We start from the raw sequence: 144,179 nt of genomic DNA on the forward strand, positions 1-144,179 counted from the left end.
AAATTCCGTGAAAATTCCAGTCTTTCAATTTCGAACAATCTACAATCAAAACTGGCAACCCATTTCTACAATAAATCTTACAATTCACCCCTGCAAATGAACGAGTTGAAGACAGTCCTTAAAGGTAATAAAAACACTGCTGCAGGTGCGGACGGCATTTATTACCAAATGTTATGTCATCTACCCCCTTGCAGTTTGAATATCCTCCTCGACTTCTTTAACTACGTCTGGTCGACAGGTACACTGCCACTCAAATGGAAACATTCAATCATCATTCCAATTCATAAGCCAAACAAACCAACGGGTATACCCTCCTCCTACAGACCAATTTCTTTAACCAGCACCCTTTGCAAAACTATGGAGAAAATAGTAACTAATCGCCTCAGATGGTACCTAGAACAAAACAATTTACTTCATCTTCAACAGTCTGGATTCAGAAAAAGACGTCGAACGACAGATCATATTATCAGACTCCACGACACCATCCAAAAATCCTTATCTTGCGGTGAATCAGTACAAACTGTATTTCTTGACCTTGAGAAAGCTTATGATATGGTCTATCACGACGCAGTCCTCCTAAAACTATATGACCTAGGGATCAAAGGAGCCATGCTATCTTGGATCAAATCTTTCCTGTCAAATCGTACTTTTCAAGTCAAGGTTGTCAAAGCTTTATCTACCACAAGAAAACTAGAAAACGGAATTCCTCAAGGCAGCGTTATTAGTCCATTACTATTCAACGTAGCGATCAACGATTTACCAAACTTAATTACCTCTTCTACAGCACTTTTTGCAGATGACTTCTGTTTTTGGAAAACAGGAGAAGACATCTCAACTCTGTCTAATATAATCAAATCTGACTTTTCAAAAACCAAAGACTGGTGTGATAAATGGGGCTTCAAGATCTCCGCAAACAAATCAGCGGTTGTGCTGTTTACAAACAAACGTAAATATGATCCGTGTACACTCGAAATAAAAAATTCGTTAATCCCCATCAAAAAAGACTACAAATACCTTGGAATCACATTTCAGTCAAATGGAAAGTATAGCATCCATGCTAAACATGTTGCAGAAAAATCCAAATCAAGACTAAATGTCCTTCGTGTACTAAAGGGCACAAACTGGGGAGCAGGAAAATCAGCACTGCTTTGCATCTACAGAGCCATAATACGATCGGTTATTGAATATGGTATGGAAGCATATTTTGCCACAAACAAAACCACACTCCAACCAATTCTGACATTACAAAATGAAGCTCTAAGAATATGCTCCAGAGCAATGAAAAGTACCCCAATTTCAAACCTACAACACTACTGCAATGAATTACCCTTGTCACTTAGATACGAGCAACTTTGTCTAAACTACAAAGCCCACATTCTGACATTTTTACACCACCCAGCACATGACATCCTCGAGGAAAGTTTGCCAAGAAATTTGACCAACACAAGTAACTACCAACCATTCCATTCCCTCACCGAGACAATAGACACGAATATTACCGTAAACCTCATCCAAGAACCATCTATCCCACCCTGGGAAGTCTATATACCCATAACTGACTACACCCTTGTGACTGAAACCTCCCAGCTTGACCATCCAAATGCCATCTCTGGAATAGTCGCTGAGCACCTCACAAAAAATTACTCAGAATTTCTCAACATATATACAGACGGATCCAAGACCAACACGAAAACCGGATCTTCCTTTTTTGTAAACCGCTATGGAATAAAACGCTGCTTCACAATTAATAGATCCGCATCTGTATTCAGTGCCGAACTGTTTGCAATAAAGGCTGCACTTATATGGATAAAAGAGACCAAACAAAGTAAGTCGGTCATCATTAGCGACTGCTTAAGTGCACTACGGACGATTTCAAATCCAACCTGGACAAAACACAGCTTAATCAATGACATACTTCTGCTTCATTCCAGCATTATATCAAATACAACAAAAGTAAAGTTTTTATGGGTTCCTAGTCATGTAGGCATTCCTGGAAACGAAACTGCTGATTTCTTAGCAAAACTTGCTTCAGGAGCCATACCAGCAATACCAACATCAGCCATTACCCCCATCTCCGCAAACACAAAACTCAGCCTAAGTGAAGTCAAAAACCTCACCAAAGATCTAGCTCTGCAAAAATGGAATAATCACTATATAAACAGTACCACAGGCCAACTCTACAAATCTATATATCCTGACACCAAAAGTGCAGGAACAAACAAAGTACCTGACCATCCAACCGTCTTTAGACTCATCACCGGTCACTGCCGTTTAAACCAACACCTCTTCAAGATCGGATGCCACACTTCTGGACTATGCGACACATGTATGAGCCCTGAGACTGTGAATCATTTTCTATTTCATTGCAGTAAATATGCAACTCAAAGGAAGTGTCTTGAACAAAATCTGAGCAAGTATGGAATAAACATATCGGTGAAAAATTTTGCTGAAAATCGTCCAACTACTACACATCTGCTGGCTTTTATAAACTCCTGCAATAAGCTTATTTAAATTATTATTTTAATCACTGTAATCGTCCATGTTATACTGTAGTGCACCCGTGTCGTGTCTGCTCCCAGCCAGAGATCGATCGTCTCTTACATTGATTCAGCGTCTTTGGACACTGAATCGGTGTGGAAGGCGATTGATTTGCTGGCTGGGCTTTCCTTATTTTGTTTCAGTTTGTAACACCAAGCGTGCAATTCCAAAGAAGTACCTGACTTTCGTGGGCCTAACCTCCTACAAGAATTTCTTTTCCACTAATGATGTATTTAAACTACTGTATCGTATTATGTTGTGTTGTGTCGTATTGCACCCTTCACTATGCCCTGTTGTGCTCTAACTGTGCTAAATAGCTATTATAATAATGACTGTCGCTAAAAGACCTTAGATGTTGTAAAGCGACATAAAACAAACCATAACAATCAATCAATCAATCAATCATTTGTTCAGTTTGTGCTTTGAGTCCAGAGTGTCGTTACAGTTACAGTGCATAGTCAAATTTATCTTACGATTTTTCATTTTATGTATTGCAGATTTAATTCCTGATGAGGACACACATACGTGTCGAAAACGTTTGAGTTGATTTTACTTTAATTATGTTATATTTTGTGTGAAATAAAGTATGTTAAACCCGCTAAAGTTACTATGTTTTATTACTCTAATCTAAATATCCAGAATCGAATAACCTCATACTAATATTGCATGCAACTAACCAGAATCAATCAAACGCTCAATTCAAGTTAAACTTTTGACTATTTTAGCAAAAATAAACTCTGTTTTACAAACTACGCTGCCAATTTACTAGGAAGCGGATGTATATTTACAGAATTGCATTTATTTGACATCGCAGCAAGTTGTTCTTTATTGATCGTTTTGTATGAAGCAGCCAACAGACACAAAGTTCCATTTATGTTCCTGTCTTGTTGGTCACTACGAATAGATTAATGCAAATAATCTGTTTGGCTCCCGAGATTACGACTTAGAATAAAAATTAAACTAATACTGAAAATCTGTACATGAAAAGTCACGAATCACGAGTGTCATGAAGCAACGAACTTTTAGGCCTTCACAACAAGATTTAAGTTAAAAGTAACACAAGACTCACTTCCAGGATTAAGTGGAAACCAAGCATTCGATTTTATCTAAACCCACAGAGCACTTCCCGGATGCCCTGTAGTTTTAAAATGTCCTAATTAAGACCTTCATGGCATAGTGGCGAGCGTGAGAGCTGCCTAGCTGCATGCAAATAAGGCTCACTTGCACGCTTAATTATATGGACTTTGATTCTCTCCGACTGCTACTTTGTGACAAAATAAAACTCGCACACTGCATCACGTCGGTTGAGATATCATTGGAATACGGTTGTTCCTAAACAAGAGCGAACGATTCCATGCAGCAGGCCTGCACAAGAGCAGACAACCATAATTTGTGAAAAACTAATGTTAATGCTTCGAAAACAAAACACTCTAATACAGCGTTTCTTAACCTTTTCTGACTCTAGCACCCCCGTAAACAGGCCTGAACAGTCTAGCACCCCCTTAACTATCATTGACATACGACTACTACAGTGCCAACAAAAAATTTAGTAGAGGCCGAAATTTTGACATGCTTTCAGATCGTTGGCGATATATTTTGTCATGAAGTTAGTCTCTTGTTGTTTAACAAACTGTGCAGTTGTTTTAACAAACTTGATTCAAGATTTGGTATTTGACTTTCATTCACCAACAGAAATTCAATTATATCCATATGTAAGTGAATATGTAAACAACAGCACTGCACAGTTTGTTAGGCGACAAAAAAATACAAAATTTACCGTCAGCGATCAAAAAGCAAGTCAAAATTTCGGCGCCGCCATTAAACTTTGGCCTGCACTATTGAAAGGAAAGCGACGTACAAATTTATCATTTTGTTTATTCTTCAAAACTACTGTCGTCATTGGTGATAAAAGAAACACGAAAACCTGAGAATAGTAAAAGTACATGGACAAACTTAAGTTACGCGGGTGGGTAACTAGTTACACATGTATCAATGTGATTTCTGTTGTTGCTTATGTGTGACCAATTTGTCTATTCGAGGCTTCGTGTTGGTCAAAGCCACTCTCATATCGTGGAGCAACCCATGTTGAAGGCGGTTCCGGCCAATTGTCTTGATTTGGAGCATGGTGGAGAACGCCTTTTCAAACAGGTAGGTAGTCGGAAATGGAACGATCAATTCCAATGCTGCTCGTGCCAATGCAGGAAATGCTGTCAACTGATCACACCAGAAATCAGCAAGCGAAGGACGGAATTTTATCCGACAACTCTGATTCACCTGCATGTCAATCAGCTCCTCCTTTAGTCCATTATCATCACTCATGTCAGCTAAGAAGGGCTACTGTATCCACTCTGGATAATGTGGATATGAGTAATTTGTGGGAACGTATTTTGCCATGGTGGTTTCTAGAAGCGAGAGGTGAGCAACAGTATTACAACAAAGCACCCATCAGGTAAGTTCACACAATCTACTCAGGATCAATTTGCGTACTTGACTGGGAGATGACTACAATAACAGCAAATCATGTAGGCTACTTCGAAACAGCAATCATTGATATGACAACTGCTGATACTGGCAGAAAAAATGCAGAAAAGTAAAATGGCATTTTTTGATATTATACTGCATGCATTTAGCACCCCCTACAGTCTATTCCAGCACCCCCAAGGGGTGCTAGCACCCCCGGTTAAGAAACGCTGCTCTAATATGTGAGCAGGTACCTCTACTAACGGCAATATTGTTAGCAAATTTTGAAAATCCCTATAAAATACTTCATTAAAAAGATAAATACATAGACAGGAATTCCAGAAATGAAAAAGTAAAAGATTTTTATGGTAAAAGATCGTCCTTGTTACAAATTAAATCAAACTGCTGTAACACCAAAGCTTTTACTAACTTAAAATTTAAAATTGCAAACTGCACAGCAGTAGGCTACAGTTTAAAAATTAAGTTAGGAAAGGTCGATTACAAGCACAAAAAATAAAAAATATGCTTAAGTGTAAAGTACACTGATGAAAAACAATTAGCAAAGACAATGATTATATCGATTACATAATACATTGCAGTAATATAATTACCGTACATTAACATAATATTTATAACGACAAATAACGCAAATACACAAAAAAATGTTATTACAGTCCTCATGTACATAAGTGCTCGACAATGGATGGTAATCGTTCTTGCGTGAATGTAGTAGATGCTAGTTTTAAAACTTCTTATTGTAAAACTACCCCAACCAAAACCACAGATCCGCATGTTAAGAAATATACTGTATACAAAGAAGGCTACAAATATACCACAAAAGGATTGCAGTAGTTGCAAACAAAAGAGTGCTCGATGCATTACAGCAAAGCCAGCAAAATAGCTAGAATATGACAGCACAAAACAAAGCTGGAGCTGCATAAGATTCTTTGCAAAAGGAAAGAAAGGAATATCACAAAAGAACTATGACAATACAACAAATCGTGTTCTAAAACAAAATGCAAACATTAACAACAGAAAGTCAAAATATCACAGCTTTTTCGGTGAATATGTTCTGTTAGTGGTTAACGTCACGTTTATCTATTTCATCCTTTGAAGTAACTTTACATATTAGAAAAGGTTTCAAGCTCACTAATTTAATGCTTTTTCTTGAAGCTTACTTATATTTATAAATTCATGTCTTAAGATCTATAAAAACATTCATGTGCGTTGTACATATCCAAGTTTGTACAATACATGTTTATACAAATGGCCAAGTTAAAAATATAATGCAGACTAATTATTATTATCATTAAAACTTGCAAACGTAAGGCTACCCTCAATATAACCTACAAGAAGAAGCTGAATTGAAAATATTCCAAAACAACCTAATAAGTGAAGAGATGGTTCTGTTACAATTGTCTAAATTGATTAAACTGTTTATCAGTTTGTTTTTGCATCTAAAAATAATATAATTTTTGTGATCTTTTAACCTATTTGCTACTAGGAGTAAATATAATCAAAAACTTGATTTAGCCAATCATGCTGAGTTAAGTAAATCAAAAACTGGAAACCTGAAGGTCACATTTGAAGGTTTAACTTTAGGAACCACCGGTCAAAATACAGCTTTTGAAAAAAAGAAAGTTAAAATTTTGCAAAGTTGCAGAAAAATTACGTTTACAATTAAGTCTACTCTACTCCAAGCATCATTTGTATAACTGTTAATTAATACAAGATACAGTTAATTTTACAGACTTTAAACTAAAAACATTGATATTGAATAACAACAACACATGGAAAAAGAGCTGCTGCATGTTTTGTTCAAAATACTCGACTTAAAGCAGTTTTTTTTTTAATATCTGTTTTTGCAAAGTTTATTTTTTAAATGCTGTGTTGCCTTTTCACTTTTAACAGATGCTGGAGGAAAAATATGACAACCGCACCAAAATTGCATGTGCTACAAATCTCTCCAGAAATAAAAAGTAATTCTGTACTTAACTTAATCAAGACATCTTAATGGGCATTCTGCTAACACAATAAAGCAGTTTGGGTCTTGTGGCTATTCTATTTACAGACATATAACGCACTAATTTACATGAACAACTATACCGTCCCGTTTTTAATCCATTTCCAAGATCCAATTATTGGCGCTATTAGCTATCGAGGAAAACATCCCCGAATATTCATGGAGAATTTCAATTCTTTGGCCTATTCGAACACAATGATAAAACACCAAGAGAGTTAAAAGGAATAATTGGGGTCTTGGAAAAACTTTTGGTGTTTCAAAAACAACTCATATTTAAGATCTACCGACATAGATTAGTTTTTAAAGCAACAGAAAATACAAAGTAAATTGAAATAATCCTTTTGAAATGGCTGGCAGTTTCGCAGTGAGCAAAGCTGCTGTCACTTACTGAATTGTGTAACTTTGTGGTTTCGTTTTCATCATTCAGCCCAACTTGAAACAAAAGATTATGTTTAGCTCCTTCTGTTGTGACGCAACTACAAAACCTTCACAATTCTTTTTTTCCTCTTTTTAGTGCTCATATTAACATTAAAATGTTAAATTTGCATGGTTTTGTAATATATCGTGACTGGAGGCAATTCAGTCTTTCGGGCTTTGGCATAAGCTTTTGATTCTTGAAATGTTTTAATAAAACTTGTGATACTACACTGAAAATAGATTTTTGGCTGACAAAAACTAAAACAAAAACTTCAACTTTAAATATCTGGATAAAAAAAATAAATCCCAAAGTTCGAAACAAAGCTATAAACATCAGATACTTTTGTTCTATTTTAAAAACCTTGCTGTAGTTTATTTGTGGTATAGATTTTAATGCAAACGTTTAGGCCTACGATCAAACGTGTTTTTTACTGTAATGTCAACAAGATCTAAACGTAAAATTGACAAATATGGCAACAACAAAGCTGTGGTGACAATTACAAACATAATGTAAGGTTGTGCGTAAGCTTCTTTCACTGCACGATATGCAGTAGGCTTAATAAGCCTACTGCATATCGTGCAGTGAAAGAAGCTTACGCACAATGTACTTTGGTTCAAGTTTCTAATATTTTTGAGACGTGACCATTTTGTCAAAAACATAATGCTGTTTCATTCGTAATCTTCCCGCTCTTTTGAGCTGTGGCGGATCCAGGGGGGGGGGGGGGGGATTGGGGCGCTTGCCCCTGCTTGTGATATTTGTGGCAAATGGACTTCAGCAAGCCATGGGAAGATTTGATGAAGTGAAAGTGTAGCCTATTTTCACGTCTCCACTTGTACAGTGCAGCATTGTAGTTTGCAAGCAAACGATAATGTTTTTCCAACTTACAGCTTAACTTTTTGCATATAAAAAATAAACGTGACCCGGTCCATTTATGCGGTAGCGTTAACAGGAGGGCTCAGGGAGTACTTTTGGACACCGATCCGGGATGATTTCTTTAACTTTTTCAAGGGACCTGAAATCTTGAGAAAACCACCGCATATTCTTTGGATACAGCGCGTTTTTCTTACATGTATCTTAATTTGGGGCACGAAGATCTCATTGGTACCGGGCCCAAATTATCCTCTCGACGGTCCTGCATATATGATCCTGAAAGTTATTGGGTCATTACGTCACCATGTTACGAATTCACACAACGCATTGCGCAATCACGCTTTTGATGTTGGCAACAGTAGAAGCATTTTGCTTGTTTTTCTTTTGTGTTGGTCTGGTTTGTGTTATCCAAAACGGTGCCAATTAATATGCATGCCGATGATTGGAGAGAATGCATGGCTGTCTTGCACATATAAAGACAAATAGCAAAAGATGAATCAAAACATAACATAAGTAAGACGCGTGCATTAACGAAAGCAAACGACAATGCAATGATTTTGCTTGGGAGTCACGCGATTGGTTCTGGCAAACGTTCGCTTGCATCACGACATAATGCAGTGCTTGTTATTATCAGGCGGCTCTTGCTACCCGAATGGGACTTCCCGTCGAGTTCAATTAGTCGGGGAATCCCCTTGCAGTCAGTCAGTTCGCTCAGTATAAAATCAAATGTGAGTGAAGAGAGCGATCATTTTAATTTCGGCCACCATGCTGGTAAAAGAGACGAAGTTTGGAGTGGTTAGGACAAGGCAGTTGGTATTCGTAAAAAAGCAAAAAAATTAAAAAAAAAAAATTGTAAATAAGATTACAAATAAGTACTCAGTTGGACGAGGTAACAAAAATGTACATATTGTCAAAAGCCAAGATTCGTTAAAAATAATTTTTGTTGATTTTCTTGAAAGAAAGATTTTTGAAAATTTTGTTTGCATTTTATTGCAATCGGGTCACAAAGTAAAGTATATAGAGTTTTCATCAAAACTTGCATTGATGTTTGGTAATTTCAAAAACCTTAATTGCCTCTTTTTTTGTATCAGAGCAACCAACGCTTCTCTTCTATACCTCCCTTTCCGACCCTTTGTTCTTGATTTCTTTAAATAAGTCTTATTACATCAGAAATCTAATATGACTAAACAGAGACGGCGGATGTAAAATCTAAACTTTTTTGGAATATTTCAGTATTTTTTCTGGAATTTAAAGAACTCAGCGTTCCCCTTCGGGAAAGCAGTTTATATTTTCAGTTGGCTCTCCAATACGTGACGTAGAATATCCAGAAATTGCGCAACGATTGCAATTACAAGACGTGGCTTGTTGGGCTAAAAACGTCAACAATCTGCAGGATATAAGCAGCTCGAACTGCCGCTTACAACATCGCAACTTTTTTTGATCAAGCATTTGAAGCTTGACATTAATAGCACAGATCTTGCCAGCATTGTCGAAAAATCTCGAAAGACTCAAAATTGATAATGTGGTGTTTGGACTTTTTAGACAATTTGCTCAAAAGAAATTGTTCAAACTCTTCCTGTAAATGTTTCAAACGATTTCAAATTTCAGAACAAAATTAGAAAATTTTTAGGCGAAGTTGAGTTGCCCACCAACTAATAGATATAAATTTTGAAGATGATTTGGAACAGCTAAGCGGGTCAGATCTGTGCAGTAGTAGTTTAAATGAAGAAAGTTTTTTTGGATTCACTTTTCAAATATCATAACCAAAAAATAAGAAACTATTTATCCTAATATTTTTTTTCAATTTTACAAACTAATTTTTGCTATCTTATCGCAAATGCCTTTGGGCATTCTCGATTTTGCTATTGGTAGTAGCAGTATACAACACTCGCAAGTAAGCAATTCGTACGAAAACCACAAAATACCGACTACGTTACATGAAGAAAAGCTTTGAACTATAAAAGATTTACTAGTTAGTCTATGCAGCCATCCAAGAAAACGAAACTGTCAAGAATAAGCTTTTGTAAACGCATTTTCAAGAGTCTTGAGAAAGTGCTATTATCCTTACGATCTTAACCTTGTCCGAAAAGTTTTAATTTTCGTTATCTGTGCAAACAACCCGCAGTACATGTTTATGTCTTCCTTATCACACTTCCTCAAAAAAATATCTTCTTTGCGGTCTAAACTCTGGAATAATGGTGACAATATATTTTGACCACTGAAAAAATTACATAATGTTATGTATGACTCGCATTTTTAAAGCAAGATTGATTTCAAAAGTATTTTGCTTTTCATAAAGTTGCTCTACAAAACGAAATAAAAAATGACCTAATTAAAATAAAAAAAATATTTGTAAATCATAAATTTAATTAAACGTTTGGTTTAAGTGGCATATAAATTTATCCAAAGCAAACTGTCAAAATACCAAAAGAGCAGATTTGAAAAACGAACGCAATTCCATAAGAAACCTAGAGTTGTCGTTTAGTAAACTTATAACCTTAAAATCTTGGCACCGACTGTGTTTGTTGCCAGGATGCAAACCGACAAAACAACAACAACTTTAGGCTTCGGTTTGATTATCACCATATTCAGTGAACCAAGGGGGTAAAAAGTTGTATATGCGTGATCCAGACAACTTTGAAGGTCAACTTTGTTAACTGGAAATGAACTTAAACTAATGTCGTAGAAACTTGTGAGAGCCTTGTAAGTGGGAAAAACCTATCATCGCAAATCGGCACTACAGGGAATTAGAATGACGTCTGCTGTGAAACCGTAATTGAGTCGTTGCTCTGTCTTCAATTGCAAATGCGGAAATATGACATTGTGGCGATGGCGTTTGAAATCGTCATAGTCCGCCATTGGGAATTCAAAGCTCAGCCACGCGCAAAGTTGTCGGTTTTGGGTCTTTTCTACTTTATTAAAATTTATTGAATTGAATTAACTTTAACATGTGCAAAGTGAAGGGAATTCCACCCATAATGCAATTTTACTCTTTTCTTTATAGCCTACATAGTAAATATTATTAGGAGTTTGGGACCGGAAAATTATAATTCAAACATTAAAAGAATTTAGAAATCACATTAATTAATAAACAATTATTATTACTCAGTGATTCGTTTGGAAAAATATCGCAAAAATCATTTAATGTTAATAATTATTATCAATTCAGTTAATGATTGAAAACATAACTGTATTTGAAATCAGAAAAAGTCTTAACATATGTCTTCTATATTACTAAACTTTCAAATATTTCTTTAATTTATCTAAGCTTCGGTATATTTGTCTTTTTTTCAGGACTTCTAAATTATTTCTTCCTAAATTATACCGCTAGGTGACATCAAAGATGATATTATATGGGTTTGCTTTTATCCTGTTTGCGTCTGTCACCCAACTCATTCAAGCATCTCCGGTTTGGATGCCAACGACCAATCATATTAGGCTCTGTCGTTCGACCGCAGAATTATGGGTTCGTTCTGTGAAAAATCATAGGAAAGTTAAAGCGGAAACAGTCAACAACTTCAATGGGTGGGTGACTTTCGAAAACCCCTCAAAACCCAACATCAAGATGTTTGCTCTTGAGAAAGATGAAAAGTTTTACTTTCTGCAAAAATTCAAATTAAATATTGTTTTGAAAGAAAACACCATCCCAAGAGGAAGAGTGCACCACCGGGATGAGAGATTGTTTGAATACCTCCAGCTCCCTGCTAATCATCACAAGGTTTTAAGGCATCTTGCATCTGGAAGTTATGTGACAGATGTTGGTAAGAAAACTCGTTTGAGCCACCGTCCATCACATGCCACAGATTTGTGCTTCTTCGAAGTTCACTAAAAAAAGAAACAAAATCTTTGACTTTTTGTTGTTTGTTCCTGGTTACAAGGTGCCTCACAAAAAGACTTCAATGCATTGATAAAGGTTTCGCTGGTTTAAACTGAATGAAATTCAATTTTTCAAAATAAGTTGATTGACGTCGGGTTCGTTTCCAAGAAACTTTTATTTGCCTTATGAAAACTTCCATGACAATTGCTGAAAATTTGATTGAAGTTAGATACGGCCTACCACGTATTTGATGTTTTTCTTTTGCTGTTTGAAAATGATATATTTTTTATTGATTCAAAACTTTCTTGTTTTCTGCCTCATCATATTTATAGACATTTTATTTATACTTATTTAAAGCAAATGTCTTCCTTGCAATTTTTATAATTTATTTCATTGAAAGGTGTCGCTGCTTTATTGAAGCATCACTATCTACGATTGAAATTGAGCAGACAAGCAGATTATTGTCATTGAAACTTGTCAATTGATACGTCTAAATGTTTCTCGGAATTACGAAAATCTTGTTTTCGACACCATGTGTCATGGATTTGACCATGGAATTTCGATAGTCCCATTTTTTTTGAAACACTTGGTCCACTGTTCCATCCCAGACATCAAAATCTGCATTTTCACGCTGATTCAACGTCTGCAGATGCTTAAAGGTGCTACGATGACGTGAAGCAAGTTTGTGAAGAATTATTTAACTTTTGATTTTCCAGCTTTTTTGCCCATTTATTTACCAGTGATTGTTTGTTTTAGATTCTGCATAGCACACTGGTGCCTGTGTTTAAAATATGAATAAAATAAGATATTAAAGTATCCGCTCAGCCCCTTTGACGCTTAATTAATTTATTAGGTTGAAAAGGTTATTCAAGCATGACATATTTATTGACTTGATTTTATTGCAGTTGCTTTCAAAATTATTCGTTTTATATGACAGAAAATACGTCAGATTGATGTCAGAAAAGGGTGATCAAAGGACGTTGCGTTCAATTCTTTTGCAAAGTAATATTTTCTTGAAAAAGATCGTTTTTATTTTTACTTTTTTGTAGTTTTAATTTGCCTTGAATGCTTTGAAGCACTATATCAATATTTGCCTATTTTTCTATTTTATATACACAACACATATTTATACATTTTTATATTTGTTTTTTATTTATCAATATTGCTCTTTGAATCGCTATGAAGGGGTAATATTTTCTGTTGTGCAATATTAATTCCTACTAATGCTTTGTCATTGCCAAAACAATAAAATGGTGAAAACAGAGTTTATTCAAATGGTCATATCTAGACTTATGCCGGATAGTTGAAAATGTAGATTTAATAAGTGGACGGGAAAGCAAAGAAGCCAAAACTCATGTCCACCATCAGGCATGCTTTTGAATGTCTTGCCAAAGACACAGCAACATGCTCTTGAGGTGTCGAACTAGCGCTCTTTCGAACATGGAACCAGGGCTCACCCCTCGGCTATGCAGCCGACAATTGTCGGATAGTCACCATTCCATTCAAATGGGGACAGCATTCTTTAAAAGAAAAAATTAATCATTAAAAGTTAAAAAAAAAAAAAATTTAATCTTTTCATGACAGAATGTCATAATTGTCGTTCACAGTTATAAGAAGGAGTGATTTCAAATCATACAACGAAATTTGAATGCAAAAAAATCAAAGTTCGTTGTAAACCGTCTACAAAAGCCATAAGGACGTTGAGAAATTTGCAATGAATATTGAACCACAGAGACAGGTCCGGTCAAACAAGATTGACAGTGAGTTCTCTTTGCACCGAAAGTGTTATTTTGTATTAGCTACTCCTCTCGCTAGGTGCCGCTAAATTCACAGTTCTTCTTGAAATGTCCTGTGCAGCTTTATAATATCAAGCAAGCATGCTTGATCTTCACTCACAAAGCCACGTGTTTAACGACATTGGTATTGGTTGAATTATTCAAGGAAAATATTTTTGTGAGCTAGTTTTCATTTTCTCTCACAAATCAGATGTTTTTTTTCGGCTTTTTTATACTTGTTTAGAAACAGCGATCTTCCAGGCCTCAGAACAAGGCTGACTACTCACTATAGAAGAGCCAGCATTGCGTTGCGCTAGCCTCCATAGTTGTCAAAATATGAATACCCGATTAATGAATGCATATTTTATTGATGATCCAGAGCCCGATATCTAGCGATGGCACATAGCTGTATCTCAGCAAGATACCGACTGACATGTAATGTAGACGACAAATTGATTGGAATCCACAACTTTCTATTTATATAAAGTCTTCAACCACTTGCTAAAGAATGGTTTGGAGAATTGTGTCACGTCTTACTTCAGTGGTTCGACAATCAACTTCAAAATAGCAGAAAACAGCTGTAAAATTTAACTAGTGGTACAGTTCGTACTACGAGTAATCAAGTTTTTTAATGATATAGCTCGTAGTAGGAAAATCGTAGCAGACATGCACAATTAGAAACAAATTTCTTTGTTACATTTTGTAACTCAAACTTAAGTTACACAATTAGTAGAAACTGGACTTACATCATTTTGAAATCCTTTACAACACTATTTCATAAAAGCTAGCATTAGTGCATTAAGCCAATGCAGACATAGGCCTCCTCATAATGTAGTAGGTACGCTATAATGCGTTTTTCTAGTATAAATAAGCAAAAATTTCGATGATGTTTTAAGTTTTGATTTATTTTGCAACACTTTGTTCTTAACTGGCGTTCGTGAAAGTCTCCAATTTTACTTTTGTTAACTAAATCTCTCAATGTTTTCAGCATTATGTTCGGAAAGGCCTAAGGATTGATTTCTTTCTGTGGATGTTCGGGTATGCCCTCTTCGATAATCAGTCTGGCCAATAACCCGGTCGTAGAAATACGATGACTACCAAACGTTAAACAAAGTGAAAGCTATAATAATATTAATCTGTATGTGTTAGAACGCTTCATTTTCAAACATATTTGAAATTTTTCTTGAAGCTAAGTTAGTGATCAGGATTACAACCAACCAAGATTTATCCAAAAGCAGAACTGCAGAACGGTGCCCCTCGTCAAATTGTCAGGTACAATGACACTGCTTGAATGAATAACTCTGGTTTAGCAACTCTGCTTAGCTGTTTATTGCATGCACCATACGGAATATTTTATGTTAGCCAAAGAAAAAGCAAAGGGCAGAAAATAAACCAAAACACACGCTATTGATATCCCACGTTGAACCGTATTCTCTTCTGAGAGTAGTTGTCAATTCAGTTAACAACGAGTTTTGTATAAAGTAACCATGAAGGTAACGTCTTGTGGCAATGTTCTGCAGCTTGTAACTAGCTCCTCCAGCGTGCTTGTCAATTTTGTAAGAAAAAAGCCTCATATCTGTTGAATTGACTTCCGTAGGACGGGAGGTTGCACTGACCACGATGACTCTATTTGTGATTGGATTAATTTGCAGGAAACGCCATCGATTATCCCCATCATGGTGGCCGAACATTCGGACAGTGTTGTCGCTGGTTGTTACAAATTCCTGCCAAGGAGTGTTAAAAGTGTCGGTTTTCTTCAGCTTTGCCCGAAGTTTCATTCTCCTTTTTTCCATCGCCATGTTCATCACAGTACCGTTACCTAAGCAAATTGACTTTTTATTAAATACATTCAAGTGCAATTGTAAACACTTATGAACTAAACCAAATTTTCGTTGAAAGAGATGGAAGCAAACTCTACATAAAACATCACATTTTATCTGTAGTAGTCTACTGTATGTAACAGTGACCGCCCTGGTCTTTGCTGCAGCAGTATCATTTTTGCTTTATTGAAAACTAGTATAGGCCTACTGTACACTGTACAATGTACAGCACTGTACAGTATTTGTTTGTAGTTAAACTGATGCTGTAGCATTATGGAAGAATGAGATTGTGTTTATAGATGCATGTCATCAAGAAAAAATGATAGTGCAGCCCAGGGTAATAGCCACGGGCCCAAAATTACGTCATTAGGCCTATGCCATATACAGCGAATGTTGTAAGTTCAAATTAAAACTAGCTTTTTACCTAAGATGGAGTAAATGACTTTATGATTCGCAAGATCACGATGAAAGATTTGAACAAACTTTGGCTTCCTGAAATGATACATCTCACCGTCAGCGTGGGATAGCAAGAAACAGGAGCAAATGAAAACGAAAAGAATGAATCCATTATGATGAACAAGACTTTGCATAACCTCAGCTTGACCTCAGCTGACACAGTAACGTCAGTAGCAACAAGTAATAGCTACGTTATGTCTTACTATTTAAATATCAGTATCTATAAAAATGAGTATTGCAACTTAAAATTCAAAATACAGGTCCACCTGATTGGATGACTGTTAGCTTAACTTGCCGATTCTACAGCTTGCCGTTCCTGTTCCTCGCGAAATAAATCGGGATTACGGTTGTAGCGATTAGACCTCATGGTTGGTTTTTGAATCTTTATCCTCGGCCTGACAAAGCCTTGATAGGATATTCCTGGTAGTTTCGCATGCTTGTAGGGGCTCTTGACGCAGGGCAGGTTACCGAGATTGGCAGAATGAAGTTTCCGATTGTTGAAGTTTTGTTGCCGGAGAATTATTCCATTCACTAGGTACCGCTGAATAGAGAGCAGTCCTGAAAGTGCGTTGCTCAAGTGCACACCCCGGGAGTCGAACCAGCGCCGCGTGATCTTGAGCCGGGCGCGTAACCACTGAGCTAATGGGGCAGATTTATATTTTTTGTCGTTATATTTTTTATTATTTGTCATTTATATTTTCTGTTGCCATTCATGGCGTTAAGTTTTTATGGGGAAAAAAAGTCAATGAGATCACAAATCTAATCTTAGAGTCTCTTGTTCAGATGAGCCTCTATTCCATTTAGTTATGTTTTGCATCTCAGTTGTAGAAAAGTTAAAACCTTTCAATGTAATGTTATCTTAACGCCACTACGATTTTCATTTCTCCATGCAATCATAAAGTGCTGCAGTAATAGTAATCGTAAAGCCTTGCAGAAATAAAAAAAATTTTATCGTCGCCCACAGTTAAACCAGTGGAGACGCCAAGAATGCAGAGTAGAATATACCACAACGCTTATCAGAGGTGATATGTGGGCCACGTATGGCAAACCTAATAAAAACCCTATGTCAGCTATAACGTCTTTACCATGAAAGTCGTATTCATCTATAGCCTACTCTATAAGTCTATAAGATTATTACCAAAAATTTGTCTGTTTGGCCTCACATCAATAAGCTACAACCTGAATTGGAGCTAAGCATTGACGACTATCATTTCTGATGGGTAAGTCTCAGCAGACTATAGACAATTGATGCACCTACCGATGCTGTTTTCTTCCTCATTGCATTGAAAATAACTTCAATATTTACTTTGCAATTTTGAAAGAAGACAAAACCAGAAAGCATGGCTACCTAGAGATAGGCTAATACTTGCTTTGTCACAATCTGCAGACTTTTCCGGGTTTTGCCAACTTTTTGTAACTGTCAAAATGAAATTTTCTAAAAAAGTGATGTTTTAACGTAACGGTACTTTTTTCTGTCTTTTGTAGGTGACGCACTGGGTTTTTTCTTCACTAAACATTGAAAATCCCTATTTGATTTAATTAGCCATGGTACAAACAAAAGAAAAAAAACTTGGAAATGCCGATTTTCATACATGTTGCCTGTAAACTGTATCATCAACACTAAAAGTGTTCAACTAGCCAATTTTATATTAATTGTTCATTTATGATTTCAACTATATGCTGACCAGTGTCAATCCGTTTGTCTGTTTGCACAGTAAAATTGTTTGACTGTTCACCTAATAAATAGCCTGCAAACCTGCATGAAATATCACAGCAACCTGCTTTCATATACAGGAGATCGATTGCTTATTTGCACTATCGATAGGAAATAGTCGAAAGGAGTTTACGAAAGCATAAAAAATCGGGTTTTGACACGTAGTTCCGGTTACGAGAGCTGGCTTGTTTTCGCTTTTCAAACCATAACAAAATTATTCATTTTAGACTTTTAACCTACCTTATAAGAACATGCAACATTAAATTTCAAGTTTTTTAGTCTAAGACAGTGAATCCCGCTTTTCTTATCGGTAGGTTGCAAACGTTTGTACAGATCCCATCATGGAGGGGGTTGGTTTGAGTTTTCTACGACTTAAAAAGAGTAGGCTATGCAGAAAATCAATGCAAAAAAAGAAAATATGGTGGAAAATTCAGAATGTGCAGTGTTATGGCTGTGAGTGTGAACTTGTAAACGACCAACACATGGATACAAAGGATTATGTGAAAATTGATGTGTTCATTGTGATTAAAATGTAATTGTTTATTGACGGCGATCATCAGGCACTATACTAAGTGTTGTTACTAACAAAGTTATTTGTAAAGTAGCGGTTCGGTGAAGTTTCCCAAACCAGACAGCGAGCAATGACTTTGTGAATCTTTATAAACAACAGTTCTTAGAAAAGGTATTTTTTATGGCTAGATAGCCAACATGTCAAAAGCTATTTTGGGCTTTTTACTTGTTTTCATAATTCGAAACCCATATTTGAAGCCCGTGAGAAGGTGGGTGTTGTCCTAGTAGATCTTACAGCAGCCTATGACACTGTGTGGCACCGTGGTCTTACTATGAAACTATTACAACTCATTCCTGACCGACACATGGTTAAGTTTCTGATAGAGACCATCTCGAACCGTACCTTCATACTGCATACCAACGAGGGAACACCCAGCAGACCACGCCGCCTGAAAAATGGCGTCCCCCAAGGGTCAACACTATCGCCACTCCTATTTAATATCTATATAAGTGACCTCCCATGCACTACATCGCAACAGTATGGCTATGCAGATGATCTAGCTCTTCTATATGCTCACAGGAACTGGTATGAGGTGGAAAGAAAACTTGAAACTGACCTGAAACTGGTGGCTGACTATCTGGACAAGTGGAGGCTCAAACTGAATGCGTCGAAAACAACAATCTCTGCTTTCCATCTAAATAATCGGGAATCTCAGCGTCAACTGTCTGTCTCGCTAAAAGGAAATCCTTTACCATACACTGCAAACCCAACTTACCTTGGAGTAAAACTTGACCGGCAGTTGACCTACAGACCCCACATCGAGTCACTCCGTGCCAAGGTTACCTCGCAAAATAACCTCTTGAGAAGCCTAGCAGGAACAGGATGGGGAGCCCGAGCATCAACCTTGCGTACAAGTGCACTAGCCTTGGTCTACAGCTCAGCCGAATATGCCTCAGCTGTATGGAACCGCAGCAGACACACAAAAAAGATGGATGTGTGCATTAACGACACCTTGCGCATCATCACTGGCTGTCTCCGCCCCACACCTACTGCTTATCTGCCAACTTTGGCTGGCATTGCTCCTGCTCATGTCCGTAGGGAAGAAGCCTCTCACAAACTGGCTCTACATGCGAAACTCGATCCTCAACACCTTCTCTACAGTCACTCCCAAACAAATGGACCAGTCAGACCTCAACGCCTATCATCAAGGCGCCCATTCCATCGATATGCTACACAACTTGTGGATAAGAACTTCAGCTGCATGGAAACATGGACCCAAGAATGGAACGAGCTGCCACATATCCCTCCCCAGTTTTCAGTTATGCCAGCACTCTCCATCCCTCCTGGAGCAGACCTCTCAAGAAAGGCATGGGTCACATTGAACAGGATCAGATGTGACGTTGGCTGCACTGGAGCTAATCTATTTAGGTGGGGGTTGCATAATACGCCGATATGTGTCTGCGGAGCGGTAGAACAAACAATGCAACACATACTCCACGAATGTCCCATCTTACGACCCCCAAGTGGAATCACTGGTATTCGACAACTGGACCCAACTACCGTATCTTGGCTGCACGAGGAGGCATTGCCAATCTAAGCTACTACAAGTCAAACGAGAGAAGAAGAATATTCGAAACCTAGACCCGTTGAACTTTTCCAATACACTTGCAAGATTCTTTGTATAAAAAAATAAGTTCAAAGTAAGAAATAAAATTGTATCTCAATTCTCCGTAACCCCCTGCTTTTTTTGCTTTTTTTTTAATGTTTTTGTACGCGAAACTTTGTCCACAAAATGCATAACCGCTGTTGGAAACTACCTTCAATCGACCGTAGTGCAAATTTTATGTGAGCATCATTAAGTTCAGTCCAGTTTTACAATCGGCTATATGGTTGGATACTTTTATTAGTAGCAACCTAAATTTTAAACCTTTAAACGTCATAGTTAAATCAAACTCGGATCAAATATGTTGGGTCACTCTCTTGCGGCTGCTTTATAATCATTTCTCACAACACCAGATGGTACGATTGAAAACATTTGATTTCAACCATTTTTGCTTCATTAATTTTTTGGCTTGACGGAAGGTGATATAACACTGGGCTGGCGCTATATAACGCTAAACGTGAAATAAATCTTTATGTTTCACTGATTTAAATATCTTAGTTGTACCCAGCCGTTGGTGGGAACGCCTGCGTGACGACAAAGGTAACATTATGACACAGTGTAGTGGACGAACTTTTTAGCAACATCAATTTTCATTTTATTTTGGCACTACACTAATACCAGATTATTGGCTAACACACAAAGAGCATAATAAAAAAATAGAAGACGTCAACTTGAAAAACATTTTGCGAAAGATGATTTTCTCTTAGCGGTAAAGCAATACCAAAAGTGTTGCCAACCTGTTCTTTTTCCTTCTCTTGTTCGGCTGTAGAATGAATCTGCTTCGTGTGGAAACTTCAACTCATGACAAAATATTTGTAATTAACTCCAAACAGCAGTTACCGTGTGGTTGTACCTGCCAGTGCTCGGAAAAACTATGGAAAAGTTTTTTTGATATATCCAACCTCTTTGATCAATGAGACTTGATGCTTCAAGCTTGGCAGAAAAAACTTGAATGATATTCTCGCAAGCAGAAGATACTTATTACGCTCGAAAACTGCCTTCCAGCCGAAAGTAAATAAAGCATATTAGAAAATGTAAAGTAAACTGAGTGGTGATGATGAACTGATGATGAGAGAACTGACGATGCACTAAGATGAAAATGAAATGAAAATGATGATGATGATGAAAATGCTGATGAGAGAACTAATGATGCACTAGCAAGTGCGAAATGATTGATTGATTGAATCTTTATCCTCGGACTGGGAAAGCTTCTTGCAGAGCTTAATCCTGGCAGTTTCGCATACTTGTAGAGGCTTTGAATCACTGACGCAGGCCCGGTCACCGAGATTGACAGAGTGAAGTTTCCGATTGTTGAAGTCTTGTTGCCGGGGAATTATTCCATCCATTAGATGCCGCTGAATGGAGAGCAGTCCTTAACGTGCGTTGCTCAAGCGCACACCCCGAGAGTCGAACCAGCGCCGCTTGATCTTGAAGCTTCTTCTTTCCAGAAGTGACGCGCTAACCAATTGAGCTATATTTTCTGTTACATCTACTGACTACTGATCCCTGTTGCCTTAGCATTTGAGGTTTTAGCTTTCGAGATATGGAACAGGGATCGTTTCAGAACAAGACTAGGTCAGAAAGTGAGGCAGACTCCGACTCAGCTCAGCAGCAGCCTAGAGCAGTTAGCTAAACTGAGTGGTGCACGAAAAAATGGAATGTTTTCAATGCCTCTGAAAACGCGATGCTTGTGGTAACTTCTCATGTAATCCTCTTCCAGCACTAATAATAATGATCATGCTTTTATTGCGCCCATTGCGATAACATACAATACACTGCGATCACAGATGCGATACAACAGACGACAGGAAGCAGCGAAGTCACATAGTCTTCGAGTCAGCTGCTCCCCTTATTTTGGCTTGCCTGTGTCTTTCGCCGAGACACAGCCGCGTGTTCTGGAGCGGTGTCGAACCCACGTCCTTTCGAACGTCTCGCAGACGTTCTCACGCCAAGCACAACAAACGAATCCTACAGTGCGTCAACGCATAAAAAACTTCCATTTAGAAAACTTAACAGTATTAGATTTAAGTGAAAATTAAGTTTTGTCAGTTTGATTATTATGTCTACAAACGCAACACAACAAACTTTCCGTAATATTTTACCTCTAGTGACGATGTAAGACCTGGGGCCATGAGTCATTATGACGTAACAACATTTCAAATAGAGCCGATCTTTGCAATCGATATCAAAATTCTTTTAGGAGAAACTACCAATCAATCAATCAATGTTTTATTTGTCAGTAACTACATTAGATCTACTTCTTTAAAGCTGTTTGAGAAACAAGTTCCTTATCGATTTTTTTCATAGAACAGTAGTTTAACATTTTTTGAGTGAGTTTACATCAGTGAACAAACTCAAGCTGTAGCAAATGCATGTTACAAGACAATCAAAAAAGCAGGAATAACTCTTTCTTGTTTGGGAGTGCACAAACGTAATGGACGCAGTGCATCTAACTGGTATTGTGATTGAAATATGAATATTTAATGGCGGTTTTCTATTACATTCTACCCAATCCCTTAATGTATTTTCGACTGTGGTAGGTAGACTTTGTCGCAAAAGATAAAACAATCGTAACTTTTGGTTATAAAAATAAGATTGTCGTATCATCAAGGATTTTTCTGACAATGTTCAGAACTTTAGTATTAAAATCTGCATCTTGGAGAAGTGTGAGAAAGTTCTTAAGTATCTAGGTTGTTATAGCACAATGCAAACTTCTTTTTGAAGAATGTTTACTAAAGAATGTGTTCTGATCATAGTCGTACGAGACCAAACCATTTTGGTGGGGGGGGGGGGCAGAACGTAAATTTTCCCAAATCTGCACGCTTTTATAGAAAATGTCCAAATATAATGTATGCGGTGCATGATAACAGTGAAAAACTAACATAAAAAGATCACCAGCTAGCTAGAATTTCTTACCAAAGTAATCAAGATAGAACAACTGAATTCATCTTTGAAGATACGCATGCAGCTTGCCAATATTTTTTTGCAACCAGAAAAAGCAGGTCAAGTTAATGCAAACAACTGAATCTGTCTCCACAGAACAGAAGTCAAGATATTAATGAAAATAAGTGGAATTGCCATGTTTCACACAAGATCTTGCAAAGCAAATATTTTGCCAGCTTGCATGGCAGGTTTTAAGTTTGGAAAGCTTTGAAATAAATGAATATATTATGATTGGTTTGAGATTATATATTTCAGCAGTAGTATTTTAAATGTTGGTGAAATTAACATGACACAGTTGCATAAACAAACTAAATATATATTTTGTTATTTTGGAGCGCAACTGCATCATTTTAATTTGGGTAGTTTTATAAAAGTAACCAAACAAAGCTAAGCAACACCACAACATTAACATTACATTTAACAGGTATAACATTTTTTTGTTAAATGTTGTGGTGTTGCTTATAGCTACGTCCGTTTATGGTTGAAAAAGTACTGTAACCTCTCCACCTTTTTTGTTTTACAAAAGTATTCACCAGATTTATATAAATTTATATTTTTAGTTGCCCAAATCAAGATGACGAGTTTATGGATATTATGAAAAAAATTAAAGATTTTGTAAATTTTGATGCCGAGGCAACTGCATCATGCCAATTTGGGCAGTTTTATAAATAGACTATGATCAGATAATTTCATATTTTTTTGTTGCCCAAATCTAAACGATACAGTTATGTAAATGGGAAAAATTAATCAATTTGTTCATGGAAACTGCCTCACGCTAATTTGGGCAGGTTGCATAAACAGACTAATCAGTTTCATCAGATAATTTCATATTTTCAACTGCCCAAATCAACACGATGCATTTGTGAAAATTAATAAAATTAGCTATATAGCAAATTTTGTGTTTTGATTTGGGCAGTTTCACAAAAGTATTAGAGACATATTTTGGTGGCTGCCTAAATTGGCATGATGCAGTTGGTTAAATGCATTTCGTACTACAGTTTGATCACCATGCAATACAATACATCAATACGGGTGTGCCAAATGAAAATTTTGCGGCACATTTCTTGTGCAAATAAGAGGCTGTGCTTAGTTTGACAAGTAAAAGATATTAATTTATAGTTTTCTTAATTTATGCAATTTTGTAGCTTTTCATATAGCAATTTTTGCCCTAATAATTGCAAGATTTTGCCCGAATTCGCGATGTTTTGAAACAACAGGGGGGGCAGCTGCCCCGTGCCCCCCTGGCTCGTACGGCTATGGTTCTGATTGATACAAAATCACTTTCAAAGTTTTTAGAAGGAGCCTAATCGTGTGCTTGTTGAGTTTGGCAAACTTGAACAAGAATCAAATATTTTGACTAATAAAGTTGCATGACTTTTCGTAATTTGAGTGACGACATGAAAATAGACCACTATGATATTGTATAACAAAAACTTTCGTTTATAATTTAGCCTCATACTTGTCGTGGTATCACATTCATAATATCGCAGTTTCAAACGTAGAAAAGAATTGTATCTGCAAAATGTGCTAAAATATAGCCATGTACTTTTGGAAGTAAGTGGTTCACCGCTGTTCTGCGTATTTATTATTTGGCTTAAAACAAAATCTACTCTTTCCCTCCTGTGTTCTTATGACATGTATACTTGTATAGGGTGTAGCCTAAGTGAAGAGATAATATTTGGTATAATTTGTTACCATTTTCAGCTTGCACAAGAATAATCTCTCATTAAAAAGTTGTAACTTTATGTCAATTGCGAAGGAATGGTGTCGTGTGAAAAAGGCACTTTTTTCTTATTTGTGATGTCCTTTATAAGAAGACAGGCTTAACCAGGAGGATTGCCAAAGCACTTGTAAAGATTTAACGATAGTGAAATCGTTGTATTGTCATCTTGTCTTTTCAGTCAGAAATTATATTATGTTTGTTTTGTATTTAGGTAGATGTTAAGTGAGTTTCAAATCGAAGCACAGCAGGCCACGACTGTGGCAAGCGTTCAGAATTTTGGATATAAATCCGAATGAGCTTGTTTTATCGGTGCGTTATTACAGAAACTTGGTAAAAACTTTTACAACGAGCCTAAGATAATTTTCCATTTGGAATGATGCATGTTTTAATACATCAAATGCACTTGTTCTTTGCTGTTTTTTGATAAAAAGAAAAACATAAGGGGTTTAAGTGTCCAAAATTAGCGCACATGGCGACAGGCTGTTTAGGCTACACTATAAAAAATAGCTATAAACATAGCTATAAACTTTATAGCTAAGAACACTTCAGTTGAACTATAGACTACAACTTAAAACTGTTAACCTCAGTGACAAGTCCTGTGTCAGTGGTGTCAAGCCTCTTCGCACATAATTATAAAACTGCGAAGATCAATCTTTTAAAAATAGTTTTCACTAAGAAGAAAAGTGTTTTTTATCAATTAATTCACAATTCCATCTTCACAATTTATCACAAAGTGACACAGAAAAGACTGATTTTAAAACTACTAACTTACTCTTAAAAATGGCAATATCTGTAACTGGTAGCTGTAGGTATTATTTTTTCAGTTTTGAAAGCTCATATGCCAGTAATAAGCCCACTGTAAAGCTTTCAAACCGTACTGTACCATTGTCAAGATAGACAGAAAGTTGCGATAAAACTTCTGTTTAGTTTTGATCTGTTTCTCTTTTCTTGCTATTTTTTCACTTAGGAGAGGTGTGTTTTAAATCTGGCTTATTGTTATCGAAATATTGAAAAAAATACCTTTTATTGGTTCGGACTCATTAGCCCCATCTCTTGCTGTGGTTTGTTCACTGTTTTTGATCAGACGACGCTTTCAAACCATTGCTCAGGAATAATTAAATTTTATATATTTATTTCAGATGTTCTAGCTTTACTGTAACTCATTGAGGCTATTTTCTTAAAGTCATTGATATAATTTAATAAAATCAGATTTTCCTAAATGTTGAAGTTTGAAAACTTTTTCGTTGTTTTACTTTATTATTATTCATTCAGCACGTAACTATTTGCTGTAAGTTTTTGTGAGTCTACAAACTTAGGATAACCTTTTCAAAGTAACTGTGTTTAAACAAAATGTCTTTTGACGTAACAGCCATAGTGCTTGGGACTTCTTCTCCCACTGTAAACTCAACTTTCTGCAATCCACCGTTTCAACTCAACAATTCCGACTGTGTGATTCCTGGAGTTAGAGAAATCGTGGAAGTGGCATTCATCTTTGTTTTCATGATTATTGGAACCTTTGGAAACTTCCTGGTTATATTTTCCATCATCTTTGCCAAAACGGCTTTTACTAATGGGAACATTTTCATAATCAATCTAGCGGTTGCAGACCTAACAGTAAGTTATTAGGTTTAACATCGCCCCGTTTTATCATACGTTTTATCTGCTGACTAAAGCTTTAAAACAAGAATACAATTGAATCTTAGTTTTTTATCACTCAAGTTTTGGTGAATGATGTACTTTACTCCAACTTACTTTCCTATACTTTGTGCAAATAGCTTTGTGCATTCTACTTAGAGAGGGGCAACTGTCGGTTTAGTAGGCGGTATGGTAGTTTCTTTGACTCGTGGTTGGTTTGCCGTTATTTCATCGTGTGTTGTTTCTAGGTCAGCGGTTTTTTTCTTCCAACGGTTCTTCTGAACGTTCTGCATAAGGAGAATGCTCTTCCTGATACAATATGTCACTTTGCTGGCTACATGGTCACAGTGGCTTGTGCCTGTTCTGTTTGGAGCATGGCATTCATAGCATTAAACAGGTACAACTAGCATATTATGCTGGTAAGCTGTTTGCGGTTTTTATTTTCTTTTAAAGTTTGTCTGTTTCGAAAGTACTATTAACATTTTTTCAATACAGTTGTATAAAGGATTTCATAAAACAACAACTTTTCTTGATAAATCTCATCGAGTTCTTATCAATGATGCTCCTGCTGTACGATGTCACCATCAACCACAATTTTAGTTTCATCTTATCCAGAGAAAGCTTTGAAATGAGAAAGTTATTAATTTTCGTTTAGGTAGCACAATTTAAAAGAAATACTTCAACAAAAGCTATTGTGTGCGTTTTTGTTGAAACCGTCTGCTAAAGTATATTAAACCTCATACAAATATTTTTCAGATTCATTTATGTCGTTCACAACCAGTTGCACAGAAAGTTTTGTAGTAAGACAAAATCTATTCTGATGGTTGTGTTTGTTTGGTTCTGGTCCCACATCATAGTATCTCCTACTTTGCTTGGATGGAGCAGGCTAGTGTAAGTACGGATTGATAATCAGGAGAGATACCACAGAAAAGGGGGTCATCAGAAAAACCAAATATAGTTGGAAAGCTAAATAATGGTTTATATCTCCTTATGGTTTGTGTGGGGATTTTCAAACAAACAGATTTCAAATGCAACTTAAACTTTTAAAATAATTTGCTGCTTTGGTTGCGAAAGTTCACCTTGCTTTGTAGTGAAACGTTTTATTTAGTTTGTTTCAAAATTTAAGCAACTTTAAGTCGTCATGCATTCAAAACAAAACCAATCGAGTGAAAATCTCAAAGTACCAGTATAAATGTGTCAACTTGGGCCTCGGTCTTCGCAGTTTACCAAAAGCGTAGCTGTATTCTTCAACCACAAAAAAGAATTCAAAAACAATTTTCATTTTTTAATTTGGTTTTGTGTCGTTCAATTTAATTTTTCTAATAAAAAATTATTTAATTTTGAGCAAAACATAATTATTTCTTACATTCTTATTGACTAGGCGTTGTGCTTAGCCTATTATAGGCTATGTTGAGTTTGCAGCAATGACGTGGAAAGTCGGTTCATTTCAGTTCTGTTTGCCTCCTGGTACAAACTTATCATGACACCGTAGGCATTGTAGTGCTTTTGTTAGGACATCAAAGTGATTTTACTAAGTACACCTACTTAGGGGTTATATTACTGATACATTATTTAGTGGTTGACATGACATGAAGACCATAAAATTTTCAATCCAACTGTCTTCAACCTTCCCAGGCAGCAAATCAGTCGTTTTTTTACATTGATTTAACGCCTGCAGACCTTGAATCAATGCAAAAAGCGACTGACTTGCTGCCTAGGTTGTCATCATCGTAACAATTCTCAAACTTGCCAAGTACTATTGTCTGAATGCAACAAAATATTATGTGGTTCAACAACCTAATCAGTTGTCTTGTGTCTTTAGGTACGACGACAAAATGGCGCAATGCAGTTGGGACGATCAGGCGTCCATTGTTTACAATGTTCTTCTCATCGCTTGTGCCCTGCTGGTACCACTGGGAATAATCGTTTTTTGTTATTGGCGACTGTACAAGTAAGTGGAAATTTTGCTAAGATAAATTTACTAGTTTTATAAGATACTGAGGAGGCCGCTTTTATGGTGACAAAAGCTTTAATAATAAATTATACAAGTTAGTTTCTAAACCTGATGATTAATTTTAGTTGCTTGATATGTTGATGAGTATTGAAAATGTTGATTAAAAAAGCAAACTTTTGAAAAAGCAAGTCTTTTTTACAAATATTTTTTTCTTGCAAGAAGCATCTAGTAGGTTCATATTTAGTTGATGTGAAAGTCTCTGCAAGTAGAGACTTCTGAGTGTTGCAGTACAATCCATCTAACGTTGAACACTGGCCCAGTTCACTTTACGTAGTCACGTTATGATTTCGTTTCTGTCACTCTGCAACTCCCTTTGTTCACAACATCTCTATTATACAGTACTTTGACTTGCTTGCCAGATTTTAGCAACAACAGAAATTGAAATAATATATTGATTGAATACATTCCCATGAGAAACCATTGTTTAGATATGTGCAAAAGAAAGGTCGATGGAACATAAAGGAGAATGTCAAGGGACAGCACAAAATCCAAAACCGATCTCGGATGAGACGCGAAGTCGCTCTCTTAAAGACCTTGGCTGTCACTGTAGGTTTCTTCGTCTTCTGCTGGACCCCGTATGGCACAATCGTAATATTCTTTGCTCACAATGTTCCTCCTGGAGTAAAAAAGGTAAGAGCGGCGCAGGTTATCTGTCGCGTGTTCAAGTCATTATTTGTTGCGGAACTGATCAGCAATCGCGGTATTGCAAGGCCAAGTTTTCAATAAAAGCTCATTCTTGTTAATTAGATTGCTCGACGTAGCTTTTTGTGAAAGTTGAGTTTGGATATAAGAAGTAAACATCAAATTTTTATTAATAATAGAACAATAAAAAATCAATTTATTGTTATTGTTCAGTGAAGCGCTTTATTTTTCACTGATCGAAATATTTCTTTTTTTACTGGCAAGCCTGATTTCTACCTCAAAGTACAACAAAGTTCCATGTGATTTTGGTGCAATCAAAAGGTTGAGACTTAATCTGAAAAGATTCATTTTTTGATGAGAGAAATGAAATTATTCATAAAAAGTCATTTTAAAACAAAACAAAACCGAAACAACAAATTTATGTCTAAAAGAAAAAATGTTTCAATTTCAATCCGCCTGAATATTGGGCAAATTGTTTCTTTTTGTTTCGGAGACGGAAACGCTTTTCTTTCGATACGAAAACAAAATAACATATTTGCGACAAAACTATAAAAAAAACTTTTGAACTCTTTTTTTTTTCTTGGGCAACTCTAATAGATGTAAGAAGGAGACGTAAACATTTACCCGTGTTCAGTGAAAGAGTTTGCAGAACAGCGAAAAAGTATCGACAGTGCGTTAGTACAGAGCAGAACAGTCTCTGCTTTTTGTTCGATTCAGTGTTTATTTTAAAAGTTAACACCCCAAGAAATATCAAACTGTTTCTTTAAGTCAACGATGTCAAGTTTTTACTTTTTAAGCCAATTTTGAAATGTCGGAAAATATTAAGATTTTCTTTTTTTTCAATTAGTCATACTATTAGTGTTATTTACAGTTGCATGCTGTCAAAACAAACAGAATTAATCCAATTAGCTTTTAGGACTGTTTATAGTTCAACAATCATGCATATTTTAATTTTCTACTTCAGCACTTATACGGCGAAATGCATTTTCAATGATGTTGTTACAAGCTGACTTGCGAGCAAAACTTGTTCATTCTCGAAAGATTTTAACATAAATATTTGATATGTTTAGTAAAGTAACACCTGTTACTGCACCAGTTACGGTTCTTTGACCTGCACAAGACATTCTCAACAAGTCGATGCTGAGTCAAAATTTATAGAGGGGCAGACCATAGACCACATATTTTAAGTAAACTAATTATTAAGAAGACTGCTCTATATGCAGTACATAATATATGAATTATTTATTTCATAGATGGCTGCTCGACTAGGACTTTTCAACTCGTCAATAAACTTTATTATTTACGGGATTATGAATGAAACTTACCGACAGGGTTACATCAATTTCCTCATATATTTATCATGCTGTAAAAAGAGTTGTAGAAGGTAAGATATACTGAAATTGTTTAACTTATGATAGTTTGCTTGTGAAACCGATAGACGAGTGAATAGAATCCTTAATCTCAAGGCATGAAGTTCAATTTTATAAGTTTTCACAGCTTTTTACGACTGCAAATAGTTTGATTTTAAACAAAAAAATTGAAATTTTGTTTTACTTATTTCACATCCTCGATTTTCCTGTCACAGATGCTCCAGCATGTATCTCGCTGTACTTTTGATATTTCGTGTAGACTAAAGCTGTTTCACGTTGATGCAACGGTTTCATTAATCGAAACTACTGCGACAAATCACTTCCTGCAGAACTAAGTATTCAAGCAGGAATGCCACTGCTAACATTTTGTGTCAAAATTTCATATTTGCATCAAGATGTGGCCAAAGGCCCCATTTTAGCTGCACATGTTCTGTGGTACCGTACAAACTTTATTTACTCATCTGACTTAAGATAAACCTTTTCCACAACAATTTTTTGTATGTGGTAAAATTATGACAAAAGTGTAGGCTACTGGTATTTTGGTTTGATTGCCAGAAGGAATGGAGTTGTTAGTGTGAAACAAAAAAAGTTTTATCTAATCCATTGCCAGACGAAAAAGGTAGTTATGCATCTTCGCCATTTTTTCCTCATTTGAAATGTTATTTTTGAAGCATTTGGTTTGATTTGTCACTTTATTGCAGAATGGTGAATCGCGCCTTCCCAGATCGATCCATAAGTAATGTAGCAAGAATAAAGACAATATATCAAGTTGGAAGGGAGTCATCTCCATCTGGCAACACCAACTTTGTCACCGCATCACCTCAAGTATGCAAACCAACAATAACGCAATGGTGCAAGTTTTTTGCTTGCAACGTTTCGAAATTGAAACAGTTTTTTGAGTATGCTTGAAACTCGAGTTCGATTCCAGTGTTGCACATCTGACACTCTTTATACCTTGCTTTGGAATAGGTGGCTAATTTTCTAGTTTATACAAATATAATGATTTCGCTTTAATAAAATAATGCTTTGAATTTGTTCTGACATTCTTCACAACGTCATTTGTGACTATGTGGTAGAAAACAATTTGATGATTCGATGCAAAAGTTTTCTACCGGGATGAAATTTACCCTTATGGTTAAATGTCATCTATCAAAGGCTAAATTACTGAAATGTCTAAACTTCGATTCAAAAGTCGTTGCAAGGGTTAAGTTCATCTTACTCATAAAAAATTAATAAAAGGTGAACAAGAGTAAAACTTGTTGTAAACATCTAATTCAAGAAACCATTAAAGTACAGACTATTTTACCATTGATTGCTCACGTAGGCGACTTATTTAACATCACTAGCTGCAACTTTGAACACAGCATCAATGTGTGTGTGATTTGCACTGTACCCCAAAAGGCTTAAAATGAGGCCCATGGTATGCTACGAACTGTGCTATGTAAACGCCATGATCAAACAAAGCAGGCAACCGTAGCTTAACTCTTGGTGTATGCGCGAGAGCAATGCACTTCAAGGATAGCTCGCTATCAGCGATTCAACGGCACCTAGCAGACAGACTAGTAATCTGGTGATATTCTTCAACATAAAATGAAAACTTGCTCTGCCCATGAAAGCAACCGGCACTTAAAAGTAGTTTAAATCTTCCACAACTGAGCGAAACTGCGAAGAATAAGTTTGAAGCGTTTTGTTTTTTCAGTTTGAGGATAACAAATCAAATAATCAATCAAACAATTAATTTTGTGTTTTTTTATTTACTTTCATTACATAATTGCAGCTTTCTTCGGATAAATTTGCAAAAAGAATTGTACAGTGCAAAGGAACTGAAGCTGATCGAAGAGTCACGTAATTGAAGAAGACTTGAAAAGAACCAAAGAAAGAAGTGCATCTGTGCAAAGTGGGAAGAAGAGTTTATCATGCGAATGGGCAAGACACAAGTTGCTAAAGACAATTTTTTGCCTATGTACTTTTTATTATGAGACATACATGACCACGCATTGAAAAAACATACGCTTGCCAAGAGCATGTCCGATCTAAGGCGTGAACAGGTAGCAGTAAAGAGCAAAAAGAATCTTTTCAATTTTTTTTCCAGAAATGTTTAACAATAATGATAGTATCTGTATCATACCAACGTACCAAAGCTGCATCTACACCATGTATGCTAAGACAGGACTTTAAAACTTTTTAAAGCTTTACTATGTTTTGAGGTTGCAGTTAGTGCATGCAGCACAGAAGTAAAATCTGGCAATTGTATTACGGTGCATGTATTATACGACCTTTAACAAAAAGAAGTAGCAATATGAAAACAATGCCGGTTTAGTATGAACCATCGTCTCAATACGGAATAAACAAAACAATTTCTACAGTTTTGGGAAAACAATTTAATTTGCAACAGCAAGCAAAAAAAATGCCAAAGGGAACAAAGCAATTACTCAAAAAAAAAAAAAAAAACATTACCTCAGAAAATTAAGATATTTCGGTCATCGAAGCAACTCGTTGGAAAATTTGATGTTGACTGGGATGGTGCAAGGCAAACGAACAAAAGGACGACAAAAATGAAATATTTTGACAATATCAAGCAAATTACAGGAATAAAAAGTATGCTAAATTAAAGATATTACTAATCGTAAATCTTTTGTCTCTCAGTGTGAAATAGAATTTGCAAACTTCATGGCTGGCAAGCTCGGCGGTGGTAAATGTAGATAGAGTAAAATAGTAGCCTATATGTGTTTATTGCTGGTGTACCAGGTCTTCCTTGTGTCATACGATCCAATGGGTGCATTGATAAGACACAAGAAGATGATGTGGTCAGCAATTTGTTTTTCTACGCCGCACATGCACATCGCTGAGAATATCAGGCCCATTCGTGTACATTCGAGTTTGGCCAACATTCGTAGTGTACATGACATGCAATAAAATATAAATTGTTTGTACTGTTGTTTTCGCGTATTTAAACTAAGTAAACATACAAGCTATACGAACTAGAACAACCAATATGTTTTATGCAGTCTAAGTAAGAAACCTGATTGCTCGCTTTGTGTTTCTATTCAAAGGTTTCGTATTTTCTGATTCGACATGGCGCTGAATTTGTTCTCGGTCGAAAGTCAGCATTGAATAAAGATAAGCTATTGCTTTAGAAGCAGTGGCCAGCCAACTCTGCTTGACCTCTTCGTCCTGCTCACTGAGAATTATCTTTAGAAGCCGAATTTTTTTTATCTTTTTAACTTTCGAAAAGTGCAGTTTACACTACACCAGGTTAACATGCTTCTGATACGCTTCGATTACACGAGATTGCCGGTAATAACGACGGAATTCAACTTTTATAAGTAATAGAGTTAAAGCTACTTTGCACGCTCGAGTCTTATACTGTATCGTTCTTCCATGCTGAAGTATTTTTTTGATTGTTAAAGATTTAACTTAGCCAAAGTCTACGGGAAGGGAATCCAAAGTTGTACGAACTGAAATACAACCTAAAAACATCCATTAAACACGCATTGTGCTTCGACAAACTTGAACATTGCAGTCATGGTGAAACCTCTTGTTGGTTTGGCTTTAAAGACGCAGAGGTTTTAACGAGCTGAATGTACGATTTTCAAGATTGCCTTGAAGCTGAGTGATTATACAGTATTTGTACTACAGTGGCAACAGGGGAGTAGCTGATAGGTAGACAAGTGCAAAATCCGAAATGTTCCTGGCAGTTTGCGACTTGTACAAATTGGTTAGCTTTTGCACTCTGTCCTATTTTGCCACATCATTGTGACGTGTGGGTTTTTTTTACTGCTGTTGGCTCCTGACATACTTACGCCCGTAAGCAGTAGGCTATGCGTAAGTTTGCTTGTGTGAGAGTTTTTTGTCCAAGGCTATTTAGATAAAGTCTATAAAGAACTTTTATATCTTTACATCTTCAGCTTCCCCAAACGCTTAGCAATCACATCTTCGAATCTGCAAAGTGCACATTTTCTTTGCTCGTACAAAAAATAATTCTACCGCGAAATTTCGGGAGATGTTGATAAATCGTCTGTCGCACCCCCCACAACAAAACCTTCTATCGCTTCCTTCTGCCGAATGGAACGCCGGAGATGCTCAGATCGTGAAAAATTGTCCAGGTCTTGGGAGTTTCTGTTTTCTGGTTTTTCTTTGATAGAGCCAAGTCTTGCATCAGACAAACCTGGACATGAAGGATCAAAATTATTTTTGTCATCTTGATCCTCTGACTCGGACATTGAGTTTGAGGCTGAATCTTCCGATTCAGAACGGCCCTTTGTGACGGCAACAAGATGTGATGCTTTTCTATCCTTAAAGTTCCTTGCGTCTGCATTTCCGAGAGAGTGAGATCCAACAACTATGGAGGAAGTTCTTTTCTTAGCTGGCTTTTTTGCTCCATGAGGAATTTCCGAACGAGTTCTCAATCTGTTTTCTGCAGTTGAATCGTCATCTTCACTCATCTCAATCTGAAATGCAATATTTGTTAAAGCATGTGCAAGCACAAAAACATAACCTACGATATAGTGCAGTATACTACAAGATTTACCGCAATGCCACAACAATAACAGAATAGGCAACAGAAATAACACCAACAAGTTAAAGAATTTTTTTTTATTTTTTGCATTGAATAATTTTTTATGATAAAGTAAGTTATTTTATTTTGTGTTGAAACAACTCGAATCCACCGTACGATAAGTCATAGATTGCCAATCTATAGCATCGGTTATCAATAGAGATGGACTTCACCGCAGCTTAAAAATATTAAAAAAAACTTGTGTTTTTTAACCTTCAACTGGGGGCTTTCTACAAAGAATCTTGTAGTCTTGGTACAAATATTCCTTTTTCAGAAAAATGATATTTATATTTTTTTCTTGCTATTACTTCTTTCAAATCACTAAACAGTTGTTGACTGCATAGCAGAAAAGTGAGAAACTTATTATGATGCTTGAAAAGGCGCCGATTCGACACCGCTTAAGAGCGTGTGTTGGAGATTTTGGCAGGACATCACTTAATGGCATGCCTAAAGTGGCCACGAAGATGACCTCCTTTTTTTCGTTCCTTCAAATTAAATCTTCAACAAACGAGCGGGCGCCTTTATACGACAAACAAAGGCGGCACTGTACCTCTGCTTTTATGGTGTCCTTAAAGTTGAGGTATTCTTTTGTTATAAAATTTACTTATGTAGCTACTATATCTTCCAATTGTAGTACCCATTTGATCAGCTGACAAAGTGTGAGCTATTTTAATTTAATTACACAAACTAAACGCACACCAAGCGGTGAGATGGCGCAGCGGATAATGCGCTCGCTTTCCAATCATGCAATCCTGGTTCGACTCCCGGCTTCAGTTGGTTGTTGAAAAGAACAGCTCACCTCTGCCCAGGTTGTAATAAATGGGGTGGACATACTGTACTTGCTGAAGGAAAGGCGGTCGACCGAAAGGAACTGGCCACCTTACTTAATGAAAACCTTATCTTCTCATACCCCGATGCTTGGATCAAGTATGGGACTCACCTTTTCCTTTTTTACACAAATTGAAAACACCTTACAGTTCACTTATACCAAAAAAATATCTTTGTATTGCCAGATTTATAATCTCACCTGCAGCAGCATGAGACTGTTTCTCTTCAACCTCCCTTCTCTGTCATTCTTTTTCTTTTCTGAATTCGAAAGTTTATTTTTACGCAATAAGCTTGTAGGCTTTTTCAAAACGGAAAGTGTGTTCGCAGTTGGAGTCTAAATACAAAGCCAATAGAAAACTATCAAAACAATGGCCAAATATTAGAGTAGGCGTAAACTAATGTTCTAAACATACAGTGTAGGTCTTTTTTAAAACACACAAAATGAAAAAACATTCCACAATTATAGTAGCAATGCTTTTGTTTCTGAACTAGAAGTTTAGTCTATTCATCGGCTATGTTTGGTTACGTTTACATTTACGGTCGTGTTTTAAATCTATGCAGTCATGCTTTCTTCTGAAGATGATCTGAAGCTCATTTTTGGAGGACTTTCCTTTAAAAATTGAATGAGAGTGGCCGCCAGGCGTCTTACACTGTAATCTAAATGATCCATGCTTTCAGACGTGACGTGTTGCACAAATATACTATATTTGTGAAGATAGAATAAAGTCTATAAAGATAGAATAAAGTTTTGTAGCTTATAGTTTATGTTCAATTTTAATGGATTATGTTAAATGCCGTGTGGTTGCTTGGTTGTATACGTCTGTGGTTGAAGAAGTGACCTCTTTACCAAAATTGTTATAGAATAAAGAGGACACAAACTGTAGTCAGATTGCATTGAAACTTAAACTGTTTGTTGATCGAAACAAGAAAGGCTATTATCTTAGTGGCGGATTGTCTGGTATGTCTGGCTTTCCTTTGATATCAGGTGGGATCATATAGGATCATACTTCAGCAATGGTGATGCTGTTCGTACTTGTACAAGCGGTACCTGTACGTCGTGGTAATGATATTGTCATATTGTCAATAGAACATGGTGCAAAATTTAAAAAAGTTTGTCGCTAAAACACCAAGCAATTATAGAGTTGTCAATGAACTTGCGAGCAGTTTAGTGACAAATTTGTCGGTGTCTTTGTCATGCTTTCGCACAATTCACTTCAAATCAAAATCATTACCAAAACCTATCAAAGCGCTACCGATTGCATATTTTCTTGCACACGTAAAAACAGCGACAATAAGACGGAACGATAATAATGACTGAGCAACTTGAACGACTGAAATGACTTATTGACTGACCAATCAAGCCACAATAGGAGCAAAATATTAAAATAGGAAAACCTTGAACTTAATAGTTTTTTTCCACATGTGCTGTTGATGCAAATAAAAGAACTTCTCTCTCTCTCTCTAATAGTTTTTGCAGAGAAATTTCTTTTAATTCAATAAATAATAACATTATACTATACTTTAGGCATGCATGAAATTTTTAATGAAAATATAGCCTATATAAAAGTAGGCTATGCTATGAGCATTATTGAGCAATCTAAATCGCAAAATCGTAATGTGCGAACCTTGAGAGTAGATGCAACAATAGCAGACGCTGGGCGTTGTGGAGATTCCTTTTTGATTTCCAAACTCTTCACTTCCATTTGGGGAGTAGTGTGAGGTGTGTGTATTGTTTCTGAGTTGGCTTTGAACTATAAAACAACACAACATCTTTAATGTTATCACCATCGTCTTCACGATTGCTTTAGCTTTACAATCAATGTTGTTAAGAAAAGCAATCTTTTTTAATACTAACCATTTTTTGGACATTGCGTTTACTTTGTACTTTTATATTTTTTTAGCACGCATTGAAGAAAACGAGTTTTCGCTTTGATTACTTTTAGGCTACTTCTAGCAGGTCACATGAAACGTTCAAATATAAAATATAGTCACAATATTGAAATGAAAATAAATCCTTTGCACTTCATATCAACAGTTTTTTTTTTAAGGTAACTAGTTTTTAAAACTTAAAAATACCTTTTTTGAGACAGTTATGGTCATTCCTACCACTTTTAACAAATCTTTTTCAAAAATGAATTTGTCAGTACGGTATAATGTTTTCTTAGATCGTGATAACGCTTTAACAACGAAGCAACGAGATCTAGCTTATGCATGGTACTGGTACACAGTGATGACATTCATGAAAATGATTATGTCGTTTACAAAATGCAACTGCATGAATCTGCCAAAATGATTTGTTCAAATCCCAACTCTACACCAACGTGTGTCTGTTTTATTTGCTAAATAAATTTATTTATTAAAGAATTTTTTTGTTGGAAGTTTTTTTTTTCGTATGAAGCAAAAGTTTGCTATCACTTGAATGATAAAAAGTTTCGGGACTTTTTTTTATTCATCTACCAAGTAAGTGGACAAAGTTATTCCGTTGGAAGAGGAATTAATGGGATATCCAAAGATGCTATGATTGGATGTTTTCTCCATCGTGTCGGTGTCACACGAACACGTGCAGGTTGTTATTACTACTCATCATAGCCGCCTTTGTAGTCGGCCATGCTACCATTTGCATCAGACAAGGTTGTCGAACGAAAAAAAAAACAAATTTAAAAGGTATTTATTCCTTAATGCTTTTTAAAGTATCAAACTAGCGTTGAAACAAATGGTTTCAATTTCTTATGTGATGTAAAGTCACTCAATCCCGTCTCTAAGGTTTAGAACAAAGTTGGAGTTTGGTGTGGCATACAATTCCTCCAAACAAACATGCAATGATGTAAGATGTTAAATTTAGCGAACTAGAGTTTTGCAGCGTGTCTTATAAATAGGCCCCATGATGGTGATTTGTTGAAAGCCGAAGGGCTGAGATGCAAAGAGCAGACAGTGTAAATGCATCCAATGGTGATGATCTAATTACCGTGAAACGATATTGGATTGATTTTGTCCAAGCCATTAGCCCTTGATTGTGATACTGATAACGTATCTATGCAAAGACAATAAGACAGCAAGTGCATGCCATGTTACAGCAAAAAGTTGATCAAATAGTGCGTCTAGTTTGAATAGTACAATAGTAACTTATCATATTTGGGTAAATTGTTTTGAAATAAGTTCTACAAAATAGACATAGAAAAGTGTGGTAACTACAATTCGAGTAAGTTAAAGCCATGAAGGTACTGTAAATTTAAATAATCTCTTGTACAGTAATGTTAGGAATTTCACAAAACTTTCTTTAGGCTGTATCTTATAATGTCAAAAGTCTCTGTCCGCTGAAATTGCACACTATACAGCATTTAACTACACCGACCTGGTTTAAACTGGGAACAGAACTTTGCCTTATGATTATACTCGGGTGTTTTGTCTGATGATTGCATATCGGAGTGCTGGGGTTGGACCTTCTCTTTGTTGCTGACCTACAAAATTGAACTGACATTATTTAAACTGAAATAACACCTGACCTCTTATGGAAGTAGTTTTTGGGCTTTTAGAACAAGCCCACTAAACACACGTTGCAATGGATTTTTAACACAAGTAAGACTCTTACGCTCTTACGTCGTAAGAGCATATTTACATGAAATATAGTCATTACTTTCTAAAACTTCTACAGCCTGTTTCACCCTAAAAGGGGAATCATCAGAAGGTCTTGAAAAATATTCAAAAACAATAAACTGGTAATTTAACAAATTTAAACTCAAATACCAGTACTTTAAAATAAAATAATTTTAATTTGATTTCTACAGGTTACTACAGTTATCACGTTTAGCTTCTTAATGACGTCACAAATGTTGTTATTAAATCTGGTTGGTTTCCATTTGGACGTCTTAATTGAGACTTTTGTGGCATCCGATGGAGGTAGTCCTTCGAGATTCTGAGGTTTTGTTTTACAGATTAGATTAAAGTTGTAATGTTTAATAATCTTTTTAGGTATTATCGATTAATTGTTTTTGCATATTTTTCAGATCCTTCAGATGATCTTCCTTTTGGGTTAAACAGGCTGTAGAGGTTTTAAAAAGTAATAGCTATATTTGATGTAATTTGCTCTGCTTGGCTTTTTTGCTTGGCATTGAGCACTTTTTGTCGTATATTACTAGTATTTATTGTTTAAGAGCATATTTATACACAGTTTTATAAACAAGCGTAAAACATTTTTCAGCAATGTTTCAAGAATCGACAATTTTACTTATCTTTAATAAAAAAAAAGTTTTTCAGGGAGAGTGAAAACAAATAAAATCTGTAGCTCATCCCATTCCCTCACAACTTATAAGGTTGTCTCGTAATCCAGGCTGCTTCACTTTTGACAGACGTAGGTCTTCACACATAGTCTTCTCAAATTGGCAAAGAACATACAAAGAGCAGCTTTTTCCGTTCGCGCTGAATAGCAGATGTATAGACAGTTCTTAGTACAAGCCTACAACTAAGCGACAAACTCACTTGTAGAGGGAATCAGAATGAGATCCGTGTCCATGTGTGGATCCCAACCTTCGGACTCTTTTACATTTCAAAAGAAGGAAGAATAAATTGCGATATCCTCTTCTAAAGACTGGATTCATTACTCCGTAAATGATGAAGTTCACCATTGAGTTACTGAGACCAAGCCACCCGACAATCTACAAAATGTTTCCAGTTTAGCAAAAACTTTATGTGTTTTTTTTTACTAATTTATGGGTGCATATTTATGGCCTATGCAAGATTATTGACATTTTCCAAGTTATATTGCAGCAGTTGCAAGGAACCTTACAGTCCTTGCTCACTATATTCAATGCTTTACAACACAGCAGGTATAAAACAACAATAAAAGTTTTCTTGGCCAAACTCATGTTTTGCCGTATGGTTTGGTTTTGAATCTCTATCCTCGGACTGACAAAGCCTTGATCGGTTATTCCTGGTAGTTTCGAATAGTCTACTTGTAGAAGGTTTTGACGCAGAGCCGGTTATCGAGATTGACGGAGTGAAGGTTTTCAATTGTAGAAATATTGTTGCCGGGGAATTATTCCATATATTAAGTGCAGCTGAATGAAGAGCAGTCCTCAGAATGCGTTGCTCTGGCGCATACCCGAAAGTCGAACCTACGCTACTTGAGCTTGAAGCTTCTTCGTTCACAAAGTCACGAGCTAACCAACTGAGCTATCGGAGCTATCATACCTAAGCGATCTTTATTAAACGCACATAGGTAAAACTAGATAAAAGTGGACCACGAACTGAAAAAGGTTGGGGAACTTGATCTACTTGTTGAACTAGAATTTATTTTCTTCGTTAAATATCAATTAATCAATGATTTATTTGTCAGAAATTTTTTGGTATAATTTGAAATATGCAAGTACATATCATGTATATACTGCACAGTACACTACAAAAGTGGCACAAGTTTCAATACTGACAGAGAGACAACGAGACGGCCATAAGGTTTATTAGTCAACTGTCACCTTACAAAATGACAATTCTGTCATTTAATACAAAAAAAAAAAAAACGTAATAAAAAATACAATGTTCCCACGCTTGAAACATACACCAAAAAACAAAACAAACATAGTGAATATAACTTAAATACAGTCTTACAAGAAACAAGCAGAAATCACTCAAATTTCAGACTAAACGTTATTAATGGCACATGAAATGCATTTTTAACTGTAGATATGTAACCTATTATTTGTTTAGTTACATACTCTACATTAAAACTAAAACACATGCCAGTGACTAAATTACCTTTTTTGGTAAGGGAGGAATTCCGTTTGCATCAATGAGGGTGGTGAAACCATATGGCAACCAACAAATACAAAAGAAAGCAACAGTGGTCGCAAGAGTTTGAAGAAGATTCTTTTCTTTTCTTATTGATCTTCTGTTTTGTTCGTTCTGTGGGACAACCCCGTTCACAGTGCTGAGACTTCGGACCCATTTCCCGCTTTCTTTGACAGTCCTAAATGATATGACGTTATTAACAAAATGCAAATTGTAAACCGCACAGAAACGTTCAAGACAAAATGCATAGAATTGGGTTTGTTTGTCACTCTGTAAAATCTGCTTGTGCCAGTTGACAGACGTACGGGGTGGGAAAGCACAATTTGTCCATATTATGCATTACACAACTGCTTACTCATGGTCCAGACAATGACCTTAGGCAAGGGGTTTACAGAGGTCAGAGGTTTATAGAAACTTCAAAGTTAGCTTTCAGTGCTTTACAAAAGAAAATGACAAAAGATAAAGTCTAATGTACATTGTTTTTTTTGCTGCAAATACAAAATCAAGACACAAAAGCCAGAATGGATAAGCATTTTCTTTACGAAATAGCGCTTTGTATCTTTAGCTTTTAGTAACTAAAAACTAAAGACAATTGACTGAGTCAATTGTATTTTTTGCTCAAATGTGGTGGGTATGAGTTCAAATTCAAGTCAAGCTGTATGCTAGACTGTTCACTACACAATTTAGAATAAATTTGGCAGCCACGCCACAAGCGCAAGAAAGAAAACCAACCAGTTTGGAAAAGTTTACGTCTTTAATTAGCAACGAGTAACATGTCAAGAAGATAAAACATTTAAAAAAGCATTATTTTAGTCATTTGTTGCAAATCTGGACGTGAGCTTTGTCATATAAAGCCACCGCCCGACTTTTGAGGTACTTCCTTTCACACAAACGCTTTGAATGATAGAACACCAAGTAACATGTCGTCTAAGTGCTGTTTTTTATAAATCCTGGTTTTGTACAATTACTAACCCGGAAAAATGTAGCCCTACTGGTAGGCTATGTGTATAGCATATGACTCAAAACATTAATAATAGCTGAGCTATGCATAACCAGAGTCAAGAAAACAAAGTTAATTTTGTTTCTCAAAGGCAATTTGTTCTTCATTTTATAAAGTAAGCTTATTTCAACCAACGTGATCAAAACACGTATTTTAAGCTTTCAACTAATTCTTATCAAACATTTATGTTTATTTAGATGCTGGTTAGAACGGACTAAAACTAATGCAGGATGGTCTAATTTATTTCTATTGCGACCCAAAGTATGTTTAACGTTTTACTCCAACTCTATTGGCATGTAACACAAACAGCTAATCACAAGGCTGTTGAAACTATTGCAATGATTGTTTCAATATTGCAGTCTTGTGAATTGTCAGTGATATAATGCAATGGTGACAAATATTTCATTTCTTCACTTCCCACATCCTCATATCGACGTAGAGCAGGGGTGCTCAACCAGTCGATCGCGATCTACTGGTAGGTCGCGAATTGATCTGAAGTCGATCGCGTGATATGTAGGAAAAATTAACAATCAAAAGTTTTTCCCCACAGTGGCTTCCAATTAATTATCTGGCGTATTTAATAAATCCACAAGCTCAGTGTATTGAGAATAGAGCTGCATGGTAAGAGTAAAGTTGTAGCCAACATGATGGGTTCCTTGAACTCGTTTAAAAGTAAGCTGCAGCTGATGTCAAGCAGGCTGCAGCATTGTAACCTACGCAACTTCCCTCACATGCAAGCAGAGCTACAGCGTCAAGACAAAGGTATGACACAGCTTGACAATGTGCGCTATGATGAGCAAGTTCAGGGCATGTTACTGGAGTTTGAAAGGCGATTACTGACTTCATCTTTCGAGTCTGTAGCCAGCTATAAGTTGTGTGGTATCCCTTCACATTTGTGCAAATCGGCCGTGATGTTGGTGACATTGCTACCAAATAAAACTACTTTGCGACTTGAAAAGTTACGTTTTAGACTAGAGCATGAGATTTTGAATTTGAAGAATTACATTGAATGCCAGATAAATGCCAAATCAACATTAATTCAACTCGGAGCGTTTGTGATATTCTGCAAAACACTGGTGGAAGAGAAGTATCCCCATCTCAGAAGACGTGCCTTGAACCTGACAATTCTTTTGGATCAACTTATATGTGCGAATCTACTTTTTCGCACACGAATATCATCAATTCCAAGTACAGATTAACAACGATTGACGATCACCTTGCAGCCTGCCTACGCCTTTCAAGTAGCTCTTACACTCTTGACCACGAGAATATTTCAGGTTTTGCACTAAGACAAGAAATGATTTCCCTTTTTTCAAACTAGGAAATCTACCTGTTTTATATCTGTATTTTTTCTACTTCTACCGTGCACAGGAGATACCTGCATAACCGAATGGTCAGTGCCATGGTTCGACGTTCGAAAAGGCACTGGTTCGACACCGCTCAAGAGCATGTGGCTGTGACTTAGGCAAAACACCTAAAGCGGACACAAAAATTGGCTTCTTTGCCTTCCCATTCCCTTAATCTAAATCTTCAACTGCTAAGCGTAAGCCTGAATACGAAAAAAACAGGAGATTTGCGAGAAAATTACGTTTCGTTCAAATGCACATGTACTACACTACTGTGGTGTTGATTTCACTATGGTAGTTTTTGATGAAGCTAAACAGCTAACATGTTGTTATTTGTTTGAACTGCATATACGGTACCTAATGAGTTTTTCTGTAGGCTGCATCTATTCTGTAATACTGGTTTAGTTTTACTAAAGAGAAGCAGGTAAGCTAATCTGCCTGAAAACGTTTCAATAAATCTAGATTGACATGTCAAATTATGACTATTGCTCATGTTGCTGATGGATAACAATCTGTGCGACTTTGCCATGTTGAAGCTGATCTGGTAGATCTCAGGAGGTTGGTTACTTACACAGTACATCTTACGTCAAAAAGGATGGGTACCCCCGGCGTAGTGGGTCACCGAAAATTGTATTCTTTTTTTTTCGTGTGATACAGAATTATTCAGATTTAAAGATAGGTGATGAAAAGCCAGGCGAGTGTGGCTTCATCCAGTTCTTCTATGGCTATGCCATACATTCCATTTGGCATCTTCTAAATGGGACATTCAAAAACGGCATAAGTTCAATGCGGAAAAACGTCCACGCTTGTCCAAACTCATAAATTTTACTATTTAATAAGTAATTTATATTTGTGGTATTCTGCTGCTCCTGGTTAACCCATTATCACTTTACATTTTCTTCACTCACAAAAAAAGCTTTGTGTAGCAGAAAAAGATGATCGCGAGAGGAATGAAGATTGCGAGGATTGTGAGGAAAATGGTGTAGCTGTAACGAAATGTGTCGTCCCAAGAGCAAAGTTGGATTTTCACATCGTACCTGAAAGAGTAACTTGAATTAAAGCTGAATCATCACGTTTTGAAATAGTGATTACTAGTAGGCCTAGGTTACTTCTACTTACATTATAACTAGACTGTTATGCATGTCCGGAAGGACAAAGGTAACCGAGCCTTTTTCGAAATTCTGAATAAATTACAAAACGTAGCAGGCTAGCAGCCGTGAAGCTTGAAAAGTTAGAAAAATCTGCACAATATCAGATCTTTATCAGAAAACTTTGCTTTAACGTGATTTCTCAGTTGTTTGATTAAAACTTGGTATGAAAATCAAGCAAACTAATGAGCTGTGCCCCAATAATCAAGAACTTCACATTCTTTTTTCTGTATTCGTCGGCTTATTTAAATAGGGAATTTTTAACTATTTTTAAGGTTATAAAAATGAACTTACATTATTTGGCTCCATCCGGTTAAAGTAGGTAAGCCCAATAACCCTGACCAAACCCAACTGAGAGCTGCCAGTATGTAGATCTTTTTCTTCGTGAAAGTGTGTATGTAAGACTGGCTATGTACAACAGCGTAATACCTAAAAACAAAAGAGTGGCCTTGTGATTAGAACGTTGTAGTATTGCACTTAACACTGGTTCAAATTAATGCCGACAATCAAACTTAAAAATCATTATCTGCAACTTTTTCTTTCAGCCTTCAGAATCAAATAGCATGAAGTGAGAAATATTGTAGCCTACACAGTGACACCATCCCAGACAACAAAATCCTTCTTCGTTGCATTGATTCAACGTCTGCAGATGTTTGCAATATTGTAAATGTAAAAATGACGATTTTTTTTGTTAGGAATTATAAGGGACTCTTGCTGCAACGTACTGGTATCACGCTAGCTTTTGCATCGCCAAGCAGTGAGATATAGCAGAAGGCTTAGCGCATCTTTACGTCCAGCCGGATATTGGACAACGACAACTTCACTTGTTTCATTTTCAGGTCCTTGCCATTTTTGTGATGTTGTTACAAAATTGTCTAGTTACAAAGCCTGTCATCTAATTATGCCAATGACAGACTACAATAGATGTGTCTAGTTGTTAGGCTAACCGACTGTTCCGTACATACAGTAGGCCTGTGTCTGTATGAACATTACTTTTAGATAAGTCAGTAAATTACTTATGTCAAAACTTAGTTGCAAGCATAGCTAGGCTTTAAAACTTCTTAGTTCTTCCTAGGTTTAAACTTTAGAAGCCATTACTTGTTTAGAGATTGGAAGAAAGATAAAGCAATCAAAGTACTTTTCAATTTTTCCAATGCAGAATAGAAAATATTTGCACTCGAGCAGGGCCGGTTTTAGGCCGATTTGACCGATTAGATCAAATTGGGCCCCGCACCTTGAAGGGGCCCCGCGTTAGCGGGGGTCTTTCTGTATCTTTCTGTATTCAAGATATGCGAAAGGAGGAAATAAGGGAGCACACATCAAACCTTGAAGCTGCTTTAACAATTACCACAAGAAGACAGGACGCTGAAGAAAAGATTGTTACAGAAAAAAACAAAGATATTGATGGGTATATGCTAGCTGAAGAACTTGAAGCTCTAAAAACTTTCCTTCAACCCAGAATTAAGCCGTATGCCCTCTTTGAACACTTGATAGAAAACAATAGATTTACAACATTTCCTAATGTTTTCATTGCATTGAGGATTTATTTGACGATGCCAATAACTGTTGCATCAGGGGAAAGAAGCTTTTCAAAGCTGAAACTAATTAAAACGTACTTGAGATCTACAATCGCGCAAGAAAGACTTAACAGTTTGTCAATGCTTTCTATAGAATGCGAGATTGCTAAAGCCATTGACTTTGAAGTTATTTTGAATGACTTTGCTAATAAAAAGGCAAGAAAAGTTTTTTTCTGAAAAACTAAAGGTTAATTGCCTAATTTTCCTTTTTTGCTATTAAAAGTAAAACAACATATTGTAAATAAACATCCACATTACCTTTAATTTGTTTTATAGCAAGTAATAAATGTCTATCTTTGTAGTTTGTATGTACTGGTATGTATTTTATGATATATAAACACCCATAAATTTTGCTATGAAGAGTAGGGGCCCCGTCATCACATTTCTAATTGGGCCCCGCGGTTCCTAGCACCGGGCCTGCACTCGAGTAAACTGTGGAGTCAAGACTTCGCATATTTCCTCACAATGACAAACCATGGACTTCTAAATAGTAGTATCTGGACTGGAAACTCAGTGGGCAACATGAGGCCAAACAGTTGGTACAACAGTTGGCCAACAGTGGGCCAACAGCCAAGTAACTAACCCTGTTGGCCCACTGTTGGCCAACTGTTGTACCAACTGTTTGGCCTCATGTTGCCCACTTAGTTTCCAGTCCAGATACTACTATTTAGAAGTCCATGGACAAACGGTTGATTTTGCGACTGCCATTGGTTACATAATGTACAGAACAACGTAAAGATGTAAAAGCAGGAATAGAGCGAAAAAAAACAATTATTGTTGGGTTGTCTGCTGCTTGTTGGTCACGTGATTGGGCTCATGAACACCGTCAAAAAATCAAATACATTTGCACAACTTGCAAAGATGAACTGTGTGTATGTCGGACTCAGACTGTTCCACGTGTAAAAATGAGCTAATGGTGTAATCCCACCGAGGACTGCGATCTTGGTGGTTATAGAAATGCAAACGCTCGATATTAAAAGATGCCATGGTGCCCAAGACGTCAGTGAAATAGGACATCAATCTATATTTTTCACCATTTCAATTTTTATTTCACTGGTTGAGCTATGCAATCACTGGTTACTGGTAGAAATTAAAAAAAAAGATTGGCCTCAATATTGTCAGTCTTAGTTTCAATACATTGGCCAAAACACGCATCCAGTAAAAATATTCTGCACAAACCCAACGCATGAATGGTTCAAGAGAGCACACAGGATGCTCGAAGAACCGAAAACGTTGACTATGAATTGAAGGAAAACGCTTTTGCAGAATACATCCTGTGAACTAACTGGTTGCAAGACACATTTAAAATACATCAGAATGACGCATTTCAACATGTAAAGCAACAGCAAAGCGTTGAGCGTAGCTTGGCGCATTATAAATATTGATGATGATGATGAAATAGTAGCCTACACTTGGAAGTATCAACGTGAAATCACAATAAACTACAAAGATAGTCGACTGCCGGGTTATAAGAAAGCAAAAATTTCAACATTTTGATTTTGATGTGGTAAAATTGCTGGAAAGTGGGCTCCTGGCAAACTGAGACAAACATTTTTGATGTTTCTGCTTTTTCATTTGAATAAGCTTAAGTGAGGATGATCTAGCTGCTAGCTGATCGAAATCGATTTTTAGCTGTTTATGATTGAAATGACTCGTGCGAAAATAAATTCGTTTGTCTTACAAGACATGTAACCGAGTCGTTCATATCAAGCATTGTTGTGGGTTTGACATCTGCCAGAAGATATTTGATTATAGTGATACTTTTCTATCATCTTTAAAGTGTCATAACAACCCGAACCGCGCGTGGAAGAGAAGCTTGCTACTGGGATAATTTTGCCGACTATTGAGCTTTCTGTACGTATCATTTATAAATAACACAACTTAATATTTTAATAAACAGTATTTCAGGTGACGAATCAGAATAAACATTTACAATAACTTATTTTTTATCAAATTATTTCAATTTTACAAAACACCAAAAGGTTTTATAAATTCTTTCTGAAGAATTAAGTTATCAATTGTGGAGTGAAAAAAAACTTTGAATGTACTGTATAAGACAATAGTTTTTGCTCCCACCTGTTAACAGCAATAACCGTGAGGTTGTAAAGAGAGCAGGTACAAGTGATGGTGACAATATAACCAGCCGCTTGGCAGGCTGTATATGATAATGCATTGCCACCAAATATCACGTTTGCAATCACTGTTGGCACAACGAAACCTGTGATCTAAAGGCATTTACAACAAGAAGGTTAAATTTGGCACACTTTTAATGTTGTATCAGGTTCACGATGTTGTCACATTAGTACCCGACTTATTCTCACTGCGTTATGCAAGAAAGAACACAATCGGTTCCGTTTTTTAAGTCTTCTGTTTAACCCGACCTGGAATCGATCTCAGATCTACCAGCCCGAAAGCCGAAGGTGAAACCATGCGGCCACTGAGCTGGCTGGATGGTAGTTATTAGTTTCCAACGCACGAGACGCCACTTTTAGATAATGAGATACTTAGAAAACGTTGCATAAATCGTAGCAAACACATACCGCCATTGCACTATAGCCTGACAATACGGTTTGTTTCAAACAAAAATTGTTTTCAACTTCCAAGAAAAGCTTCTCCAATAGAAACGCAAAACATGCAAGTTTTAATTTGCATTATAGTAAAAAAAATATTTGTCCACGATACTTTTATCAATATATCTTTTAGACAAGTTTAATTTTTGAAGGTAGCCTATGCATTGAAAACCTACAAAGCGTATGCGATTTGTTTTTATCTAATCGAATTCAAAGGTAACATCCCGGTAGAGCACTTTCACAAATCTCCATTCATAACACTAGTATACTACACGATATAAAAAAACAATTGCTGTAAGTTTATTGACTTACCAGTAAATCGGCTATTGCCAGATTTATGACAAATACGTTGCCATGAGAATGTATTCGGTTCTCGAGAGCAATCGAAAATATGACAGTCAAGTTTCCAAGAGTCCCAACAATGGTCAAAATTGTGAGATATATTATTTCCACCACTTTATGGCCAGGGTCTGTGTTAGCCCAAGGATTTATCGTTACAGGTGCAGTGGAGAAGTTGCTTCTATAAGCCGTGGAGTTAGTATACTCCTCGGTGGTTGAAAAGAGCCTGGCTGTTCCTGATGTATTAGTCATTGCCACCGCTGGTCTTTCACAAAATCGTGCAATTAATTTGTCAGATATAACATTGGCGTCTTAGAGCCCTGGAGAAAAGAAGTAGCCTATTACAGCATATCATTTATTAATTTTCCATAAGCAATAGAGTAGCAGAAATTTCTGTAGTATTGTCCACCAGTAGGCTATGTCTCACATTAAGAACTTTTTGACTCTTATTCTTTCATCTTCAAATAAACTCGCGACCTGCTAAACTTCTCACGAGACAAGCTAGCAAAAGAAAATGCTTAAATTTGCATGGTTAGTTGGTTACACGTGTGTATGATTTCTAACTTCTACCAGATGTGGGAAACAAAGTTGCAAGCCTGAAGGTGCATTCGAGTGGTGCAAAACGAACAGCATGACAGGTGGTAGGTGAACAACTGAACATGGCTTCACAACAACCAACGGTATCGTTAACATTTTGTAGTTTATGAACTACTTTAATCTAGAACTGAAAACGATTAATTCGTTTGTTCTGATCTAAAACCTGCACTACGTCATGAGGGTTGCTGATCGCATGAAGTTGTAGTGGCAAATAAAACTAAAGTGCTGTTGTGTTTTGTTTAAAACTGTTTATTTTATGAGAACATGACAAATCTAAATCAATGTCTGAAGAAGATTATCCACTGCTGAGACATTAGGCTGTCTAACAAAAATTAAATGAAACGCTTATTTGCTAATTTCTAACTATCGTTGCTTTTTTTTTCAACCAAAATAAATTATCTCTGTGGTTTCGATGGCATTAGACCTATACAGGGTAGATTACAGACTGGAATTAAGTACGCACTGATAAGGTTACAGCTGATGGTTTGACAAAATAGCAAGGAGACGTGTTCACACCCGACAAACGAAATGTATAGAAGGGTCTTTTTGCATATGTTTTGCATCAAAAATGTGGCCGGTGCACTTATTGTATTTCAAATAAACTCCTTCTCCCCCTGGCAGCAGCCTTAAGTTGCACCCGTGCTTGCTAATTGCTGCTAATGCATCATGCAAATACAAATGCACGCGCCAGAAAGGTTTTAGAGCAAGGGAACGATGACATTTGTAACACAACACTAATGCAGCAATTCTGCGAAAATCCTTGACATCAACTTGTAGTGCTTTGATGCCGTGCGACACAGTGATCAAGCATTTCCATACAATCACCGCTTTGGTCATCTGGGCTTTGCAATTCAACAACAAAGTTAAATCGATAGTTTTGCTGCTATGTTGATCTTTTATGGCTATGAAAGTCATCACCACCAAATAGATGCTTGTCGATTACATTTGGCAAAGAAATCGAAAAACGATTAAAGATCTCACGAGACCTGAAAACACTTTTTAAACACTTAGATTTACAGCGAAGAAAGAAACTTAGCATGTTGACTACATAAATTTGCAATTTTATTGTAGCCAATACCAAACATGCTATCCGATTAAACAAAAGCTTCTCAGTTCATATTTTTAATCGTGTAAATCCTGTAACTATTTCTCCTTACGTCAACTTTTTCTATCCGAACTTCCATTACAAATTAGTAGGCCTAAGCTAAAAATTTATTCTTCTGAAACCATATCACCTCTTTCTTGCTTGGAAATGGGTTATTTCTGTCTATAGGAGATTGGGGCTTGCATATATAATTTATGCATCACGCATGAAGAAAGTTTGAGCGGTTTCCAATAATTGTTGTATTTAATTATAAAAAATGTTACAATAATTAAATTCTAATACCTGTACATTACAACGAAAAATGAACACAAAACTGAAAAATATATTGCTTATGATCTTGTCATAAATTAGACTAGTTTCATCTTAGTTTTGTGAATCATATGATGTGAGTGAATGTTTTCATAACTGATTAATGAGTCTGTAGTTGAATCACCTGACACAGGTAAACAATTAGGTTAGATTTCATTTTTATGTCAAAACCGCAAATTCAAAACCCCAGTTCAGCATTTACCCGTTTCACAGGTTATTTACAAAAAACTGCTTTTCGATTTCTGTCTTATTTCAGTGTTTTGTAAAAAAAATACTTTCTTTAATCATGGCGATAGAAAAATTGTAAAAAAATGCGTAAAATTTGCATTTAATTTCTTGTTCATTTTGAACTAGTGTAAGTGCAGCTGCTGATGACGTCACAAAAATAAAAATGTAATTTTGATGCGTTGTGTGCTTTCTAATTTTTTCCATCTTACTTCTCCTTGCTTTATGATTGTAACTGCTTTAACCTTGAATAATCTCATTTCAAAAGAGAACTGCTAAATAGTTGTTTCGAAAAAAAAACTCCAATAAACTTTCAAAAATTGCTAGCCTACTTATATCTCTCAGCCGGTTCGAGCGATTAGCCTGAATCATCTTTACACTCAAAATCACAGCGCTTTGCAACGAAACATCACCACAATATTTATGTTCAGTGGCGGCCGCTCTGTTTCCTTTCGTGGATGCTTGCTTGCTAAACTTATCAAGTCGTTGCCTATCTGCGAAAGAAAGACGGAAGTGCTGCTGCTCGAAAAAATCGTTGTTGTAAGCACAAAAGGTGCATACTGCAACTCACGACCACGCTGCTATGTTACTCAAACATGACTTCGTTACCACATAGATCTACAATGCTGATTACAGCTTCATGGATGCCATACATTAGCCTACAAACAATTTGTGACGTACGAAGTTATGTAACAATCTGAGAAAAATGCTGAAACAGGGTTTTGAACTTTTACTCCCATGCAATAAACAAGACGCTTGTGAGTTAACCTGTGTCAGATGATTCAACTACAGATTCACTAATTAGGTTGGGGCTAAGGTAATGTTCCTTGTAGGCTTTGTAGCTATATGATTCACCCCGAGGTAAAGAAGATACTGTAGTTACCAAAGTAAACTAAAGCAGAGTGAAAAATGCTACTTTTATAATAATAAAGAAAAAGGAAGGGTAGAATGACGTTTACGATTATATTTCATACAAGGGAGCGAAAAAACCAGTGTTGTTTCTGTTTTGTCTGTAACGGTGCGAATTGATAACAGGATGGCTTCTTTTGTTGTCTACCTATCTTTCAACTGCAATCGGTTGTGGTGACACATTGAATAGATTTTCCACCTGTAGATTAGTGAATGGGGTGTGACAACTTGTCCGTTTTTCTTTCATTTTTGAAGATTATGAAATTATTTTCAATTCAATAAAATCCTTTGAAGGTGAAACGGCACACAACTGGTACGATGTTTGCCAAAAGTCACAAGAAAAACTCGAAAATTTTGGGAAAGAAAAGTTTGATTTGCATTCTTCCACTTTTCAACTTCTGTGATTAGAATCCGAAACAAATCACACCTCCAGGTTTAGACAAAACAACAAAAAACACAGAAGCCTGCATGATGCGTTGACTATTCAAAACTTGCAAGCGAGAACTCAATAATCGTGCGCGTCTGCCATTCTCTCACGAATGCAGAGGGCAAACCATGGTTGTGAAGTCGCAAGAACTTTTACCATTATCATGGCGGAACTAGGCTATAATAGTCCATAGCGTTGTTGTGAAGTCAGAATCGGAATCGTTTCTTGAAAGATCGTAGAATCAAAGTTGGGTGTTTTTAGTCCGACTTCGCCGCCTTGTGTAAAGAATAAACCAGACAGCAAAATCCGTCAAAAATGACGAATTTTGCTGTCTGAGAACGCGCTGTACCAATGGGATGAATGACATTGATGCAAAACATGAGCACAAAGCCAAACAACTTTTACTGTGGTTAGCAGGCTCTACTGTAAACTGGTGCGTTGTCTAATTAACTATTCTTTCCTAAAGAATGAGAATGGGATAGAAAGGACAATGGTCTCTAATAAAATAATGGAAACTTGTCATCCATTTAATTATTCAATGCCATCAAATCCTTTTTATCCTTGTAATTTTCCTATTTCCGTTCCAAAATATTCAATCCATTCTATGCACTGGCTGTAAATTCTACCTTTTAACATTAATTCAGAGTCTGCAGACGTTGAATCAATGTATAAACGATTTTTTTTTTATCTGTGTAAAACATTTCAATTCTGTAGGTTTTAGTTTATCTCAACTATTGATTGCAGCATATTGTGGTAGGTTTGATTACATGGCACAGAAGAAATATTAAAAAAACGTACTAGTTAAAAGAAGCTTTATATTTTTTCGTCATATTTTTGTATGAAATCGTTTTTTTTTCACTGAGATTGTCTGATAAGTTGATAACTTATGATGCAAAATCATCAACTCAATATCTATCTTGTTATTGTAGCCTTGCTGTACGACTCAAGTCATTAAAGAGTGAAATCACTTTTGCATTTGCCTTCCATGGATTTATGTTCGACATGAAAAGTTTAAGTGCAAAAAAGCTCAAAGACATCGGATGTCATTCACAAAAGCATGGCTAGTCTGGATTATTTCGACCGAAGGTGCAATGTCATGTTCGAACAGCAAGTCACGTTCGGCAAACATGTTCTATCCTGTTGCGATACGTAATTAGCTGATTAACAGATGTTGTGCAATACATTATTTCTGCACTCCAGGGGGAATTTCAACGTTAAGGACGCCAGATATTTTGTCAAATTTGGTCCTGACTGTTAATGGATGGTGCCCTGTCCTGTGACGTAGGCCAGAGACGACTGCAAGCGTCACATGTGTAAGGGTCAATTAATTATTGTTCATTTAATTGTAAACGGTCATTAATGACTATCCTGCATTCATTAATTCACCAACACAGTGACAGTAGACTGTAGTAAAACAAAGCAGCGACAAGACGCCTGTTCTTAGTTTAGTTGTAAAATATGAAGACCGACGGTTAAACAATGATCCATTTCCTCTCACTCAAACACATGATATGGATTCAATGGTTTAATAATTTTTCACTTACAGTGCTAGTAAAAGAATTTAGGCTAGTGCCACGAGCAAAGCACTGCAGTACGGTATGTTGGTAACTTATACATATAGCATCGACGTTGGAAACCATAAAAGGGATTAAGTCTTAAGCTTTTAACAATATATGCTTTGCTTTTTGTAATTTGATTTTGACCAGTTTTTTTTTTTTAAAGATAATTCTATCAGAAACTTTTTTCATAAACCTTTAAAAATCTTATCCTTTTTCCAATCACTACTCAAATGGCATTTGCGGTAATAAATGTAGAATAAGTTCAAGTGATGAAGTAGACGATGATGACTTGTCCTCTGTTCCGCTTTCTCCACGTTATTGAAAACGAAGACATGAAGTTCTACTGAAGGCAGGCTCTCGCTTTCTGCCTTGACTGCTTGAAACTAGAACAAGTATTCACTTCACGGATCAGAGTCGTTTTAAAACAAAAATATATCCCAAATCCTAGTGTCACAATTGAAGCAACACTATAATCTCAACTTACGCATAGCCTACTTACATATTTTTTGTGTTAAGTTTGTTAACCTTGCTTCAACACGATAATGCTCCTTAATCTTTATTTTACCGCGCATAGTTTCACTCACCGGATTTTAATGAATTTTAGATAGTTTGTTGTGACAAAAAGTTATGTTAAGTCACTAGAGCAAAAGTTGAAAAGCTTTTACGGGAAACTGCCAATGTTTCCAAAAGGAACATGACCTAACTTCCGTTGAAGACATGTCTTCAACGGAAGTTAGGTCGTAACATGTCTTCAACGGAAGTTAGGTCATGTTCCTTTTGGAAACATTGGCAGTTTCCCGTACAAGCTTTTCAACTTTTGCTCTAGTGACTTAGAACTACGTCTCTCTGGTAAAAGTTAAAAATTGTAGAAAAAAAGCCATTTATTTGTGATTATGTACTGACGAGTGTGATAATTTATTTAAAAGGTTTTGCCACGTTCCTCATTAAAAAATATGTTGCACTTTGTGCACATAGCCTACTTCCTGTATTTTTTCTGCATCTGCTGCGCCTACTATAGGTTGCTGCTAGCCCTAGGAAGTGGTGTAGGTGTAGCAATCCAGTATCATGCCAAACATGTTTTCCTTCCTAACAAGTGAATCATTTTAATCCATAGATCATTTGTAAAGATTTTGTATCTTACCGTCTAAGCTGCTCTAAATAGAAAAAAGGGAACAGAAAATAAAACTGTTCACATTCGCCCTTTGACGAACAGAGACGAACTGACACGAGAGAGAATAAAAATTAGATCGTATACAATTTGGATGACGGCTAAAATGTGATAATTCCCAACAATTTTATGACAGCCAATTAACATTTAAAATCTAAATAAAATCATCCTTACACGTAAAATGAATATTACCATGTAGGGTAGGCCATAAATGCGGACATTTTGAGGTAATTAAAAAGAAGTAGGCTACTCCTTTGTTCTTGGATCGTTCAGCAAGCACAGAGTTACTTGTCTTCTAAAATCAAGATGCGATTTTTACGGCCTCAGGCTTACATTGAATCCTTCATGTATTTCGGTGACTTCCGCTACTGTTGCTACTCACAGGGCTGTTGAAAGGATAACTAGGGCTCGGTACCAATAATATCGTGGGGCCCCACATAAAAAGACTTTTTTTTTAAAAAACGCACTGTATCCAAAGAATACGAAGTGGTTCCTTCAAACACCCGAGGCCCTTGGAAAAATTTTGAGTCCCTAAATCATGCCGGTCCCAAGTTCAAAAGTATCCCCTTAAACTTCCCTGTCAGCCCCTAAACCTCCCTGTCAACCCCTAAACCTCCCTGTCAACCCCCTAAATCTTTCTGTCAATCCCTAAACCTCCCTGTCAACTCCCTAAATTTTTCTGTCAATCCCTAAACCTTCCAGTCAACCCCTAAATTTCTCTGTCAACCCCTAAACCTCTCTGTCAATCCCTAAACCTTCCTGTCAACTCTTAAACCTCTCTGTCAATCCTTAAACCTCGCTGTCAATCCCTAAACCTCGCTGTCAACGCTACTGGCTACTTCAGTTTCCCTTCTTTCCCCATGGCAAGCACTCGCATCCATATTTTCAGCTTTCTTTAAACTTTGTCGCTTTTGAGCTTGAAACAAACTTTTCAAATAAAATGCTTCTTTGCTAAATTACAGTTGAGAAAAAACTAAGAGCTTCAAAATTTTTACAAAAAGCTAAAATAATTTACATACCAATGACACAATCCTAAATTGCCATTGTTCTACAAAGAGAACATACATGTTTGAGCTAAGTTTTACCCTCCCCCCACCCCAACAACAGCCTTACATCAATTTTTATAGCCTACGTGGAAAAGTGAGTATATATATATGTCTGGTAAAAATTATGGTGTACTTAGAAAGACTTCAAAACAAAAAGTTTTTTATGGATTCACAAGTTTACCAAACACCGAAACTATTAATTTAGTCAGAAGGGTATAACGACTCCTTAACATCGAACAAAATGAATTACATTATCTGCAGTCTACACTAAAAATTAAAGGTGTTTAACCAGCACCAAAAATTATTTCTCTGTATGGAACAATGGCAGGAAAAAGTTTAAGTAATCTGTAACTTTACATTTATGATTCATGACTTTGCATGACGCTGTCTACATAGACTGAGTCTCTAGAATCACTTCTACTCGTAATCTCTGTTTGACAAGTTTGTTCAGCCACAGCTGCAAATATAGAAAATTTCAACACTCATCATGAAAGTTTGAAAACTGTCAATGACACCTCAATAACACGTCGAATGGAAACCACATGAGAGCCACTAATGAGCTTTGCTTTATTCCGAATTATGCTTCGCTCTGTTCAATTCAACACGTAACGCTTTCAAGTTTCGCCACGTGGTAGGCTGCGTAGAACCAGCTCAGACAACATTTTCCACCATAATAGGTAAGCAGACTGCGTTCTAAAAGTAGGCTTATAAAGCTAGAAAAAATTTGTCACGTTTGGCTGATGTTGTTGTCAAGAAACATGGTTTCTTTAATAAGCTTCAATGATGAAATAAGCTAGTTTTATTTTGTATTATGCTGATAAAATATGTTTCATATAATCGATTACTTCTTCTTCTGTTTTTATTAATGTTTTTAAAAGTTAAAAATGATGTATACTGTAATTGAATTAACCTTTACACTCTCACTAAGTCTTGCCTTCATGTTGTAACTTGCTGTAACCAAAAGTGTCGCATTTACACGGGTAAATGACGGGACATCATGCCATGACAGGCATTGGGCATGCTTGCCTCGTCCGCTGAGATTGAACAAAATAAAAACCTGATTGTTTATCACGGAAGTACCACAGTTTGACTAAGCAAACGTAAAAAAGACGTCATTCAGAAATTGATTTTTGCAAATTAGGTACTTGATAATTTTAAATCAGAAACTTCCAGATTGTTTGGACAGAAACTTCCAGATTGAAAAAACTAAACAATCAAACAAACTTTGCCATGACTTATTTTAATTCTACCAAAATTTAGAGTTGTGCAATATTGTGCATTTGTAGAACGGCGTAAGCTGCATCTGGTACATGACTTTGCATAAGCTAAGATTTTATTTGCAAAGTGAGGGTACCACCAACTCTGCTACCTATTTTCCACCAGCAAAGAGAGAGTAGCTATTGTTTACAAAGATACATAAACATTTCATATTTTGACACTGTGCAAGCAAAAAACAACAGAAGTTTTGAAAGTCCGCGTATAGAAGAAGCACGTGCAAGCTGTCAGAGATCCGGGTGAAAATATATTGTTTGAATGTTTCTGGTCTCATTTCAATCAAACACATCAGCATCGGACATGACTCTGAAATAAACTGATATTTAAACCTTAACGCATAACTGTAGATAAGCCTACCAGTTGCCCTGCTAGTTAGATGGGCTACCTTTGTTGCTAAATCAAACATTGGACGCTTGAGCAACGCAAGTTAAGGACTGCTCTCCATTCAGCGGCATCTAATGGATGGAATAATTCCCCGGCAACAAGACTTCAACAATTGGAAACTTCACTCTGTCAATCTCGGTGACCGGGCCTGCGTCAGTGATTCAAAGCCTCCACAAGTATGCGAAACTGCCAGGATTAAGCTCTGCAAGAAGCTTTCCCAGTCCGAGGATAAAAATTCAATCAATCAATCAATCAATTTTCTTCCAGTGTAATAATCAAACTTCAATAATTGGCCTTCTTTTGAAGCTATCGTCTTTTCTAGACCGAATTAACTCACTCCAATGCCAAAAAGATTAATTGTTCCAAATAAGAAAAAAAAGAAAAAGTGTATTTTTCTAGGTTAAACGCGTTGAGAGGTTTGTGGATTATTTTGGGAAAAAACGTTTTTTTACTCATTAAATTTCTTTGTCTGGATAAGACGACGTGCAAATTTATCACTAAAAAGGAGCATATGAGTTTAACCTCATGTGTTTAACCTAATTACAAGCGCCTATAACTGAAGCACTTTTCTAATCAAAAAATCAAATATTTATAGTTTGCATCACTGCTTGCATGCAAAAACAAGATAACGTTGCTAATAACCTAACATTTGATTGGCATCTAAGGAAGTTAACTCACATTATTTCGGCCAACGTTCTAACATTTGAAACGTCACTGCATTGCTACAAACTGTAAAGTGTCTGTTACCTTTTATACATTTCTGTTTTGCTTATTATGACTCAAGTAAAATCCAACTTATCACCGATGGCTTACACAAGTGATCTTGTAAAAACAGGCTTATTTTGAAAAATAGGTTGCCTGATCTTTCCTGTCTTTTTCTGCGAAAGGTCATTACGGTTTTGTTTTGTTGTTGCTTAGTCAAAGAAAAACTTAACTTTTAATCAATACGCATCGTTTCTTCGCCTGTTGATCAACATCATCTTTTTGAGTACCAGCTACGTTTTAAACAAAGCTTGCCACCAAAGCTTATCCACTTGTTTGATGAATTGATGTCGATTATTTAGAAAAAGTCATGTTGCTAAAATTTGTTGATCAGTTACTCATCCTTAGCCTATAGCTATTTTTCGAGGATGATATTGACTGTTCAACGCAGCTTTTGTTAAATATCATCCACTCTACTTTGTTTTGAACTTACTGCTATCAAAACTGCGATCATCATAAGTCTCAGCCATGACTTTCCCTCGTTGCATTTAGTGATTTGATGTGGGCCCCGAGAATCTCAGTTGTAATCTGTAATCTCAGCCCAACTTATCCTTTCAACGGCCCTGGCGTGACAGAGGCGTAGCGTAGCAACCTTTCAGATATCGTGAACATATCCAAGGGCGGAAGGTCTTATAAATAAACTTGCTCCTAATCAGGCGATGGTTGTTTGCCCCCTTAAGAAATCTCTTTATATTATTCACAAAAATACTATGTGGGGGAATTGTACTGCAGTCAGGAATGTTTGAAAATGAAAAACAGGATCATACCGAAAGTAATTTCATGACTGATTTTTACGTGTGCTCATCTCTGATTAGTTACCTCAGCAAGGGATTCTGCATTCTGCTTGTCAATTACGCGATTACGTTTTCTGCTTTATACTGACGTCTTCAAACCGGAACACTGAAGCGTGAGGGATGCAACAAACAATAAGTTATAAGCTACATGCCTTATGACCGTGTATTGTGTCGCACATGATTTCCCGGTTCCTTTACCACTGTTTCTCTAATAAACGTTTGCGTCTTTCAAGTTTTGTTCGATTTCAATTTTTTACCTAATTAAGATTCTTTTGTTCAGTGATGGTATAACTGCAACCAAAATCATTGCAGAAAATGTGCATCGTGTGCATGTGTTATGTCCTACTTTATGCTACTGCATACTGCACAGTTCTAGAGATCACTAGAGATCACTAGAGGGTTCTAGAGATCACCTAATTTTAAGTAATAATTCTAAGAAACTTTGTTCAGAAGGAGTCAACTTAGCAGCCGCGCCATGATAAAGAATGGCAGGTTACCAGATAACCGTGTCGGTTGCCAAAAAAGGCAAAGAACCTTCAATTTATTTTTCATTATCAAGCTCAAGCAATTTACGTCATCAAAATCCAAAAATGAAAGCCTTAAATTATACTTTAAGAAAGTTCAATTTGCAAAGCTGCTGAAAATATGCACTATGCACTCAACGTCCTAAACAGTGCAACATTGTCACAGTGTCACACTCACATTTGCAAACTATTTTCTTTCGGTAAATCGAAATGTAAAATTCCCACTTTCCAAGCTTGTTACAAGTTTATTGCGGAAGGCTACTTCCATTGTGCGGCACTTTCTACTACAGTTGAAATGCTGCGATGTGTCTGGTAGGTTGTTCATGACGAACATCGAAACCATCTGAGCACGAAGCAGACAGGTTTAGAAGCATGAGATAAATGCTATCGTTTTGGAAGATTTTTGTATTTTGGCAAATTTTAAATTACTGCTCGTTTACGTTTTCGCCAAGTTGTAATGTTCATCAATCAGAAAACGTCCTTTTCCGATCTGTTTACTCACTTTCAGGATTTTTAAATGTTCTCTAAAACTGTCGTTTTAAAATGGGAGCAACTGGCTTGATGACTGCATATTGTTTCGCTTATTCCAGTGTATTTGTTGCGTTGCATCCATAATTACATTGTAAGGTAACCGTGGCCTACGTAAATCCACGAGGTAACCTATTGTTGTTGGGGTAGGCTACGCGCAAACTATAAGGTCGTTACTTTCATTATGATTAGTTCTGTTGTTGAAGTCCAGAGGCTTCTGATAAGACAAGTTCTTTTTAGTCGTATCCAGGTTTACGCCTTGAAGCCTGATTGAAGATTTAGATCAAGTGGACGGGAAGGCAAGGAAGCCAATTTTCGTAACTACTTTCAGACATGTCTGTGTCCTGCCAAAGACACGGCAGCATGCTCTTGAACGGTGTCAAATCATGGTCAATAGGTTAATTTTAACTATTTTCTCTGGTCATAAACCTTTAGCTACGCTGCTGCTTCCAAAGTCCAACAGAATTTATATACTGAAGGCTATACCCATCGATCGCAGTCACAATTGAACAGAGGCCAAGCCAGCCTCCTCTCAGACCATCATTGGAAAGCCCTTGCTGTTATGCCGTGACGAGTTGCACCGATTAATGCACTGAAAACAGCCGATTTTATTTACATTACAATAATAAATTTCTATTCCACAATGCCGAGATGCGGCCTGATTTTACGTTTTGTAAATTTTGCAAATGTTGTCGGCTGTTAGGCTTCTAACAGGCTGATTTTTTTTAATTACATTTTTTGTTTTTCTTGTCGTTATAGTAATGTTACAGCAGCTTTTGTCACCTGTTGGAACCAATAAAAGCTAGCAAATGTAAAATTCAGAACATTTCACTGAGACCAGTTGACAATAATCGGAAAGATCTGCAAAAGTTCGCTAAATATGACTAACCGGGCAGCAGCATACTTAAGTAACCATAAATTAAACAAAGCATCGCATTCTTGTAGAAACTTTAAAGTTCGACCCGGGCCCGGTCGCAAAATTTTTTTTCCCACAAACTTTCTGTTACTTCGCAGAGTTTGTATTAATACCGTGTGAATGCAACATTTTTCGTTGGTGTGTTTAGTTCAGTGGTTTCGTCTTGTGCCTTATTTTCGTGAGGACAACGGTTCGACGCCCATCGAAGTAATTTTTTTTCTTTAAATTAACTTTTGGGGTGCACAAAAGCTTCTAAAAAAACTAGGGTTAGGATTAATGGTTTAGGGTTAGTGTTAATTCTTAATCAATTCGGAAAATTTTAGGCTACGTTTAGAGTGACCAGAATCAAGTTCTTTTCTCAACTTTTTTAAACTTAACAAGACTAGGTGTGTCTCCAGGCTACGTTTTTTTTAAGTTCAATGTTTAGATTTGGACCTGGAAATCGAAAATTTGGACCTGGCTGCTAACTTTAAAAATCGCGCGAGAAAAATGAATTGGTAAAAACAGTTACGCGCGCCTCGCGGTGTACAATAATGGCTGCACTTACAGAAATATGCAGATGAGACAGAAAGTTCGTGGAAAAAAAAATTTGCAGCCCGGTCACCGTCCAGCGCAAATTTTCCTCTTGTTGTTGAAGTATAGTTGTCTGTGAATTATTTCATTCTCTAGGACTAGGTGAAGCTGAATGGAAATTGCATTTTGTTCATATCTTTGCATCGAAGCAAAGATATGAACAAAATTCTATATCTTTGCATGAGCATTATAAAAACATCAGGCTACACTTTTTAATACTGACATATCATCATTTCATGATTTATTGTAAACTTACTTTCGAAAGTTTCAATCATTATTCAAATCGTGTCTTCAAAACAAACTTTCGATTGCAACAACTCGAAATGCTCTATGTAAATCCTTGATAAAACACACATTTCAAAAATTGTAAAGTGAATTTCGATGCAAGTAGGTTGTAGCATTGCCAAAGAAATCACATCCGGTGTCAAAAATATTTTGAAAAGTTCAAAACTGGCCAGATTTCGAAATTGCTTTTCAAAGTTTTCAAAATTCGTTTTGACGCAAACCTGTCAGTTTTAATTTTGTTTCAGTCTTGAATTTCCCATAAGAACTTTGTTTCATTTCAACTAAGAGAAATTCTTTTCTAGTTATTACTTCGAAAGCCTAATAATCAAATCTTGTCGAAAATTAGTATCATGTCTAAAATTGTCAGGTACTGTATTTGTATTTTCAATTACCGCTAACGCAACCACAAAGCTGATGCACAAAATTTTATTATTATAACTTCCAACAATGGTCAGTCACACTTTCCAGATTTTGTGAAAATGACTTTGCTTGGATTTAGTACTCCCCATGCAAAGTATAATTTGCTGCAGTTGCTAAGATTTTTTAGCAGATTATATTAATTTAGTGTCATACTTGCGATGGAACCATTATGTATCCAAGCGAATCTTTATTGCTTTTGGGTTTCACAAAGCAGAACACCATCGGTACCACTTAAAAGCCTTGTGATGACACGACCTGGAAAGAAACTACCAGAAACAGTGGAAGGAAAGCAGACCAGATCGGTCACAAAACTGGTAAACTTGTAATGCTGTAACCTACTCAGATTAAGATTTAAATGATGCTGAGGTATGTGTTTTTAATTTTGTATCAGATTTACGATGTCAACACATTGTTACTCGACTTATCCTCATTGTGTTACGCAAGAAAGAACACCATAGGTGCCGTTTTTAAAGTCTTTGGTACGATACGACCTGGAATCAATCTCCGACCTACCGGCATAAGAGCCGAATGCAATAACCACTCGGCCACTAACCTGGTTTGTGAAGAAGGTGATAAACCAATTTCTTAAATCATTCCAGAAGTTGATTTGTTTTGTAGGTAGGCTACGTCTTTTTAACATCACAAAAGGTGATATCAAAGCAAAGAATGAAAGACTTAATATTGCTAAAAAACAAAACCAATCATTGCAACACATGAGCGTGAGGCTGCTTTGTGCCTTAAAGAAATCGGCTTCAGAATGTTGTAGGTGCAAGTGAGCGTTTGAAAAATGGTTCACCGAGCACCTCATACTTGTTTCGTTGTAGAGACAGCATGAGGTACCTCAAGTTTTTTATTTGGTAAGCTTTTTATGTCTTTCTATTTGGTATACTTAGGTTTGAAAAGACACTTTCATTTCAATAACGATTTATCCAGGGAAAATGAAATCATTTTGTTTCTTAATAATTGCTTCACAACTTGACCAAAACTGATAGCCTTTTAAATATTGCAACAGGCCTGCTGTTCAACGAAGCAAGACAAGGCAGGCGACCCATAGTATCGGAGTAGATTTGCATGTACCTATTCACTGTATGGGACTTTGCAGTTTCAAGTAGGCCTACGTACATTGAAGCAACCAATAACAAAGAAGCAATAGCCTGTCGAAGTTGGACAAATGCTAGATACTGAACTAATGTACATTTTACGAGCTTATTGTTCAATTTTCGTTGCAGCTTTCTTTTGCGTTCAGTTCAGGCAGCTTCTATCAGTAATAAAAATAACGGTAAGTAAATTACTCAACACTACGTGTATCCTATTAAATCAAATGTAGTTATTACTATCTGAAGCCTTTACAAATTGTTTCACCTAACGGATCATCAGAAGGTCTGCAAAAAACATGTAAACAGTAAAGAATCGATAATTCTGAAAAGATATTAAATATTACAACTGTAAATTAATCTGCCAAAAAAAATCTCTAAACCTGTACTTCCTGAGGAGATATTAAATATTACAACTGTAATTTAATCTGCAAAAAAAAACCTCTAAACCTGAATTCCTGAAAAGATATTAAATATTATAATAAATATATTAAATATTAAATATTAAAGATATATGTGTTCATTATGCTGATTGTTGAGGGTAGGCTAGGTGCGCTGTGAACATCGACGTCCACAGCTAGGCTTATACATACAGTACAAGCATTTTTAACTAATCCATTCTAGCAACATTTTGCTATTGCAGTGCTATTTTGTAGTGCTAACGCATGGACAAGGCAATTGGTACCATAGGAGTCACGTCACACCATGTCTAATCACCTTTAACCCTTTAATAAAATTGAAACTGCCGTTAAGTTTTAATAAGTTTTACTACAGTGTTTAGTTAGTAGGAGTGTTTAATTTACAGGCTTATAATAAACAAGTTTGTTGATTACCGTTACTAACCAATTATATGTTTTCTTGGACAGCAGCAAAGTAGCGCACTGATATGTCACCCATTGTAGCCTACGCCTACTCGTATGATTGGTTTTTCGTTTTTTGTTTTTGTTTTTTTTAAACCTTAACAAAAACCAAATTACTGCCAGTGCACTAATATTTTTATTTAACATGTGCTGCTGATTTTTATTGGCAGAAAACAATGAAACTTTAGCAGAATATAAATGGGAAAAATTTAAAAATGTTTGTAATTTATTTTATATTTAAAATTACGGTACTTGTTATAAAATGACTTGTTTAGATGATGCATTCGCTGACGCTGAAGGAGGAAACATCAGCGGTGATTTGAGCAGCGGATCTGGTGGATTTGGGTGGGGAAGTGGTAAGTTACGTTTGATCATTTAGTAATTAGTGATACCCTCAAATTGATCAAAACTGCTTTGCTCTTATTGTTTTTATACAACAGGAACTTTTACCTGACTGTGGTAATTCATAAATAAGAAGTCATAGTCGTGTCCACTATTCAGAATGACTTTGTAACGGAGATTGTCCGCTACTAAGTTAGAAATGATTATGTTTGGTCGACACTGTTAAGGATATCAATTTGACACCGATTAAAAGCACGTGGTCACAGCCGTTCAGAGGATGCTTTCGGCCCGGCTAATGAAATCATCGGCCCGCAAATCAACACACTTCTAAGCAACACACCTTATCCAAAGAGGGGGTCCTTAAAGTTATCTTGGTAGGGTCCAAAAGTACCCTTTGGACTCCCTGTCCACGTTACAGCACGTGGCTGTGCATGGTCTTGACATTTAAGAGGATTAGGCTACAAATTCACAGGTATCAATGCAGAAAAATCATACCATAATTTTTGTTGAAAATTGTAATAGCCTAGTATTCTTTTACCTATGCCAATCAAAATGAACCTATCCTGGTCCTTTAAGTTTATGATTTCTATATAGTGAAAAAGGCTACAAAAGTATATGGCAATCTACTGTAAATGCTTTATATGTTAAGGCTTATCCGAGCTGTCTTTTGGCCAACAAGAGATGCCTGTCAGTGAGTTGACATCAGAAGATATCGATTCAATGGTTAGCCACTACTCACAAATCCATGACGTCATTGTGTCTCATTCAGCTGAATTTCACCGGTTTCAGACGAAAACTAATTCAGCTCCTCTGCAGCTTTTTGACACGGAAGAAGAACTGTTGATGTCATCACAATTGAATACGACGTGGCACTTTTTAATGTCTAATGCTGAAAGGTATCCCGGTGAAGACTCTGGTATGTCTACCTTGGGGTTTAGTACAGATGGAAGTGCTGATGTTAAAGAGAAACCATCACGAAATTTATCAACTAAAAACCAAACTTTAGTGTCTTCCAAAGAAACTGTTGATAAGGAAACAGAGATTCAAGTCTCCGACACTATTGAAAAACCTTCCACGTATTCCATGAGTGGTTGGAGAAGTTGGTGGCACAATGGCTTGTCTTCTGCAGCAAGTTTCCTTGGATTAAAAAAAGACAATTTAATGAAGAGGAAAAATATCGTCCAAGTGGTGTGTGGAGATGGGAAGACATGCCTCAACAAGGGAACGTGCGAAATCTTTCTAGGAAAATACAGGTGGGCCTAGAAAAGATATTTTATTTTCGATTTGCTTTTTAGAGCTAGTGCGAGCATGCAGTAAATGAAATAATATAAAGATACGAGGTAGCCTAAACCGGAAAAGTTTACACTCATAAAAAGTAATGTTAAACCTGTGACTGTTACAAATTTAGCCTGCACTTTCACTTGGATTCAGTTTCGTAACATTTTGTTATGTTTCGTTCCGGGAGTTTCGTTTCATATAGCAAGTTTGTAAAACAAATTCGCTGGGGTGACCCAAATAAACAATTGAAATAAGTAGAAAAAGACCAGGCAGCGATAGGATACAGCACATTGCCGAAAACTGCTAATTCGGTTAACAATTGTTAAAAAGAAAAGAATCAAGTTTTATTTCGACGCAAAATTTATTTGTAGGCTATTGATTTTCTTATTTTGTAGGCCTACTATGATTTTGGAACTATGATAAACCACATACTATGGTGTTAACAGCAAGGGTTGGTACAATTTGATTGATTGATTGATTGAATTTTTTTTCAATCAAACATGTCGTTTCGAACAACTTTGATGACGCATAAGTTAAATAGGCAAGTAGCTATTGTTTCCTGTCTTAATATAAAATCCATATCTAATTGAATTGCCCCTGAGTACCCCATGATGGCTGATTTTATACAGTTGTGACTGAAAAAACACATTGAGTGCGGTAGATAAAACCCCGCTAAAATTCTCCAGATAGCTGGCTGCCAAAAGCCTTGCCAAAGCTCTTTGCGTGGCCCTGCTGAAAGTCGACACGTTGCAAACTTTTGAAGCGATATTTGACCTTTTTAAAGTTGGTTGACTTATCATTTTTTAAAAGGTGAGTTCTAAGACACCAAACACTAAACAACGTAGTGACCGTGACACAACTGAGTCAGTATCATGATCCCAAACTTACCTGAATGCTAGTCACTTTTTGGTGCTGCAGTATTGATAGACATAGGCCTACCGTACACTAAATGAAAGAAAGCCGACTTATGAACTATGGTTTGTCACGAGTTGTTTAATCACCCACCAATGAGGTGTCTTTGCTGACTATTTTGATTGAACTCCTTCGCTACATATGGCGCAGTCCTATGGAGTTTGAAACGTTTCTTAAGCTAAATCGGCTATTCCCTTGTTTTCATTACCTGTAGACCTATTTAGACGGTGGGATGGCGCAACGGATAAGGCGTTGGCTTTCCAGTTGTTCAATCCTGGTTCGATTCCCGGCTTCAGCTGGTTGTTCAAAACACCGCTACCTAGGGTAGGCCTATAATAAATTGGGTGGGCATAATTGCTGCAGGAAAGGCGGTCGAGAGAAAAGAACTGGCCACCCTACTCTTCTTAGTGCCGAAGGCTTAGTAGGCTACAATGAGAACCTTATCTTCTCATACCCAACACTTGAATCAAGTATGGGACCACCTTTACCTTAGGCTTAATTGTCTTGACAACATTTTTGTGGACTGTATTGTGTCTTCAAATGTAGCTTTCAGCATAGTCTATTCTTTTTTAGATGTGCTTGTCTAGAAGGATACACTGGGGAAGACTGTGGATTTGCTATGGAAGAAGTGATGGTCTGAAGTACAGCGGGATGCTTGTGCCGGACCGAACTAATGAATTGAGATTGATAAAGCTAAAGAAATTTCTTGACTACAATCACATGATTTTCTCTTTTGTTTACTGGCTTTACTGCTATCTTTAGTAATTTTGTTATCCTCAGATTAAGAATTTCTTAAGATTTAGTAGCTTATTCATTAGGAATTAAAATTTTATTGAAAAATTTGCTTAAGCACTTTGCTTATTCAATAATAAAATATTGTGCTCCGTAGCGCCCGCAATAAAATAGAATTTTAAAACTATTTTGGAAAAGTGCACTTCAGCTAACACAAAACTTAGCTGTAGGCCTACAACCAGGGACAACTAACAAATTTTGCAGCATTGGGCTATCAAGAGTCAATTGATTGAATGTATTTTTCTGTTTACTTTTTCCACCAATATTTATTCCACTCCAACCATGTCGCCTACTTTTCAAAAATCTTCGTCGTATATGCGACATTGGGCGCTACGGAGCTTGTTTTCTTTTCGAAATCTGCTCAATCTCCAACCACTTCACAGGCCTAGTTGATAGTTCTGGAAACTTGTGTTCATTTCGCATCTTGGACGAATTATGTCGTTTGACTGCTTTATTGTGAAAGAATTCAATCGATGTATTGCGCTTAGTTATTATATAAAATAAACTGATTTTTTGTGTTGCCTTAAACGGTGCTGTGGATTCTCGAATAGGCTAAAACTACCAGTCTTCACTTAAATTTCTCCGTTTTTGCAGCCACGATGATTAATAATATTGACTACAGTATTATCCAACACAAGGAAAATTAGTAGTTGTTCAACTCATATTTGTGTAAGCTAAAACCTCAATTGCTAAGGTAACAGGGATCAGTTGTCAGTAGATGTTACAGAAAATATATTTCGCACTTATTCAGTGCATCGTCAGTTCTGATCAGAACAGAACTGACGATGCACTGAATAAGTGCGAAATATATTTTCTGTAACATCTACTGACAACTGATCCCTGTTACCTTAGCAATTGAGGTTTTAGCTTTCTAGATATGGAACAGGGATCGTTTCAGAATAAGACTAGGTCAGAAAGCGAGGCAGACTCCGACGCAGCTCAGCATCAGCCAAGAGCAGTTAGCTACATATTTGTGTAACGTCACATTTCGGATGAGGAAAATGGAACTTCGTCCCAAGATTGAAAATAGCGTCGCTAACAATATTCTGTTCATCAGAGCTTCGAAGAGGTATTTTTTGGAACTCCTAATCACTTAGCGGTAGTGCTGACATGAATATGACATTCCCGAGGGGTCAGGTGACGTAGAAAAGGGGCCGCAAGGCTAGTATTAAACACCTGGACCTCGCGTGTGCATTCGAAACTTGCCAGCTTACCTTCGGCTCGTAACCTTTCAATGCCTTGCCAGATGCAGAAACTACAGAAACCAACCCAGACAGCAAAATCCATCATTTGTACATTTCAATGTCATTTGTACACGTCAATGTAACATGAAGTTTGTTGTCTGGGAAGCAGCCGCTGTCAGATCGCAGACGATTGGAAATACGACGGTTTATTGAAATGACGAAACATGCATTCAACTAAATTGAATTTCCAACATGCAACGGTGCCGAACGTCGTTATTACGTTGCAATGGAGTGAATAGGAACATCTCACAACCGACTCGAAAATCCGAACCTGAATACAAAACATTTGAAATGTTTATTGAACTGGTTGCAACATTCGCACACATCAAATCAACCGTGTTTTGCATTTACTCCAACGTCTGCAGACGTTGAATCAATGTAAAAAACAGTTGATTTGATGTCTGGATTAGTCATGTAACGTCGTTAAATGAGAACCCAGTCAGGAAATCAGTCTTTTTTACAGTAAATAAACGTAAACGGGATAAATCAAACCTCAGCACAAAACCTCAAAGGCGTTACAAGAAATATCAAAAAACTGATTCTTCAAACGGTCATTGGAATGATAACTCTTTCGAACAAATATAAAACTATCCTCGTTTCAGAACTTCTTTTTTAAATCCGCTCTTTCCAACAGGGCTCTCCCCATGTTGCTCCGAAGAAGCCTGGTCTTCATCCTGAAAAATCAGGGCGACCTACGAGACATTAACTTTTAATAGAAAATCTCTTAATTGGGAACGGGACTTGCATACCACAAGCGGACTGATTCGAAGCAATTCTCGTAGAGGGAAGTCACCTTTTGTTTTCGGAAGCAACTTTACAAAACAAGGATTATAAGCTCACCTGACATCAATCAAACCACAACTGAAAGAAGACATTGATCTATGAGGTTGGAGCGGCTACCCCAGTCCCTTCTTTACCCTCCGCTTTCTTGCTGCCGGAGACTATGTCATCGATCCGGAGGAGAAGCATGGCCGTCTGTGGATGAAGATATCCCATAAGTAAACAAAAGCGTTGGGACATAAGCGCATCATGACAGAATTTGAAGGCGCATCATGACAGAACAAATGCGCATCATGACAGAACAAATGCGCAGAAATCACAGCTTCAAACAACTTGTATTTTAATGGCCGACAATATGCGTGAAATATCTCAAACCTCCATGGATGTCTTGTAGGTTTGTAATTTCACGGAGAGGGGCTCCCAAACATCCAGGACTTTCATGTCTTCTATCTCTCCGGACTCACCGTTGACTCCCCAAGTCGTGTTTCCATCAACAGCGTGCTTTGCCTGCCAGATAAAATTAGAATAGGTTACATAACAATTATTCTTCTGTTTGTTACAACAATATACCATATTGCTTCATTTGTTTTTATCCTTGTTTTACTCTCAATTTTTACTCCGTGCATGCTCCAATGCTACTCTATGTATTATTGTTAACCGGTTTCTGGGGGGTCTTAATGGTGTCACCGAATGTTAACGGATCGGCGTAAATTTATATTTTATTATGTTCGTTCATTGGAAACCTTAAAATATTTGCTAATTTGCTATTGACTGACCCAATCAAGGTTTTGAATCAACAGGCAACTTACCCTCAAAGCAGTGATCGTCCGGATGGTGCTGGCGCCACAGTTTTGGATGAGAGTTCTTGGGATGACTTCCAAAGCATCGGCAGCCGCACGGTAGGGCCACTGTTCGACTCCCGTCATGGACTTGGACTTCTCACGCAGCAGCTACAGAAAAAAAAAATAATGTAACGTTTAAGAGCTACAATTTTCACGAATTTCTATTTCAAATGAGCCTATGACCTGCATCATAACAGAGCAATAAAACATCAAGTAGAGCATTTGCTACGACGAGGAAAAGAATTGCATTGTTTAACCTGATGGTTATGCAAGACTGTGAAAATCATGGCGTACGGTGATGCCAAGGATCATCTCTTATATTGGCAATTGAACAATACATAAAACCATATTCGAGTAAGGATGACTCCACTGCTTCACATCATTCTCGTCCACCACACTCGCTTGGCAGTGTGCAACCGACAAGTTGATCGGGCAGTGAGAAGTGAGATTTCGAAGCATTGTCTCACAAACCATGCGCTTCGTTGAGGTTGATGGGGCACTACGTTTGCACGTTGACAACAGCCAAAATCTATTCGGCCTGCTGACAACCAAATGCAATATCACAATCCACTGATTCTGTTCGACGTTCAACTCTTGTAAATATTGAGAAAGTGGATCTACGTCGTCACAGCAAAAGAGCAAAGACACGAGATCAAAGCAAATACTGCACGGAGTATCACTCAGCGCTGCAACACTAGACCAAGCTGATATTGATGACTTCACGTACCTGTGCAACGGCCATCTCCACAGCGCCACCTCCCGGAAGCAGTCGTGGATTGACCATGACGTTGCGGACGACCTGCATCGCATCCTGGAGGTTTCGTTCAACCTCCATGAGGATGTCTTTGCTGGCTCCTCGGAGGAGGATGGTGCAAGCCTGGGATGGAAGCCAAGAATTATAAAACTGACATCACCAATACGAGGAGGTTCTATCTAGGTTTTAAAAATAGTGGTGTTTGTAAATACGCAACTCGTATATTGAATACGCGTGGGAGACTATGGCAGGTAGCGCAAGTCAATAGCAAAAAGTCGATTTTGTTTCACTTCATGCCAGCGTCAATCACAGAAAAGCAAACATGCGAATTGAACAGTATTCAAAACAGCGACATAATTTCAACTTATCAGCACATAGACGTCCTCAGTGGCAAGCTCAATTAGCGCCCCATAGGGGTCGAAGCAGCTACCTTCAGATCACCTGATGTCTCATAAACGCTTGCACCACGTACTCGACGACAGCAACAAACCGTTCCACGAGAAGTTAAGTTTGTTCTTACTTTAGGGTCCTTGCATTGTGTAATGAATGTGAAGTACTCCTCGCCGAACTTTCGAATCTCGAACAGACCGGCACCGGTACCGATGTCCTCTTCTCGGATCTCATCGGTCCTGGAGCAGACGGTCCCTCCACAGGCACGGGCGATTCGATTGTTATCTGACTTCCTCACTCGACGAATGGCCGTGATGTTGGCCTTGGACAGGAAGTATTGAGCGAGATCTAAAAAGATATTCGCATAGTTAATCTTTTGAATAGTGAAAAAGTTAGAATGTATAAAAGTTTTTATTTGTTTCTTTAGTATACAAAAAGTTGCAATCAACATTTAGATGAACAACTAAAAATAGAAACATCAATAAAGGATGGTTTGTACAAACCTGAAATTCCTTTCTCTGTGAATATGAGATCTGGTTTGAATTTGATGATTTCTCCAGTGACCCGTTTGATATAATCCTCTTCCATTTGTAAAATGCGTTCGAAATCAGTTTCCTTGCTAAGTTCTAAGTCGGTCTGTCAAACAGCAACAAAGTTCAGTAAGTTGGAGGTCAAACGAACTATAACATTAAGTGCGCATAGCATTAAAGATTGCAGTAAATTTCATAACTTAATGTTAGAGCAAAGAATGAAAATCAACTAAGCTTCTCTGTAAAAATATTAAACGCTCTATCTTGGTGACAATGGTCTGAAATAGAAGAAGTAGTTGCCAGACCAACTGGGTGTATCTCGCGGAGAAAAAAGTAATTCTGTTGGAAGAAGAACTCAAACTCTTAAGAACAATAAAACCTAAGTGTTTTACCTGGCTTTCTCCTTTCTGGTACTCCAGTGAACAGTCAAGAAGAAGAATTCTCGGATTCTCAATCCTCCTTTTCATTCCAGGATGGGTGACATCCTTGTTTAACATCACTCCGTTGAGGACCTCAGAATCTTCTAAAGTTCCACCGGGAACCTAACAATGAGAAGCTGTATTATCAAAAATAACATAACGAGAACACCATCTACTCCTATCACAGTGTGAAATTACTCAATAAAGCAATCCCAATTCAATCTCCAATCAAAATCTTAACGCAAGGTATGGGTATTGGGTAGACCCTAACTCGGATTGCACTTAACAAACTCCAGCTTTCAACACTATTTGTAAAAAAATCAATTAGAACATGCAAGTCAGAAAACTTTTGGTTAAACGCTTTGCTTATGATTTTTATGGCGCCATTAGCCTAATCTTTTACGATCAGGACAGACAAGTTTACCCAATACACACAGTGAGGCTGAAGCCAAGTCTGAGCTTCCAGACCTTTCCTTCACTGGCAAAAAATGGTGGAGATCTTTATACCATGGCCAGCATAAAGACAGCTTTACATGCCTTAGAGCAGGGGTTCTTAACCTTTTTTCCCTTATTACCCATTTCTGTCCAAATCAAAGTCCCATTACCCAAAATCTAATTTTATCTATTTTACCATATTAAAAATATAAATATAAAACTATAAAATAAATAAAAATATAATAAATAAAAATATAATAAATAAAAAATAATAAAAATATAAAACAGCGTTATTCAACAAAAACAACATTTAATGTAAAGAACGGCATCAATAGTTTCAGTGAGACATTTGCGCATTTTTTGTGTACAATCGATGCAATATTGGGTGCGATTTTGGATACTGCACAAAGCAAATCTGACTTCAGATCTAACAGCTTGTTTCGTAATTTTGACTTCAAAGCAACAACACTTGAAAATGCTGATTCACAGAGATAAGTGGAAGGGAACATAGTCAACAATGTTAGTGGTTTTGCACAACTTTTGGATATGCTTTCCCCATCATTTTCCCAAGCTTTCATCTTCAAAAGAATATAGCTCGCTAGTCTCAACACTAACTCTAAATGTACACTTAGCTATACTACTTCAAACAACAACGCAGCCATCAAGCTTGCTCATAAAACAAATGTAAATGAACTGATTATACAAGAAAAATCTTACTATTATGTCACAAAAATGAAATACATAAAACCGGCAACAAAAATAATGAGAAAAATAAATCACTATGACGAAACAATTCTAAAAATGATAAAATATCACTGTGCTTGTTTGGTTTTTTGAACGGACTCAAAACATCAAAAAAAAGTATAAGCAATAAAGCAACTTTACCACTTACAGCTGTGACATTGTTTGTTACATCTATAATTCTAAATATTCTGGTTCAGCTGATTACCCACCTGCTATCCTGAAATTACCCACATGTGGGTAATTACCCATAGGTTAAGAACCACTGCCTTAGAGTTATCTAATAGATGATTAGTTGTATTGCAATGGCAGATCGGCAGTCACCTTTTCAACTTTAGCGTAGCGCTTGATATCTATCTCCCGGCGTCCAGTGGTAGCATTTTCTATCACCACTGTGCTGACTGATTTTATGGCCATGTCGCAAGCTAGATCGGCCCATTTGTTGATGAACTTTGTTCCAATCGCACTTTTTACAATTTTCCTCAACTCTTCACTTTTCTTTACATCAACTTCAACACTGTGGGAACAAAAGTTCAATCAAAAGGTATTATCGTACAACATAATACTTCAAACTGTACCAAAAGTAGTATGTGAATTAAACAAGTCTCTTTTTTTGATGTTACATAAAAAAAATATATCTAATTTTGATCAATAGGCCTATCAGGTATTTATAATTGACTGTTTTCAACACAGACGAAGTAGACTACAATGTTTGTTATTTACCTTAAATCAGTCAAGATATCCTGCATGTCATCAAGTGCCTTTCTAAAAGCGGCTATGATCACTGTCGGATGCATCTTCTGCTCAAGGAATTGTTCAGCAGAGGCCATAATCTCTCCGGCTGAAAACATTAAAAATAAAATTGAAAATAAGTGAGAGGATTTTCATAAACCGTTTGTGTTGCAAATACACATTACAACTTTTTATGCTATCTCAAGATTAGATTTATCAAACCAATAAGGATTGTGCTTGCTAAATTATCCTCTTTCCTTTCCTAATCACTTCTCTACATTCAATGTAAAAGTTTTAATTGCGTATGACAGGCAGGTACCTTAGCACCAAGAAGGCTACATTTTTGTAACCACCATTTACAAATTCAAGTCTGAAAGTTTCTGTAATAAATTATGGTACATGCCAATTGCTGAAGCTAACTTAAACCAAAACTGGCTTCTGTTGCTATTTCAACAGTTTCATCAATCTTGCACTGCATATAAGTGTATTGGCGGGCACTAGAATTATAACAACTTCTGTTCAGTGCGTCATCATTGATGTCACTTTGTGATTCCATTACAAGGTACCAATGATTTCCAGTTTCCCAATGAATTTTGATTGAAATGAAATTTGATTTCCATGATTTCCTGTCTTTTCGCCTCATTTGGCAGGTACCTAACTGTCTGCACCTAAAAGAGGTGCTCCAGAAATGAGCAGGACAAAAGCTAAATAAAATCACATAGCCTACGCCTACTAAAACAGACTTCATTCAAATATTCTACGCGAGATCACGAAGACCAGGGTTGATACTGAAGCCTAATATATCCAACAAACAACGTGTAATTAATAATTATACTGATGGCTGAATGAACAACCTGACTTAAAATCAAACGTTTTAATGCATTTGATTCTGTTGATATGATACGTACCAAGAATAATCACAGATGTTGTTCCATCTCCAACTTCTTCATCTTGTGTTCGACTTATCTCAATCATTGTTTTTGCTGCTGGATGTTGTACAGTGATTTCTCGTAAAATGGCATTTCCATCGTTTGTCATCACAATTCCACCCATGGGGTCCATCAACATCTTTTCAGGGAAAACAAAATAAGCAAACATAGATTTTACGTATGAAATTGTTAGTGACCACTGACAGCACATTAACTTCCGGTTGTAAGTGCAAAAAGTTCAGACAACAAAGAAGCAAATGTATAAATACAAGATAATTTGCTTTAAAATGCATTGTAGAAGTAACTTTAAATGTTGTGCTAAGCAACTTTATATGAAGCATAACACTACACAAAGAGTACAGTAGTTACAAACAGAGCATACCTTTAACATAGACCTTGGGCCAAGACATGTTCGTATCACATCTGCTATTGTCTGTGTGGAAAATATAAGCAAAATTACAAGATTGGAGATTACAATGTTAGCACAAGCACTTGTCTACAGTAGTGGTCTACAACCAGTTTCTGTACATTGGCGAACTGGTCAAATCATTACCCTGTTTGTCTTGTAGGTGAGAAAAAACCATACAATAAAGCACAGAAAAAAGTAAACTTGAGTGATCATTTACCAAACACAAAATTAAACCACTTAGGAAAGTAGGAAATACCAAACACAAGAATTGAAACAATAAGGCTTATTATATTTATTCTTTATGATATCTTTGCATTGTCAGTCAAAATAGCCTATAGTCAACTCAGTTCCTTAATATCATTGTTGAAGCTTATTGTAAGAGGTGCATAAATACATTTTTTTTTATTAAATAGAGTAGAACAACTAGATGGAGGCTATCGTTACCATATATGGGAACCATAGCTTATACAGGCTTTGGTCTCCTGGTCCCTAGAGCAGTGCTATTCAACCGGGTATACTGTATACTAGGCAGTGTATACCCAAGTGTATACCAGATCAAAACTAGGGAATACAGCTGGAGAAGGGTATACGAAAGGTGTGATAGTGGAAGTCACAACAGAGACAGCAATTGACATATTTGTAAACTTTTAACCGGACTTACTGGTGTGCGGTTATTCGCCAACCTGCTTTGTGCTTTTGAAACAGATACGCTCGAATATACTTCGCGAACAATTAGGGGCATTTTACAATGAACACGAAGACCCAAGGGCTTCCAAGTTTCGTGACATATTCTGGATTGCAAAATTGGCATACTTGGCGTCGATTTTTGATCGTTTGAACCAAGTGAAGATCAGTCTTCAAGGGAGAGGGGGTGATATATTTCGGTCAACTAGCAAGATCAATGCGTTGAAGATGAAAATTGCACTCTGAAAAGAGAATGCTTTGTCGAGGAACTTCAGTAACTTTCCTGTATTAAGTAAAGTTCGACTGATATCACTTTTTCAGGCCGATACCAATATTTATAAAAATTTTAGGCGGATACCGATATATATCGGCCGATATATATCAGCTACGAAAAATTTGTTACCAACAAAGGTATTAAGCAACAAACCAGTCCAAGAAAGTTTACGCATTAGTTGCTGTAATGGAAAAATCATTCTTAACACTAATCACAAAAAAACACCAAACAAAAAAGAAACAACCCAGCCCTCGAAATTCGTTTTTGCTGACGGCAGACAAACGTGTCCGGTCTGAATTCTTCACCATTTAAGAGCTATGGCTACGGTTTGGAAGGCTTTTTAAAATTTCAGCAAAGGCTTTCATCAGACCAGTGAGGTGCGCTTGGAGAGTCAAAGCGCCGTGTAGCTGCAATACGCTGCATAACTGATTAACTTCCACCGAACGAGGTCGTGTGGTTTCTTGCGTCACAATGCTCTGGGCACGGGTCGGAAAACTTCTACAATGACGCTACTATTTTCTTCTGTGCAAAGTTTCACTAGGCTTTTTTTTGGGTATATTTTTGCAACTTCTACAATGACGGTACTATTTTCTTCAGTGCAAAGTTCCACTAGGCTTTCTTCTTTGGGTTTATTTTTGCATGTCGTGTGAGCGAAAGTTAATTTTCTCTGGGCCTTTTCTTTCTTACTGTAATACCAAAACTTGACAAATTTTGCTGCATCTTGCTGTGATAGCCTACTCGTATGATCTAATTTTGTAACAAATCTTGCCTTATTAATATCACTCGGAGATCAAAGCCAGACATTGTGACGTAAGACTTGGAATAAGTTGCGCGTGGTTAGTGTAGAAGTACACCGGTAGTCCGGTACTCCCATCAATTCTTAGCGAAAAATTCACCTTTGTTACACTGATTCAATGTCATCAATCGTTGAAGCAACGTAAAACTCGAAAGTTTTCCTGCTTGAATGGAAGCTAAGGGATACAGTATTAACATTTTCTAGATGCGCGCACTAGAATGGGCGGGAAATTATATTCTCGCAACAATAATTGTTTGTGCTATGCAAGCACGTTTAAGCAACTTGTGTTTCTTCTAAAGGTATGTATGGCTGGTTTTGAGTGTGCTTTTGCTGGCCGATGTTTATCGGCTACACCTGATATCGGCCGATACATATCGGCTGACCGATATATAGGTCGAGCTCTAGTATTAAGTCAATACATGAAAGAGTCTAGCTGGGAGTTTGAGGACGTTTCTACTGAACATAACTTGTCTGCCCTTATTGTTGATCACCTGAAATTACTTGTCGACAATTTGACTACGTAAGCTATTTTCCTGAAGATAACGACCACTGTCTGGAAGCAAACTCATGGATTATCCAACCATTTAATGAAGAACCAACTGACGATGAAGAATTATTGGAACTACTGGCTGATTTAAATTAAAAATACTCATTCCGAGAAGGAGATTACACAGAATGTTGGGTTTCTCTTCCTGAATTTCCGAATACAAAAATCTCGTGCAAAAAGCCATTGATGTCTTGGTGCAGATGCCTGCCACTTATTTGTGTGAAGAAGGATTTTCTTGTCTTGTTGAGATCAAGTCAAACAAACAAAACTCGATACTTGACATTGATTATTATTTAATGCGGTGAGGAATAAAGAAAAAGCTAACACCACGTTATGTCCAACTTTCCGGAACAATGTAACAACAAGAATAGCCATTAAATCAACTTCCATTTTGACGTTTTTTGCACTTTTGCATGCGTAGTTTCTTGTGCCCAGTTCAAGACTACTATAATTACTTTAACTAACAATTAATTAATTATTAGTTTTTTTTTTACTTCCTGTATGCACAATTAAACATTGCTATTTGTGAGGTATGTGGAGTTATTAAAAATTAGAAAAAGGTTGACAAAAAGGTTGAAGAGCACTGCCCTAGAGCATAAAATATGTGTGCTGATGTATATAGTTCTGTCAATCTGCCATATGTAATTTTGTGCATGCACCATGAACACACAAACTTTGGACAAACAAATTTAGACAAAACAAAAAGTTAAAAATACAGGTCGATAATTTCCTTAAATTCTAGTTAGAGATACTGCCTCGAAACCTAGTTGTTCACTGTGAAAATGTAGTGCATACAATCAGCATTTAAACAGAAAATGTCCAGGCTGTGTTAAACCAGAGTACTGCTGAGCTTCGCACAAATGCTCATTACTCTATCGAGAAATTATTACGCTATCAACTCAGCATTTTGTTTCTTGGTACTAACAAGGGCTGTCTTTAAATGTAGCAAACCTAGCAAACGTAGCAAACCTCGCAAACCTAGCAAACCTCGCAAATCACAAGGTTGCCAGATGGTATTTTTTTTAATTGTATTTTTTTTTATTTCTTGGCGTTTTATTTAGCGAGTGCATTTTTTTTAAAACCCTTTTGATTATGTTATTTGTTTAGTGTTGATGTCTTATTTTTATCAGTAAAAAGATATCAAAATCTCTGCTTTGTTGGTTATGGTTAGTTTTGATATAAATACGTTTAAAGCAATGCCTTTGCGATCAACATTTGTGAGATGTTGAAACTTGAAAGGTAATATTAACGCAATTTATATTTGGTAGTCAGACATTCGAGAATCAGTACTTAATCCCTTAGACCATGGTTGGGTGAGTTCACTAATCAGTGGTTCTCTAAAAACCGGGCTGCAGACGATAAATAAAACTTAACTTTTGCAGGTGACCGTAGTTCCTGGGCTACGCAGTGTGACACAAAAGGAAGAAGTTCCTAATGACAAGTTTTTGTGTGTGTTTAGAATGTAAGGAATATTTTGTAAACGAAACCGGTTTTTCCAAAAGTTTTGGTCATTTGAAGTGTGTTTAAAATGCCTATATGCTTTGGCTCCTTTTTGGGCTACGGTACTTGCAAAAAAAATTGGTTTGAAACGTGTTTTTAGCTGGGTAATTTTGTGGAATCTGGCAACTTTACAAAGTTTGCTTCTTTAAATATAGCAAACCTAGCAAATCTTGAGAAAGGTTTCTACAATTGATGGCCGATGAGGTTTTCAACTGTTCATAGTTTGCACCAAATAGATAGGCCTAGACTACAGACAACCTTATCATTACTTGCTGCTAGTCTAAATCTATCATCTTTAGGGAAACTATGAAAACCTATTGCGGTAGGCTTTCAAATGCAGAAACCTTCTCAAGCTTTGCGAGGAATTCGGAGTTCGCGACATTGAAAGACGCCCGCTGAGAGAACCTCATAACACAAAAAATATTTTCCCGTAATTGTACAAATGTACAAACCTTGTGAGGTTTGCTAGGTTTGCTACATTTAAAGAAGCAAACCTTGCAGAGTTGCCAGATTCCACAAAATTACCCAACCAAAACACGTTTCAAACCAATCCCAAAAACAAACCATTTTTTTGCAAGTAGCCCAAAAAAGAGCCAAAGCATATAGGTATTTTAAACACACTTCAAATGACCAAACCTTGGAAAAACCGGTTTCGTTCACAAAATATCCTTTACTTTCTAAACACACACAAAAACTTGTCATTAGGCACTTATTCGTTTTGTGTCACACTGCGTAGCCCAGGGCTGGAAGTACGGTCGTCTGCAAAAGTTAAGTTTTATTTATCGTCTGCAGCCCGGTTTTTAGAAAACCAGTAATTAGTGAACTCACCCAACCATGGTCTAACTAAGGGACGGAGTACTGATTCCGAATGTCTGACTACCAAATATTGCGTTAATATTAACTTGCAATAGGCTATCTCACAAATGTTGATCGCAAAGGCATTGCTTTAAATGTATTTATATCAAAACTAACCATACCCAACAAAGCAGAGATTTTGATATCTTTTTATAGATGAGAATAGAACTTCTGCAACATCAACACTAAATAAGTAGGCTACGGTAACTTGTTCAAAAGGGTTTTAAAAAACATGCACCCGATAAATAAAAAGCCAAGAAATTTAAAAGAATACAATAAAAAATACCATCTGGCAACCTTGTGGTTTGCGAGGTTTGCTACGTTTGCGAGGTTTGCTACGTTTGCTAGGTTTGCGAGGTTTGCTACATTTAAAGACGGCCCTAACAAGCACCTCATACAGATGAAAAAAATGGAGGATTTATCACATTTTGCTTATGTTACAAGCGAAAAACATAGCCTCGGAAGCTATAGTATTTTCATGTGGAAATAATAGCCACAGCAATTAAACGATGCTTTGAAACAAAAAAAACTTTCTCACCTTTGCTGCACTAACATTACCCAACTGCACTTTTTTACCCGATTCCCGTTTTGAGTTTTGATCTGAAAAGTAAGTTACATGCACAATAATAAAAATATGATAAATGGTACGGTACCGTACATTACAAAAAATATTAACCATCATTAGCTTTAGCGAATCTAATTAGACCTATGGCACTCTTAGCAAATAAAAGTAATTTAACATGGGAAAATATTTTCAACAGACTCAAACAATGACATAGTGTAGGCTACCAATTTGCAGTAACTTTATAAATGCTTGAGTATTCCCAGGAAGACATTTGTTGCAAAAAAATTATTACACTTTGTCTTTGATAAACCTGTTCAAAAATACTGCAAAAACTACAAGTGGCTATGTTTATGGCCTTACAACTTAACCCAACAGCATGCATAGCAAAAACATGCTAGTCATCTACCACACTTACTCAGTACTAATACAGGAGCAGACATCTTGTTTTATGGCTTCAGATATTGGTCAGCTTCAGAAAAGTGCAAGAAAATATTGAAAAGATAATTCAGAAAAACAAACCAGATTATCTGTTAAAAATGCAAATTCCAATTAAGGGAGCTGGTATACAAGTCTCTGCTCTAACATGGACCACAATCTCTTGTATGCAGTAGTAGTAGTAGTTAATTCCATAAACTTAAACTTTATTTTACTATTTGTGTAGTTAATGAATTTATAAACAAATTTAAATGATTCCTGCACAATAAACTGGCCATTCATTTGTTGACTGCACAAGTGCACATGTACCGTACAAAACCATTATTATGATGAATACTTTTATCCTACCCTTTGAGAAACCATTTTGAATTTGGTTACACTTCTTAATTTTTTATTGTATTAATTGCTTTCAAAACCGCCTCAACATTCGATTGGAAAAAGCTAAATCAAATTTTCACAACCCATGAAAGAACAAATACCTTAATTTTGAGAACACAATTGTTTGAACAAACGAATAATCCAGAAGTAAGTTTAACGCATGAGTAGTTGTGAAGTCACGTGTGAAACAGAACGGTTGGTCGGTTACCAAATTCTCAAAAAACGTAATGCTGAAAAAAAACGCCTATCACATTTAATTCTAGCTACCATTGGTGGGTTAATGCATTGGCACTGAAGGTTTGTGATACGAGACAGCAACATCCACATCTACTTGATGCACAAAAATTCAAAACTAAAATTTTTATTAGAGAAAAATCCGATTAACTATACGTTGATACGGGTTTAAAGTAATCGCCCCTTTTTTTAATAAAATTTTTATATTGGTTTTCTTCTTTTGGAAAAGTTTTGGCAATATCGGCAATTCACCAGTCCTTCCTTATTGCACGCCAGCTCACTCCGGTTGACGTGTTTGTCGTCCGTGAGTCGCTGCAACGGATGGGGTGTTTTCACCGGTAGGCACTTAAACATAAACATTTTTGGTAAAACAAATGAATCAATTCAATTCAATTCAATTCAATTTATTTTTCTTTGTCAGAACGCAAAAGAAATGATATTGTAAAAAAGAAATACAGTAACAAAACCAACAAAAGGAAAAGGTGGCAAAACCTTAATGGTTTAAGACGTGCATAAAAAGATCTAATATTGCGGTATTTGCATCGATAAGTATAGTTAAGCACGGCCACCAAACAATCATTGGACCAATTAGAAGTTATAGGAACAGCGTTTCAACCAATCAGAAAGTTGCATGTAAAACAGAGAAAAAAAACGCAAATATTTCTGATAGAAAGTAAAATCTGTAGCCAGCGTGGTCTATTGGGTTAAGGCTAGGGAATACATTTCGATGATGGTTCGATTCCCACTTCTATCGTCACTCTTTTTTCTTCTGCAATTATCAAACCAAGTTCAAAGTAAGATCAACTCTCTGCCTGAATGCTAAAAGAGCCAAAATTGGACGGTGGTCGTTTAAACATATGTTATGTTCTGATTAGTTGGAGGTGTCTTGCAACGAAATGTCATATTGAAGTGGCTACCGTTTTCACCGTAAAATCTTTGAAAAGTAAAAACAGGACGATTCTTTCTGTGGACTAGTTGACTACGGTCGTTGAGACGCTTTTGACGGTCAGCCAGAGAGCAGGCATGGAGGAACCATTTTAAAAGTAGGTGGGCCTAAACGCCCAGCAGTCAAAGTCAATTCAACTTCTGGAGGGTGAAGCCCGCCAGACCCCCCATAACATTGTTGCATAAAAAATAATTATAGCCTATTGATTGATAGATTGTTCCACCAATCATACGCACTTACGCAGCCACACCTACCCCACACGTGCTGCCTATCAATAGTGGGCTCAATATAAAAGTTTGAAGATTGGATATCATCATTGAGCGATCAAAAATTAATCAAACTAGTGTGTATTAAATGAGTGAAGACCTTTTTTTTGGAACTCTCTCTCTCTGATTTGCCTTTTTCTCTACCTTTTTAAAGAAATTTGGTTTTCAAAAGTAGGTGGGCAAGGCCCACCCAGAAAATAAAGTAGGTGCTTTAAAGACAAAGGACAACTTTTCCTCGGAATTCCCAGGCACTTTTCTTAAAAACTTGGCCTCATTTTCTCCATCTTCATTGAAACATTCGATTTGACCAATATTACGGACGCGCAACTCCGTTGTTCCTTCAACATTAGAAGAGTCAATTGCCAATTTGACATTTTTCTTACGCTTTACTGCTGGCTTGCTTTCAACTAAAAACCTTAAATTACTTTAAAACCAACTTAACTCTTCTTATATAACCCATAAAAAGTAAAATATTTTGTAAATTACAAAAAAACGTAACCCTTTTAGTGTTGCGGATAAGCCAAAAGCGGATGAAGTTTCGCATCCCTATGATCTACAATCCCTAACCAATGTCATGCAGGTAGCCACTTTAACAAGTCGAAATTCTGCCACTGCGAATGACTACAATGCAACCGCCAACCAATCAGAACATGTTATAAGAGGCTACCGTCCAATTGTGACCCTTCTAGCACTCATCCAGAGACAGGCGCGGATCTAGGAGTTTTTTTTGGGGGGGGGCCAGAAAATTTGAAAATGAATTAAAAAGTAAGAAAAAGATAAAACAGATAGCCTATGAACAATCGAATTTGGGGGGTTTTGACGGCCGGCGGGCGAAGCCCGACGGCGTGTTTGCAAAAGGCGACACCCAGCGGCGGGGGGTCTGGGGGGCCTACCCCAGAAAATTTTGAAAAACTACTTTGAATTTGGTGCATTCTGAGAGCATTTTCAACAAAAATATGGGTATAAATATTCCTGTAAAATGGTGCTGTCCGGTGGCATAGCAAAAGGATAAGATCATGTTTTCTTCGGCATTTTTTCGGTAATAAAGCTAAGCATCTATGTTTTCTTGTTGCTAATTTCTGGCTGAGATGTTTGAATGTTTGGTATTGGCAAAACTCGCTCTTTTAATGCAGTTTCGCTTAAAATTAGGCACACATTGTTTTAGAGACATGGAGACTGAAAGCATCATTCTCAATCTCGTGACGTCACACGCGTGCCAAAGGGGGGGTTGTAAATCAGCTGTGGGACTAATATCAGCTGTTTAGAAGCATATCAAACCATTCAACAATTTCTCACAAAATTTCGGGGGGTTCCCCGGGCCCCTTGGGCCCCCCCCATAAATCCGCGCCTGTCCAGAGAGTTATTGCTTGTTTTGAACTTTATTTGGTAATTACAGAAGAAAAAGAGCAATAGCAGTGGTGGGAATCGAACCCGCGTCAATGAAATGACTACTTTCTAGCCTTAACCCTAAGCCAACCAGCTGACAAAAAATCCATCACTTAATTTGCTTTCTATCATCTTCTTTTCGCCATTTTTTACGTCACTTACACCGTAGCTCATGATTGGTTGGCAATTTCATTCTAGTCAAGTTTAGTGGCAGAATTTCGACTTGTTAAAGTGGCTACCTGTCATGCACAGGTCAGTTTTTTCCGTGCATGTTGCTAGTAGCCTACAAGTTACAAATAATGATGCTTTTATTTGCGCTCATTGCGATAACATACAGTAGCATACACTGCGATCACAGATGCGATACAACAGACGACAGGAAGCAGCGAAGTGACATATAGTCTTCGAGTCAGCTGCTCCCCTTATTTTGGCTTGCCTTTAAGTGTCTTTCGCCGAGACACAGCCGCGTGCTATTAAAGAGTAAAATACACTTTGTTAGCTATTTAATGACTAGGCTACATATATCATCGCTTAAACTGGCAGCTGAAGTGAGGTAAGTTGAGCCACCGGTTCAACTTACCTCAAGGCCGCCATTAAAAGTTAAACTGAAACTTCTTCAGACATAAATGAGCTAGCAGCCTCACTTTAATAGTTTCTGAATATGCTAACATTAGTGATTACTATTATACATATCAATACTGGTGAATGCCACAGACATTTGTACAACCCAAAAAAACTTTTTTTATCAAAAAGTTCAAAAAACTTTCCAAAATCACTAAAAACTGTTTTTCTGTCTTTCTACAAGACAAAGACATATAATCTTTACACAACAGCTCCATATAAGATAAACGGTCAGGTAGGTAGCAATAGCAAGTTGATGCGATTTTTATTTTTCGATTTACGGGTGGTGGCTCAACTTACCCACTGGCTCAACTTACCTCACCATCCCCTACTGTAAATTTAGATTAAAGTTAAGTCAACCTTGTTTACCTAAGTTGAACGTTTTTCTACTTGTGTTTTTGACTTCGTACACAGCCAAGTTGATAGCTGTGAAGTTATTAGACCAGATGTCGGGAACCCATGGCTCGCGAGCCATTATGATTTTTACGTGACGGCTTCTGGCTCACAGAAAGTTTTATTTTAACTTTTCATTACAATGTTAAACCTGAACATACGCTCAGAATGCATTAAATTACATGCACTTGATTAAAAAACTTTCTGGGGGAAGTCCCCTAGACTCCCTGCTGTTGTTCTTATCTTCAATAAAACATGGCCCCGCTTTTAGCCTGCAGCTCATCATCTGTCAATGATGGCTCTCTCTCTCCTTGGACTACTACCTTAACATGGTGAGAGAATTTCCGTGCCTCAGTGACCTCTAGAGTGGTGCATCGTCAGTTCTGTTCTGATCGTCAGTTCTGTTCTGATCAGAACTAACGATGCACTAGCAAGTGCGAAATATATTTTCTGTTACGTCTACTGACCACTGATCCCTGTTACCTTAGCAATTGAGGTTCCGTTTTAGCTTTGTAGATATGGAACAGGGATCGTTTCAGAACAAGACTAGGTCAGAAAGCGAGGCAGACTCCGACTCAGCTCAGCAGCAGCCTAGAGCAGTTAGCTACATATTTGTATAGCCTATAAAGTAACCAATCTAGCATTCCTTGTTCACTATTGAAAATTTAGTATTCACTTTGTCTCTTGCCTTCAACCGCACTGCAGCAGCCCATGTAGGATAGGCCTATCTTCAAAAATCTTAATTTTGTACGTTAGGCCTAAAGATGGAGTGCTCTCGCTTTGAAGATGCGCATTGTCATGGTGCGCGAAACGTCAGTAAACCAATAAAAAAATCGTATGTTTCCGCTTTTACTTTCGTAATTTAATTTCTGACCATCACAGCGAAAAACAATAGGCTAAATGTTAACATAGCAAAGGTTTAGTTAAATTCTAGAGAAAGGTAGAAGCGACAAAACGAGGACGTAAAACGTGCTTAAGACTGAAATGGGTTATCAAGTTAAAACATTTGGCATTGCCACCACAACACCTTCAGAAAAATTCCAAAAAATAAACACAAAAATCATCAAAACGATAGCTAGGCTAACTTTTATCTATCGGAAATGGTATCTTTGTGATCTGAACTTGCCTCTTTAGGAAAGCATTTGTACTCGTTCTGACCCTGGAGAAACGACAGAATGTTTTTGACATTATATTTTCTTTAAAAAAGTTTGATTTTGTTTCGAAAACTTAAAATTTGAGATATCACTAACTATAAGAGCCACAAAACATGTCAGTGAGCCGCAGTTTGCCCACAATTTAGCTCATCACGATGAAGAGCAAGGTAGGCAAAGAAAAGTTCAGGAGAAAACCTCACAGGAAGAGATCTTTCCACAAGCAAAGCCATTTCAAAACTCACCAGGTCTTGCTTGACTAAAAGAATTGTTACGGGATTAAAGTTCCACACATTATTGATTGATTGAATTTTTTTTTTTTTATTCTCGGACTGGGAAAGCTTCTTGCAGAGCTTAATCCTGGCAGTTTCGCATACTTGTAGAGGCTGCGAATTAAAAATTTAAAAGGATTAAACGTTACGTAAAAGAACCAGCAGTCGACTTTCGATTAGTACAAATTTATTTTTCGAAAGGTGTCAAATTGACATCCTCTGTCGTTCTAGGTTTAAACTTGATTGCACAAGCGCACACTATGAGGGAAGCCATTGTTTCTTGATATTTTTCTTTCTTTGTGTCGCAGAGTCTGGTGTTTATTTGTTGAGCTAAATGAGCTCAAAGAGAAAATGAAAGTAATTGGTTTCAGAGATTAACATTTCGCTTTTAATTAAAAAGGATAACCCTAAATGTACTTTTTTAATACAAAATCATCTACATGTACAATAGGCCACAGTTTTTCAATTCAATTGAGTAGACTACCCTCGTAATTTTCAACTTGTGTAATCGAATGTGGAGTGGCTCTTTCAAGTGGGTGATCGATTTGTCACAAAAGCAACTAATAAGTTGGCATTTTTTTACATTGGTTTAACATTAAAAACTGTCACAGAGCTTTCAAACTGACCAAATTTTTCCAGCTGTCTTTGGTAATGGCATTTTTGTGCTTTGTGTAATTTGTAGGCTACCGTGTATAGCGCGCTGAAGGTAGAGTGGGTTTCAGTTAAAATTCTTATTTCCTTGTTTGTGAACATGAAAACAAATGAAAAACTGTTGTTGGCTCTTTATCGAAGTAGAGATGCAAATGATTTTATAAAGTAGTTATTTATAGTAGACTAATGAGCGTTCTAGTTTGCGGGGTGTATTACAAACATATCAAACCAAATTAGTTTGCAATACAGAGTTCAAAATTTTTGTCATTAAATGTACAGAGAAATCGAAAGTTAACGGCTTTCTTGAGCGTTCACTAGAAATTTGAGTAAACTACAGGCCTGCAGTACAAGTTGCAGTTGTACAGTAGCCTACATTTATAAGAAATTACAACCAACATTTCTACAGTTAGCCTAAGCAGGAAACTAAAACTTGACATCGAAATTTAATGAATCCAGGACGCTGCATCATTCAGCAAAAAAAAATAAAAGATCAGAAAAGATGTAAGAATTTACAAAACACGCAAAGCAAAACTGACAATCAGAATGCCACAAGAAATACGAACGAAATGACGAAAAATAAAATGATTGATTAATTGAAGAAATAAGAACTGAATGCAAACAATTGTTTGTTAATAAAAAGCCGCCATTTCCTTTCAAACATATTTTTCATTGAATTAGTTCAGACTTATCGGTTATTCAATGGTTATGACTAGGGTAACCAAATTTTTGACCTAAAAACTTGAAATTTTGACTTCATAATTTACAAATTTTGACCTAATTTTGACAAATAACTTTATGCGTTTGCAACCCAAATGCGAAATACAAAGCATATTAGAAATCAAACCGTTAGGTAAGGATATTTTCTTTTTGTGATGAAATAAAAGAAAAATGTGGAAGACTCAACGACACCACAGCTAACGAAGAGGTAATGAAAGTCCCTCGAAACAAGAATACTTGTAAAAACTGCAAAAGATAAATATGGAGTGTCTTTAACTATCCCGAAATTACTGAGAGGGTTCTGCAGTATTATACTTCTAGCTAAAGACAAATTTGAGAATATCAAGAAGCTAAAACTCAATGAACAGTATATGTATACTGATTTGAGCATTCACCTAACCAAGAACAAAGACCACGTTACCTGCCTTCCACGACTAGCCTACTTAATATTCAATCGTCAGTAGTGGGCGAAGCAAGATTATTAATTCAGAACTTGCAACAAATAGATCATTATGTCAGAATAGCAACAGAAATTGCAACAAAAAATCAGTATCTGTGTAGCTTTAATAAAATATCAATAGAGAGAAGAAAAACTTCGTTGAAAGAAAATTTTGACCTAACCATGAAATTTAACTTTATTTTTACTTATTAACTTTGAAACCTCTTTTCGTGTCAGCCTGAAATTTAGTTTATGGACGTTTTATTAACTTTGAACAAGGCAGAAAAATTTTGACTTTATTGACTTTTGGTTGCCCTAGTTATAACTTATGAGGAAATTTGAGTTTGAAACTAAAATCAACGAAACTCTACCAATGAAACGCAAATGTATTTTGTCAAACAGTTTCGCCACAGCTAGTTCAGATTCAGGCTTTGAACTTAGAACTTAAAGAAGTTAGTAGGCTACAAGAGTGTTAATTAAGTAGCGCACTAAACCACTTTTCCAATCTTAATCAACAGAAGTACAGTATATGGAATCCGATGTCTTTGTCCAATGTTTGTAAGACATTAAATGGCGTCACAACAAAAAAGGCAGCACTCCAGACAACCAAGACCCTTACGTCGACATCACAGGTAAAATGGTAGTTGACAGCAGTAGCCAATAGCCTACTGTATGTATATCGGCTAGTGACTACCATATGTAGTATGTACCATATGGTTAACATTGTATTTATAACTACAATACTCTTTGCTTTATGTAGTTGGTATGCAATATTTTTTACGTAACTTATTATAATTGTCAATTGATATCTTAAAATGTTTTTTTATTTTTTTATTTATTCATTTTTTTGTGTCCTTTTTTTTTTGGTTTTTATAAACAATATTTAATGTGTATGTTATTTTTATCATCTATCATGAGGTGGCAGCTGATTCGATGACCAACTGGTCTTTTCGCTGTCTCCTCGTCATATGGTACATAACAGTTTATTGCATGTCTCTTATTATTCTTATGTTTGTGTTATATGACAAATAAACTGATTCTTGTACTAATTCTGATACGTAGCTTACGCTACCATAGCATATTATTAACATCACTGCTAGGGCATGCTATGCTCTTCAAACGGACACGAATATTCAGTTCATGGTTCGAATTTTGGTATATAGTCTTCGTAAGTTAGAAAGAATTGGAAAAGTTATTACTTAAACAGCCCATTTTTTTCATTTAGAACAAATTTAAATGAACAACACCAATCACGTACAATCATGTTTGCTCAGCTGAGGATCAAAAGAAATGCTACTTCAGCTAACACTTATTATGCAAAACCAAAAATTATGTTGATGTGTAGCATTTGTTGGTTATTAACATTTATTAGTTGTCATGAATTACATCATAGCCTACTTCAAATTGTATTTTGATCAGCAAATTTAAATCTTTCTCCAAACCGTGTGTTTGCGTTTCAGTTTTTCGCTATAATGGTTAGAAATAAAAACAAAGTAAGCTGAAAAATCAATGTGTATTAATCATGCTTTTATGGCGACCTTAAAGTTTAGAATTTAAATTCTAAACTTTTTAATTTTTTTTTCAGTTTCTTTGCAATTATTACCTTGGTAAAGGCTCACCTTAAACACCCTTCATGTATAATTCTCAGCACAGACAAGTTCCTCATGATCATCTACGTTTGTACAAAACGAGCCACTTTAAACATCAGTTTTTGCATAATCTCTGATTAGGTGAGATCTCTATCACATTTGCAAACACCCGAGACCGACACAGTCAAAGAACGCATTGTGCTGCCGGAAGCAACGAACATTGTTTTGTAATCCGATCCAAGCCACGGATGGCTTGTAAACTAAGATTAAGGCGCAGCAATGTTATGGTCTATAAAAAGGGATTACGTAGTGAGAAGGCCAACTCGAAGTTCATCCAGCTCAGTGGCCGAGTTGCTATCGCCTTCGGCTCTAGTGCTGATAGATCTTTGATCAATTCCAGGTCGGGTCATATCGAACGCTTTAAAAACGATAGTGACTGTGTTATTTTCTATATATCACAGTGAGGATAAATCGATAATAATGTGATGAGATGACATCTTATATGATATAAAAATTGAAAATTGAGACGGATGAGCTTGAAATAAAAAAACGAAATTCAGTTTGGTTTTGAAAAGTTTTTGTTATATCTTTTATTTTGAAATACTCAGAAACTACTTTTGGAAACACAATTATGACTGTGCAAATTTTATGACATTTTGACTTTGGGTAGAAAAATAATATTTTATTGTCCAGAATTTTTTTTTTGTCTTTAACATCGCGTAAAGACTTCTTGTCTTCGATTCAACATCATCGGACTCTATTGGAGCGTTGTGACGTCGAACAGTGGTTGTGACGTCGAACAGTGTTTGTGACGTCGAACAGTGGTTGTGACGTCGAACAGTGGTTGTGACGTCTAACAGTAGTTATGACGTCGAACAGTGGTTGTGAAAGCAATCTTTTTTCGCTTTGGCTCATTGGCTGCAATTTACATTTTTTGCCTTATCAATACGTTAAAAAGATGCGAAAACTTGTTGCAAAAATACTTCCAGCATCTTCAATGTTGCTATCTTGCTAAGCGCTGTTACGATAAACAAATTATTTTGTTGGACAGGATAACGTTTTTAAATGCAGCGCTCAATTGTTCGAGAGAGACTTTCCATGTTCAAGGATAATATTCCCAAAACTGTGGAACAAAATTAAATGCGGTTACATCAACAATAGTAATACAAAGAGCACTAGATGTTTTCTACCAACACAGATCCTTGATCTGGTTTCGAAAATGTGAACACACAGAATAAATATTTGCTCAAAGGCTCACACGAAACATTCTATTCATAGATCTTTCATAGATTTCTTCTGTATCATTTTCACACTGAAAATCCAGGATGAACGTGAAAAAATGATGGTTCTTAAAAAAATCAATATAAAATTTGATTCTTATTGTGATATCGTGAATGGGCATTGTGATTAACACAAAGAAGCAACAGCTGACGGCCGAGCGCGGAAAATATATGTTTCGACATCGAATCAACAACTTTTGATATTGAATTGAAGCAATAATTTTATAGATTAGCCGCCGGGTTTAGGTTTCATATTGCTTGTTGTTGTATATTGCCCATTGTTGTTCTACAGTTATCGCCTCCTTAAGGTCAGAAAGGGGACTGGTGCGGTAAACCTCGACATGCTGGAAGAATACTTCGAAATAGTTCGTTTGCTTTTAACTCAAAATTCTGTCCTCGATTTCTTTTTATTACAAATTAAATTCTTTGCAAAAAGTTTTCGCTTTGAACAAAAACAATTTATTCTGAATAGCGTTAGTGCCGAGTTTGAAGCAGTACAACTTATGATAACGATTTATAAAAAGATATAGGCTACTGCAGAAGTTATAGGGGAAACTAAACTTTCGGATGTTCTGTTTTTTTTTTACAGTCAACGATGATGAGTCTTGATGACTGAATGTGATTTACAACCAGGTGATGATCACAGTTTGCAAAATAAATAGTGAAACAGTGGAAACTCAGTTTATGTTTGGTAGTTGATTACTTCCGTTGAACCACCGCTGAGAAGATTATCAACTGTTTGCACCCAAAACAGTGAGAAACTAATCCCAGTCAGCAAAACATACCGTTTTTTACATAGATTCCATGTATGTAAATTGCTGACTGGAATCAAGACCAACCTACCAAAGATAAATAAAGACAAGAATTAAGCTTACTCCAAAACTAAAAACAGAATTAATTTTACGACAAGTGAATATATAGCAATCGTTGAAAGCCTATCTTCTTAAATTTGTGAGTCTCCAGTGTGGGAATTAAGATTAGTTAAGTGAGGTTATGAAATGATCTCAACAGATTTGTAAACTGTTGAATTTTAACAATAATTTCTACTCACAAATTTAAAATGTCCCCGTCAGTTCGAAACTTTTCTTGCTTCAGCCCAGTGAAGCTTCAAAGGGAAAAGATTTTGATAGTTTGAGCTTACATGTTCGAAGACATTTACTGGTGTATAAGAGAACCTAAGAGAGTCATTGATTAGACTTGTTTTAATTTTTATCTGGTCTAAGACCTTTCAGACTATATTGCTCTGTACAATGTAAATCATGCGGTGGAAGTGTAGAATGTAGATCATTCGAGTTAATTCAATGCTGAGCCATTGTGACCAAACTACTGGTGAGTAATCGATCAGCATTGAAAAGTTTGAGAGTTAATTTATTCCTACAACTTTATGATGATTTGCGATGACAGTTCCGAGTAAACAGTAAAGCATGCTAGGAAAACAATATGCACACATAAATGCGCTATTTTCTACTGTATATGACATTCGCAAACACTGCATTGTTAACAAAATAGTTAAATTGCATTTTCAGTACAAAATAAAAACAATGCAGTTTCGTAACGTTCGTTGAACATGAGCTTGGTTTGTTCATTTTGGGCACTATACTTTTTTTTCTCATATTTTTTGTTTTGCTCTGTGCATAATGATGTCAAACCAAACACACAATCTCCGTTTTTGCAAGGAACCGTATCTAGGTTCAATAAGTTCAAAGAGTTGACACTTGGACAGTTTTAACGTTGTTTTGTTGTTATCAGACGTTTAAATGTGAACAAAGTGATGAATTCAACACTTTTGGGGCTTAAAAATTCAATCTCATCTGTCTGAAGTTAGGCAATAGGCATAGACTACTCCCTTTGCGTTGTCATCAAAGTTTGTTGGCTTCAAATGAGCTCTGGCTGGGAAATTAGTTGGTGTTTATTTTAAATGGTTGCATGGTTCGCTCGTGTTCGTCTGTTAGTTTTTTGGAGTTTATTCTGTGTTGTGTTCAAATTTTTAGACTTTTCTGGTTTTAAGTGATAATTGTCATGAGAAAATGATTTTATAAACGTTGATGTGAATTCATGCAAAAGTTAGAGCTGAAATGACCACAAGGATATTTATGAAAGCGACTATGAACAATGAAAAAGGATGAGACAGATGGCTTATGCTAAAATAGTTGCTAATTTCACTGTTACTTTTTTGTTATGTTTGCTGCTTGCTTCCAGGGCTGAACGATATCGCACTTGAAGTAATCACTCGACCGGTCAAGCATGAAAGAATGCGGATTCTTTCTTTTCGGAATACCAAACTCGCCAGAAAACAGGCGACCTTCAGAATTTTTTACACTAATGAATCTGGACGTTGTTTTGTATTGGAATAACGTAAAAGGGAACAAACATGGATGCGAGTGTACAGTGATGTTTATGAAACAAGGAGAGGTAAAACAGACATTTAGCAAAAGCAATTCTTTAGCAAGGCAGAATTGAATTGACCTGTTTATTGTACTTTTTGAGTGTTTGTAGATTTATTGGGGCTTCAAAGCTTGTGAAGCGATTAGTTTGAGATGAAAGACATAATTATGTGCTTAAGGATGTCAGTCAACCTTGAATAAGTTATCTAATTTGTCCTTGGAAATGATTTTCTTCATGGAAATTTGAGGATTAGTTTTATAGTTTAGTTTAGACATCCGCAACTAAAGAGATAAGATTTCAAACAATAAGGTGATAATTCATACGCTTGTAAGGAAAATGTGTGGAAACACTCGAAACTATTGATGAAACAAAAAGATAAAGTTTGTGGTTTATAATCTTGTGAACAATAGGGCAGTGGCACCACCCAGACAGCAAAATTTGTCATTTTTACGTAAAAATGACGGGTTTGGTTGTCTAGGCAACACAGCGATAATACTTCACTGCTTTGTAATCGTGCAGGCGTGGGGTGGAAAAAACCGCGTTTCGTACTGATTCTAAAACGTTTTTTCCAGAAAAAAGGCAAATCCTGCAAGTTGTTTTTTTTTCTGTTCACAGAAAAATATTAAACCAGCGTTCGCCCAAGTTGACAAAATGCTGAATCAAATTATTTGATCTTAAATCAGTTGGAAACAGATCTAAGTTGAGCCGCTGGGTTTTTTTTTACTGAGAGTTTTCGGTCATTTGTCCGAAATGACTGGAAAAAATTTGGTCATTTTTTATTTATTTCGGTCATTTTTAGTCATTTTTGGTCATATTTAGTCAATTGACTAAATATTTTTTTGGACATTTTGACCAAATTGGCTATATTTTTTTCGGACATTTTGCTAAAAAATCGGTCAATGACTGATAAATGACGGAAAAAAAAACCCCAGAGTTGAGGACAAAATGTTCGTTTCAGTAGTTGTGAGGTTACGCCGAAAGATGCATGTTTCATATTTGTTGAGGTGAAGGTTTGCTTTCTCGACCCGCGTTACGCTTTTCAGTTCTAGGTCAAGCATAGGACAAAAGTTTGGTGTGCAAGCTATTTAGACGAATCAAATCTGAATGAATAGCCGCTATCCTACTGTAAATGAGCAATTATTTGATGATAAATCTTGCGGTTGCTTACTTGTGGCAAATTTTGCTTTGTGCAACATTTTTATTATGTTTATATACAGTAGTAGCGTAGCTGGAATGTAGTATGCTCAATTCCATATTCCTTTTAGAAGTATGTAGGCTATACTAGGCAGTATGTGTAAAAAAATCTTGTTTTCACAAAGCGAATGTGGACACGCCGACAAAAACCAATTTTACCTCAGTAGCTCACCTTAAAATTGGCGACAAACACCAAATTTAGCAAACGGAAAAAGCAAAATATGCTTAAAAATGCGACTGACTTTACGTGCGGTTCGTTTGACACAAATATTGCGAACACATAGCCAATGCAATTTAAATTCCTTTCATGGTTTACCAAGACAACAACTTTTGCACCAGACTATAACTTTCTTCGCTTCAAGATTTACGAATGATTATTATGTGGGAAATGATTTAAATGCATTCAATTGAAAACAAGAAGCTTTAGGTCATGGAAGGGCTGAACATCCTCGTCAAAGCAGCGCTATCGCAAAGATCAAAACATAGTTCTGGTCTTGTCTGCCACGTGAAAGTCTTCCGAATTTGACATAGAAAGTAGCCTAATGGTAGTGACAAATAAGCGGTGCTAGCCGTAAATTTATGAAAATGCAACTGTTCTGCTTCTTGTTGAGATATATGGTATTTCTGCTTCATTTAAGCTTTTGTAAAACATCACTCAGAATACTTAACTAGCTTTGTCTACAACTCAAGCATATTGTGTTCCTATTTTCATTTATGACGTCTTGTGCTGTGAAACTCCCACCTCGGTAATGTGAGTATTGTCATAGCGGCAAGGGTTAGTATTTCTTCAAATTGTAAGCTTTCTATTTCAAAGGTATTCTAAATAGAGGAAATATTTCATCAGTGGTCGGCTGGTCGCATTTGCAACAGCCGAGTAACGTCCGTTTTGAATTTGTATTTGACAGTGCTACAAATTTAATGGCAATTTCTCGTAAGTTTTACTTTCAACGTTAATTTAAACTCCCACAACGTTCAATCAACATCAAAATAGCTCACCTTGCTCTGTACCAAAGCCATCTTATCCGTCCCTCTAGCCGTGGGCTATGGAAGGCGACTATTTGCTGTTGTTCGTACTTCTTTCTGAGCAAGACATCTACCAACTTAGCGAGGATAAAAAGGCGTTGTCAAACCGAGACACTTTATTAAGCATTTCCGTTTTCTTTTGATGAGATTTTACTCCATTTTCATTTTGGTGTATTTTTGCATTCATGTAGTCTGAGAAGATGTGGTTTGTCCTTAATATCGCAGATTTAGCATGTATACACAATACACAGTGTATGAAGAAGAGCGTAAATCATAGATAAATAATTTAACTATTGTGTTGTATGGAGTATGGTCATGTATGTATCTTTCTGAAATTCATTAAATAGATGTATGTTTGGGACAGCAAACAGACAGCAAAATCCGCCATTTTTAAATCGATTTTGCAGACGTTCTGCAAACTAATTGAAGTCTAACCTAGTTCAAACAACTTGAAAAGGATTCAGTTCCTCCATTCTGTTGGTATTTGATTCATCTGTGCACAGTGGGATCTACAGTCGTGGCCAAAAGTTTAAGACCAGACTTGATTTATGACGTTTTTTGTATTACGTCATAATACTGCATCAGATATTGTTTCAGTTGCATCATCTTTATTCTGGGTCGACATCTGATGTAATCAGTCATTATTTAGAAAATATCAACTGAACATTAGCCAGTAGAGATTACTTTTCTGTATTACTTATCTGCACAAAATGGGCGAAATGTGCTCCCTTTTGGAGGTTCAGTGATGTCAAGTTGTTGTTCTCCGCTGGGAAGGCTACATAGAACGTCAAATTGGTGATCAGAATTGGATTTAGAAAAACTTTTGTGCATCAGGCAATTGTGAAATTTAAGAAATCAGGAACTTATGCTGATGCAAAACGCAGTGGTTGTCCTTGAAAAACAACTCCTAGATCTGACATCTTCATGAAAAGGCAAATGGTGAAGTCTCCAACATGTTCAGCCAAGCAAATCAGGGCCGATTTGAATGAAGCCGGTATTCCAGTCAGCAGGAAGACTGTTAGCCGCTGTTTAGTTGTAGAATTTGGTCTGAAGTCACGAAAACCGGCAAGAAAACCGAGGCTTACACTAGCGATGAAGAAGAAGGGCCTCCTGTTTGCTTTGCAGCACAAAAGCTGGACTTCTGCCCAATGGTCTAAAGTTTAATTTTCGGACGAATCAGGTGTCCCAACAGTTTGGTGGAAGAAAAAGAAATGTTCGTCGACCCTCAGGAACACAATTTGATGAAAAGTATACCTGGCAAACGATGAACATTGACCACCAGGTGTGATGATATGGGGAGCTATTTCGACCAAAAGTACAGCCAAACTCATTTTTCTAAAACCAGGAACCACGATGAACGGCTAGAAATACTTGAACTTAATGAAAGAGAAGCTACAAATGCACAATAATGCACATGTCGGTGCACGAGTGTACAATTTTGGTTCAAAATGGAGCCCTATGCTATCGTTTAAAGACGTAGCAGAGTTTTTTAGGGCTAAGAAAATCACTCTTCAGCAGTGGCCGGGGAACAGTCCCAATCTTAACCCTATCGAAAAATGTTGGACTTTTCTTAAGAATAATGTTGCTGAAAAACATCCCTTGACTATTCCTCCCTACTTGAAGCAATCAAATTAGTCTGGATCGGTGAAATTCCTGAGAAACTTTGCAAAAATTTAATCGAAAGTATGTCCAGACGAATCAAGGCCACGATCAAAGCGAAAGGAGGACACAACAAATATTAAAAATTTGAGATTTTAATGCAAAATACAATATAAATGCTTATTACTTTGTCATATATACAGTTAGCAAGAAATATGTGAAAAAACGACGAGAAATAGGACGGAGAACTGATTTTTTCGAAATTTGCGGTTTGGTCTTAAACTTTTGGCCACGACTGTAATAGGTAATGAAGAAGCTAATAAGCTCCAATGAAGGAGAGCCAGCACGCTATTTCGATGTTTCATTCATCTTGCGTATGAGTTGGTAGCAGACACGTTAATCCATCCAGGCGCTGCAGCCATTGACTGTGCTATTATCAAGCGCTACAACCACAAGATCAGTATTTCTTTCACTAGATTAGTACAGTGCTCCGCAACCTTTATTTACTCACGGCACAGTTAAAAACTCTTTAAAATTCCCCGGCACAATTCGGCCGACACATTTTCAAAATGTTAAAAGAATGTATTTTATTTTAATGAGATATTTGCGCTTGTTTCAATGAGCACAGTCGCTGTATGTTTGGCTCAATATTTGAAAGAACAACTCGAAGTTCACCATCAATTTCTTGCAGGATCTTTTATCGTTTTTGATCAATACCAAAGTAGAAAAACTTTGCTCACACAAATAAGTGGTGCAAAACTGGAGCAGAATTTTAGTAGCAGCCTTCGAAATTTTCTTGTATTCTTCTTCGATAGAAATCCAAAACTCATCACTTGAGTGGATTTTAATGTGGATTTTATCGCTGGATTTTAATCTCAAAGTTCTGTCATTTCGTAGTTCAAGAAAGTTTTCTCTAACAGGCAAAGTCAAGTCTTGTATTGATATTTCAGTATTAGCTGCAAGACGATTTCGGATCCAATCGTATTGTTCCGTGTTAATTGGGAAAAAGTAATGGTCATATTTCTCGTATAGGCCTAACAAAGTTAAGTGCTCTTTGGCCAAACCAAACACCAATTCTTTATCTATATACTATTTAGATTACTCCTGGGAAACATTTTCAGTGATCCCTTTTTAAAATCGTTTTTCCAGAGTACTATTTTCTCTTGAAATCCTCTTTTCTTGTCAGAACATGTCAGTATGTTTTCACCTTTGCCTTGCATTTTGATATTAAGTTCATTCAAGTGTTCAAATTAGTCTGGGAGCCTACGACAGAAGATTTCACCCCATAAGGTACAAAAGGTTTGACCCCTTGAAGTTACTGGGGTCAACCATGTCACTCACAAAAAGTATGGAAGATTGACCGCGCCGGGTGGATCTGGTCCCTAGAGCCCCCTAAAAAGCCCAAAAAGGGGGTTAATTTCACCCCATAAGGTACATGGACCAAACTTGGTGAATACGAAGTTCTATGTCAGGACATAACAAAAATATCAAATCTAACAATATTTTCGAGTGGAAAGGTGATGTAAGACCCCCCCGAAAGTGACCCCCGGGGGGTTAATTTCACCCCATAAGGTACATGGACCAAAGTTGGTCAAAACGAAGTCTTATGTCAGGACATCACAAAAATATCAAATCTAACAATATTTTCGGGTGGAAAGGTGATGTAAGATGACTTCAAAGTGACTTCCCTTAATGTGACCCCCTCGGAAGGTTTATTTCACCCCATAAAGTACATGGACCAAACTTGGTCAAAACGAAGTCTTATGTCAGGACATCACAAAAATATCAAATCTAACAATAGTTTTGGGAGGAAAGATGATGTAAGACTCCCCTAAAGTGACCCCCCAGGGGATTAATTGCACCCCATAAGGTAGGCTACATGGACTAAAGTAGGTTAAATCGAAGTCTTATTTCACGGCATAACAAAAATATCAAATCTAACAATATTTTCGGGTGGAAAGGTGATGTAAGATGTCATCAAAGTAACCCTAAGAGGGTTTATTTCACCATAGAGTAGGCCTACATGGACCAAACGTGGTCAAAACGAAGTCTTATAGGTCACCACAAAATATCAAATCTAATAATACTCTCAGTTGGGAAGATGATAAAAGACCTACCCAAAAGTGAATCTCCTCCTATAATTTAATTTACTTCATCCCTTACTCGAACCAACCTTGGTGTAACGGAAGTGCTATGCCAGGACAGTACCAATGGATTAAATCTAAAAATATTTTTATTTAGGTTTTGGTGAAATACATTCACAAGCTGTCCCATGATGCATGAAATGGAGCTATAGCCTACTTTACAAAAAGTTTTTGTATAAATCATGTTCAGTCAATCGAAAAAAGGCAACAGTACATGACAATACATGGCTTTGTAACAATACAACACCAAAAACAGAAAGTACATAAGAAGCATATAGGCTACAGTCATGGGCGCCGATCGCTCTCTAAGATTGGTGGGGACATTTACTAGAAAAGAAAGGGCAGACGAGCAAAGCGAGCTGAAAGATTGGGGTCTGTTCAACAAACAAACAAATAGGCCTACAGTAGATAGGCTACAAGTCTAATGCGATGTATTTTAATTGTCAGTGTCAGCATTGGACAGCAGAAGTCCAAACACTGCAACTCGGCAACGAGTCTCCGGCGAATTAAAAACGAAGTCCTTGGTTGATCCTTGGCTTGTAATGAAGGTTGATCGGATTCAAAACTTTATTGTGCACATAGCAGACCATTGCATGATTTGGCCGTTTCTGTGTCATGGTAGATCGTAACAAAGTTTTGATACGTCGCAAAGTTGAAAATGAGCGTTCAGCTGAACACGAGCGGGCTGGTGATATGAGCAAAAGTTCCACTTGCGGAAACATTTGCCGAACAGCGGATGGTATCTTCTTGAATATCATTCGAAAATCTTGTGCAAGGGACTCTGTGTCAAAGAACTGAAGATAATCGTCTACCAAATGTGATTGTAGCTTTCCACTAAAGAGTGATTCTTGTAGAATTTTGTAGTGCTCAAGATCGGTCGACTTGAAATAGTCAGTAAGATTTTGCTGCGAGCTGTCAATGACTGCAAAATACTCTGACCGATCGATCTTGAAGTTTAGGAGGTTGACCATGGCCATGTCCATACTGAAGACGATTTGGAACGTGACAAGTCTTTTAAAAATTGGGTAGGGTAAGAGTTTTTTCAATTGAAAAAAAGCTGCCTGCCAGCCTTCCAACTGCTGATTTTCCTATATACAATTTTTTGCCAAACCGGTAAAGACATTTCAGCAGCTCTTAACCTCAATGTAATAATAACTGAAAAAATAGCTTTTTTCTTATACAAAAGTAACACAAGCTACACTTACTGCACTACATGCTTGTACGACTCTTTCAAAGTAATTCTAAAACTCTGCACTGTGTGGCCCTGGCGTAACCAAATTAAATACAATTTGCGAGTTACACCAGGGTTTCTCTGCCTAATAAAACATTTCTACTACGGTTGGGGCTTCCTCGCATAAAACAAGAATGTTGTCCCCTCCTTTCAATATATTTTAAACGTTTGACTGGTAAAATTGTGACATTCGGGTAATATTTTCCCTTTTACGTTACAAAAATAATGTAAAAAGATGATGGGGACATGTAAAAAGATGGTGGGGACATGTAAAAAGATGGTGGGGACATGTCCCCACTGTCCTATAGGGATCGGCGCCCGTGGCTCCAGTAGCCAGAAAATTGATCCAAGATCTTGATACGACCACTAAATGTTGACTTAATTGAACAACTGACTATCCAAATAAGACGAAGAATAAGACGAAGAAAGTGAAAGCGACAGCAGTGACAATGAAGAATAAAGAAACGACCGTTTACATTTACACAAACAATCTCTGTTTATGAATGAACAGTTACAATAACTGATTAGACCAATGAAGCAAATGGCATTAAACTAAAATTTACTACATTGGGTTTATTGGGTTATTTATTGTAGCAGCTGGAAAATGTTCATTACTGCCTGAATTAACGTTCCAAATAATTCACTTCGAAACGTTTTGATTTGGATAGTCAGTTGTTCGATTAATTCAACATTTAGTGGTCGTATCAAGATCTTCGATCAATTTTCTGGCTACAGTAGCCTATATGCTTCTCATGTACTTTCTGTTTTTGGTGTTACAAAGCCATGTATTGTCATGTCCTGTTGCCTTTTTTCGATTGACTGAACATGATTTATACAAAAACTTTTTGTAAAGTAGGCTATAGTTCCATTTCGTGCATCATGGGACAGCTTGTGAATGTATTTCACCAAAACCTAAATAAAAATATTTTTAGATTTAATCCATTGGTACTGTCCTGGCATAGCACTTCCGTTACACCAAGGTTGGTTCGAGTAAGGGATGAAGTAAATTAAATTATAGGAGGAGATTCACTTTTGGGTAGGTCTTTTATCATCTTCCCAACTGAGAGTATTGTTAGATTTGATATTTTGTGGTGTCCTATAAGACTTCGTTTTGACCACGTTTGGTCCATGTAGGCCTACTCTATGGTGAAATAAACCCTCTTAGGGTTACTTTGATGACATCTTACATCACCTTTCCACCCGAAAATATTGTTAGATTTGATATTTTTGTTATGCCGTGAAATAAGACTTCGATTTAACCTACTTTAGTCCATGTAGCCTACCTTATGGGGTGCAATTAATCCCCTGGGGAGTCACTTTAGGGGAGTCTTACATCATCTTTCCTCCCAAAACTATTGTTAGATTTGATATTTTTGTGATGTCCTGACATAAGACTTCGTTTTGACCAAGTTTGGTCCATGTACTTTATGGGGTGAAATAAACCTTCCGAGGGGGTCACATTAAGGGAAGTCACTTTGAAGTCATCTTACATCACCTTTCCACCCGAAAATATTGTTAGATTTGATATTTTTGTGATGTCCTGACATAAGACTTCGTTTTGACCAACTTTGGTCCATGTACCTTATGGGGTGAAATTAACCCCCCGGGGGGTCACTTTCGGGGGGGTCTTACATCACCTTTCCACTCGAAAATATTGTTAGATTTGATATTTTTGTGATGTCCTGACATAGAACTTCGTATTCACCAAGTTTGGTCCATGTACCTTATGGAGTGAAATTAACCCCCTTTTTGGGCTTTTTAGGGGGCTCTGGGGACCAGATCCACCCGGCGCGGTCAATCTTCCATACTTTTTGTGAGTGACATGGTTGACCCCAGTAACTTCAAGGGGTCAAACCTTTTGTACCTTATGGGGTGAAATCTTCTGTCGTAGGCTCCCAGACTAAATGTGCCGGCTATGCATGCAAGTTTGGCTATTCAATGATTATCTTCAAGATGTTTATACAAATCATGGTTGTTCTGATTTAAAAAGAATTGACTTATTTCATGCCGTAGCTCGAAAAGTCTTGCGAGATCTTTTCCCCGAGAAAGCCAACGCACAGAAGTGTAAAATAACAGTAATTGATGTTCTGATCCCAGTTCTTCGCATAGCAATGAAAAAATTCTTAAATTCAAAGCTCTTGCTTTAATAAAGTTGACAATTTGGATACATTCGTTCATTGTTTCTTTCAGCTCCGTTGGCAAATTTTTGACCATCAGGCTTCCCTGCGTAAGTGTGTAAGCAGCAATGCGTAAGTTGAATGGCTGGATTTTGACGTTTTACCCATGCGGCACAACCTTTTCCTTCGCCCATCATTGCTGAAGCACCATCTGTGCAAACGTTGATACAGTTATTCCAATGGATTCTATGGGTTATGAAAAACTCGTTGGTCACTCTAAAAGTTTCTTGGCCAGTCGTTCGATCTGGAAGTTCTTTGCAAAATAAATACTCGTTTGTTCTGGAGTCGCCATTGACAAAACGTAGGCTACTACACTTAACAGCTGTGCTTTCAATATTACGAAATTTTTTATTAAACACTGCTGATTGACAATTCGAAATGACCTACCCTGACTTCTAAAAACACACTAACCTCGTTAATCCCATTGCGAAAACTTCAATTGTGACTGTGAGTCAAAAACATCATAAATGCACTGTGGGAAGTTTAGCTAGAGTTTGAGTTGTCTTGCAGTGGTAAAGCGCGAATTTTTAAAACATAAAAACTCTTTTCTTTTCAAAAAGTATGTTCTGATGACAGTTATCCGCGGCACACCTAGCATCGCCTCGCGGCACAGTGATGTGCCGTGTGCCGCGGCACACCGGTTGCGGAGCACTGGATTAGTAGATAGAACAAGACAGAGTTGTGTGTTTTTTAGTAATGGATGAGTATATGTATTTCGTCTATTGGTTTGTACTGTAATTCATGGTGCGAATGATGATTTTTAACAAGTATAATTCTTGATTGTAGTCCATTGTTAGGCTGTATCCAGCATCACCAGGAACACAATTGTGTGATAAACACTTATTTGAAATTTACGCTAGAACAAACATCAAGCTTATACCTAACCTCGAACAAGCTGTGCTGACGACAGAGTAGCTTAACCATGCTTCTAAAACTATCGAAGAAACTTCGGTAAGTCTCTTGGAGATTGTTTCGCAGTTCTGGTAGTAAATTTCGTAGTCATAACTTCAAAAATGTGAAAGCGTTGCTTTAAACAAATGCTTACAGTATGTACTATGAATAAATATACGTATTTACTTTGGAATTACTTTGAAGAGTGCGTGAGGCTTTGAGGATTTTTTATGAATTGAAGCATTACAACGAAATGCATCTTTGTCATGCAAATTGTAATCTACAGAAAAAATGAAACAGTTTTGCACCGTGTCCTAAAATAAGTTCTTTGTGGAACGGAAGTTTTACAGTAAATATTTGCTTTTGACAAGCTAGTAGCTTAGATTTTAAAGAACAGCAGATTCAGGAGCAGACATTATCTCATTCTTTACATTACAGCCTCGCGTGCCATTCTTGGCTGACAATTAGGTCAAGCCAATAATGGTCTCACATTTCATATCACTTTCGATTATCGAGCTTACAACGTTTGATCTCAATATGTTGTAACCTTATTGTCCCACCTGATGTCAAACCGCTTACTTTAATTTTACAATCGGGATGATCACCTGATGTATAAGGACGTTGTACAAACGATAATTGCAATTTCGAGATAAATTCGTTGTTTCTGTTGTATGAAGGCTGAATTTGTCTTGTAAAACGAGTTTCATCAGTGCGTGCTCGGCCCACATTTTCTATTTATATCGCCTTTTCTTTCACCTGTAATTAACACAAAACGATACAGGAAAATCAGTTTCTGGAAAACCTTATTTATGGTTGAAGGCTAGTTACTGCCTGCATTGGCTCAGGAACCCTTACTTGTTCTAAACTAAAGAACGCATGGACCAAACAAAAAAACAATCTGAAAAATAAGGCTCTGGGTTATGAAGAACGTGGTTTTATTTTTAAGTTAACATATTTAAGTTTATTACAATAATTCACAGAAGCCAAAAAAGCAAACTACATGGAAACAAATTGAGTTAGATTTGGCACTCTATACATCTTAAAAACTCTGGGCAAATGTTAAGATCCATGCAGGTTTCGAAGTATCGCTTGCCCAGTCTCAGTTTTAGGACCTTTCTTCCCAATTTTTCTAATTTTCTCAACTGACTGTTGCACAGTACGTCATTCCTGAAGAGGACATCTTGTGAGTTCGAAAGCATTTGAAATTTGTTTCCATGCAGTTTTCTTGTTTTACGTTTGCAAATTATTGTAATAAACTTAAATATGTTAAATTTGATTTCGTTGCTCAGCTTCGTGTGCCTACAGTTCAGCAAGACAAATTCTCTACCAAAGTTCTGTTTTCATTTTCTTTGATGCTTAATCCTTTGTTAGATGAAATAAACGTTACCGGTATCACAACGTTTCAGCGTCTAGCGACGTCGAAACAATCTAAAGAGGCAACATTGAGCGACAGCAAGTTTTACGCTAACTTTTTTTTAACACTATTATCGTGCGATGCCGATTTTCAAGCGTTTTCTCCTCACCGTTGAAAGTTTTTGCTTGCGAAATGGAACGTAATCTGCGATCAGAGCCAACCGCAGCCAACCGAACCATCGACATTGCTCATCTTTCTACCAGATGACTTAGCGTATGCTCATATACGAATTTCAATGAGATAACGGAAATTTCCCACTTTAAGGATTCTAATTATCCATTGACTAAAAATAGTAGAGACAAATCCCTCATGGTCAAGCCGCAGTAAAATAACATAAACGAAATTTTAATCCCTCTGATATAAATGACGTTGAAACGAGAATTGAACTTTTTTGTTTACTTTCAGCATAAACAAAGCGAAAAAATCTCTCGATGAAAAGGAAACTGTTAAAGCCACACCGACAGATGAAGACGCTAAGTTTGGCTTCAGCGAGTCCAGAAGAAGCGTAACCAAATCCTCAGAAAAAAACAACAAATCGTCTTCCTCACGGTCGTCCTCCTCATCCAGGAAAGAGACCCAACCTGCTCCTGCTCCACGTCAACATCATTTCAAAGATTCGACGTCTTCCGCATCTCTCCCAAACTCCAGGTTGCCACAGCAACACGTCGACATCATCAACCCAGTCACAACGCAACGCACAGCAACACGGGGCCCGCGACACTCCGCTAGAGAAAAACGGTCTGCTGCACCCTCTGAAGGTCATGTGCAACGAAGACAAAATTCTGCTCCACCGAGAAGACAAAATGGGAGCAATTTTGAATTTTCCATTAAGAGCAGCGAGCATCATGAAACATATTCCACCAGGGGCCCACCATCAGAACATAAGTATGTGCTAAGCGAATATGATACTTTTTCCAATTTACACTTTGAATTCGTTGCTTGCACAATTATCGATCTATTTGCTGGTTAAGGTAAATCAAGTGAGCAACCAGCGTAAAGTGACTTAATCGACTTGTCTGACCAACACCAAACCTTTCAACTTGAGCCCAACACTCCATCGAATATACCACATTTACAGATAGACTAGCCTACTACATGCCTAATCAATGGTCCAACTCTAAAAATGCTACCGGTTTAGTGTTTAACGTTCGCGTTTTGTCGCTTCTGCCTTTTTCTTGATCTTTGCTTTGTTGACGTGTATGGTTTTTCACTGTGATGGTCAGAAATAAAAATAACTGAACTGAATTTAGTAAATGTACGCATGAAGTTGTCTTCTTTTGACAAGATGTTGTAGATTGTTTTACATTAAAAAACTGGAAGCACTGTTTTAGGTTTTTTTTCTCAACAGTTTTAAAAATCAAAATGTTTGACATTTTTGAAGATAAGCCTGGTACTGTTTTTGAAACGTTTACTGGGTGCAGGTTAGTTTCTGCTTTTTGGGCACTGTACTTTATACACAGATTGATGAAGTAATTTAACAACTTTGCTCATATGTTGTAATTACGTTTGTTAGTTCTAGGCGCCCTCCTCTTTCTACTCAGAGGGTAGTACGCAAGGACTCAATGGTTAAGTTAAACAGTTGGGTTCAATTGCAAAAACAGAAGCAAAGCTCGACACAGAAACTAAACAGAAGGTTAGTTGGTCTTTTTTATCTTTGATTAGTTGACCGGCTTCAGATTAGACTTTTTGATAAGGAAGTATTATTATGATAGTCGGTTGCATAGCCGAGTGGTGAGAACCCTGGAACGGCTATCGAAAGGGTGCCGGTTCGACACCGCTCAAGAGCATGCGTCTGTGTCTGTGGCAAGACACTTAAAGGTAGGCTATGCCTGAAGGTGGTCACGAAGATTGGCTTCCTTGCTTTTCCGTCCACTTAATTTAAATCTTCAACTACCGGGTGTAAGCCTGGATACGACAAACAAAATTATGAAATTGAAATTGTTCTTTTCGGTGATGGTCATTGTATATAGAGTGATGATGATGATGTTCGCCCTTCGTTTCCGAAGATGGCCAATGAGACTGAGATCAAGCTTCTTTTTTTAGTGTTGACTTTGGTCAGTGTAGGCTACATGAGTGCGGAGATGGCTGATGAGGCCTATCTGTGCGGTGAAACTTCTGCTGCAGGATGGACATTGGAAGGATGGTTGGCTAGGGCCAGGGTTGTTTGAGGCTCGGGCCTTGCGATGTTCTCGTTTTCTGACAGCAGATAGCGTACGGTGTTTCTCAGCTGATTCTGGGCTGCGGCTAAGTCTTCCCACGAATCTACGTCGATGGCGAATTCTTTCATGGAAGCTTTTAAAGTGTCCTTAAAGCGTTTTCTTTGACCACCTACATGACGTTTGCCGTTAGTCAGTTCTCCGTAGAGCAGTTGTTTAGGAATGCGATGGTTCGGCATCCGGTGGACATGGCCAGCCCATCTTATTTGTGCCTTTTTTTACGAGAGTAAGAGTGCTGGGCATGTTTGCTTTTCTGAGAACTTCGGTGTTTGGGACTTTATCCTGCCATCGAATCTTGAGGAGCTTTCGTAGGCAGGAGAGGTGGAAGTGGTTCACCTGCCTTTCGTGTCTCCTATAAAGAGTCGAGGCCTCATATGCATACAGAATGGTCGTCAGAATAACTGCTTTGTAAACCTTTAGCTTTGTGGGCAGCTTGATTTCCCGCCTCTCCCATACGTTAGACCTCAATCTACCGAAGGCGATAGATGCTTTGGCGATTCTGTTGTTGATTTCCAGGTCAATGGTGGCTGTGTTAGAAAGAGTACTACCGAGATACTTGAAACTTTGACATGCATGTAGGTTCTGGTCGTTTACAGTGATGAGTGGTTTGCTATAGGATTTTCCAGGGGCTGGTTGATACATTGCCTCTGTTTTTTTAGTGCTGATTGTTAGTCCAAAATTATCGCAAGCAGAGGAGAACTTATTCATTTGTTGTTGGATTTCGCTTTTGGATCAGGCGTTCAGGGCACAGTCATCCGCGTACAGAAGTTCTTTAATGACAGTTTCGGTAACTTTGGTGATTGCTTTGAAGCGTCTCAGGTTAAAAAGTTTTCCGTCACAACGATAGGGAATTGGAATACCATTGCAGTCTTCATCTCTGAAAGCATCTGTTAGCATTGCTGAAAACATCATGCTAAATAAGGTAGGTGCCAGGACACAGCCCTGTTTAACGCCGTTTGTAACTGGGAAGGCTTCAGAGAATTCATTGTCGTCAACAACGTATATAGAGTAGAAAACATTTGAAGGGCCATGAATTTATGTCTGATCAAGAGTCGAAATGACGTCTCTTTGATACTGATTGACCAAGCACGTGGCTTCGAGCAAGACACTTGAAGCTACTGTATGTTTGAAGGTGGCCAGATTATCTCCCTTTTCCCTTAATTTAAACTTTCGACCACTGAGCCAATAAGTAACACGGACAGCTTTGTCTCGCTTATAAAAAAACATTAATAAAATTAACCGTTTTTAATATTAATATATATTTTTCTCTTTTTTTTGTCTTGATTCATGTTTAGGCACCCTGAGCAAACTTCACGTCATAACCCTGCCACCAACGTACGTGCGGCGCCATTCAACAGCAAAAGATACAAACCCGGTTTGTATAACGACTACATGGATCCGTCAGATGTTGCCTCCAGTATAATGAGCGTACCTCCCATGTACAGGGGAAAAGTGATGACGTTGCCACGCCCAAGTTCAAGCCAGGTCAGTATTGAGAATACTTTCTACTAAACTGAATCCCATATTATTCAATTGCTGGTTGAATGTTCTGCTGGTTCGGAAAACCCTGTTTTGTATTTTTTCAAAACAAATAACAGGATTTTTTTTTCGTTTAAAAGTGTTTTGTTTAATTTTCATTTTTTGGCTTCGTTTTAGTCTTTTTGAGTTTCATTGTCCATAAATGACTTTCATCGTACTAATAAATAAACTATAAACTTACTCTTGATTTTGAATCTACTTCACACAGTAAACATAACAGATTTTGAATTACTTTCCTCGCAATCATACCTTGTCTCGAAGCAGCCCCAACACCAAGGTTATCTTTTATCAGGAGGTGAACGTCAAGACCCCAGAACGACGCCGCGTACCTAACTCAAAGAGCGTGACTTATTTGTCTCAAAGCAGCCAACAAAACCAAACTGCCATTAAAAGCAAATCAGCTTACAGTCTACCGCAAGACGTCGCTCGAGTTACCCATGCTGGCATGATAAGTTCTGAATCCTTCCACACGCCAAACAGGTAAGAGGAGACTATCAAGCTCTTTGTTTTATTCAAAAAGTGACACAGTTGAGATATTTTTGATTTGACTTCATATTTGGTAGCAGCTTGTATGTTATTGCCTACTCAACAAACGAGACTCAATCAAATATTCTGTGCAGAACCTACAGCGACGTGTTCTCCCCATTATCAAGCGGTCGCCAGGACAACAAGCATTTCAACTATGACGTCGCTGCGAAGGCGCGTAGTCCCTCGTTCTGCGCTGCAAGTGAGTTGTTCGTAAAGAATAACCGAAAACAAACCTTTAACAGCTGTATGTAGGTACCAATTCCATAATTTTTAAAACATCTTTTTAAAAGGAATGACCCAATTTCTGCTCCATACTGTAAATCCAGTCTGCTGATTGGTTGTGGGATCTCTATCCTCCGAAAGAGAAAAGTTAATCCTCGTAATTTCGCCTAATTGTGGAATTCTCAACCACTGACGCAGGCTAGGTCACCGAGCTTGACCAATTGAAGTTCCCACGTTGGAGTTTTATAAATTTACGTGAATAAACTTAACTTCTACAAACAATTTACCACGCAACAACAACACTACACAGCCGGGGCATGTTTTGTTTTTCATTTTACTGTCTCATTTCACTTAAAAAAAACATTTACCAAACATTTGTCAACCAGTTGCCCCGTCATGTAAATTTGTCATCACCAGGCAACCGTTTGAACTCACAAGGCTAACACAGTCAAACTCAACAGTTGTAATAGTCAGTTTAACTAATGCCAAATAAAAACGTTAAAACTTTTAAAAAATACAATGCATAAAAATATTGATGTTGCTGCTTTGCTCATAACATGTGAGGTAAAACTATATTTTTGAATCAAACTCATAGTTTACGAATCTTTGTCATGCAACTTTTATCTGTTTTTTCAGTATCGCCCCTTTCTGCTAGTTCTCAGGGAAAAAATTCAAAAGAAATTGAAAAGCAAAGAAAGCAAGTAGGTCCTTAGCTTGAGACGATTATGGCAACGAAGTTCATCGCTGCTAAAAATTAAATAAATGCAAATGCACTTGTACATCTGTGATATTTCTAACTGAAGGTTACTTCCACGCGAATTCAAATAATTCATTGCATGTTTTCATGAACGCATGTTTTTTTTTCAGGCCTCCTATTACGAAAATCAAAATCTGCATAAAGAAATAGTCAAACTCAATATAGATGAAGACGACATTGAAGTAATGTCTTATAATGTTAATGTAACGATGCTTTCTAACTTTGACTAAGTTCATTTTCCGTTTTACAAATTTTTCGTTTTGACTTAAATCTTTACGTAACAATCGAAGTTTTTTCAACAAAAGCAGTACTTTTTTTCGATTTCAATTGCGTACTGCCAAACTGTTGTGTGGTTGTAAAATTATGCTAAAATTGTCGCAAACTATTTAATTTGTAACTACGCAGACAAAAAATGATCCTGTTCTGCATTCCTTCAGAGTGTGGTTAAAAGTTTGGAAAGCTTAAAGTAAAACTGCAAATCATCAACTATTCCACAAGTGATTTAAATATTTGCAGACAAACCTGAAACGTCTGAACGAACTGGATCAAGCCTTACAGCAGTTGTCCACACAAACGCAGGGGATGCTTAGCGACAAACAACGCCTGGAAACCTCCTTGCTAAACGCCAAGTCAAATTACTTAATCGGTATAAAGTTAATTCACAAAGTATAAAAATTGCATTAGCACTGAGCCCTTGAGCAGTCTACATGTTTGACAATCCCGCTGCTTTGTTAAGAAGTAGGCTGATGAATTAATGACAACGCTTGGCAACAACTGTGTTTGCGTAATGTGTGCTATGGTTGACTTTATTCTATTGCTTTACTTCAGAAAAAATGCAATCAAGGCAAAAAATACACAACAGACGGGAAAAGACCAACCACATTATTGTCTTGACAATAAAAATGAAAACTGTTACTCCTCCCTTTTACAATTTGCATTTAAAATACTGTAAAATTTTCATGAAAAATGTGGCTATGAGACTAACTTACAGTTCTTGCTCCTGCAAAGTAAAGCAAAGTAGTTTCGCTACAAAGCTCAGTCAGTATTTTTGTTTACGTGTGAAAAATCCAGTTAGGCTTAATTTAAAATTTGCAATGTCTGTTTTAAGTGATTACAATTTTTCTCGTCGTCAGGTGTTGGTAACGAATTCGAACTGGAACAGAATCTGTCTAAAGTCAAGGCCCAGTTAGCCTTTTCTACAAAGGTGGGTTTAGTGAAAAAAATGTAGGCTATTATTACAGTAATGTACGTTTGTTGTTCCTTTTACATTGTTAAAGTAACGATAGATTTAGTATATCAACTTGAATGTACAGTATAAAAAGGCAGCGTTCATTCATAAACATAACTCAATAGTCGAAAGCCGTTTTTTTCCCTTAACTGTTGAGACTCTCACAACCGCACTCGTTTCAAATGTATTACAAAAGCACTGCTAAGTTGCTGAATTATTGTATTTTGTCTATTTGTTTAGCTCTTGATTTTTCTGTCTGCCATATTTGCAATATTTTTCCTTGCAAAGTAACCTACACAGCTCGTAATCATTCCCAAAGTATCAGACGCAACCACACTCCAATACATATGACACAATTGTTATTGAACAAAACATTTTTAGTCTAAAGTTCTAGTTACAAAATGTAAAGTTTCAATCAAAGAAGAGCCCTGTGCACATCTTAACCTAAATGGTACAAGTGTGCACTGTTTATTGTGCATGAAGCTGAACGTTGTGTAAAATGGTTGCTCTGTCTTGTATCGGTCGGTGCTGAATTGCATATAGACAGATATATTTTTGCTGGAGAAGTTGAATTCGTGGTTTGATCTGGTAATGATTAATGACTTAATGAGCCACAGAAGATGTGTGTGTTGGGTATTATACATAGCCTACTGATATTTTATGTTTCAGAAATTGAAGGAAATGGAACAAGAAAACGACGACTTTGAAAATGAAATACGAAACATGAAAGCAAAATTGCTTGAAAAACTAAATCGAAAGTATGTTGTTTTGGATTGCATGATGTAACTCCTGATTAACTTCACGTCTTTGCTGATAGTGATATAGTCTAGGGCTGGTATGAGTCGTTGCGTATTACGAGTTCTGATGGATTCGGTGTTTCACTTTTCATAGCCTAATTAATTACAACCAGTGACATAGTGTTAGATTTGTGCCTGGAGTGCCAAACGTAGCTGAAGTTCAAAATGCCGTAAAACTTTAGCACAGACTGAAATAAATGAAGTGACACAAAGCCTAGGCTAAATATAACCCGACATCGTTAGAACAAAGTTCTACGTTTCAATCTAAAGAATTACGTTACATTTTTGAAAAATAGAGTTGCCTAAAATCCAGGGTTAAACCATTTTCTGAATATCAAACGCTTCATTTCAACATCTCCTAATTCTGAATATTCTGTCACTGTCTTTATCGACCAACTATGACTTCAGAATAGAATCAAGATCGAACCAGCGCCAACTGGAATGGGAGCTTGGTCGGGTTCAGTTCATCATGGAGGGGGTCAACAGAAACAAGGTTGGATTAGTCAACAACATACAGAGTCTAAACGGTAAGAGCATATATAGTTTCGTCATGAATAAGGTCTTATTCCTTAATAGGCTACAGTGTGTACCGTGAAAATTTACTTTTCGTTTTATTTTTGATTCAATGTTACAGCAACAGAGTAGCTATTTATGTTTAACTTCACGAACATTACCCAAAAGTACAAGAGTTTGATGAAAAAAAAAACATAAATAGCTTATTCTCAAATGATGATATACTTTTTCTGTGACACTTTTGTGCTAAAATTGAGGTTTCCAGTAAAATCGTTTGGTAATTGAGCGTGGAATAGTCATAAAACGCTGACTATGCATAAACGACTGTAGGCTATAGATTTCTAGCACAATTTTATATATTGATGAAGCAAACGGAGCAATCAAGTAGGCTGTATATATGCGCGAGGGCATACGAGCTACTTGTTCATTTTAAACAAGAGCTTAACATTAACCATTGATTTCGACATTTCTGCTGCTTCCTACTCCGAATTTTTCTAGTTGCTGTAGAAAGGCGGATGAATCTTGCGATAATTACTTCTACAACGTCACGTTCTGTTTGGGAAATAACCAAGTTTCATTTTTTAATGACAATTGTTATCATTTATTTTCTGTTGCAGAAGACCAAGATTCTTACAGTCGTTTATCAGAAAATAAAAATAAAAGTTCCGACGGAGGAAACCGCAAACCCACTATCAGGTAGGACGGTAGGTTACCGACCGTACAAGCTCTGCTTGCTTTGTCAGTCCACCACACCACAATAAAGTTTTGAGATATCACAGGTTACAGACTAACCTTGTATCTCCGACCTATCTCGCTTTTTCAAGTCAATTTGGTTAACCCAGGTTATCCGATTATCCGGATCAAACAAAACGAGGGCGAAATATATTAAGAGAAATCCGCTTTTGGAACAACTTTGCATCGGAGAGGGTAACGAAAAATCCACTGACCGACACATTGATAGTAGGAAGCTTCCATTACCTCACTCGTTGCAGAATCTTCATTTGTTTTCACGTTTAACTGACGTCACGCTTGAATAGGTCGCCTCGTGACGTGAAAAAGTCATCATTGGCGGGAAAGACAACAAGTGGAACGTTGCAACGCCCCAAAGTGTCGTTTGATTCTGCTGAGTCGCATGAGCGAGGCTACTTCACCCTACCTGGACGCAAAGGTAAATTAGATGTATATAAAACCTTTTACTCATACGCAGCTGAGAGGCATCCAAACAGAGCCTACATTTAATTGAAGATAAAGGTTAGGACATGACCGCAGATTTAACCAGATAAAGAAGCATAAGCTGAAAGGAAAAAAATGAGTGTGGTTTACAGATACAAAATAAAATGAAAGACTAACATTTTAGAAAGAGAAGAACATGCTTCTGCTTTTTTTTCTTATTGAATGTATGATCATGTGCTAATCTTTACTGAAATTAAAAGCGTCACCAAGTCTGCTGCGGTGAGAATGTTTTTTTGAATATAAGTTTCTTTCCGAAAAATACAAATGTGTGGTAGTTTGAATAAAGGCTTGAACCATTTGTGTTGGTTTATCATAATAAGACACACTAATCCATATCATGTAATAAACGCAAAACGTCCAATGCCTGATTTAGAACAAGTTTTAAATGAATCCAACCCACAGTTAGAAATGCTTCATTTTATAAATATATTTTAGCGTGGCGCGAAAACTTTCTAAAATGTTTTCTTCTAATTTTTACAATCATTAACTGACGTTTCACAGTTCCGCGTGCTGGCAGTGTCGATAGTCTCACAGCAGCACAGATAGCGCGATTCACCCAACCTGCCAGTCTTCGCTCGACAAACCTGCATCGCACCAAGTCTGCTGCTGAGAGACTATTTGCTGGTTCTCATGGTAACGTAACAAGATGTCAAGACCCCGATGAAATCAAAAAGATCCAACGTGAAATTAATGAGTACAGTATATTGAAGTTATTTTAAATAACTGATAAAACTAGAAATGTATTAAAAAATTGTTGATTGATTTCCACCCGGAGTAGTGGGTAAACTCTGAAATTGACCGTAGAGTTAACTAGAAATAAATTTTAATTTCTCGTTTTCGAAACCCACACTTTTTTTCTTACGGCTCATGGTTATCTTTCTTTCTTGTCAATTTTATGATCATGTTTTAGAGTTTACCACCTCAGTGGGCTACTATATTTCCATAACAAAATAACTTTTGAGTAGCCTACTTTTCTGTATCAAAAACGTTGATTTATGGACATGGCGCTTTTTGAAGTTTTATATGGTCCAAGCCACGCACAAAAATAGGCGATGTAGTCTGGTTCTGGTGTTTTGCGCCAAACTTTCCTACGGTAACTTAGCGTTTAATTGCTTCTGTACCCCATATCGTTCCATCGGTGATATCCATCCTGTGCTGGTTAGAGGATATAGTTCGCCATATTCTTTTTTCTGCAGCCAAACACTTTCATTTCGATATAAGACAAATTTTTGTTTCGCTACCAATTTGAAACTAAAACGGAGCGGACAAAAATATCTAAATGTAAAGGTTCCCTGAACTTTTATGTGCACAGTTCAAACCATGTTCTTCGATAAAGTACCAACAACCTACGGTAAAGTTACGAGTATCTAAAAAAATTCATTACGTATTGAATTATTTTTTTAGTTATAGTAGAAAAAAATAAAAGTTTGCTTTGAGTGACGTGTTTACGTTGCAGGAATCGACGACGTACTTTGAGTGGAGAATTCTCACGACGTTCCAACTCTTCAAGATCGTTCACTCATCACGATACTCACATGAAAGTCGGGATTGATGTGCAAATGGTGAGTTACGTTTCTCGGCAGTCTAGTGTAGCAAAAATACAATAATTGACAGCGATAGACACGTGTTTCTCCCATGACGCTGGACTCATCAGTATCGCGCCACCAACTCAGGCCTACCACATAGCTCTTTTTGCCGCCAGTGTCAAATCATTTAGTCAACAGCGTTGCTGGTTCGTGTTAATAATGTATTCACCATGTATGCGAAATTACACAAAAAGTCTATGCCTATCAACTTTTTTAATTGTGACTCATCAAGAATGCAAAACTTTTATAGTGATGTGACTCTGAAAAAAATCAAAATTAATGAATCAAAACTTGGAATGACGTTGAATCGCTGTTCAGTTAATTGCGCTTGAGATTTAATTTGGAGTTCTCTCATTCTACAATCTTGATCTAACAAGCGTTTTAAAGACCTTCCACTCTATAAAAGCTATTTAGCCTATATGTTTTCTCAACGTAGAAATCAGGGATATCTATAACTACGGGATTGGAAACTCTATTCAGTGCTATACATCAGTAGGGTCATCACATTACTACGACTACAAAAAGATTAACAAAATACAATACCCACTAAAAGATATACACAATTCGATTTTACAATAATAATACAAAATGTACACTCACATTAAAACTTAATTGATGTATAAAAGATTAAAAGTACATTTACGCTGCTAGAAAAAAAAAAGATGAATCCAAAAAATGAATGAATGCAATGAGTCCAAAAACCGCCTACTGTTGTTCTTTGGCATTTTGCGTACTGCAAATCGGATCAGAAGTAAATGAGGACTGTTCAGCAATCAGTGAAATGTGCTGTTGTATCATCAACTTGTTCACAGAGACCAATCCAGTACGAAACCAATACGTTTACAATGTTATCAGAACTAAAACCAATAGTCATTCTGGAAATTTTTTAAGCAGCAAACAAAATACTACATGACTGCACTAATGGAATACAAACAAATAAACAAACCAGGCAAGCGCAGTCCTTACAATTTACAGGTGAATTGATTGTTACACTTTTGGTTGTTCGTTTAGCCTACCACTTGCTGCCCTTTGAGGTCAATTTATGTGAATATTTATCACAGCAGCGCACAAAGAAAAGTGACCCTACTGGTGTATAAAATGGTTTTCAGTTCCACAGAGTTTCCAATCCCGTAGTTATAGATATCCCTGGTAGAAATATCTCATCAATTGTTTTCTTATCGCAGGCAATCAAGCACCATAGGATGCCGAAGGTATGCTATTCAAGTTTTGTCGCTCGTTTTGAGCTCTTGGGAACCACCAGAACAATGGTTGCTAAACTTTTTGTAGTTATGGACCTCTTTCAAAGAGGCGTGAAGACTACAGAGCCTTATCCCTGAGTCAAAACTTTGTAAAATTTTAGTATAAATTTCCAATAGACTACTTTTTTCTGAAACCCGTACATTTGTGGTCTATCTTAAAACTTTCTATGAACTCTTTAGGGATTCGCGAACACCTAGTCGGGAATCATTACATTAGAAAATTGCTTCAATGTGCGCCGTTTAACACACCAGTCTTCGTCGTTTCATACTCATAATGTTTGTTTATAAATCAAATTTTTTGGCTTCAGTGATTCAAATTTTGCATCTGGGTTTATTACAAATCGTTTTTTATGTGCACAGTAAAAGCACTGCGAAATAATATAAAGTCTTTTGCCAAAGATGAAGTAAACAAATATTGCAATATTGCAATATATTGTAATATCCCCACCATTGCAATCAAACAATCAAGCTGATATCTTCTGACTTTTCTCTCCAGGTTCTGCAACGAGCCAAGCGTGACATGCAACGCAACGAAGTGGAACGGCAACCCGCGAGGCATGATTATATTTACGAGTTTGAAGATGGTCAATTCCAACATGAGCAACACCGACGTGGTCACGTCACCCATGATGACGTCACAGTCGATCGAAGACTACCAGCTACAGAAGGGCACGACGAATCCCCTGAGGTTTATTTAGATTTCAACTTGACACATCAGGTGAAAAAAACGAGCTGTTTGTTGATCTATAATTTCGTATTGATTTAAATCAACAACTTTATAGGATTTAAATCAATGGGTGATGCGGTCTGCGAGCAATAGCAAGCTTTCTGCAACTAACATAACGGATAATTTATCCAACTCTACTCATTAATTTAAATAAAATTACCAAACATATTAATTTGGCAACACTGGAACTGCCAGTTTTGTCAGCAAAACAGCCAAAATCAGGGACGTTGTGATTTCACAAACTTTTATAATTAAAAAAATCGAAGTTTCCTAAATGATGTCATTTTCTAACTTCACGTGACTCTCCTTACTTGCGCTTGGCGGATGTCATTGTATTAACAATGTGACATTATACTAACGTATTATTGCGCATGTGCAGCTAATTTCCCCAGACAAAATCGACATTCCCGATCGGCTAGTGACATATGAGAAAGTTGAACCTTCTACAAAACAAGAAAAAATTCAACAAAAGAAAGTTGAAGCCATTGAAAGCATGCTCAGTCGCTCTGGGTAAGGTCGGCTTGTGTCTGGCGCTAATACGAAACTGCGTTAGCAAATGATAATGAAAACTGTCTTCCCTTTTGTTTTACATGAACCGTGTAATGTTAATCCTTATTCCTTACATCATGTCGTGTATCTTTATATTTGCCACAGACCACAGTGCTGCAGAATGTTCCCCCCTCTGAAAAGCTAAATAGGCTAACCTCGTTTTGCTCACAGTTTGCTTCAAAATAAAAACATTTTTTTCCAGCGGGCTTCTCTTAAAACTACGTTTATTTCTCCCTCTGAGTCTGGCATGAACCACTTGATAACTCCCTGTTTTCAAGTTAAGTGAAAGTCAAGTTACAGAAGCTTTCAACATATTGAAACTTTTTTTCAGACAAACGGTGTCGCATCCAAATGTCCACTTGGCGGCTGCCTTAGCTGCGGAAGTCGGTACGGTTGCAAAGGCGGTCACTTTTCAAACAGACCATAACAAAGAATTTCCTCCATCACTGGTGTAATACTCTATTGAAATTTGAAATTCCACTGAAAAAAGTTATATGATATCTTTTTGTGAGAATGTCAGAAAACATCTCGGGAAAAAAGAGTAGGTTAACTATCTTGCAGACAAACAGCGCTCCCTGTCAAGTTAATAGTAAAAACTGTACGTCTTGTCTATACTTTGCTTTAAAAATAAGACGTTCGTCATTTTCACAACACTAATCGTCAAACAGTCAGATGGTTAAGTGTTGTCATCTGAGTTTGCCGCCTGGAAGACCACATACTTCTTGTTACGCCACTGCCTCTGGAAGAACATTTAAAAGTGCCAACTCAGAAGGCAGTTGATATTGGTTTAGCTTAGAAATCAACACCACAACTACATAGCCAACTATAATTTGAAAGCGTAAAATTGAAGAAACAGTTGTTGCTACCAGAATAGATATTATTTCAAGTATTCTTTTTAGTGCTTCCCCTGGATCCGCTATTGGAGACAAGAAATCAAAGCAATGCACTCTTTTTTCGTGTAAACTGTTATAATGCTCAATTACAAATTACAATGTTATGTTTAATAATTATAATCTTTAAAACGTAGTTATTTGTCACTAAATTTATTAAAGAAAACATGTGATAATTTTGGTAACTTTTGGACTGATGTAGCCTAATTCCTGGACCACTACACCGGTAAACGTTATAGTTACACGATAGCTTTGATGTACGATAGTGAAGATTATTTTTATGAAACCGCTTTTGTTGGAGCGATGTTTAGTGTCTATTGTTTTGATTATTATCACACAGTTTAGTTTCAATTTTTTCATTTTTAACGTTAGTTTTTAAGAAATGAATAAAGTTGTTGTTTTTTTTACATTCAATCATTATTTTTGTATTTTTACGATTTGTATATAATAACCGTGGAATTTTAGCGTTGACTAATAAAATGCTTTGCTGTTTCATCGTGTGATGAGTTTAATGCGTCCGAAACACATTGGAGTTGATTCAACAAAGGTGAATTGAAAATTTTTTTATAATTCCAATTTGGGCTATACTCTTTCACTTCTATTTCAGTGGTTAACAAACTAACTTTGTAGTGTTTTGCTAGTGCGGATCATATAACAAACTGCTGGCCATTGTAATTTTTGAGTAGCTTAGCCTACCGTACCAACTAATCACTAAATAGAAACCATCGTCCAACAGCAGGCTGAGGGTTGAGCTTTCATGCTGAAAGTGTGACGTAACGTCTTTCTCACACGAAAAAATCATCATTTTTTTTCTACTTTCGGTCCGTTTTTACATGTATAAGTTACGCTTGTGATGTATATTTTTTAAATAACTTACCCAACGTCGTTCTTTAGCTTTAGGCTATGTTTCTGAAGCAATAGGCTACTTTTTCTTTGCACTGGAGCCTACGCCTGCCCTATAGGCTTACGGTTATAGGGTATAAAATTGTAAAAAGGCCTGCGTCAAAGATAAAAATTTAGCCCTGTCTTTCGAACAACTATGCCATAATCATAACACCATGTAACAAAATTTTGCAAAATTTTTAGTTGCAGAAAAATCTTTATGTATTGTGTTCTGTTACTTCAAACTAATCACCAAAATATCAAAAAAAAATCTGAAGTGTCCTTACTTTTGATAAAATGTCACTTTTTCTGATTGTTAGTTTTACTCAAAGATTTTCTGTATTAACCAGCATAGTTTTCTATTAAACGTGTAAGCATGCAAACACAAAGAAATAATATGCAAATATAAGCCATATATGCATCATGCAAAGATGAAAATACTTCAAAAGTGATCACATTTGTGTGACTTGCGTCTATACACTGAGAAATCTTCTCGTATTGCGGACCATACACCCCCCCCCCCTCTTTCATATTGCAAATCCACCGCCCTAGATATTTTCTTTCCATATAAGATGAAACCTTTCACCACCTTTTCCGCTTCCACCAATTAGCCTACCCATACAAGGATCAACACAATCAAGATGGGAGTGCAGGAAATGCATTTTTATGAACATGAAACACACCATTTTTCATATTCTTTCATCACATTGTTTCCAAAAGTCGATAATTATTGCTTTGTTGAGCCGATTACCAAAATTCTGAATTTATGTCTGTATTAGGTAGGGTTGAATTCGTCATGAGAGACTTTTTCTATATCTTGAGACACTATACGTGTCTTAAAGCAGCTTTTTTGCTCGAGGGTTTGAGAATCGGCAACTCAGCTGCTAACTGCTATGCGAAACATGTGCAATAGAACCTAACATGGAAGAATATGCAATGTCATGTCGGTTTTTTGTGTTTCTAAACCGTGAACTGTCAACCATATAGCAACAACCGTCTTCTGTATGGTTTCGGGGTTCTCTCCAAACTCTTGAAATAGAAAATACTGTAGTAAGTTACTGTATCAAATGTCGTTTTCCCTTAGTCAGCCATCTAAATTGGAGAGATGTGTTCTGCAGATCACATAAGGTGCATAGTTTTTAACTTGGTCAATTTGATCACTAATTTCCATACCAAAATACATTTCATACGTATAAAAGCTTTGCTTCTAGCTTTGTTTCATTGCACATTTCGCTTGTTAGTCTGATATGGTTACTGATATAGGTAGACCACAGACATAGCAAAAAGTTTCAAAAGAATCAGAAGAAAGTTTGCATTCACGTGATGATCCGATTCCCAACTTATCTGCAATTTAGGCTAGAGCTTTTTACAGAACACAGTAAGAAACATTGAATGATTGAAACATTTTAAGTTCTATATTTTCTGATTACATTGATAGGAAATAAAAACAATTTGAAATTTCTGTACTTGCTCTATTCCGGGCTATGACCAAACAAAGATCATTGTTATGATACAAGCTACAGTTATGAAGCTAAAATGATAGCTACTATGACGTCATAGTTTACCGACCTTATAAAGAATTTAGAATAAGAGCTTGAGAAACAGGGTACTAGAAGTTCAAAAACCTTAAATGAATATTTTTTAAACGACACTTGTGGAAAAAAATTGCTAGAAGCATGTTTTAATGAGCAATATCTTTCAAAAAATAGTAAAAGCTTGACACAACTAATTTTTTGTTACATGGTGTAATCTACCTCTTTCAGTTAGGTTAGCCTTGGCTCATAGTTATTTTAAAAAAATTCTATCACTGCACTTTCATTAAAAAGCAGTTAGCTACATAATGACATGTGGGATGAATACTATGAAATTGCAAAAGCGACTTTTCCTGTTAGGGAGCGTTCAAATATTACGTAACGCTGTTTTTCCGAATTTTGACCCCCCCCCTCCCCCACGTGACGCTTTTCCATTATAAAGCCCGTTTTGCCAGTTTATATCAAAATTATGACGTGGTAACACGTGCTGATAAAATATCTTGGTTTGTATGCACCTAAAGCTTACGTTTGAGACATGAAATTTTAGCTATATTATTTTTTTGGAATTAAAACGTTATGTACCCACTGAAAACGTTTAGTAGCCTACATCAAGCGGATGGAAAATTTGCATCGGTAAAATTTGCAGTAGGCCTATGTGTGGTAATTGTGCCATCATGCCGACTATAATCGAAAGCGAATGTTGCCAGGAGAATGACTCTGTGTTAGCCAAAACCAAAACTGTTTCAAAGTCTTGTTGTTTTCTCGCTTTGCTATTCGATCCAAACGCCCGATCGTACTCACAGACCTGTACCTAAGTCGATCGAGTTTTGTGGTAGGCTACTGCAGTACTGCATTGACAGTGGCTTTCACATATCTTGAAAAATCAAAGACAGAAGGGACAGCTTCAGGGATGAGCATTGAGCAGGTGTCTGGACTTGCTGCCTTGTAGCTCTGCCTGTAGATCACGTTGACCAGAAAATGATTGCTGCACACACGGCAGTGCTTGTTTACAGGTGGGTCTTTGAGTTTCATCGCCGAGATCCATTTCTTCAGCTTGTCGTCATTATTCAGAGATAAACGATGAAAGGATACCCCTTTGACGATTCCCCGGTTAGTACAACTGGGAGCCATACAAGAAGCCACCATTTTAAGGGCGTAAAAACTCCCTTAGCACAAAATTGTTCGCTGTTTCGGTAGCCTACGCGATTTGTTCCTTGTGTTTGCACGCAAAACAGTAGACCTTGGATGCGGCGTTGCCAGCCAATCACGTCATCAAAAATTTTGACCAATCAGGATCATTCAAATCAAAAAAGGTTTTTTAATTAATGATAACACAAAAAATGAAAAAATTGTTGAAAAACGTTTTATTTCAGAAAGATCTACAAATACAAAAGTCATGTATTTTCGTTGCACTGCACCTTTAAGTTTAAAGCATAAAGACCAAAAGCAGTCTTTAATGAATTTACAGTATTAACAATTAACGTAATGTACTTCAATAGCTGATGAAGTCAATGAGACATCGGTGGTCGATCAAAGTTGTCACTTTCATTGCAAAGCAAACATACGGTTGCCCATTGCTTTCTTGCCGACTTGTGTGAAAAAGCGCTTGAGCATATTTGTTAAATTCGCGACACTCCTTTTCAACGTTACGTTTCTTGGCAAAATCCATAGGAAAATATTTAGTGTAAATTCAAAATATAATTCTAACTGAAAACAAAGAAACTAAAAACACAAAGAACTAAAGTTTAACCAACAATCACTATTATCTGTAGCCTATACGTTCCCGGTTTAATTATTACACTAAACAGCCAAATTTTACTTTGATCTATTTTTCCGGCTTGAGACTGAAGGAGATTCTTACAAGAGACAAAGAAAAAGAATGGAAGGCCCGTTTATGACAGAACATAACATGTTTGTCACTTGACTAAAAACCGAAAACAAATAATCAAAGAACTAAAAAATAACCAACAGTCACTATTATTTGACGTAGTAATTAAGCAAGTAGTGGTGGATTGCGGCAGAGTGTGGCCGCGGGCCACGTTTATGTAAAGACCGAAACGGTCTGCGGGCCGGAACCGGCCCGCAGGCCGTATGTTGCCCGTCCCTGACTTAGAACCTGTATGGAATTACGGGAATTACAGTATCGTAGTTGATACTTGATAGAGACTTTGTTGGTGCTGAATAGGTGCTGTTGGATATGATTTCAGCTTAATTTAGTATCCAAACGACGATACCAGCCAGCACAAATAAACTACCGTACAGTACTCGTAAGCGTTACGTAACGTTTTGCTTGAACCCCCTCCCCCCCAATGTGACGCTAACGTAACGTTTTTCATAAACCCTCCCCTCCCCCTCGATAGCGTTACGTAATATTTGAACGGTCCCTTAGGCTACCTCTCTTTTGGTTTTGGGTGCTATAAATCACAGTGTCACCTCGACGACTGCGTAAAATCTGCTATCTTTTTGTGAAATTGAGGAGAGGCGATAACAAGTCAAGCTTTTTTTTTATAAACAAAACAGATACAAAATGTTAAACAATTTTTTTTGACCCCCAGACAGAACGCTTGATTGGTTTAATTAAAACCACTTTTGATGTGATGTCACATCAAGAATAGCTTTGAAAACATGAAAGAGGCTTACAGCAGGACAACTATAAGTTAGTGTAGTGAATTCTCTTTTGTTATTGACGTTATTAGTAACCCTAACCCACATCCACCTCTGGCAGCGGCCAATTATTATTCGCCTTCTTTGGGTTCTCTCATTTTACAATGGATGTGGCGTAGGCGTAGCGTGACTCATTTGATTGGAGGAGACACTTCAAAAGCACAAATATTTAATTTAACATGAACTTTATTTATTTAAAAACTTTATTTCCCATTTTACAACTCGAGTTGAATTTGCCCCAAAATTTCTTCACTGCTTTGAGAATACTTTCCATACAGTTTTTACATTTCCTCTTAAGTTATGTAGGCTATATTGGAAAAAAACGTAGCCTATCGTCTCCATGTACAATTAATGCCCTATTTGAAATTTAGGAAAATAAGCTACCTGCAATGAAAAACTATTGTAGGCCAGCCTACTTGATTAGGCAAAGTTGGTTGGTTTTGAATCTTTATCCTCGGACTGACATAGTCTCTGATAGGTTATTCTTGGCACTAGCCTACGTGTCGCACACTTGCTTGCAGAGACTTTGAACCACTGACTTAGGCAAGACAGAGTAAATTCTTCGATACCGGTAGTTGTTTGCAGGGAAATTATTTCATCCACTAGATACCGCTGAATGGAGAGGAGTCCTGAAATGAGTTGCTCATTGCTCAAGCGCACACTCCAAGAGCCGAACCAGCGCTGTTGAAGAGAAGCTGTTGAAGAAAATGATTTAGAATCGATATCGACTGAACGAACGATGATGATATTGACAAATATAAACAATGCAGTGGCGTTCGGTGGCTTAAACCATTGGGAAAGCAACTTGGAAATATGCTGCAGCAAGGTAGTAGGCACGAGGGGCGTAACCGTCGGGTGAAGCCCGAAGGCGTGTTGCCGAAGGCAACACTTCCAGCGGGGGGTCTGGGGGGCCTCCCCCAGAAAATTTTGAAAAACACTTCCAATTTGGTGCGCTCTGAGAGCATTTCCAAAACAAAATCTTCGGACTTTCCCAGTCCGAGGATAAAGATTCAATCAATCAATCAAACTGGGACTAGTTTAGAATGTTGGCTGCTTTTTTAGACTTAAGCTAGTCCATTCTTGAAAAACACAAGTATGTTTGCTCTGAACTTGTGATGTCAGTCTATTTTTGGCGTATGGGTTGTAGGTGGTCGAATAGTGTACGCTAAGCACTACCGACAAGCGACTCCTAGCTCAGAAGGGGCGATGTTCTAACCTTATCTCTTCTAGAGTGCACTGTCTATTAATACCACACTAAAGTAAGCATTGTAGAAGTAGTATAATAATTCAAAGTAAACACAATAACATTAATTAACAATGGTAGAAGATAATACAAATTAACGTCACCAGGGCAGACCAAGTTACACACACAGTAATATTACTTAATAGAATAAATGTCCTTAATCAATAGTCCGGGTTCAACCTTGTAGCCATGTTCCGATTTCCGAATGTCATTTCTTTATTGTCTTTTGTGCATAGCTTTCCTTCACGTCCGATCGCTGAGTTGTTGTTTTCAAAAGTCTCTGTTTAGTATTCATCCGCGGCCACGTTCCAGCCTTGGCGCCTCTAGCGGACAGAACTCTTCAGACGCAGGCAGAATTGTAAAGGGGAACGCCACATCACTTGGCGCCAGATGATTAGATCATGAGTTGATGAAATGATCAAACATCGATATGCTTCTTGGCGTGACTTCTCGATGAAGATGCTGGTGGCTCGGACTGATGCGTTTGCAGGAATCTTTATAACAGTCTTGTTTGTAGCACTAGTTTTCTTTCAAATTATGCGGCCAAAACTATGTGTTGTCGGTTGATCATTAAACGTGCACAAGATAGGTAAACAAATGCAATTATCGACGGGGTTGTTGCCCAAGTCTACCCTGGTAATGACGTAGTAGTTAACTTCGAATGGTTCAAACATAAAACAATGACTTATCATACAATAATAAAAATGATGCTCACAAACTTACTCAAAACATAACAGCATGACGGCTGCTGGGTTAACAATAATTGCGGTTGCTTAGAGTGAAAACTACTCCAACACAGAAGTGTTGCGAACATACAAAAAAATAAACGAATCAACTGCTACAACATGATGCGTGACAGTGTGTGTTCCATGTCAATGAAATGTAGTATGTGTACAATGATTAGGTAATTGTACAACCGCGTCCCTATTGTGCGTGCCATTCAAACTACTGGAGCGCGTCTTACACCGACGAATGGAACCCGTTATTGACCCCAAACTCCCACAAGAACAGGCGGGGTTTAGGAGAGGAAGATCAACAGTCGACCAAGTAACCTTGCTGACACAAAACATCGAAGATGGGTTTGAGGCCAACTTGAAGTCGGGAGCGGTCTTCCTTGACCTTACTGCGGCATATGATACTGTTTGGCACAGAGGTCTCACTTACAAACTGCTGCAGATAATCCCAGATAGACACATGGTTAAGTTTATTGTAGAACTCATCTCCAACCGCAGCTTCATCCTTAAAACCAGCGACGGAAAGAAAAGCCGACAGAGACGTTTAAGAAATGGAGTTCCGCAGGGATCTGTTCTCTCCCCAATGTTGTTCAACATCTACATTTATGACCTTCCAAATACTTCCTCCAATAAATACGCATACGCAGATGACCTGGCTATTCTTTATTCTCACCGCAAATGGGAAACAGTGCAGAACATCTTGACTAAGGATATGGACATTTTATCTTTCTATCTGCACCAATGGCGCCTCAAGCTGAGTGAAGCGAAGACCGTGACTTCTGTCTTCCACCTATGTAATAGAGAGTCAAACAGGAAAATTAACATCAAAAATAACGGCCGAACACTTCCTTTCGAAGCCACACCCACATACCTTGGAGTTCGACTTGATCGGTCCCTGACATACCGCAAACACCTAGAACACTTACGCGGAAAAGTGACAGCTCGCACTGCTCTCATGAAACGTCTTGCTGGTACAAGGTGGGGTGCTAGCCCCTCAGTGCTGAGAACAAGTGGTTTAGCCTTAGTCTACGCCCCTGCTGAATACTGTGCTGCTACTTGGTGCAGAAGTGCCCATACTGACCTTGTCGATGTACCAATCAACAACTGCCTGCGAACTGTCACAGGTTGCCTCCGCCCAACTCCAACTGACTGTTTGCCTGTCCTTGCAAGCATTGAGCCAGCTGCACTACGGCGCCAACGTGCTGTTCTTTCCCTGAGCCGTAAAGCCCTAAACCCTGGCCATCCGCTACACACAACCACGCTGAGATATCCACCAAAGCAGCGGCTAAAATCAAGAAAGCCATTTGTACGCGCTGCACAAGACCTTCTGGCAGCCTCTGGTGGAAGCCCTAGCAAACAGTGGTGCCACGCGGCGTGGTGTGAACAATGGTCAAGCAGCACGTCCCCACTTCGCCAAGTATTCAGATCCCCGTCCGAAAACCAGCTGGGACATGGCCTCTCTAGACTTGCCTCATCAAGGCGTAACCGTTTGCTCACTGGTGTTGGACGCTATGGTGCAGACATGTTGCGCTGGGGCTTGGCAGAGAGTGCTGCTTGTGAGTGTGGCGAAATGCAGACGGCAGCCCACATTATCAAGGATTGCCGGCTATACAGACCACCCCATGGTATGGAAGGCCTAATTTCCATCGATGACAACACCAGGCAGTGGCTAACCAACGGATGCCCTGACATATAGCGACAACACGAGAGAAGAAGGTAATTGTACGTGCGAATAGACAAAAGAAAAACAAGGCAAGATTCTGTCAAGATGAGGTTACTCAGTCAAGATACTTCTGGATGAACGGTTCTCAAACAATCGTCAAAATGGAGTATGGCTTGTACATGTATACGAAAAAAAAAATGGAAGAAAACAATGTGGAAGGGAGAACTTGATGCCTATTGAGGATCTTAGTACTCTCCAAACGTCGAATGGTACTCCGGATGTACCAAACAACACCGCACAGACATGCAGAGTGGTACAATTATGCTCAAGTACATGAGTGAGTACAACAGAGGACATAATGATATCATCACTACGAATGGTTGAATGCATTGTGTGCACCGTTAAAGAGTTTAGGAAAGTTACATGCTTGACTTAGCCCACAGACAGATGTCATGGCTGGGTTGGCCACAACCTTCTGCAAAGAAAACTAGAAATAACATGCAGCTATCAGACACAAAGTGTATATAAAACAAATGAACTGTGTATGCAGTCCTGTTATATACAACACATGTTGAGTCTTTAGAGAATTGGTCATCCAGAATAAATACCTGCTGAAAGAGAATCTACAACTGCCTGAAAAGAAAAGAGCTGATATATTTCCTCGCACTGGTCCTAATCTAGTTCCTACTACAAGCAAAGAAACTATGGTATGTAAGAACATACAGTGAGAGGACAGACTTTACACTTGCACATAATCATTGAGGTGTGCAGGAAGAGTTACATTACGACCACACCTCGTGCGACGAACAGTAGTTGCGGTCGGTGTCACTGAAGTCAGAGGCGGTGAAGATTTAGGTGTAGGCTGATTGTTCAGCTCTGGCATATGTGCAGCTTTTAAGCGATCAATGGATACAGTTTTCCTATTGTCTTTAATGTCTAAAGTAAAATATTTTTCATTTCTAGAGATCACCCGGTAAGGACCTGTGTAACGTGATTGCAGAGGAAATGCAGTTGCATCTCTTCTAATCCATACATACTCACATAACATAAGCTCTGGGTCAATATGGCTTTTGTGTTGTGGGTGGGGTCGAGTTGGTGAAGGCTGAATGTCTTTAAAATGATTTTTCAGCGTCTTTACAAACTCATGCTGAGAAACAGCAGCAGCAGTCCCTTCAACCTGAAAATCTCCTGGCATGGCCACGGAGGCACCATAAAGAAGCTCTGCTGGAGAACATTTCAACTCTTGTTTGACTGTATTGCGCATAGAGAGTAGCACAAGGGGTAGATTATGGTACCAATCACCTGGGTTGTTACAACTACGTAGAGCATCTTTCAGTCGTCTATGCATGTTCTCTACTAGGCCATTGCATTGCGGATGGTAGCTAGTAGTTCTATTTCGACGACAACCAAGAAAATTCATGAGCTGACCCCACAAATTTGATTCAAACTGAGCTCCTCTGTCAGAAGTGACAGTTTTAGGCACTCCCATCTGTGAAACAAAACCATACATAAACGCATCTATTACGGATTCTGTAGAAATGTTCTTTAAGGGTACTGCCACTGGCCAACGAGTAAAACGATCTACTGCTGTAAACAGGTATTTATAGCCGCTTGATTCCGGTAAGGGACCTACCAAATCAATGTGAATGTGTTCAAACCGTGACTGAGGCATTTTGAAATCCTTTAATGGAGCAATGTTGTGGCGAATGACTTTGCTTCGTTGACAAGACTGACACTCTTTTACCCAGCTGGCAATCTCTTTTCGCATGCCTGGCCACACAAAACGCCGCGAAATAAGATCATGAGTAGCCCTTACTCCAGGGTGACTTAATGAATGCAACTGGTCAAAGACCATCTTTCTATATTTTAGTGGAATTACCGGTCGAACCACAGCAGTTGAAGTGTCACACCATATGAGTTTATCTTGAACACCTGGAATAGCATACTGGTCTAAGAACAGCCCAGATGCCTGTGGATTGTTGAGCATGCTCTGAACAGCTTCATCACACTCTTGGGCTGCAGCCACTTCGGAGAAATTAATGCCACTTTGCACATGTAGCACACCATTAATTTCAATTCGAGAAAGAGCATCAGCAGTAAAATTTGCAGACCCTTGAATGTGTTTGATGTTTGAAGTAAATTCTGTGATGTAGCTCATCTGCCTGACTCGCCTCAAGATAGATTGATTAGATTTGGAAAGGAATGCACTTACTAAAGGCTTGTGATCAGTGAAAAGAGTAAAGTCCTTTCCTTCGACATAATGATGGAAATGTTTAAGAGTACGGTACTGTAGGCCGCTAATAGCTCCCTATCAAAAGCAGAATAAGATTTCTGTGTCTTATCCAGTCGTCTCGAAAAGAAAGCTACAGGAGACCAGGAACCATCAATTTTCACTTGCAACACACCACCTATTGCTGTGTCACTGGCATCAACCATCATACTTAAAGGAGCATTTTCCAGTGGATACACCAAAATTGATGCTTCAGCCAAAACTACTTTGCTGTCGAAAAAAGCTTTTTCTGCACATTTAGTCCACACAATCCTTTTATCAGCACGTGTTTTACCAGCAATCAAGTCATTGAGAGGTGCTAAGCATTGAGCTGCATGTGGTATGAATCTATGGTAGTAGTTTACCATGCCCAGATAACGTCCTAATTGTTTTGTTGTTTCAGGCAAGGGAAATTCAGAAATTGCCTTGACCTTGTCAGGGGTGGGTCGCACACCATCCATAGACACCAGATGCCCTAAAAACAGTAATTCACTCTTACCAAATTCAGATTTTGTAGGATTGATGATTATTCCATACTCATCCAGCCTGCGGAATAACTTATGTAAATGCATTTTGTGGTCTTTCTCATTTTCAGAAAATATAATTATGTCATCTACATATGCCATTACGTTGGTTAAACCATGACAGACATGATCAATGAAGCGTTGAAAGGTGCTGGAAGCATTTCTTAATCCGAAAGGCATAAAATTATATTCAAACAGACCTAAAGGACATGTGATGGCAGTCTTATGTCTTGACTCGGACGACAAAGGGATTTGGTGGTAAGCTCGAACTAAGTCTATTTTACTGAAGATAGAAGAACCTTGCAATCTGTGCAACAACTGATTGATCGAAGGCGTAGGATACATATGCACTGTTTGGACGTTTAAGGAACGATAGTCTCCACACAGACGAAAAACACCAGAGTTTCCTTTAGGTACCATATGCAGGGCTGAGGAAAAGTTAGAGTTGGACCTACTAATTATGCCTGCTTCCAGGAGCATGTCAATTTCTTCTTTGGCCGCTTTTAATTTTTCAGGTGACAAAGGGCGAACGCGTGCAGAACAAGGATAGCCAGTGGTTTCAATAGTGTGGGTGATATTGTGCTTGATTGGTTTGTTTTTGTTTGGTGGACGCGTTAAATCAGGATATTTTTCTAAAATTTGTAAGAAGGAATTGGTGGCTACAAATGCTTTGGGTGCACCTACATGTGCTACCATTTTTGGGTAAAGTGGCCATGCAATTGACTGGTTGACACTTCTCAGACAAGATTGACTGAAGTCGACGCATAAATAAAAATTCTGCAATCATAATTGATGAATCCAGACAAGACATTAAAGCTTCAATCTTGTCTGAATCCTCAACTATGCTCCACTTCTGGCACACTCTATTGAAATTAGCAAACCATGCCTTAGGGGCAGATTTGCAAAATTCTTGGGTGACTCGTTTACCCGGTTTTAAAATGGAAGTTGTTGGGTTGTGCTCTGTCATCACGCTGTTACTAATGTTTGGTGAGATATAAGAGTTATTTTGTGTGATGCGTGATTGGTGGCGTGTATTGAAGGTGTGTGTAGCCACAATGATAACAAAAAATGATTAGAAAAAAAAAATTAAGTTAGTCTACACACATTATGGTATATAAATTTACACAAAACACTAACAGGCAATGCACTGCTAGAAGAAGGCTTTGTCGGGGGTCACCAGTTTGGCGTATGGGTAGTAGGTGGTCGAATAGTGTACGCTAAGCACTACCGACATGCGACTCCTAGCTCAGAAGGGGCGATGTTCTAACCTTATCTCTTCTAGAGTGCACTGTCTATTAATACCACACTAAAGTAAGCATTGTAGAAGTAGTATAATAATTCAAAGTAAACACAATAACATTAATTAACAATGGTAGAAGATAATACAAATTAACGTCACCAGGGCAGACCAAGTTACACACACAGTAATATTACTTAATAGAATAAATGTCCTTAATCAATAGTCCGGGTTCAACCTTGTAGCCATGTTCCGATTTCCGAATGTCATTTCTTTATTGTCTTTTGTGCATAGCTTTCCTTCACGTCCGATCGCTGAGTTGTTGTTTTCAAAAGTCTCTGTTTAGTATTCATCCGCGGCCACGTTCCAGCCTTGGCGCCTCTAGCGGACAGAACTCTTCAGACGCAGGCAGAATTGTAAAGGGGAAAGCCACATATTGACCCAAAGAATTTAAAAAACACCTGTGCTGTTTCAGTACTGGTTGGTTAATGTACCCTTTGGAATTGCATGTTTCATTGTAGAATCTATGTTTTTTTTGGTAAGAGAACCAGCTTTATTTTCAGCGTACTCAGTAGCCTATAGTTACAAGCCCGAAAATCACTCATGCGTAGAGGCTGTATTCCTTTCGCCTGAAACCAAAAGCAGCCGCTATGAGATACGCATTGACGTTACTGGGAAAGCAACTTTAACCATAACACCAGATAACACATCTGATTGGCTAAGCAGCTGGTGTCGTTTTGCAAAACGATTGAGGATTGGATAAAACGAAGGCGTTTTTCAATGTAGGGTAAGCAATTTTGAAAGTTGATTTCCCTGGAGCTTCAGTGATGGTTTCTGACAAAAGCGTTTGCGTTAATTGGCATTTATAGGCAAGACATGTGGTTTGCTGAGGACTTAGACTACTCACAAGCGTTACGAGTAATTCTAGTCACGAACACAGTAATTTTCAAGTTAAAATAGACTTGATAAAAATAATAAGAAGTTAAACCTAGAATTCAGTCATTATATTTTGCATAGTTTTCGCTCAGGTAAGCACTGCTTTCCTTGCTTTCCCTCACCGATCGTCACTGAAACAATGGACTAACTAACTCATAGCCTAGTGGCAGGGATATCTATAACTACGGGATTGGAAACTCTGTGGAACTGAAAATCATTTTATACACCAGTAGGGTCACTTTTCTTTGTGCGCTGCTGTGATAAATAGTCACATAAATTGACTACAAAGGGCAGCAAGTGGTAGGCTAAACGAACAACCACAAGTGTAACAATCAATTCACCTGCTGTAAATTGTAAGGACTACACTTGCCTGGTTTGTTTATTTGTTTGTATTCCATTAGTGCAGTCATGTTGTATTTTGTTCGCTGCTTAAAAAATTTCCAGAATTACTATTGGTTTTAGTTCTGATAACATCGTAAACGTATTGGTTTCGTACTGGATTGGTCTGTGAACAAGTTGATGATACAACAGCACATTTCACTGATTGCTGAACACTCCTCATTTACTTCTGATCCGATTTGCAGTACGCAAAATGTTAAAGAACAACAGTAGGCGGTTTTTGGACTCAGTGCATTCATTCATTTTTTGGATTCATCATTTTTTTTCTAGCAGCGTATCTGTACTGTTATACATCACTTAAGTTTTAATGTGAGTGTACATTTTGTATCATTATTGTAAAACCGAATTTTGTATATCTTTTAGTCAGTATTGTATTTTGTTAATCTTTCTGTAGTCGTAATAATGTGATGACCCTACTGATGTATAGCACTGGATAGAGTTTCCAATCCCGTAGTTATAGATATCCCTGCCTAGTGGTTATAAAGATCTCCCCTGCTGAATGTATAAGCATTGCTTCGATTTTGCAGTACCGGTAAGCTGAAACTTTCGCAATGCTTTTGAGTTTATGCAATACCATAATTTATTAACAAGGAGTGCAAGCTATTGTTCATAGACAGTGTAGTTGAGTGGTCAAGTTTTTAATGTTGCAACAAGTGCAAAGGTAAGTGCCATCTTTTTCATGGAGCTGGTTTTTTAAAGTTGTGTAATTGATGCTGCTTTTAAATCATTTATATTTCTCTTTTTCAGTGTTCAACAATTACTTTTTATAGAATAGTTCTGGAAGAGCGTTTGCTTTCTCATACCAATACAGGTTATACTTATACAGGTGAAGCCGAAAACGTTCGAGTGTTAAAAATATTTGTAAATGTGTAAAATATATTGTTAACGTTATAATGCTCAACCCTTTTGTACTGTTGTGTCTTGCCTGCCTTTTTTATAGAATAGGAGTGGCAGCTCTGGTAGAAGTAAAATTTGTATTATTCTGTATTTTTCTTCAACAACATACCATAAGTGGTGGAGACGGAACTCCGAAACTAGGTAGGCTATAGTAAGGTATTATTGAAAGTTTGTTTCTTACGATTTTTATACTCAATAGGATTATTCGGTAGTCTTAATGTTTAGCCGTGTTCATTTTTTGATGTGAAATAATGGATAGGTTACCTAGCACCGTACCGGTAGTAAGATACGTACCTCGTGACTATAGGCTAGCCTAAATGTTGCATGTGTGGACAACGCCCTTTATGACACCATGCACTTAATCACTGGATGCTTGTGCCCAACTTCCATAGATCTATTTATCAGTGCTTTCAGGTACTGATATTGCCCTTTATCAAAGCTTCATAAAGGGAACTTCACCAAATGGGTGCAACCTATTTGTCCCCTGAACACTTCTTACCCTGAAAAGATTAAGAAAAAAATACAACAGAGCAGAAGTCGCTGATCAGAGTTGTCGCAAACATTTTAAAATTTCTCTTGATCTTTTCAGGGGATGAAATAGGTTGCAGGCCTAGAAATTCGATTTTGTGGACAGCGGACAAACGTGTCCGGTCTGAGCAGCTATCTCGGCGGACAAATTAAGTCTCATGGCAAACACACCTGTTTTCACGTAGATCATCATGCTTTAATACTTTATCTTGAACTATAGTAGGCTATATCTACGGTTTAGAAGGCTTTTTAAAATTACAGCAAAGTCACTCTGAAAGGCTTTCATCAGACCAACGACCTACGCTTGAAGAGTCAAACGTTTCACTAGGCTTTTTTCCTTAGGCTTGTTTTTGCATGTCATGTGAGCTAAAGTGATGAAGAGCAAGTAGGTTCATCGTATTCATTCTCACTTATAAAATTTTTCCTTGGCCTTTTCTTTCTTACTGTAATACCAAAACTTAGCCTACTCGTATAATCTAATTTTGTAACCAACCTTACCTTATCAATATTACTCGGAGATCAAAACCAGACATTGTGATGTAAGACTTGAACTAAGTTACGCGTGATTAGTATACAACTGTATAAGTAGGTACTCCCATCCATTCTTAGCAAAGAATTCACCTTTGTTACGTGATTCAATGTGATTAATTGTTGAAGCAACATAAAAATCCGAAGCTTTTCTGCTTAAATAGAAGCTAAGGTGCACGCTAGAATGGGCTGGAAATTATATTTTCGCAACAATTGTTCAAATGTTTGTGCTATGCAATGCAATGACGTCAGGGTTGGAAATTTTTAAGCCAAGGATTCAACCTATTCCATCCCCAGAACACTTCGTACCCTGATTTCAGGGCACAAAATAGGTTGCATCCCTACCAAATGACTGGCATTAAAAGCACAGGTCAATAATTGCCATTTTCTCCACAACATAATGCGCAACATCTCACATGTCAAATGTTTGAAGTCAGTGCGTACATTAGTTTATTATATTTTTTAAATAATGCCATTCAATCGTTTTAATTTCATGTCAGTTTTTCTGTCTGTGGTATTTCATAAAACAATAAAGCCATTTTTGTTCCATATAGGTGGCTGGCAAGTGGCTAATAAAGTTGATTGTGGGCTTATCAATCATAGGCGTAGAGTTTTAGAAATTACCGGGGGTGCAGTTATATCAGAATATCGCACGCATAAACATCAAATGCTGTATAAGTCGAGATTTTGCTAGTGATTTTCACCTTAAAAAACAGGTGCAACTTATACACAGGACCAGCTGTTGTCTCCAGCTCAGCAGCTTTCAAAACACATTTTTGCTGCCGCAAAATTATTGCCGAGGTAGATTGTGAAATGGTGTTGGCCGAAGTAAAAGTTTTAAATACGTTTATTTGCAGTGATTCAAACTTAATTTTTAAATGTAATGATTTCTTGTCAATTCTAAACTTTATACACTTGTTAACCGATCAATTTTTTATTTTTGCGTGTAGAATATACAGTAATCGTTCTTATTACGTAACATTCCATGATCGTTGAAGTCATAGACTCCTTAAGTAAAGGACTGGAAACTGACGATCTCGGGGTTTTTAACTTGAGTCTGAATGATTAACTTGAGTCCTGGCTTAAATGACTTCTAGAGAAGCTAGAAACACTATCTTGGATTTCATATTTGGGTTTTTGAGGATGGCGAGTTGAATAGTGTTATTTTCAACACTGTTTGAGGTCATTTTCAAGGTCAAAATATTATATTTTAAGGTCAAATTACAGAATTTTGGTCATTTTTGCCCAATTTTGCGTTTAAATCGTAAAGCAAAACTGTTTGAAAGAATTCTGTGACGAAATATGCTATTACATAAACATCATATGTATTTCTTAACACTATGGCTATTATCTAAAAGAGTCAATGATTACAATATAATACACAAATTGACAATACATAACAAGATGACACTATAATAGACAATGTCTATCACTAGTTGGAAAGCTTTTCTTGCCCCCTGAGGCATCCCAAAGGCTTTTCTTTGTCACTTACATTGAGGACATAAGCTTTCAATTGAATGTTAGCTAAAGTAGTACAAGCAGCATTATACTACTAGCTAAAGATGCATCTACAAAGGATAACAACTCAGCAAAATGAAACCGGCAACGCATTTCAGTCTTGCCATGCAAATTACAGCTTTGATTTCAATAAATTGTTACGTCACAAAGGCTTGGAACCGCAATGTTTTGCTAGGGCATATGAAATCACCAAAATATTTCCGAAAATAAATAAAAAGAACTTCAAAGAACTTACGCAGTGTAGAGAAAATATCTTACACAATAGATGCAGTAGGTGCACAATATCATATTTCGTCACAGACTTCTTTGAAACAGTTTTACTTTACGATTTAGACGCAAAAATGGGCAAAAATGACCAAAATTCTGTAATTTGACCTTAAAATATGATATTTTGACCTTGAAAATGACCTCAGGTATTGTTGAAAGTAACACTATTGAACTCGCCATCCTCAAAAACCCTAATATAGAATCCAAGATTGTGTTTCTAGCTTCTCTAGAAGTCATTTAAGCCAGGACTCAAGTTAATCATTCGGACTCAAGTTCCAAACCCCGAGCATGGGAGGTTCCAGTCCTTTACTTAAGGAGTCTATGGTTGAAGTCGATGTCAAACCTTAGCGGCCGCATAAAACATTTGGTGTCAGGTTGGCTAGGTATTTCGGGTATTCTTGGTCCATGTGTAGGACTTCAGTAGGTTTCCTGTAGGCAGAGGACATCGCATTGATGTTGCTTGCAGAGTTCAGCGAGGATGGCTGATTTTGCTGAAGAGAATCCTTCGATATTAGCCGAGATCACCGTTAGAGTAAGCCCTGAAAAGGGCTGGCTAGACGCTAGCCGCTAGAGTGGGAAGGGAACTCATGTGACGTGGTGAAGACATTGGTTTGCTAAGTGATAATGGCTGTAAGAGACGTCGTTAATGCAGGCAATATCTGCGACCATTCGACCAAGACCATTAAACACCTTTTTTTTTATCGGGTTTTGATTTAATTCTCACACATTGTGAACTATCTTTGCTTCAAGAACATTGTAGGGAGTCCTAATAGCACATTTTGCTGGCCTAGTTTTGTTTGAGTTCAACCACTCAAGTCAGAAGTTACAGTTTTTCCTTTGCACTATTGAGTAAGCTTTTTTGCCCGAGATAAACAATTACTGGTGCTGGCGGACATTTGCCATTTTTTTACATTGATTCAATGTCTGCCAGTGTTGAATATTCATGTGTCAATGAGCGGATTTCGATTCTCGTGCATCTGATAACAAAACAATGCGTTCTGCTAAATCATACTTAATCTCACAGCAGGAAGACCTTGTTGAAAATAGTTCGTCTGGATTACTTATTATTGTCGTGAATATTGTTACGTGACTATTCCAGCAGCGTAAGTTACTACTTTGAAATTTTTTCACTGTATGTCAATACTGATAAGAGCAGTTTGCCGCACCCCTGCACCGGTGCACCCCCTTACTCTACGCCTATGCTATCAATTATACTACTCTATGATAGATACTTCATAAACCAGGGTCATTTCATTATAATTCATCCAGGCCATGGAACCATAAAATTTATAATTGTCCCATTTTTTCCCAGTTTAAAATGCTTGAAATTCTGAGTTATTTGGCACAAATTTTGTCAAAATTGGTCAAGCGGTTTTTGTTTTATCGCTATTTTAATCTTTGACCACCAGGTGGCGATTTTTTTAGTGAGCCGCATAAAAATGCTCATATCTTGGGACCTAGTTGCCCAATCTTCATAAAATTGGTATCTATCCCCCCATTTTCAGGGGTGAGCTTTCCAAAAATGAAGGTTAAAATGAGCTAGGAGTTACACTTTTTGTGATATAAACATTTGTAGTGCTTCGATATCATGGCCGATTTCGCCATGCGGCCACACATTTTTTTCAAAATTTTTTTGATCATTATTATTAGCATAGATGTTATATTCCAAAAATATCTTTTAAATCACTTACAATTCACAACCTCATAATAAAAAGTGTGCACAAAAATGCAGAATTTTTAAAATAGTCAAAAACATTGGATTTTATTTTTTTTTTGAATTTTGAGATAAGACTTTAGATTCCATTACCACTACTTGTATTACAACTATTTTATGAGCAAAACTGTAGTCAAGCCTTTTTCTCAATACTAATATTGACGTAGATAACTGACTCCTATTCCAATAATTCCACTTTAATCACTAACAATTCATCAGTCCATACTGGGTGGTCCCCCCCCTTACTACGCCACTGTATGTCAAGCAAAGAATAGTACAGTACTGTAGTATAATACACTATTACACAAAGTGAAGGAGTCAAGACATAAAGATGAAGGAGTTTAATACATCGAAAGGATGTAATGAGCTTGTCCTATGTGGGACATAATTAATTAATTATATCATTTTCTTAACATGTCTCGCTGCTACTAGTAGGACAGTGTGCACAGTACAATTGTGTTACTTTAATTTGTCAGAAGTTACATTAAAGAACAGCATATGCAACAATCTAAGAAATACATAACAATCTGAGAAAGAAAGTATATACATTGCAAAATAAAGTCACACTATTCTGAGGATATAACTACAAGTCTATGCATTTCTGCTATCATTTCTGAATTGGAATATATGGGCTTTGTCTGCACTGATCATTGTAAAATTACATATATACATACATCATTGTAAGATTATTAGTGCCAAGAAGTGTACGAAACATTAAAGATAGTTTTAAGTGACTTTCTGCAATAAAATACAATTAAAAAGTATTCAATAAAGTAAACCTATAGTTTTGCATGTATAACTAGTGCATCCCATTTTGCATTTAACATTATGTGACACTGGACAAAATATGCTCACTGCAGAGCCATTACAACATGTGAGGGGCAACAATCGGAATGAATAAAAGCGCAAGAACAAGGGCCGCCATGCATGTAAATAAACCGACAACCACGGTTTCTACCATGTAGCTGAACATGTGAGAGTTCAGTTTATTTTTTATTTTGTTGGCGAAAAAGAAAGACACAAAAAGCAAAAACACAAAATAATTCGCACAGCAGGGATGGCACCAAAAGACCGAAAGGTCACCAAAGTCAGCTGCCACCCAAACATTTAAATAAAAGGCACAAAATTAAGAACATTAACACATACATATAATATACTGTATAGCACAATACCAGCACTTTACATAATACATTAATGGAATAACACAGGGCAACATAAAAAAACTGTGTAGAGAAATAAGCGGATGATACGTTTCAGGAGTGATCATTGTACAAATTCTTTAATAAACATTTATATTTAAATTTAAAAACATTAAAAGACTTTTCTTTCATTTCTTTTGGTACTTGATTCCATAGTTTCACTCCATTAAAACATAGCATCTTCTTACCAGAGTTTGACGTTGTAGAAGGCAAATATAAATCATTCTTTTGGTTCTGACGGGTTTTATGATGGTGAATTTCGTTTACAAAAATGAAGCAGCCAGCAAAGGCTCGGGGCAGCATTTTGTGCACATATTACTAGACAATTGAACACGGATTGTCATGCATGCGAATAAACTGCAAACCACAGTTTCTAGCATGTACAGTAACTAAGCATTGTGAGAGGAAGCAAAAATATAAATTAACATGAATGAACAAAGGTTGTTGCACACTTGGACACATAGAACAGCATGCCATTATTGTAACATTAGTCAAGACCTAGACAGCAATTTCAGGCAATCAAACCCAACATAATAGAAGCCAATCAATGCTCATCTTGAATGCAAATGAAGCGACGATTCACAGTTTCCATGTTTGGAGCCGAAAATGTGTATATTCTGCCAGTTGTAGTGGAAGGACTGTCCAAAATCATCATGATTGAAGAAATGTGCATGTAACACTTATCTTCATGGCCAGGCCAATTGAAAGATGGAGAGGGGCCACAAAAATGCATAAAATTGACCAGAACATCATTCTTTTCTTTGTCCACAATTTCAACAAGCCCAACCCACCACTGTCCGTCATAAACACATGCTACATAAGACATGACACTTACATCTTGGATGTTTATCATTGGGGCTGCATCGAAGAAACAATATGTGCCAGCAAACTGTGAATCATCTGATACGCGCTTAAAACTGAAAGAACCAATACAACTTGAACTGAAGTAATGGTGTCCAACTGTCCATGAGTACCAGGCAGAGTGCTTCCACGCTGGAATCTTTGTTCAAGAGTGGTCATTTTTGCCACAAGTCATGGTTAATCTCCATGTGACGGGATTGATGGAGTAGTAAAAAGGAAGCTGGGTAACGAAAGTCTAGGCAGACCAACTGCTAACCAAATTTTGACTGCTGCAGCTGCCTATCAATACTGCTCTGAAGCTGTAACAAGTGTAAGTAAGAAATACTCAACAAAGATTCCAGCGTGGAAGCACTGTGCCTGGTCCTGAATTTCTTCAATCATGATGATTTTGGACAGTCCTTCCACTACAACTGGCAGAATATACACATTTTCGGCTCCAAACATGGAAACTGTGAATCGTCGCTTTATTGCATTCAAGATGAGCATTGATTGGCTTCTATTATGTTGGGTTTGATTGCCTGAAATTGCTGTCTAGGTCTTTACTAATGTTACAATAATGGCATGCTGTTCTATGTGTCCAAGTGTGCAACAACCTTTGTTCATTTATGTTATATTGTATTTATATTTTTGCTTCCTCTCACAGAGCTTAGTTACTGTACGTGCTAGAAACTGTGGTTTGCAGTTTATTCGCATGCATGACAATCCGTGTTCAATTATATAGTAATTTATGCTGCCTCTCACATGTTTAGCTACATGGTAGAAACCGTGGTTGTCGGTTTATTTACATGCATGGCGGCCCTTGTTCAATTGCGTTTTTATTCATTCCGATTGTTGCCCTCAAATGTTGTAATGGCTCTGCAGTGAGCATATTTTGTCCAGTGTCACATGATGTTGAATGCAAAATGGGATGCACTAGTTATGCATACAAAACTATAGGTTTATTTTATTGAATCCTTTTTAATTGTATTTTATTGCAGAAAGTTACTTAAAACTATCTTTAATGTTTCGTACACTTCTTGGCACTAATAATCTTACAATGATGTATGTATATATGTAATTTTACATTGATCAGTGCAGACAAAGCCCATATATTCCAATTCAGAAATTGCAATGTATATGCTTTCTTAGATTGTTATGTATTTCTTAGATTGCTGCATATGCTGTTCTTTAATGTAACTTCTGACAAATTAAAGTAACACAATTGTACTGTGCACACTGTCCTACTAGTAGCAGCGAGACATGTTTGGAAAATGATATAATTATGTCCCACATCGGACAAGCTCATTACATCCTTTCGATGTATTAAACTCCTTCATCTTTATGTCTTGACTCCTTCACCTTGTGTAATAGTGTATTATACTACTGTACTATTCTTTGCTTGACATACAGTGACGTAGTAAGGGGGGGGGAGGGGTGGACCACCCAGTATGCACTGATGAATTGTTAGTGATTAAAGTGGAATTATTGGAATAGGAGTCAGTTATCTACGTCAATATTAGTATTGAGAAAAAGGCTTGGCTACAGTTTTGCTCATAAAATAGTTGTAATACAAGTAGTGGTAATGGAATCTAAAGTCTTATCTCAAAATTCAAAAAAAAAATAAAATCCAATGTTTTTGACTATTTTAAAAATTCTGCATTTTTGTGCACAATTTTTATTATGAGGTTGTGAATTG

The 144,179-nt window shown here is 37.2% G+C and overlaps 6 protein-coding genes across 7 annotated transcripts; 3 read left to right on the plus strand and 3 right to left on the minus strand.

Annotated features, from left to right (window-relative positions):
- Window positions 1-14,301: 14,301 nt before the first annotated feature.
- Window positions 14,302-16,388, minus strand: LOC145772828 (uncharacterized). The gene is made up of 2 exons (XM_082584711.1): window positions 16,146-16,388; window positions 14,302-15,720 (listed from the first exon to the last, which is right to left on the minus strand). Exons 1-2 carry the CDS (start codon window positions 16,309-16,311, stop codon window positions 15,260-15,262), a joined length of 627 nt encoding a protein of 208 aa, XP_082440837.1. The 5' UTR covers window positions 16,312-16,388; the 3' UTR covers window positions 14,302-15,259.
- Window positions 16,389-26,002: 9,614 nt separating this feature from the next.
- LOC145772348 (melatonin receptor type 1B-B-like) lies at window positions 26,003-32,872 on the plus strand. The gene is made up of 8 exons (XM_082584226.1): window positions 26,003-26,345; window positions 26,615-26,763; window positions 27,123-27,257; window positions 28,189-28,317; window positions 28,809-29,010; window positions 30,276-30,406; window positions 31,094-31,217; window positions 32,170-32,872. The coding sequence occupies exons 1-8, from the start codon at window positions 26,082-26,084 to the stop codon at window positions 32,239-32,241; spliced, it is 1,206 nt and encodes a 401-aa protein (XP_082440352.1). The 5' UTR covers window positions 26,003-26,081; the 3' UTR covers window positions 32,242-32,872.
- A 127-nt stretch (window positions 32,873-32,999) lies between these two features.
- Window positions 33,000-49,791, minus strand: LOC145772474 (uncharacterized). The gene is made up of 10 exons (XM_082584351.1): window positions 49,513-49,791; window positions 48,707-48,855; window positions 45,348-45,482; window positions 44,814-44,942; window positions 41,527-41,737; window positions 40,255-40,430; window positions 39,131-39,236; window positions 37,404-37,529; window positions 35,978-36,112; window positions 33,000-34,843 (listed from the first exon to the last, which is right to left on the minus strand). The coding sequence occupies exons 1-10, from the start codon at window positions 49,789-49,791 to the stop codon at window positions 34,376-34,378; spliced, it is 1,914 nt and encodes a 637-aa protein (XP_082440477.1). The 3' UTR covers window positions 33,000-34,375.
- A 14,334-nt stretch (window positions 49,792-64,125) lies between these two features.
- LOC145772832 (uncharacterized) lies at window positions 64,126-69,117 on the plus strand. The gene is made up of 5 exons (XM_082584714.1): window positions 64,126-64,202; window positions 64,575-64,624; window positions 65,575-65,655; window positions 66,291-66,894; window positions 68,405-69,117. Exons 1-5 carry the CDS (start codon window positions 64,177-64,179, stop codon window positions 68,469-68,471), a joined length of 828 nt encoding a protein of 275 aa, XP_082440840.1. The 5' UTR covers window positions 64,126-64,176; the 3' UTR covers window positions 68,472-69,117.
- An 886-nt stretch (window positions 69,118-70,003) lies between these two features.
- LOC145771500 (T-complex protein 1 subunit gamma-like) lies at window positions 70,004-82,595 on the minus strand. Its single transcript, XM_082583194.1, has 14 exons — window positions 82,465-82,595; window positions 82,023-82,084; window positions 76,802-76,852; window positions 76,399-76,558; window positions 75,482-75,599; window positions 75,083-75,275; window positions 73,556-73,705; window positions 73,137-73,269; window positions 72,764-72,981; window positions 72,217-72,366; window positions 71,457-71,597; window positions 71,023-71,154; window positions 70,708-70,842; window positions 70,004-70,138 (listed from the first exon to the last, which is right to left on the minus strand). Exons 1-13 carry the CDS (start codon window positions 82,487-82,489, stop codon window positions 70,747-70,749), a joined length of 1,629 nt encoding a protein of 542 aa, XP_082439320.1. The 5' UTR covers window positions 82,490-82,595; the 3' UTR covers window positions 70,004-70,138; window positions 70,708-70,746.
- A 22,808-nt stretch (window positions 82,596-105,403) lies between these two features.
- On the plus strand, window positions 105,404-121,401 carry LOC145772065 (uncharacterized). 2 transcript variants are annotated; one of them, XM_082583879.1, is made up of 20 exons: window positions 105,404-105,511; window positions 107,271-107,750; window positions 108,379-108,498; window positions 110,377-110,566; window positions 110,913-111,100; window positions 111,241-111,347; window positions 112,007-112,071; window positions 112,238-112,309; window positions 112,644-112,773; window positions 113,261-113,331; window positions 114,025-114,113; window positions 114,561-114,679; window positions 115,283-115,361; window positions 115,703-115,833; window positions 116,400-116,592; window positions 117,355-117,460; window positions 118,669-118,695; window positions 119,240-119,461; window positions 119,850-119,980; window positions 120,351-121,401. In XM_082583879.1, exons 1-20 carry the CDS (start codon window positions 105,483-105,485, stop codon window positions 120,472-120,474), a joined length of 2,673 nt encoding a protein of 890 aa, XP_082440005.1. In that variant the 5' UTR covers window positions 105,404-105,482; the 3' UTR covers window positions 120,475-121,401. The 2 variants fall into 2 exon arrangements, with proteins under 2 accessions (XP_082440005.1, XP_082440006.1); XM_082583880.1 differs by lacking the exon at window positions 119,850-119,980.
- The last annotated feature ends 22,778 nt before the right edge of the window (window positions 121,402-144,179 follow it).

The sequence above is a fragment of the Aplidium turbinatum genome, chromosome 6 (genome assembly GCF_918807975.1).
Source record: "Aplidium turbinatum chromosome 6, kaAplTurb1.1, whole genome shotgun sequence".
Lineage (NCBI taxonomy): Eukaryota > Metazoa > Chordata > Ascidiacea > Aplousobranchia > Polyclinidae > Aplidium > Aplidium turbinatum.

Bases quoted from the DNA above. Each gene is read 5' to 3' on its own strand.
- LOC145772828 (XM_082584711.1), bottom strand. From the start codon at position 16,311: ATGCAAAGTCTTGTTCATCATAATGGATTCATTCTTTTCGTTTTCATT. The intron at 15,721-16,145 runs GTAAAAAGCTAG...CAATTTGCTTAG, and splicing joins AGTCATTTACTCCATCTTAG to GTAACGGTACTGTGATGAAC.
- LOC145772348 (XM_082584226.1), top strand. From the start codon at position 26,082: ATGTCTTTTGACGTAACAGCCATAGTGCTTGGGACTTCTTCTCCCACT. The intron at 29,011-30,275 runs GTAAGAGCGGCG...TTTATTTCATAG, and splicing joins TTCCTCCTGGAGTAAAAAAG to ATGGCTGCTCGACTAGGACT. The intron at 31,218-32,169 runs GTATGCAAACCA...ACATAATTGCAG, and splicing joins TTGTCACCGCATCACCTCAA to CTTTCTTCGGATAAATTTGC.
- LOC145771500 (XM_082583194.1), bottom strand. From the start codon at position 82,489: ATGTCTGCTCCTGTATTAGTACTGA. The intron at 72,982-73,136 runs GTTTGTACAAAC...ATATCTTTTTAG, and splicing joins CACAGAGAAAGGAATTTCAG to ATCTCGCTCAATACTTCCTG. The intron at 70,843-71,022 runs GTTTGAGATATT...CTTCATCCACAG, and splicing joins CCTACAAGACATCCATGGAG to ACGGCCATGCTTCTCCTCCG.
- LOC145772832 (XM_082584714.1), top strand. From the start codon at position 64,177: ATGAGGTACCTCAAGTTTTTTATTTG. The intron at 65,656-66,290 runs GTAAGTTACGTT...TTATATGTTAAG, and splicing joins TGGATTTGGGTGGGGAAGTG to GCTTATCCGAGCTGTCTTTT. The intron at 66,895-68,404 runs GTGGGCCTAGAA...ATTCTTTTTTAG, and splicing joins ATCTTTCTAGGAAAATACAG to ATGTGCTTGTCTAGAAGGAT.
- LOC145772065 (XM_082583879.1), top strand. From the start codon at position 105,483: ATGCTTCTAAAACTATCGAAGAAACTTCG. The intron at 105,512-107,270 runs GTAAGTCTCTTG...GTTTACTTTCAG, and splicing joins AAACTATCGAAGAAACTTCG to CATAAACAAAGCGAAAAAAT. The intron at 107,751-108,378 runs GTATGTGCTAAG...TACGTTTGTTAG, and splicing joins GGCCCACCATCAGAACATAA to TTCTAGGCGCCCTCCTCTTT.
- LOC145772474 (XM_082584351.1), bottom strand. From the start codon at position 49,791: ATGACTAATACATCAGGAACAGCCAGGCTCTTTTCAACCACCGAGGAG. The intron at 48,856-49,512 runs GTAAGTCAATAA...AAATGCCTTTAG, and splicing joins TGGCAATAGCCGATTTACTG to ATCACAGGTTTCGTTGTGCC. The intron at 36,113-37,403 runs GTTCGCACATTA...CTTTGTATTTAG, and splicing joins TTGTTGCATCTACTCTCAAG to ACTCCAACTGCGAACACACT.